The 126,756-nt window shown below is 39.0% G+C and overlaps 2 protein-coding genes across 3 annotated transcripts; one reads left to right on the top strand and one right to left on the bottom strand.

Moving 5' to 3' along the window:
- The first annotated feature begins 12,471 nt into the window (after positions 1 to 12,471).
- On the top strand, positions 12,472 to 74,281 carry DCDC2 (doublecortin domain containing 2). Of its 2 annotated transcripts, XM_063298970.1 has the most exons (12): positions 12,472 to 12,609; positions 14,314 to 14,667; positions 16,687 to 16,738; positions 26,367 to 26,381; positions 37,510 to 37,586; positions 37,978 to 38,109; positions 55,174 to 55,320; positions 57,291 to 57,345; positions 57,671 to 57,821; positions 68,692 to 68,792; positions 70,955 to 71,272; positions 72,127 to 74,281. In XM_063298970.1, exons 2-12 carry the CDS (start codon positions 14,375 to 14,377, stop codon positions 72,229 to 72,231), a joined length of 1,446 nt encoding a protein of 481 aa, XP_063155040.1. In that variant the 5' UTR covers positions 12,472 to 12,609; positions 14,314 to 14,374; the 3' UTR covers positions 72,232 to 74,281. The 2 variants fall into 2 exon arrangements, with proteins under 2 accessions (XP_063155040.1, XP_063155041.1); XM_063298971.1 differs by lacking the exon at positions 26,367 to 26,381.
- Positions 74,282 to 81,774: 7,493 nt separating this feature from the next.
- NRSN1 (neurensin 1) lies at positions 81,775 to 102,911 on the bottom strand. Its single transcript, XM_063298969.1, has 3 exons — positions 102,694 to 102,911; positions 84,952 to 85,152; positions 81,775 to 84,002 (listed from the first exon to the last, which is right to left on the bottom strand). Exons 2-3 carry the CDS (start codon positions 85,141 to 85,143, stop codon positions 83,604 to 83,606), a joined length of 591 nt encoding a protein of 196 aa, XP_063155039.1. The 5' UTR covers positions 85,144 to 85,152; positions 102,694 to 102,911; the 3' UTR covers positions 81,775 to 83,603.
- Between the last annotated feature and the right edge of the window lie 23,845 nt (positions 102,912 to 126,756).

Genomic DNA, 126,756 nt, shown 5'->3' with positions numbered 1-126,756 from the left:
CTCCTTTCCCAATCTTAAACCAGTCTGTTGTTCCGTGGTCTGTTCTTACTGTTACTACTTGGTCGTTATACAGATTCTTCAGGAGGCATACAAGATGACTTGGTATCCCCATACCACTAAGAACTTGCCACAATTTGTTACGGTCCACACAGTCAAAGGCTTTAGAATAGTCAATAAAACAGAAATAGATGTTTTTCTGAAACTCCCTGGCTTTTTCCATTATCCATCGGATATTGGCAATTTGGTCTCTAGTTCCTCTGCCTTTTCTAAACCCAGCTTGTGCATCTGGCAATTCTCGCTCCATGAACTGCTGAAGTCTACCTTGCAGGATCTTGAGCATTACCTTACTGGCATGTGAAATGAGTGCCACTGTTCGATAGTTTGAACATTCTTTAGTGTTTCCCTTTTTTGGTATGGGGATATAAGTTGATTTTTTCCAGTCTGATGGGCATTCTTGTGTTTTCCAAATTTGCTGGCATATAGCATGCATTACCTTGACAGCATCATCTTGCAAGATTTTGAACAGTTCAGCTCGGATGCCGTCATCTCCTGCTGCCTTGTTATTAGCAATGCTTCTTAAGGCCCACTCAACCTCACTCTTCAGGATGTCTGGCTCTAGCTCACTGACCACACCGTCAAAGCTATCCCCAATATTGTTATCCTTCCTATACAGGTCTTCTGTATATTCTTGCCGCCTTTTCTTGATCTCTTCTTCTTCTGTTAGGTCCTTGCCATCTTTGTTTTTGATCATACCAATTTTTGCCTGGAATTTACCTCCAATGTTTCTAATTTTCTGGAAGAGGTCTCTTGTCCTTCCTATTCTATTGTCTTCTTCCACTTCCACGCATTGCTTGTTTAAAAATAATTCCTTATCTCTTCTGGCTAACCTCTGGAATTTTGCATTTAATTGGGCATATCTCCCCCTATCACTGTTGCCTTTTGCTTTCCTTCTTTCTTGGGCTACTTCTAGTGTCTCAGCAGACAGCCATTTTGCCTTCTTGGTTTTCTCTTTCTTTGGGATGTATTTTGTTGCCGCCTCCTGAACAATGCTGCCAACTTCTGTCCAGAGTTCTTCCGGGACCCTATCTGCTAAGTCCAGTCCCTTAAATCTATTCTTCACCTCCACTGCATATTCCTTAGGAATATTAGTGAGCTCATATCTAGCTGATCTGTGGGTCTTCCCTAATCTCTTTAGTCTGATCCTAAATTGTGCAAGAAGAAGTTCATGATCTGAACTACAGTCAGCTCCAGGCCTTGTTTTTACCGACTGTACAGATGTCCGCCACCTTTGGCTGCAAAGGATGTAATCAATCTGATTTCGGTGTTGTCCATCTGGTGAAGTCCATGTATAAAGCCGTCTCTTAGGTTGTTGGAAGAGAGTGTTTGTTATGCAGAGTGAATTGTCTTGGCAAAATTCTATCAGCCTATGTCCTGCTTCATTTTGTTCTCCCAGGCCATACTTACCTGTAATTCGAGGTCTAATTTGACTGCCCACCTTAGCATTCCAGTCTCCTGTGATGAAAATAACATCTCTTTTAGGCGTGTTGTCCAGTAGGTGCTGCAGATCCTCATAGAACTGCTCTACTTCAGCTTCTTCAGCATTTGTGGTTGGGACGTATATTTGGATCACTGTGATGTTAGATGGCTTGCCCTGAATTCGAATTGAGATCATTCTGTCGTTTTTTGGGTTGTATCCAAGCACTGCTTTAGCCACTTTACTATTAATTATGAAGGCTACTCCATTTCTTCTGTGGTCTTCTTGTCCACAGTAGTAGATCTGGTGGTCATTTGATGTGAAGTGGCCCATTCCAGTCCATTTCAGTTCACTGATGCCCAAAATGTCTATCTTTAATCTTGACATCTCACCAATAACCACATCCAATTTGCCCTGGCTCATAGATCTTACATTCCAGGTTCCAATGGTGTGTTGATCCTTAGAACATCGGATTCGCCGTTCACCACCAGCACCGTTGGCCGCTAGCCATCCTTTCGGCTTTGAGCTAGCTGCGTCATCACGTCTGGGGCTAGTTGAACTCATCCTCTGTTCCTCCCTAGTAGCATTTTGACCATCTTCCGACCTGGGGGTCTCATCTTCCGATGGTATACCGACATATCTCTGGTTGTACTGATCCATTTAGTTTTCATGGCAAGAATACTGGGGTGGGTTGCCATTAGCTTCCCCAGGGATCGCATTTAGTCTGACCTCTCTGTCATGATCTTCCCGTCTTGGGTGGCCCTTCATGGTTTAGCTCATGGCATCATTGAGGTGCTCAAGCTCCAGCACCACGACAAGGTAACGATCGAGGAAACTGATAATGCACCACATGCTTAGTGTAGAACTCTTTGTGCATGTAATATTTAGTATAGAAAGCCTTTGTAGCATTCTTTGTGGTTCAGTGAACAGTTTCAGCTTTAGAAATGACTTTTCTCTTCACCAGTGTGTTACCATTAGGCTCAAAGAGTCCCAACATTGCTTCTACACTCGGGAAAGCCAGTTGATGATAACTCAGTACAGATCCTGATAGCATAAATATGTTTGATTTGATTAATTTTGTAACTAGAATGGGGTGCATGTTTCTAGGACCATGAGGGCTTTTGCTTTCCCTTTTTAGCTCCCTGACTCAACGGCAACTGATCAGAGCATGGAGAGTGTATGGTATTAAACCCTGAGCTGCACAGAAGGTTGAGAGGATAAATAAATAACAAATATAAATAAATAAATAGGATAAATAACAAAATTTCATTATCATGTTGGAAGAGAATCATAAACTTTTCTATTAACTAGTCGGCATTTAAAATGGTTGCTTCCATTATGTTTGTCATTTCCATATATATATATTTTCTGTTGCATTTGGCTTTAACTATTTATACTTTATATGTACATGCACTGTCAAGTTATTGGTATAATAAATTAATTCATGAGCAATGCAATATGCTCATTTTTTCCCATTTTTCTTCTTAATTTCTATTTTGTGTGTGTGTGTGAAAGGGGGAATAGAAGATGTAAACACTTTTTTTTTTAATCGTATGGCATAGCAGTTCGGGGTTCATGCTGCTTTTTCTTGCTGGGAAATCCTTGTGAGGTCCAGCAGTCAGATGTGTAGACTATTTAGCTGTGACAAGTCATGTTGCCCGGGGTGCACCACGAGGCTAGTCTACATGATGTAAACACTAATGTGTTATAAGTGGACAACAATCTATTTGGATCTCCTGTAAATTATTCTTGTGTAAGTCTTGTCCTTATTTCTTTGGCTTGCAGCAGGTGGCAGTATATTAAATGCTTGAGGTTAGTAGATGTCAAGGGCACCATTCCAAACAAAAGATATGAATAATAAAATAAAAGCAGCAAAGCTCCTCTATTATCCTGATCCTGCAAATCATTCTAGTGTTTATTACTCTTGAGCAATTCTCGATTACTCTTGAGAACTCAGTAGAGTTATGCACAAATTAAATATTTTCACTGCACATTTTTTCTTGCCAGAACATTCATCTAGAAAATGAATTAGAGGATGTCACACCATTAAAAGAGCATAATTTCATAGAATCATAGTGTTGGAAGAGGCCTTCGATATCTTCTAGACCAGTGTTTCTCAACCTTGGCAACTTTTAAGATGTGTGGACTTCAGCTCCCAGAATTCCCCAGCCAGCATGTTGAAGTCCACACAGCTTATAGTTGCCAAGGTTTGTCTAGACACTGTTTTTTTCCCCTCAACGTCCTTTACAGGAGAGTTTTTTGAAGTACAGCCACATTAAAGAATATTAAGTACAATATATTGAAAATCATAGTTAAATGCAATTGCAGAGTGCCTTTGGAAACTTTATTTTATCAATTATATGTGGGATCAGGATAACTAAAGAATCAAGAGTCAAAACCTGGAAATTTTAATATACTCCAAAATATTTTAATTACATCCTCTTACTGGTATCCTTGAAGGCTGCTTTCTGCGGGAGAGGTGATCAAAATAGATGGGTTTTTAGTTTTTAAAAAGTTTTTAGTTTTTAAAAAGTAGTTAGAAAGTGGTGTTTGATTTTTATCCAAACACTGATACTAAGCGAATGCAACAAGCTCCAATGGAACAAAGCCATATGTACATTTATTTGCACTGTGCCTATATTTTTCAGAAGTCCAACCAATAGCAGAGCGAGGAAAGATTGCTGCAGAGAAGGGATTAAATATTTCCCTTCTCTAGAACAGTATCAAAACTATCTTTTTAAGAAAAAAGAATACCTGGGCAATATTCTTGTGACGTATTTACCCATGGATAACTGAACCTGAAGTTGATTTTACTGAAGCCAATTTTCTGAGCTTGCATGACACACTGAATTACTGTACTGTATAAACTAATCATTCAGGCTGAGTTCATATAACACACCAAAAATAGCATGCGGTTGGCTAAACTGCCTTTCTGTTTCATTTATTTAATTTCTATCCTGCCTTTGTACTCAGAGGTCATTTAAAACAACCATGTAATATGAATACCACTTTCGTGTGGTTTGATATAGTTCTGTTGGACATGTTTTATTGGTCATTCTCTTTATAACTTTCAGTTTTTATCACTGTTTTCACTTTTTAAAACACACACACATTTTAGTTTCAACAATAGTCCTACAGTTCTTTTGTAAACAACACTGTGCATGGGTACACCATATTTTTGGTGTTCTTGTTTCATTCACTGCCCCACAGATGATAAAAAAGGAGTAAGAAACCCCATTTTGGGGCCACTCCTGCCTCTCATCTCTTTGTCCAGTGGCTGGAAGTTAAACTCAGGTTAATTCTTTCTGTATTATGAAAAGGAAGAATGGTCATTTCCTTTCTTAGTCTAAGGCTGTATTGGTTCTGTGATCTGGGCTATTGTTTTTCATAATGTTGTTCTTCTTAAATATACCCCTAGAGACTGTGTCTTTACTTAAAAATAAAACAACAGCCTGTTGCTAATTAATAGAGTTCACAGAGAGGTGTGATTAAATGCTAGTGTTTTTATATCTAATAAAAAGAAAGCTAGTGTGCCTTTACACTTTTAATTGCCTTATTATTTAATGCTTGGACAGAGATATTTTATGAATCCCTAAATCAGCTACAGCAGTGGTTTGAAAACATGCAATCAGTATTTCTGTGTGTTCTAATTTTGTTCTTCTAATCAACTCAGTAATCAGTAGTGATTTGAAGCATCAAATATACATATTTCAAACTGTTGATGAAAATAGTCCAATTATTTGGGACTGCCTCTCCTTGAGGGTACCTGTCTGTCCTACCAGGTCAGATAGGGTGAGTGCACGCAAGGTTCCCTTCCTTAAATATTGTCATCTGGTGGGACCTAGAAGGTGCCTTCCTCACTGTTGTCCCTGCCCTGTGGAACAGCCTCCCTGCTGAGATCTGGCAGGCCCCCATCCTTTTGGCTTTCCAGAAGGCTATGAAGAGCTGGTTCCATGGAGGAGTGTTATTTTGGGGTGCCATGAGGTGTGGTTGCATAGTTTTGTTGTTATTGTTATTGTTTGTGTTTATGTTTTATTGTTATGCTGTGAGCCATCCATGGTTATTGTATATAAGAGGGTGGCCATACTATTTTTTTAAACAAACAAACAAACAATAGAGAATTATTGCAGGGGATAAATGGAGTATTTTTCTTCTGTAGATACACATTGTTGATGTTGTTATATCCTAAACCATGATTGTGCATTCTATTTTACAGAAAGCTTTTGTTAACATCTCATAATTAAAATCTATCAAACACATTTGTTTAATTGCATTATTGTGTAATATCTCATTTTGCATAATTGAGGACAATATAGTGACTTCATTCATAGGCAGTAAAATGTAATTATTTTGCTAAAATTTACTTTCATTTATTTATATTTCAGCTCTTTTCTATGGGGCACTGGGGCAACTTCCTGCAAAGTCTACTACAAACTTCTTAAGAATAAGTTTGCAGCACAGCTGTTGAAACATTACTTCTCAATATACAAGTCACTGTGAAGCTACTGCTACTGGCACTGAACGTGGAAGTGGTAATACTGAAATGAAACTTATCATGGGTCGTATATAATAAGCATATATAGACATACCTGCCAATGCAATATATTTCTGGCAGTGATGCTCATATACACAAAAAGCATCTCCAAATGGTTGCGTTTATCAGGCAAAACTGATTTTACTTCAAATAGATTAAAATCTATTTGATTTTAATAGATTAACTATAGTGTTAGATATTTAAATAATATTTCTTGTCTTCCAAGATATACATTATACGCTATTAATTCCAGACTTGAGTTAAATAGCACAAACAAGAGTCATAATGTAAACATCCACGGAAAGTGGCTGTTATTTATAAACAGCTATGAGGAAATAGCAGTTCATGGTTGTCAACTGTATTAGATACCATTCTTTATGCCATTGTAAAGACCATTCCAAAACTAATACTGAGCACTATCGCCATTAGCACTATCAAAGCCAAAGAATACCTTTTTCTCTATGTGGCAGAGCTCTTCCCCTCCAGAGCTTACAGGTGGACAAGAAATGAAGCATGAATCAAAATGGGCCATGTTCCTTAGCAGCATTTCAATAGATATTAATTGTGGAATAATGTGGACAAATGGTATCTTTGCCTAACACTTCTAAGACTTAGCTGTGGCACTGAATACAGCAGCACAAACTTTTAAATGTTTAAATTTGTCCAACTGATCAAAAAGGCAATAAATCATATGAAATTAAAAAGTACACACATAAGGAATTTGTAGATGAAAATGGTAACCCTCCACTTTCATATGTATTAATTTAGGACTAAATTGAAAAACACAGCTTGTGTTAACCAGTAACTGTAGTATATCAAAAGCTGCTTTACTCCAAATTACCTTTTTGGTAATGGTTAACTATCTTCTTTGTAGCTCACAGCAGGGGAGAGATTATTTTCTTTCCTGAATGCTGAGATAAAAAGAAAAGAAAAATTCCTGAGTGCTTTTATCATTACCTGTGCTGAAATCAGGACTTTTTTTTTAAGCAATAGATAAGCAACACAATTTTTCAGATTTTATAAAACCTATTGGGCAGTAAAGCTTCCACTGAGTTGAGCTGATACTTTGTGACTTAATGACACATCCAAGTTGGGGGTTTTTTGGCAATAAAATGGAAATGGTTTGCCATTGCCTTCTTCTGAGATGTGTTTTCAAATTCCTTGTCTAACCTATAGCCCTGGTAGCCCATAGTGGTCTTCCTTTACCATACTACCCAGGCCTGAGCTTGCTTAGCTTCTGAGCCCAGATCATATCAGCTGATTTGATATTAATTTAAACTAATATTAATTTTGAAACCTAATTAATGTGTTGCTTGTTAACCACTTATCCAGTTCAGTGCACAAGAAAGGTCCACCGAAGTCAAAGTCTTAAGTTGATTTTCAACCGTGCATTTTGTTACAGAACTTTACACAGAAAGGAGGAAAAAAGTTCATTTATAATATTCAGTGTTTGTATGTAAGAGCTATAAATTTCTGTTTAAGATTAAATAATCTTGTTGATTCATAATAATATCTTTAATTTTAGTAGCATACTGTTATTATCAGTGCTATGTGTGGTTATAGTATGCGGACTTTTGAAATATACATGATAGAAACTGCAAAAAAGACTCAAAGTACAATTCACCCAATTTTTTTTTTAATGTATTCATTATTCAATTTTCTAGGTCACCCAACCACTCTGGGCAATTTGACATACAAAACCAATAAAATAAACCCCCTTATGGATTTTTTGCTGAAAAAAGAAAAAAATGAACTTGTAATTTTTGGATTTGATGATTAGAAAGGATAGATAATAGAAAGAAGGAAATTATGATGTAACCTTAGAGAGAGGGAGTAAAGTATAAATGTATTTGTAACTGCTGTTAAGAAGATTGGAAGCCATTTCTTTGTAACTTTTTCTTTTTGTTCTTTTTCTTTTTTTCTTCATCTTTTTCTTTTCTACTTCTCTCTTTTATTTCTTCACTTTTTCACTTTTCCTTATTCTTACTTTCAACTTAAAATTTGCACTGTTTTATTCTGTTGAAAACCTCTTTAATAAAAATGATATATATAAAAAACACCAATAAAATAAACAATAAAGTCCATTAAATAGTGCCACCTGGAAAGAACAGCAAGCAAATACTCTTCCCCATCAGCAGAGATAAAAAGAACCCCCCACCACCACATTAACCCAAGGCCTTGGGGAAGAACCATGTTTTAGTGGTCTTTTAAAGTCCAGAGGATGCTGCTTCAGAAGGCAGAAAAGTACTATGCTTGCCTTCCTTCCTGAAACCTCCTTGAGGCTGAATTGGAAGTGCTGACTTCTTAGTTAGGTCCTCAAATCACTGAGTCAGGTTTGACACATAGTGATTTTATACACACATGCCATCCTGACCTATTTTAACTAGGAATTCATAGATTTTCAATTTGATCCCATCTATCTGCTAGCCATTGCCTTAACCTTCCGGTACAGTACGTCTCAGTCTTGCCAAGCGCAATTATTTTTTTCCTAATCTGTGTTCTGCTTATATCACATGCCCAAAGTATGTGAGTTTCTGCTTCCTGATAACTGCAACCAAAGAGCAATGATCCAGGGCTGATAGATTGTTTTTTTCTTGTAGTCTGTGGTATACTGCCTCCAAATCCATAATGTGAAAGTGTCTATTTTCTTTCTCTCACTCTTTATCAGGGTCCAGTTCCCACAGCTGGAAAAGCAATCACTTTAACAGTCCCAATGTTATGAAAGGTTGTCTACAGTAACTATATTTGACCTTTCCTGAGCTAAAATTTAACTATGAAATCTCATTCAGTTCACTAATAACTTCTCATAGATAACATTCCACAACGCTGTCTCACACTTATCTGGATCCTCTTGTTTGTGTATCACATATTTTGTGTAGAAGCTATACTGTATGTCACAAAAAAAAATCATACCCTATGATGATCTCCTCCTCCACCTCCTTTTGTAAACCAGCCAAATCTCATAAAACAAAAGGAAACCATATTATTGACCCACAAGGAAAATACATCTAGAGCAGGATATCTTTATTTCAAAGAACCAGAACAATGGAAAATTGCAAATAAGCCTTTGATTTCTTCAAAAATACTTCAATAAAGTCTGTATCAGCATAGACTTAAGACTGAGCATAGGAAGAAGCTCTAATATTTGGGTGCTTTCAAAATGAACATTTCTACCATAGCTATTTGAAGATATTGTACAATGGTCCATATTTTTCTCCTGTTATGCACAGAATTGTTATACAGAATTTGTCTAGCTGACCCTAACAGATTTTCTGAGTGGCTGATTCCACTCAAACAAATGGAGGAATCCTAGGTAGTTATGGAGCTTGAAGCAGGAACTGAGCTCGAAATAAAGTTTTAAACTTATCAGCTCCTTGCTAGATGCAACATGTTTCTAAGGAAAAAAATGAGAAAGTTGGTCACAGCAGATAGCTGATCTTGAGGAAGCAAAGCAAGTTTGGACCTCATTTGTTCTTTGATGGGAGGCTACAAAAACACCTCAGGGCTATAGACTAAACTTGGAAGAAAACATTTCAGAAGGCAGTGGCAAATGTCTGTACTGGTACCAAGAAAACAGCATGGGCACACTGAATGTAATCATTGTGAGTAGGGTATAAGCTTGACTTGAGAGGCTCTTTAACTATGTTTTGGAGTGCAAGCATATCTGTGCCTATTAAAAAATAAACTCCTACTGTGTTCGGTGGAAGTTACTTCAATTCTACACAAAAGGCATTGCTTACATGCCCTCATTCACAACCTTATTTCTTGTGCGTGTTTGTTGGTCATATTCATACTAAATCCAAGAGTCTGGAAGAGCAGAACTGAAAAGGGCAAGCCACTTTTCTCCTCAAAAGACCTGAAGCTAGGAGACAGTGATTAACAAACAGGGAAACAGATCATCTCCAAGCTCTACATAGCCACAATATTAACCCCACACCAGTACCAGACTTACTCATTTCAAACACTCCACAGCTGAGCTTCAGATCAATTGACAAAGCTTAGGAACACAACTGACATGGTGAAATCAAATCCCAGAAGTTCAGAACTGCTTCTCAATTAGCACAAAGTTCTTGGTGAAAGTACTTCCAGATAAGAGGGCATAGGGTGGCATTCCATTTTTATCCTACTTTTCAGAAAGTTATTGTCCCCCAAAGTAGCCCAAACCTGTTAAAAATGAAAAACAGGCCCCTCCCTCAGGCTAAACAAACCAACAGCAAAAGGATAAGGATAATGGATAATTGTTATCCAATCTTGTCAAATGGTTTTTGCTTGCTAGTGTGCCTGAAAAGGTTGCCTTTGGACCTGTTGCCAATGAAAGGGGCAATTGTCCAACAGCTGGCCTATTAGTGGCTGATGTAAGAGCCTACTTGTTTTGCTCCTTTTCATAATGTTCTTCTTGAGAAGAACACTGAGACCATAGCTGAGAGATGAGACCAAAGTGTACCTCTCTTCAGTTCTCTGCTCCCAGAGCAACATAGAGCAATGAAAACACACACACACACACACACAAACTCAGCATCAAAAACAAATGCCAAACTTGTTCATCTAATCTGTACTTTTCTTTTAATGACTTACCCCTTTGGCTTTGCTGCCTTATAAAAGTGTTTTTTTTAAATGGCACAGCTAATTGACTTTGAATAGATTATTAGTAAACGTATCATATTAAAAATGGTTTTAAAGCTTTTGTTATAAAATACAGTAGGTACCTATTATAAAGATTTTAAGAATTCTGTAGTAAGAAATACTTATAATTCTTAAAGTAAATAAACTGGATTAATTTCCAAGTAAATATATTTAAGGTTGTAATGCTGGGACACCAGGGTCTCCAAAATGTAATTGGACCATATTAGAAACACAGTATTTAGATTCACTATATAAAAGAATTTTGTAATAAAGTGTAAATAAAAAAAATTGTTTTATAGAAAGGCAAGAACATTTTGACAGATTTCAACATTTTAGTAACTCTCAGGCAATGTATGAGTTATCTCCAATAGAATGCATTTCTGTGGTCAAGTACTAGAATTTAAACAGGCATAGAGAATAACTGTTTAATCTGAATCGGTAAAAATGGGTTGAATTTAATTTCATGAGAGTTAGTAAAGTGTTACACTGTCAGAATCCTGTTCATATAAGCATTCAGCAAGATATTATTTTCTATGGCAGTTTTGCACTTTAAAAGTGGGTATGCTCAAGCTGATAAATTACTTCGAAAAGAGGAGGAATGGCATATATATTGCTACCTCATCCCATTTTTCTCCAAAACTCTGTTGGATAGGTTGTATCAGCCCTTCAAGGTAGGCCAGGTTGGAAAACAGACACAAGAACCAATGGAAGTCTACTTTAATATTGTAGGATATAATAACAGAATCTTGAAAGCCTGGTTGTTTCTCTCTCCCTCCCTCTTATACCAAAAAGAGGGCAATCTTGAGTTTCTTCCTCACCCCACCTGTCTTTCAGAGCTAAGCTGATATTTTCAGGATGGCTGCTGCATATCTCCCTCACAGGCCTGCAACTAGGGTCTGTGTCACCTGGGGCAAACTTGGATTCCGTGCCCATTTTGGCGCCCCACCAGCTTGGCGCCCGGGGCACATGCCCCGGTTGCTCCCCCCTAGTTGTGGCCCTACTCCCTCAAGGCTATCTCCGTGCTCCTCTACAAATTGGGCTAACGGTAACTGGCCCAAAGTCACCCCCCAGAGCTGAGGGTGGACTTGAACCCACCATAACCACTAAATCACACCCCCTCTCTGTCAGAGAACAATGTCTCTTTAGTTTCCATGCACTGGGGCTGTTCCTTGAAAGGTTGCCAACTTACCATTTCCTTTTGGTTCCTATTCTGCAGGAAGAGTATGCCAAATACCTCCACCCAAGAGGTAATCTTGGCACTAGTGGAACTTCTGGGGGGGGGGCTTTGTTTGCAAAGACCACCACTTTTTCAAATGCATAATGGATAAGTGAATAATAATGACTGACAGTTAGAAGCAGTTAGGAACCCAAGGCCCTTTTGGAACTCGGGAGCAAACCAGGGAGCCCCAACTGCCATTTTTGCCTACAGGAGTCTCCCCCACTGAATTTCCCCAGGCGCAAATCACTCCCACAGGTACTGGGAGCTCACCCTGCTTAGACCAGGATCTCACTGGCGCGGTTTAGTCCTCCTGCCTCCACCCCAGCTGGGTGCCATCTCTCCTATCTCTCTTGCTCGGTGATGAGGCTAGGGAAACGGTAACCCCGCGTAATCCTCTCTTGGAGAGATCCCTGGCGAGGCCTCCAGGTTGCCTCGCAGGATTTGTTGCAACCCCCTCCTTGCTCCCGAGCCAGGTGCGTTGCTGTGGAAACGGCGGACAGGGAAAAAAGTCCAGCATTCTGGGAGCAGAAACCCGCGGCCAGTAGCTGCCACGCCTCCCCTGCCGTCTCTCTTCAACTTTGGGAAGCATGAGAGCGCTTTGCTGTGGCAGCCACAGCTCCAGCACCACCCGCAAACGTCGGTCGGTCCTGGGGAGAGCTCATGGTGCCCAAAGCTGAACCCGCGATAGGCGGAGAGGAAGAGAGAAGGCGGCTGAGCTAGCCGGGGTGAAAAGAGGCGTCGGGACTTTGGTTCGCTCAGGTGCTCGTCTCCCTTTCTCCTCTCCACCCTTTGCTCAACACTGGGACGGCAGCCCTTACTTGGCGCGGCCAACTTCCCTCTTTTTCCGGATTTGTGGCTTTCAGGGCATTGCCACCCGGGATAGTGGAAGTTCCCGACTCCTCAAGACGATGATGAAGTCTGCCTTCTATGCTGGACGGAAAGTCGCCGCTTTCTCCTGCATTGACAGCAACAGCTCGTGGGTGGAAACGGCAAAGTTGTTTTCAGTCCTGTAGCAAAACCTCTCTCCTTTGGGATTAAGTGACCAAAATTGGGGGTGGTGAAATGCGAAGAGCCGCCTGGGTGAAGATATGAGAGAAAAAATATGTGTGTGTTTGAATAGACTGAACGCATTTGGAGGAAAGGAAAGAGCTCAACAATTTCTTGGTGGTTGGATCCTGCTGAGGGTATAATGTAGTAGCTCCAAAGCAGCCTTAGGCCTGGTGTTCGCTTAGGTGTGTGTCTGTGTGATGTATGTAGGACACATCTTTGCAAAATGATGACCTTCTGAATAGTAGTTTAGATCAGCCCTTTGGCCTCCTCCTATGTTCTCTTCTCACCTTATTCAGGCCTTCTGTAATTCATGAAGTTTGAATCAAGAGTTTAGGATTCTGTTTCTGGATCATATTGAATAGTACGCATGCATGAGCTGATCACTGAGTAAACTTAGTTTGAGGCCTCTGCATCTGATGTAGATGCTAGGAATAAATTAATTACTGGTGTATGGCATTATCAAGAGTAATGAGAGACTGTGCTATGATGGTGGACGACAAATCTGAATGAATGAAATGCAGTGAGATTACAGCCACATACTTTGAAGCCGAATGATGTAGGGATGAAATTTAAGATTCTACCATTCTGCTTACTGCGTCATCTCTGCAATAGAAGCAGTAAAGAATTTTAATCTCAGTTGTGTCTTATTATCCTACCCTATCTTCTTTTTCCCTCTTTTTATTCCATTGAAAACATTTCCATTTCAACATGAACATTTTGCAAGTAAAATTTGCAACCTCCCCACAAACAATTGACCATATCTGCCTTTTCTGTTCTCTGCCATTTCTGTTTGTGTTTTTGCCAGCTGCCATAAAAAGTTACAGTAAGTGTGTCTTTTAATATTAGATAATAAATACTTCCTTTATCCTTCCAACTCTAAATTTCATGGTAGGTTCATTTAGAAGGTCACTTCATGGTTAATTTTTTAAGTGAAGAAGATAAGCAAAACAAAACAATGAATGAAAAGAGGGAGGAGTGAAGATATTGGTGAGGGGAAAATGTGATGTACCTAGTTGCAATTAAAAAAAAGTGGGTGTTCTGGGGCTCCCATAACAGAGTTGGGGAGGAGTGTGGTTTCTTTGCTGTACTTAATAAGCATTTCTGCTTTGCATCTTTAGTTTGTGTGAATATGTAGAAGAAGGAACTCATGACGAGTTTACTATTCTCAAGAGATTGGCAAGAATTGGTTGCCTAGCAGAGGGACTCTTTGAACTGTAATGGAACTGAAACCTTTGGGAAACCTTAAGAGCCGCCCTGGTTTTTTAGGCATAGAAATACTGTTGGTGCTTGTTCCCGTGTGCCAGTCATGCTGTAGATGTGTATGCAGTGCCTATGCTGCAAACTGAAATTCAAACATAATTGTCAGAGAAAAACAGTGGAAGAAAATAAATCCCATTCTTCTTAAACCTACAGGTGCTCAGATCATTATATTCATTACAAACAGGAACCAGGATAGGAGAGTGGAAGGACGGCTATGAGTAGTCCCAGTGCCAAGCCAACCTGTCTGTCACAGCCTGTGGTGAAGAGTGTGATGGTATATCGCAATGGAGACCCTTTCTTTCCTGGGCGCCGTGTTGTTATCCATGAGAAGAAGGTGTCTAGTTTCGATGTCTTTCTAAAAGAAGTGACAGGTGGGGTGAATGCTTCTTTTGGGGCTGTGCGGAATATTTATACACCCCGTGGTGGGCATCGCATCCGGCAGCTAGATGAGATTCAAAGCGGAGAGCACTATGTTGCTGGTGGCAGAGAAGCCTTCAAAAAACTAAAGTAAGTAGTAATGTGTAATTCCAACCAACATGACCTAGAAACTGAAATATGTGGTCTTTTAAATGGCAGTATCCAAGTCCTCCAAAGGGGGGGGGAGTCAAAGCACTCTTTTCGTTTAGAGTTAAGATGTTTTAACTAAACAGTGAAAACTTGATTGTTCATAGGGCCAGTTCCCCAGTCTTTCTCTTTGCCTTCCCATGTATGTATCTTTTTTTTTAATCTGTTCAATCGTGGCCGATTCTCGAAGACTGCCTGGACAAGTCTTTGTATTTTTCTTGACAAAGTTTTTCTGAACTGGTTTGCCATTGCCTCCTTCCTAGGGCTGAGAGAGAGCGACTGGCTCAAGGTCACCCAGCTAGCTTTGTGCCTAAGGCAGGACTAGAACTCACAGCCTCCTGGTTTCTAGCCTGGTGCCTTAACCACTATACCAAACTGGGTCTCATGGATTACTACCTATAATTTTTTTCTCTCAGAAGTGATGGAGCAGTTAAGTGAAAAGTCCTGTTCCAACACCATTGACAATATTGATGTAAGTGTATTTGACATTGCTGTATTTAAGGCTACAATCCAGAAGCAAGCAATTTGGGATTCTTCAGATGTCTTGGATTTCAGCTCTCCTCAGTCACAGCTACCATGACCAATAAAAAAGAGATTGTAGAACTAGTCCTAAATATCTGAAAGGTGCCACATTACCTACCCCTATTATACATACTAGGGTGATTAAAGCAAAAGAGGACAGGTGCTGTACTGGTAACAGTGGTGTGGAACACAGTGATACAGCAGACTTAGCCTGTCATGCAAGCTATTCCTGATGAAATTCCCTCCTGATATCCAATACCTAAAGAAGGCACCGTCTTCTCTTTTTTTAGCTGTCAACCTTAATATACATTTCCCACTAAATTTTCTGAATATACTTTTGAGTGGATGTAGCCTGCACTGTTTTATGCTATGTATTTTTTCTAGTAAAAACACTAAACATGAAATACAAATAAGTTCAGTTCAAGTTTACTTCCAACGCATAGGATTTTGCTAATTAAGTTATTCATATTTTTTAATATATCTATCTGTATCTATATCTATCTATCTATATCTATATAAAAGTTATAGTGTAGAATAAAAGAGTGTTCGGAATTACAAATCCTAGTTTGAATCTGAAGATAAGATTTAGCAGACATTTTTCTGCCTGGAGAATCCTTGATTCAAATTAGTTGTGAAACAGTTCATGGATCATTAACAGAACATTTTCAGCATTGAAGCCAAACTACAGTTCCCATAATTCTTTATGAGAAATAGTAATGGGACTGGCTATAAAATAATTTAAATCAATATGAGTTTGTAAAATAGATAGTATGCCTTAGTATAATTTTACTCTTTTTTGCCTGATTTTAAATATAGTATATTACACCAGTTTACAAATATACATTTGGCTATAATTATTGCCTTATATTATTCTATATTTTTACTTTTGATAGATTTTATTGTTTTGGTGTTTGCTGAAATTAGTGTTAAGAACTTTGTCTCGTAAGCTTCAAAAAGAACCAGATTTATATAACTATTTAGAAATATAGAATATGGGCTTTCATATTTGTAGAATTTTAGACTGTGTAATGTTTAACAAGTAACAATAAAATATCCTAAAATATATGATAGTCCTGTCAGCATATAATATTAATTGCTTATCATTGCTATTTGCTGGATTCATATATCATATTAAGCCATAATGTGGCTTGTTGGTTAAGCACCCATCTGGTGAATGCACTGTAGAGGCACCCAAAGTTGTCAACCTTTTGCATAAGTTAAAAATATAAGGAGAAATTGCCAAATAGCCGACTAAGAACTGAGTTTGTCACATAGGTATAATATGTTGGCTGGTTATTAGGAAAAACCACGAAAACAGGAAAGTATAAGGCAAAAAAAAAAGAATATTTTTGAAAATGTAGTACTGAATAGCTGAAACTTTACAATATTTTGTTACATGTTATACTTGTAAATAACCTAATTTATTTTCTTGTTTTTCAGTTACTTGGATATTGGAGAACCAAAGAAACGACCTGTGGAAATTAATAATGAGGTAGTGTATTCTATGCATGAATATAAGTCTGCATTACACTTGAAATACAAACAAAAGAAACTTTTATTGATTTAGACTGCATTCTGTTCTGACTTATTTGGAAATCAAAGGGAGTTAGTTCTGAGTAAACATATATACTCAGATAATGTGAATTTACACATTAGACTAAGGCATTTTTTTAAAAAAAATTAAAAATTAATTTATCATCCTGCCTTTATTATTTTTATAAATAACTTATGGCAGCAAACATACCTAATACTCCTTCCTCTTCCTATTTTCCCCACAACAACAACCCTGTGAGGTGAGTTGGGCTGAGAGAGAGTGACTGGCGCATGGTCACCCAGCTGGCTTTCATGCCTAAGGTGGGACTAGAACTCACAGACTCCTGGATATTTTTTTTGTTTATGCAATAATAGTTAAACAAGAAGTGTGCTCTCTGAGTCCAGCAATATGCTCTAATTTTTAAAGAGAGATTTAGAAAACCAAGATCTAGAAAACTACTTGTGCAATCAAGCACAGCTGCTCTGGAATCTGCTTTTCCCTCCTTGTCCATGAGGACTGCTTGGTTTCTTTAAAAGGAGTAAAAACATATTAAGAACGTAAGAAGCTTTCTTACACTGTCTAGATTAACATTTTGTATTATTAAAACTTAATGGTTTGTTAGCACAGTGGCCCAGGTCTTACATAAAACTAAGGAATAAACAATGGTTTCAAAACTGCAATGACTGGATTCACATCCCTCATTAAAACCAACTCAAAAGCAAACAAGCCACATTATGGCTTATCTAAAGTGACCATGTTTCCAAAAGTAAAAATTGGTATATGCTAAATTTTTGTAAATATACATATTTATTAATATTCATCCATAACTCAGTTTCCCAATCTCAGACAGAAATTGCAGATATACCACAATAATGTTTGAAAGGATTTCTGTTAATAATGAAGCAGCTTTCACTAATTCCAAACTCCTGTTCCTTACTACATTCTCATCCTATGTTTAAAATTATATCTAGATCAAACTGAGGTAATAGATAACTAACAAGCAATAGAATAAGGCTACTGTATTTGGGCTGCAGAAATCTGGACATTCACTAGGAAGCAGCAAAGATATCCAGAAATCTCTAAATATTAAGGAATTCGCTTATTCAATTGAACTGTTTATCTACACTGGTGTCCTTCTTTCAGACAAGAACAAAACTATACACAGTACATACAGATTTGTTCCCTGAAGTATACAGAACTCAAAGCCTTTATAATGATCTATGATCCAATATTTAAATTCTAGGCTTTTTCTTTCACCCTTCAAGTCAATAGATACCTGGCCATTTTCCTGATTGCTGTAGGAGGCATCGGATATATGTTGATATAACAGTTCTCTGTGGACTGGGAATCACTGGTTCCTACGTCACAGCTTTATTCCTTACACTTTCCATCATGAGGTATCCCCAGGCTTAATAACTGAAAGAAAACCCAGGCACTTCCAAAGAGTCTGATTAATTGATGCTATTTCTATGGCTATTGCATCCTGTAATCCTGCTACCTTGCTCTGCATCGAGCTAGGGTTACCATCTCTGGGTTGTGAAAATCCAGATGACCAGTAGATGGAAGCAAAGAGATGGTTTTCTGTTAATCTTTGCTACCCATAATGATCTTGTAAACTTTTACAGCCTGGATATTTGAGTACTTAGGGACTTGGCAGTTTATAAATATGACAGACAGACCAATAGGATAACCCTACTCAGTTTCTCAGGTAGGTGCAATGAGTTGTGAATGCCAAAATTGTTTCCCAAAGTTTAGCTTGTGTGAGTCTTCTGCTGCTTGGTAATGCTGAGATGGGCTCCTGGAAATTGGGACTTTATGGTTTTGAGGTGATGGGGGATTGCCTGGATATTCCTCCAAAGCCAGGACTGGATTTAAGCTAAAACTGACTGCCCCTGCAAAGTCAGGGCACCTAATCACTCTAGATTTACTGAGATATGCAAACCCAGCCTATGGGTTTGATGCCAAATTAATCTGGATCAAGAAATGAAATGGCTTTGCAAAGTGGTTTGTGTTATTGACAGACCATGATAATGGCCACTGTTCAGCTGTTGGATGCTCTTGTAATCTAAGAATGAATTCTGAAGTGACAGTAGTTGAAACAGACAACTTCTGAGGGTCCTGTGCAATTATCTATTATAAATTGACTTGACTGTTGATGTTTGGCTGCACAATCTGGGGAACCAGAGGTGTAAACCATAATTTGCCCACCATTGGTTTATGACAGTATAATAATTACTTTAATGTTAAAATCTATTCTGCTCTAGATTTATACTTGTTTTTTAGATTTTTTATTGTTACTGTGGTTGCCTTAGTCTGTTCAGGGACTTTTTTCCCTAGAGAAAAGACTTTAAAGCGTGAAATATAGAGAACGCTAAGCAAATATAATGCTTACAAATGTTTTGCTTAAGTCATGAGTGTCACAAAATGCACTACTGTATTTGGTAGAATATGTGGTGGAGAATGAAAATGTGTCTTAAAATGAAGGAAAATACTGTAATTTGAATGACTATTTTGCGTGAATCATAATGTATAATGCACATAATATGGTGGATAGATGGAAGGATAACCTGAAGTTTAAGTAACATTAAAAAGTAATGTAAAGCTCTTGGATTATTTAGATGCTGTTTTCCTACAATTCTTTTCATGATTGTTGCCTCTGTTGCAGAATTGATAGATTTTGAAGATAAGCACTTAAATACATATTACTAATGTTTGGGCCTATTACTTGTTGTCATACTTGGGGTCAAAAAGTCATTGTTTGATGAGGAACCAAGGATTAATATTCTTTGAGTATCATTTTTGAGCAATCTATGTATATACTTAATTGTCATGCCATCCAACCCATGCATATTTAGTTGCTAATCAGAATGTCATGGACACTAAATGCTTTGCTGAAATCAAGTTTTATTATAACTACAGCATTCTCCACAATCTTTCAAGGAAGTAACCCAATCAAAATATGATCATCTTGCAAGTTTTCTTGACAACATACTGACTTCTGATACTTACTGAACGGTATTCAGTGTCTTTATACTTTATTCTGATTAAATCAGTATTTTTATGATCTCTAGAGTTTTCTCAGGTACTAATGCCAGAACGCCTAGTTTGTAGTTTTGTCTTCCTTTTCCCATTGCTCTTTTGAAGATAGGGATATTTTCCTTCCATCAGTTGTCAGGTACTTTACTGTTCTTCAGGATAGTTCAGAGATAACATGTAAAGTTTGTCTAAACTATCAGCTAGATCCTTTAATACTAATAATGCAATTCATCTGGTCCTGTAGATTTAAACTCATTTGCAGTAAATAGGTATTCTTGACCAGTTTCTATCAGTCTCAACTTCTTTCTGCATCTTCCTCCTTTTCTTCTTGGTGGAACACATGCTGTCTTCTTAGAGAAGACTGAATCAATATGTTGAATAGTTCCTTCTTTTTTTATCTGTTAGCAATTTGTCATTTTCACTGAGTAGCTATATACTGATTTTTTTCTCTTCCTTTTATTCTGAACATATCTAAAGAAATCTTTTTTGGGTTTTTAAGCATTCTTTGTGAACCTCAGCTCATTTGAAGCTGTAGCATTTCTGATACCATCTCTACAATTCCTAACAACCTATACATAATCTACATACACACACACACACTTTTTTTTTCTATTCAGGGCTCCACTAAATCTTTTGTGCAATTACTTTGGCTGCTTCTGCTGCCCTACATTCTTTTCCTCATTATGATATTTCCAGCTGTGTTTTTAATATCTCCTTAGAAACTCTCACCAATCTTGAGCTCCTTTTCCAATTAGCCGCTCTTGCCATAGAATCCTATTATTCATTGCTTTGAATTTGTTGAAATAATGCTTTCTTGAAATTGAAATATGTGTTCAATTAGATTCAGCTTTGGTTTCCTTAAAATCAAGAACTCCAGCATTATATGACTGCTTTCCTCTGAGCCTTCTGGTATTCCTACTTTCTTCTTTAACAATGTTAAATCTTCCCTGTGGGTTAACATCAAGTTAAGGATAGCTCTTCTCCACCCTCTGAAGGAAAAGTTGTCAGTAAGAAAAATCAGGAATTCTTCAGGACCATACTTGGTAGCATTTGTCTTCTAGCAGCTGTCTTGAAGCTTCCCATCACTACTATTTCATGTCTCTTGGAAATATCTGCAATGATTGCTGTTGTACCAATTGTCCTGTTTTGTCTTGTTTTCTAATCTTCCCAGAGGATATTTGTTAACAGCCTGACTATAAATATAAAGTATAATGTCATTCCACATAGACAAAAAATTGCTGCCCAGAATTTTACAGGAACCTCTTGTTTTATAAGATGCCAGGGCAGCGATCTTCTTTTTGTAAAAGACAAATGCTTTTTTTTTTTAAATGACATTAAAAATCAATAGCTGTTGCTTCATGAACCTTTTGTGCTCTTTAAAAAAAAGTTACATCTTTTGGGCAATAGAGCTGTAGAATAAACAAATATTGTGATTTGTACAAAGAGAGCGTGAGAGAAAAAAAAGAAACTTAATTCTTACATGGTTTGAATAATCCAGCTCTTAACTATTACATGTTTTTAAAGATGTAAAATAGCTCTAAGTTGTTTGGTAGTTAGTATCTTGGTAACCTAATGAGCACTGCAAGTCATACACTGTTATTCTTTTGAAGTGAATACCTTGAGGATTCAATGTAGTATTGACCAGAAAGCCTGTGAAAACAAAAATATTTTTTCTCGTTTACATGTGTACTGATAATTGTAACTATGTCTGAAGAGAGGATCTTCAATTTTCAGTAAAATTGCATGTGGTGCACTGAAAAAAAATTAAAATTTTTAAAAAGTGCAGAAAAAGAAAAAAAAGGGAAAGAAAAAGAAACGTCCCCTTCATCCCTAGCAAGTATAATCAACATTAACAAATTATCACTATCTCTTAAAATACAAGTGAACACTTCTTCATTCTGTACTTCACCCCATTCACTATAAGCCCATTTCTAAACCCTCATCTCTCCATATTAATCAGCAGAAATCCAGTAAGGGTTATCAGAAATAACAATATTTCTGATAGTTCGTAACAAATAAGTGTTACGAACTATATCTATTACACCCAATTTGAATCTTTCCTTTTGTATTTATATTTCCAATTCTATTTAAACAGATCCCCCCTATTTCCTCTCCTCAAATAGTCAAAGTCCAATCCCAGTCAAAAAACAACTAAACATTACCAAAAATAACCATCATCATCTAATCCCAATAAAAAAAACCATTAAACATCACCAGAAATAGCAACCCATTATTTTAACCTTGATCAAATAAACCAATTTTGTATTTTTCTTTCTCCCAAAGATATTTAAATTCCTCGAAGAAAGTTCTAATATCTGCTTTCTCATACTCTCTTTGTCTCTTCTATCAAAGTTCTTGTCATCTTTGTCACGCCCCTTTTGTAACTCCAGTGTGACAACTCCAGCAAATCCCTTTTGTGCATCCAATATAAGAAAATAATCCACATCGCTCTTCTGATTTATTATTTGTATATCTTTTTAAATTTTTAAATCATCATCTAATTTCATTTGTAAATCCATTATTTCCATCTCTTTCTTCTAGGCTATAATTTTTAAATCCACCTGTAAGTCAACATCAGTTTTAATCAATGGGGCTTGTTCATCTTCAATAACACCTTCTGATTCTACTATAAAGTTAAATAGTTCTAAGACTTCCTGCACCAATTCATCATACATTACTTTTAAAGTAGCCATCTGGTGCCCTCTAGTGTCCAACCTTCAAAGTCATCTTATTAGTTTCAAAGTATAAACAAGGAGATTTTCCCATGAAAAAGTATCTTTTCAATTAGCCTCAGCGTCTTCAGTCAAGTCTATCTGAGCCCTTAATCCATTTAACACTTTCTAAAGCCCACAACAATCATCCTTTTGCTGTATATTCCAAAAAAATGTTTTGTTACAAATCTTTAAACCTGTAGTTAAACTTTTTAAAGGATTGAAGGAGACTCACCCAGTGATTTCAATAAAACTTGCCAGTCAGAAGGTCTCAATTAAAAAAAAAACGGCCAAAGAAAAAAAATTAAATCCAAAGTGATTAATAGATGAGCCTTGGTCAAACTTAAAGTCCATATAGGCAACTTTAGTGGCTACAGGCATGACAAAATCTCATGACTCCCAGCGAATCGCAAAAATGCAGTTCCTGCCATCTGCTCACAAAAAAACAGCTGTACAGAGTACATATGAGTAATCTTGCAATCTCTCCTTGCTCCAGAGAGATTTCTGCAGCCTGAATCCCATATCTGACTGCCATTTTCGGTCACAATGTGTTTCTCTATTCTAAAGGAACGTAGTTTGCCATGGTGGCTCAGTGGAAGCTTGAATGATAAAGTCCCTTCCAACCTTATCATTCTATTACATTTCTGTGTCTAATGCTATTGATAAATATAATTCCCTTTTATTGCAACCCAGTTATTACAGTTTTTAGAATCTATCTGATATCCTTTGAGAGACATAGTTTTCATAAATTGAAATAAGTTTCCCTTTGATCTGATTTTTAAAAGAGCTGTTTTTTACTCTTTTCATTTACTTGATAGTTTTTGAACTTCAATATAGTAAAAAAGTATTTTCAGCTTTTTTCATTCTCTGGATACCTATTTGCCCTAAGTAAATACAGATATTTATTATGGTGTGGGAACTAAGTATAATAGGCCACTGTAATGGACTAGCCAGGCCATTTTTCTTATGGCAGAGGCTGATCAATTTACATGGTTGAAATCTTCAAGATTTAAATAGGCTTAGTCTGAGCAATCAGACTTGGAATTTATTTATTTATTTATTTTTCGATTTTCTATCACCGACCATCTCTCCTGAAAAGGGGACTCTGGGCGGAACAACTGAAACTTCAATTTGAATTGAAGTTGAGTGATAGGTCATATGCTTTTACTTGGGAAACAAGATTAGGACTTTTTGAACATGGCTGTTGTTAAATTTACAATTTATTATTTATGGGATTTAACTACCACCTCAATCCAAGCAGATTCTAGATGGCATCATACAGATACTAATATTTAAATCATTTTAAATTTTAAATTCTGTAAATTTTACAGAATGGCTATAATAATAAAACAAATTTTGACTGAATAACGAGTTTGAGGTGTGAAATGTAATGCATAAGTTGATAACTTGTGTGAATAAATCATTTTGGGGAACCTGAGGCCAAAGAATAGTAGCTATCAGAATGTCTCTTTATCATTAATTATACCTGATAAAATAAGTTATTATCCTTTAAATCAACTATTAGTCTCCAAAGTGATTCACATGATACCAAGCTACCTTTAGTGTTTTGGCTGCTATTTTGTAGAACAGAAGCAAAACTAAGTTGCTACTGATCAGACTGTTGTGGACCACCCTGAAAAGTTTGTGCAATAGCTGGCCTGTACAACCTACAAAGGGGAAAGGGCCACACTGATAAAATACAAATAATTGTGGATTGCAAAGGAATGCCTGGCACTCTGATCAGCTCTTTGGTGGCTGTTGGAGCAGTGGCAGCACTGGAGCTGGCCGTGCGAGGCCTGGAAGCTTTAGAGATGCTCGGCAGCATGTCTTTGGTGGTGGCAGTGGCTCCTTCCTGGCAGCAGCAAAGTTTGGCAGTGGTGAATGTATTGAGTTTTTAAAAAGCGCTTTCAGGCCACCCAAGGCTGCTTGGCGGTCCACATGTTGTGCAGGTGTGCTCTTTAGGATTCTGTATATATAAGTGATTGGCTGATATTACTAGATAAGAGGCAAAAATATAAGCCCAGGCTACTTCTGTGGGAAGACACAAATCTTTCATGGGTATGTAAGGAACAGGAGAGGAAAAAGAAGAAACCCTTTAATACTGAGTTTTTGCAGCTATCAATAAAAGACTAGCCTGGAAAGCTACACATGGGAATAGATGCTGCTTTTAAGCATAGTGACAATTCTGAAACATAAAAAGAAATATTTCATATGAAAGTAATGTGATGTGAGTTTGAGAAGGAATCTGGGATTTTTTTTTTTCAGTACAGTGATTGTGCTGTAATTTCAGTTTAGATTGAAAGTTATATAAATTGTGTGACATTATGCACAACATAGGGACGCGGTGGCGCTGCGGGTTAAACCGCTGAGCTGTCGATCGGAAGGTCGGCGGTTCGAAACCGCGCGGCGGGGTGAGCTCCCGTTGCTAGTCCCAGCTCCTGCTCACCTAGCAGTTCGAAAACATGCAAATGTGAGTAGATCAATAGGTACCGCTTCGGCGGGAAGGTAACGGCGTTCCGAGTCGTCATGCTGGCCACATGACCCGGAAGTGTCTATGACAACGCCGGCTCCAAGGCTTAGAAACGGAGATGAGCACCGCCCCCTAGAGTCGGATTCGACTGGACTTTACGTCAAGGGAAACCTTTACCTTTTATGCACAACATGCAATAAAGGTTTTTTTGGCCTTTTACATCTTTGTTGAAATGAATATTTTATACATATGGGTCTTTAATAAAGTAATTACAGTTTAAGAACCATGCAGTTCATATTTTCTCTGATTGGGGGATCTACTTCAAATCATCTTATTTAAGTGGATTTAATTGACTTACAATGAGAGGTAATATTCAGCAACCTGGAATATTAAAAAAAAGGATTCTCTCTCCCTCTCTCCCTTTCCCTCTCCCTTTTCTACCCATAGCAACTACAAGTCCAGAAGGAGACATAGTTGTAAAACAGCTAAAAATCAATAAAAAGTTAAAATCTTTATATGCACCACTTTATCTTTTTAGTTTACTTAAAGGGTGCCAGAATTCTGAAAACTGATTAATACTGCTTTAAGCTACTATGTACTTCTCAGGCTTCAGTGGGTTTTTATCTGTAAAGACCTAAGAAGCTAATAAAGAAACAACTTCTATTTTTTTCTTTTGTTGATATTAGCCAGATTGAACATTGCTTTTTGTGGAAAGGCAAGATTAAAATAATAAATCTATATGACTGCATGTAAATATAAGAAAAATACCCAACTCTTGAGGCAGGAAGTGGAATATTGTACTACTTTCAGAATAGGACTCCTTGTTTGTTTTTTTTACCTTGAAAACAAAACAGCATGATTTATAATTTTGGTTCGTTAATATCACATTGTGGTGCAATAATCAAGAGAGTTGAAAGATGTTACTAATATTGTTAATTTAATAATGTTTCAGACCATGCTTTGTATACCAAAGTTTGCTTTATGCTTGTGTTTGATTCCCATTGACTGGATAGTTATGGAAGGTATTTGTTGCACATAGTAAGATAATTGAAGAAGGTACCCTTTTTGCATCTTACTGATTGCATCTTATTGATTGGATCAGAGCCTTAATGAAAGTCCCAAATGGTAAGGGCTGAAGCCTGAGAGTGTGAGAGTAGTAATTATTAAAAAAGTATATAACCAACTTTAGCATTCTTATCTCTGAACAATGGATATCTTGTTCATTAATATTGAAACAATGGCATCAAGAAAAGGTTGATAATAAACATAATATTTGGTGAACTGCATAACATTGTATATGCTATATGTGGTGCATTGCAAATGAAATGACCAAGATGCTAAATATGTCATTTTGTTTTTTTGCCAACAGTTAGCTCTGGAAGATGTAAGTACCTATAATGGATATTTATATGTTTATTATTGATATATTGCCCAGATATTTGACAATCTATATGACTGCATGTAAAATATCCAACTCTTGAGGCAGAAAGTAGAATGTAAATATCTATAATAAAATCAGGATGAATGTCATCAAATATACAGTAACTGTGACTAATGTCCCTTATCTGACTGTTCTTTATTTAATCCAGTCAATCGTATCTGATTCTCAGAGACTGCCTCGACAAGTCCCTGCAGTTTTCTTGGCGAGGTTTTTCAGAACTGGTTGCCATGGCCTTCCTAGGCTGAGAGAGAGTGACTGGCCAAGGTCACCCAGCTGGCTTTGTGCCTAAGGCAGGACTAGAACTCATGGTCTCTGGGTTTCTAGCCTGATACCTTTAACCACTACACCAAACTGGCTCTTATTTGATGATATTTATATGCATAAATTGAGAACTGTTAGTGTATATAATGTATTTCCTACCTCCAACCAGCAATATAGACTCTGTGTGCATAGTTCCCATAAAATTAAAGATTGCTTTTTCATTGAGAGACTGATTTCAGCCCTTTCTTTCCCCCTGCCATCCCCTGAAGAAGTTCACATTGCTGTTATAGACAGTTAATCACAGCTAGAATTGCAGAGCATGACAAGGACATGCACATTCCTCAGGGAGATGTAGATGGGTACAATATATTCTTACATTTTTTTATTTGGATTTGCTGGGTCTGCTGAGGCTCATACTGGAATCTGTATGACTCAATGATTTGTCTTTTTTGTTTTGTTGTAGCTTTTCAAATTGAAGTCTGGTGGATAATAATACTTGAGTGTGTTATCCAGATATATTTAATATCCTTGTAATAGTTTTTTTACTTAGTCACTACTGCCCATGGAAAATGAGGAAAAGTCCTGGTAATAGAACAATAAACTGGGAATTGGTTGTTTAAACTTCTGATCGAAGGAGAAGGCAAGGATATACTATGGAGAAATAAATATTCTGTTTTTTGGCTCCTTATCCTGAGATGTACAGGTGGTTCTTGTTTAGCTACCACAACTGGGACCAGCAACTTGATCATTAGGTAAAGCAGTTGTTAAGTGAAACCATGACTATGCTTATGATCTTACTTCAGCTTTCCTTTGCTTTACATTTATGAAGGTCGTAAATATGAGGATTGGTCGCAAAGTTACCTTTTCATCACTATCGTAACTGTGAACGGTTGCTGTACAAGGCAGTTGCTAAATGAGGACTACCTATAAATTCCTTTCCTGATTCTGGCAAAGAAGTTAAAATAAAAATTTAGAGTAGAATCTAACCTAGGCAGAAGACAAGCAGAGAAGGCATGATGAAAAATGCCTTAATCTCACAGCACATGGACATATTTAACCATAGTTTCAGGTGGGAAACTATTAGCATCTTAGATCAAGCCAAATCCAAAATGCTAGGGAATTTCTGGAAGCATTATATTCAGACAAATCTGCCATCAGTAGATACATGGAGATAAGCCACATTTACAAACCATTCAAAAGAGACAATAAAAAAAACTGAGGAAGGAAACAAAAAGTCCAGAACACATCATCTCCAGCAGCCAACGCCCAGATAAGCAGGGATTAACACCAGACAAACAGGCAGAAAACAATACAGGGAGTCCTCTCTTAACAACTGCAATTACGACTGGCAACTCTGTCTCTAAGCAATGTGGTTGTTAAGTGAAACATCACATAAATGTGCTGGACTTACAGTGTCAGCTCTGCTGTGGTCATTAAATGAATCCCCCGTGGTCATTAAGCACAATATCATGTGACTGCAACTTGTGACTTATTGCTGGCTTCTCCATTGACTTTGTTTGTCAGAAGTTGGCTGTGAAGTTCACAGATAGTGATCACATGACCAAAGGGATGCTGTGATGGTCATAAGTTTGAGGACCAGTTGTAAAGCTGCTTTTTCAGAGCTGTCATAAGTTTGAACAGTTGCTAAACAGGGCTGTTGTTAACCGAGGACTACCTGTACTCTAATCAAAGAACTACCAAGGAGGAAACCACACCCTCAACAAAACTGGTAGGGCAAGCTACTAGATATAAACAGGCAACAAACCCTGTTTTTGCCTGTTTATATCTAGTAGTCATTTTTAAAACATTTTAAAAAATCGTATGTGGCCTGTGGGCTTAGTGTGTTATACAGGTTATTGGATGCCAGCATGAATGGGCTGGTATAGTATATTTTTATAACTACTGACCAATCTTCAGAGTCCAATTCATTGTGATTATGTGGTTCCCCCTCCCTACCCCCATTATTTTTGGTGGAAATCACTTAGAAATGGCTGATGCCTTGAATGGAGGGCAGATGTCAGGGTTGTTTAGTCTTCTCCCTATCATTCATTTGTCTGAGTACTATCTCATAGTTCCTTCCTCATGGAAGGAATGCCTCTCAAATCCGTGGGATAGGAATGAAATTTGGATCAGGCAAATAATTAACAGGATTAAAAAGTTCCTTTCTTTTCCATGTTACCTGTCTTCCTTTTGTAGAAGCTTTTCATTAACAGAGAAAGAGAGAATTGCACAGAGAATGCAACTATAGGTATATCAAGACTGGTTCATAAATGACTTGTGCTGTTTATAAATGATCTAACCATATAAAAATTAAATTTGCTAAAGACCAGCACCAGATATCTGTCTGAATGTACTGTATGTACCTATATTGTGCAGTATAAGAATTTCTGTTACAGCTCTTTTGTACCTACTTGGTTGATACCTAAGCACATTAATCCATTAATCTATAGAAGCTATTTGTTTTTAGTACCAGCCAGTAAGTCTTTCCAGATAATAATTGAATGGAAGAAGAGAGGGATAATGCTGATTTTCTGAAACAGACCAATGCATGTATAACTTGCAAGTCCTGCCCCTTTGCAGATCGGGTTGGATAAGTTAGCATGAGTCTAATATCCTGTTTCACATGCTCTTCAGTTATGGGAAAAGAGATAATTTTTCAAGGTGTATCTATTTTAGAAGTGTTTATAGAAATGACTTCATAGGACTTCAGATCATTGGGAAATCAATGCAGAAAGTCAATGTCATAAGTGACAACTATACAGTTATGTCACAATAATGGGATTGTGGTGATACAAATACAACTTAAGTGGTTTTGGAAGTAAAGCCATTATATTTACTGTTCTGAGGCATTTTTAGGACTTAGGAACTTGTTTTGTTTTTTATTAATTTAGTAAAAATTTTAAACCACCCAATAGCCAAAGCTCTCTGGGTGGCTTACAGTAAAACACAGTAAAAATGTAGAACCGGGTCCCAAAATGATGTGATATGGGCACAAGTCAAACCTCTTCTGGGAGAACATTCCATAAATGGGGTACCATCATAGAAATGGCTCTCTCCCTTGTAGAGACCCACATCTCCTTTGGTGAGGGGACCTGGAAGAGGTTGTATTTGTAAATTCCCAAAAGAGTATAATTACTATAAAATCTATATCAATATTGCTTGTAGATGCTCTTTTTAAATTATTGTATATATTTATGGTGGTTGTATTTTCATTCAGTATTATTTATACTGAAGAATATCAGGATTTTGAAACATTTTGAGATATGTATGGAGTGATGAAGAGAGAGAGAGATTGAGAGAGGAAGTTTGCTATAATCTGACAATATATCCACAGAATGGCATGTAAGAGTGAAAGTAAGGTAGGCAAAAAAATGAATTCGTATACTGTAAATTCTGAGTAAAGATGGTGATAGAGAATGAATGGTAATGAGATACACAATACTGTATGTTTTTTACCCCTCTGCTAATGAATACTAGTGTATTTCCTTCACCTTGGTACAAGTGAATTTTCAGGTAATTGCCCAGGTGCTCAGTAAGTCCATCCAGACCTGATTTTTGCTTTGTACAATCTTCATCAGACAAAATATTCATTGTATAAAGTGCAAATGAATGTGTCTGAAAGAAGATACAATTTCTCCCCTTTTTCTTTTATACTGCACAATGTAATTGCAGTGAAAATATGTGGTAACTCTTACCTCCACATAATGCTGTTTCAGATAAGCTTCCACCCTCTAGAACAGATTTTGAGAAGGAGGAAGGCCTGCATGGGATGGGGGGAAGAATTACCCCATCTACATAGCACCATTAGAAGCTGTTTCATTGGCAGGAGATACTAATTTAACATAGAATGTGCGACAGTTTTAGCAACAGGCATCCTCCTTATTCCTATACGGTATCTTATGGTATTATGTTCCATCAGTGTAGTAAGACCTCTCAGAATTGAATAAACCCTTAGAAGGGGAAGATTTTAACACTGGCTTAGAGTAGTTTTAGTTAAGAGTTGTAGGAGGGATGGCAATAGCACACATGGGATAAGTATCCAGGAAAAAGTCTTGCTTCAAGAAAGTGATGGCATTGGGAGAATAGTCCTCCACAAAGGACTGAAGCAAAGTACTTATTTTGTTCTGTGTTAGACAGTAGCCCCAAAACATAACTTTATGTTTGTCACCTGTAGCTACTCTAAGAGATTTGATTCATCATTCAGGAGGATTGACAGAAACAGGGCACGTGGCTAAGAAGGTTTGGTAGCATCTCATTTTTTTCCTTTTTGTCTACTTCAGTGTTTCTCAACCTTGGCAGCTTTAAGGCATGTGGATGTCAACTCCCAGAACTCCCCAGCCAGCCTACTTAGTCAGGAATGTAGCGGAGCTACTGTGGCAAACCATTTAGAATCTGAAGGGGGGAGGGAAGACTGGCTCTGTGCTTCTTCTGCTTTGTGTACTGGTGTTTGGTTTGAAGGTAGGCCCTTTGGAGAGGGACTTCTTGAATTCTGATTCACTAACATAATCTGGTCACTACGGTTTGAGCCAAACTATTTATTTATTTATTTATTTATTTATTTATTTATTAGTCAGATTTATAAACTATATTTCTTGCAGCAGCTCAAGATGAAGCACATAGCATTTCCTCACAGCAACATCCTACAAAATTAGGCTGGGAGACAATGACTGCTTAGAAATCACTCAGCTAATGCTTATCAGTTGAGGGTATACTTGAATTTGGGTCTCCCCACTCTGAGCTATTGACTAACAAGAAATCATTTTTCTTGGACCGAATACATTCAGCACATTTTTATCCAGAAAACACCATAGCAAGTCACTCTACATCCAGATATTCACCTTTTTTGTGGCTTGATGCAAACAGCTGTAATTAACACTTTCAGCCTTTTTTTATCCTGGAAACCATGAGAGGAAAAGAAAACAGTAATGATCTAAGGCAAGTGCCAAGGTCAGGAGTGAAAACAAAAAATACTGCAGTAGCTAGGAGTTCCAAAATGGCTGTGGTAGTCAGATACCTGGCCTCTGGCCAATGTCCTTCCAGATCTGCTCCGTGAGGTAGATTTCCCAATCTGCTTCATAGGTGAATTATATTTACTTCAGCTCCCTTCTTACTTTGTGCCATTTAGTTTGGGAATATTTGCTGTAAAAATAAACCTGTTGGAGTATAAGAATAATAGTTAATCCTATTGCAGTGGGGAAAAAATTGGATGAAATAAAATGTTTCAAAAATACTGCCACATACCCCACCCACTGATATTTCAACAGATAATGCCCACTTTTTAAAAATGTGTATTTGCTGACATACATTTTGCTTTCAAAACAAAATTCAAGCTAGGATTCCCAGAAGATGAAATCTTTTTTGTATTCTAGAACCACAAAATACATGTAACCTGTCTCTCTCACACATGCATGCAAGTTGACGATGCTACATTTTGAATGAAATGTTTGAAGAACTATAAAACATGCTTTGAGATTTAGTACATTTTAATGTATTCTGTTTGGTATCTAAATATTGGATAAATGGTTTTTTTTCATCAATGGAATGAGATACAGTATAGGCCAGTCCAGTGTAGGCACTTTACAAATCAGCGTAACTTTGTAATTCTCAAATGCCTCAGTCATACCATGTACTCCCATATGATTGCCTTATTTTAGAACATGTTGTTTTCCAGAAAGACCAAGGCAGCCTGAAGTACTAATGATTTATAAATTAGAGACTCATCTAAAAACAGGTTGCTGCAGTGTTTATGTTTGGGATATAGAGTTTTCCAGACGTATGTAATGATACTGCCCCATCAATAATAGGTTCAGTTCATTTATTTTCAATCAAGAGCAAGAGTATTCAACTTTTTATTCTAGGGACTATACTTGGCCTTTGACTGGCAAGTCAGGGATCACACTACAATAAATTGATTGTGTGTGCGTGTGTGCGTGTGTGTGTGCATGTGCTTTTGAGTCAATATTGGCTCCTGGCAGCTACCTGGACAAGTCCCTGCAGTTTTCTTGACTAGATTTTGGAAGTGGTTTGCCATTGCCTTCTTCTTCCTAGGGCTAAGACAAGAGTGACTAGATCAGGAAAAATAAATGGTTGAGACAGGACAAACCCTAAGTTTGATTTTAGTCCAGTTAATTTAAAAATTATTTACATTGATTACAGTTAATTTGTTTGTTTAGTTAATACGAGTATAGTACTTCTCATATATTTTTCTATTATCATATGTTTATTCTGTTATATTAAAATTACAAATTGAGAGCAATTTTTGAAGGGACTCTAGGGAGAATGTCACATTCCGGGCTCTTGTGGGGATCATTTATGTGTCTGTAGCTTAGACAGTGTCCTCTATAATCTGGTGACCTGTTGAGACACTTTGTTAGGTTTCATCAGCATGCAGAAAATATAATTGCACACTCCTGGGAATATCTTGAGTGGCTTGTTGTAGTATAGCTCTTCAGTACAGAGGACAAACACTTTTTTAAAGACACATAAGAAATACAGAGTATGTAGAAAAGGCTGTGATTTTAAAGTAGCAGTACATCCCAATCTTGTTAACAGTCCAAGCTCTAAAATGGTTTTTAGGGTAAGTGGGCAGTTTGCACAAAAAAACAGCATCAGCCTTACAATCTTTCTATCACTCCAAAGAAGCTCAGTATATACCCGCTGCGATTAAAGTTTTCTCAGCAAAAATCTGAGCCCAGCTCCTTTTTGGAGTTTAGTTGGGCCCCTATGGGTCATTTCTTTCTCTTGAAAGAGTTCAGTCCAAGTTTCTGAGATCTATTTTTCAAGTACCTCATGCTTCATTGAGAAGCCGGCCTACTTAAAATAGAAACCTCTGGATCTACATCTTCTATTGGCTTAAGTTCTCTTTCTTTCCAATCGGATTGACCTCTTCAATTATGACTGATAGCTTTCAGGCTTCCTGGTGTCAGGCAATAATCGCCAAATTGCAATTTTATGGCTTTACATGAGCAGCCATTACCATGATGGGTTACGAACGTGCACTAGCTGACCTCAATCAATGGGTCATCGATCTAAAGCTGCAATCAGATTATCAGTTCTACTTAGAAACATCTTTTTGAGCCATTCTGCATATTTTCTCTGACCAGCCAGATACCTAAGCTGCAGAATAATTCCAAAATTTAGAAGGGCTTTATCCCTGGCCAGATTCAATGCTCTCCCAACAGCTGTTAATGAAGGGAAATACCAAAATATCCCTTTTGAACAGAGACTGTGCCCATGTGGTGGAGGAACAAGTGAAACAATCAAACACGTTATTTTGTATTGCTCCCTCTACGCAGGTGCTCGCCAGGAATTACTATCCCCATTCTTCTCTAAACATCCTGGTTGTTCTAACTCGTTTTATCTTAAGTTGTTATTATCCGATCAATCTGATTTTATTTTGTTGACCACAGCCAAGTGCTGTTATATAGTTTGCACAATATGTTGTAGCATCTCCTCTAATTTTTCTTAGATATTTTAGAATTTTATGGGTTTCTCTTTTTATCCTAATTAATTGTGATTTTGTTTTATTTGCTGGTCTATGACTGAATAAAGATTGACTGAAGTGGGCAATTTAAGTTTCTTACAGTTGTAGATGTTGGTTACGGAATATCTCCAAAGGCATCTCAGCATGGAGGTTTTGAAAGGATTTAGATTGGAAGCCTGTTTAAAGAAAAACAGCTCATAGAACACATATGTAGAAGTGCTGATATTGTATGGGTTTTACCTTCTGTTTCTGGTAGTCAGCACCGAACAAGATTTTAGCCACATATTGACACATATGCACTAAAACGTTTTCCTAATTTCAGAGAAGAAAAAAATAATGTTTATCATTTGATGAGTGAAACAACTACTGTCATACCACAGATAATGCTTCGTATGGTGCATTACACATAATATTTCTCACTGAGATTGTGTACATATTCATTTGTGAGCCTACAGATTATTGAGGAACTTGAAGTTCCAGTAGTGACTAAGGAATCATTCATGTGTATAAACTACATGTTTGAATACTTTACTTGAACATTTGAAAAATGTTACTTCCTTTCCAGAGTATTTGGAAAGGATGAGTTGAATTGTGGGTAGCTATCAAATGAGAGAATACCCTCAAAGAAAGAAAACATATATAATTTCCTATATACTACATAGTAGTCAAAATGTTCATTATATTCACTGATTTATGTGTTTAAAGGACTTAACTTTAAACTTATTTATTAATATATAAATAAATAATTAAGAAAAAGGTGAAGATAATTCATGTTTATATATACTCCCAAATATATGATCCTGAATAATATAGCACCATCTCTGTGATTTTCCTCTGTTTAAGTTCTGCACAAAATCTTGGTTCCAGATAAGGAGCCTATATCAAAAACCGATCAATTCTCAAGTATATGTCTCAGCTACCGCTTGGAAATTACTGTACTTCAAAGCAGAAACAGTGTGGAATAAAAATCTGATTTATTTCTTTTTTTTCCAGCAGCCTGTCTTTTATATTATACAATTATATCTTATTGTTTTCCATAGGACAGTAATGTCAGCTATTCTAACCAAAGTAGAAAGAGCTTAAAATTTTAAAATAACAACAAAAAGATAAAAAGGTATTATAGCCATATATGATCATCAGAAACAAAATTCAAAATCCATTGGATTTCAGAATTCTGGAGAACTTAGGCATTGTTTTGTGGCAGTTTGCTCCTAATAAAGTTATTACCATGCTATAGGAAGAAAAGCATATACAGGTAGTCCTCGGTTAATGACGGTAATTGGGACTGGAATTTCCATCACTCAGCAATGCAGTCATAAAACCTGGCATCACATGACTGCATTACTTGACGACAGCAATTCGGGCAGTCCCTGTTGCCTTTGTTAACCAAATCCCATTGGTTGTTAGGTGAGGACCCACCGCGATCCCAACTATTCCCAGCTTGGTCCTCACCTAACAACCAATGGGATTTGGTTAACAAAGGCAACAGGGACTGCCCGAATTGCTGTCGTCAAGTAATGCAGTCACGTGATGCCAGGTTTTATGACTGCATTGCTTAGCGATGGAAATTCCGGTCCCAGCCCTGAGCCTCGGTATGGTGAGGGACTGCTTTCTCTTGAACTCCCCCCACCTGCCTATCTCCCCCTGTCTCTGCTCTTTTGGCTGCCCACTTACCTGCTGCCACCAACTATCCCCACCACCTGGCCCTGCCCACTGCATTGCCCGCCACACTGTGCACCACTACTGTACCAGCCAGGGCCTTCTTTCATGCCAGTGTAGCTGGGGCTACTCCCACACCTCACCCAGGGTCTCCAATCGTGCGCCAGCCAGGGCCTCTGTTTGTGGTCCTCCCAGGGCCTTCTTCCATGAAAGAAGGCCGGTGTGTGAAAGAAGGCCCTGGCTGCGCTGATGTGAAAGAAGGACTTGGCGTGAACAGAGGCCCTGGCTGGTGTGCAAACAGATGCCCTGGGTGGGGTGCGAGACAAGCCCTGGCTGCACTGGTGTGAAAGAAAGCAGTGTGAAAGAAGGCTCCGGCTGGTACAGTAGTGGTGCGCTGTGCAGCGGGCAGGGTAGGGTGGTGGTGATAGCTGGCGGTAGCAGTTAGGCAGTCGGCCAAAGGGTGGTTGTAAATGCGAGTGGGCCCAAATTTTGTTCACCTGACTGTGGGGGCACTGCAACAGGCAGAACTTTGAGAACTGATCATAAGCCCCTTCATTCAGCACTGTTGTAACTTTGAATGGTTGCTGAACGAATGGACGTTAAGCAAGGAATACCTGTATACTGCTTTTTGTCAATCTGAATGTAACATGAAAATATTGTGTGAGTTTCAGACTGCTGCATATGTTATATCAAGGTTTAACATTATATTTGAGATGGGCCTATGTGTGTGTATAATATATATAAAACACATACACACACACACATAAATCTTGTGATTGTTCATTTTTTTCTTACTCCTTCTGGTTTTGTGTCCTGATCTGGTTCTAAAATATATTGTCATGCAGTCTCTTCTCCATTTCCTTATATTCTTCTCTGCTTGTCATGATTACTGTTAAATAATTAATGTTAGTTAGGTATAGCTGTGTGTGTTTAAAATGTAAAACAGGTTGTTGGATTCAGAATAAAAGAGTCTGAAATCACAGTTGGAAGGGGTGTTTTTTTTTCAGATCCTGGTGTGTTCCATATCTAGTAAACCCAGTTTCTTGTTCTGGACATAAGAGGAAATTTTATGAGTTAATCCTGGGAATGTTAAATCATGGTGGGTTGAAACAACATATTGCAGTTTAATAATTTAATATAAATTACATCCAAACCAAGCTTAAGCCACATTTACAACATATTTCAACATTTTTGAATGTAAGAAACTTTAAAAATAAACATATCTTTTTCTAGTTAGAGGCACCAGGTCATAGTGTCAAATGAGAGAGATGTCTTTCCAAGCCACTAGGCATGAACTATGAAAAACAACTAAGAAATTAGCAGAACTGTCAACAGTGGGAGGTCAGCATTTCTGTGATTCCTGATCCCACAACATCCACTAGCATATTAATAATAGCACTAATTAACTTCTGAAGCTCAAGTTAATTTCAGTGAAAATACATGACAACAAGGAAAACTAAAGGTTGGATGAAAAAGGGAAATCAGAAACCCTGCAAATGCGTATCTAAAAGACAAGTATAATTACACAGTGGTGTGCAGTATAGTGTTGATTGAAGTACAAAGTCTCTTAAAGTTAAAAAAATATTTAAAAGATTTTTTAAGCTAGTCTTAAAGCAAATTAATGCAGTATAAATACCTGACTTCGGCGGGGGGGGGGGGTTCTTTCAGGTGAAGCCAGTTACCCACAGCAGAATCAATGTGTCTGCACGCTTTCGAAAACCACTTCAGGAGCCATGCACTGTATTGTAAGTATTTATTTAAATCATTTATATCCATACTTCAACCAGAGAGTCCATCAGCGTAATATACAGATTAAGGAAAAGAGTTCCTGCCTGCAGCGTACAGGCTAAAACGACATGACAAAAAAGGAAGAGGCAGCATAGTATGAAATGGAAATAAAGATTATTCACATTATAGTTCTTAACATACAAAGATTTAAGTAGGATAAAGCTGTTGGATGTCTGTTCGATGGCTGATGGTGTCCTTGCTTTTTTCTCTCCTCTGTCACAACCTGGTGAAATGACCACTAGGTGACCACTGGGGCTGTGGCCAAGCGTGAAAAACTTGCTTTTTTCTGATAAGCAAGTTGTATTGCTGAATACTCAGCTGATTGTTAACTTTCTATAATTTTTTTAGCCTGATTGCTAATGGTGATCTCATAAACCCAGCAGTGCGTCTTTTCATCCCAAGGAAAGCACTAAATCAGTGGGATCGTGTTCTTGAAATGGTTACTGAAAAAGTTACGCTCAGAAGTGGAGCTGTGCACAGGTAAGGTAAAATTGCCTATCAGATACCACTGTACTTTCAGATTGCTTCCTCTGAACTGTAACTCAGCAGGAACAGCTTCTAATGTGAACATGCTGTGGGATTTTACATTTCCAACAGATTCTTTGTCACTTTTCTTACTTGATAGTAATAAGTGCATGAAGCTTCTATATGTGCACATTTGGTATTCGTTTGTTTGACAGTTCATGTCTGGACTAATACTGGCAAGTAGAGTCCTGTAAGTGATTCTCTGTCTGTCTAGATAAAATCCATAGGTTTTGGGGACTTAATGTTAAAGCATTTTTCTGAATACAGAGCAGTGGATGATGCTCAACATATTTGCAGAAGTGTATTTTGGTAGGGATAATATTATGAATTAAGCAGGCAGGCAAGTCCTGCATTACCAAAATTTCTGGTCTTAGGCACAAGTCCAAATAGAATACATTCCACTGATATCAATACAAGAAAAACCCAGAAGGTGAAAGAAATTTTTGCATACAGAAGCTAAGTTTCACAGTTGTAAAGTTTCACATAGGTCAATAGTTCCTTTGCTTTAATTGCTTATTTGTCATTTTGAGAAATGTGTGTTGATTCAGTGAGGGTATTATCTAAATTAAGCAATAACTGGTTCTGACCATAATTTGACATGTTAGCCCCATATAACCTGAAAGGGGCAGGGATTGAAGATCTGAGTTACAATCGAAGGAGGTTTTCTTCACTCTCTTAGCATCTGCTTCTAGAGCCAGATAGAAATTCATTGGTTTCATGCATGTTATGATCAGGTGTAAAATCAGCTGATACTGATCAGAACGTTGTTTCACGGGTGCTGGAGATAAGACACTGGAACCTGACTTTTGGATCTCCAGTGCAAAATGTCTGTTGCCTTATACTTAGGGCTCAGTGCTTTAGCAACAACTACCTTGCTAAACGCTAAGATATCAGGGATTTCAAACCCGGATGACTCTCCATTCTATGTTGTCTGTCTTGCTCCCTCCAAACATCAGATGGGTGATGCTACTTCTGTAGTTTCTGCTGTTGGATTAGTACTGTAGATAGTGTTAGACTTTCCCTGCTCATATTTGCTGTATAGGCTATTGCTTATCTGAGTGGCCAGAAAAATCTGTCTAATGTGAGTGATACCATTTGGGTATGGAGGGATTCAATATGGAAGTAAAGTGCTTAGAAATAGATAAAATATATATAATTTCTTTCAGCCTCTGAACTGCATCCCTGCCTCAAATACAAATATCTTTTTCTTCTTTTATTCGCCACACAAACACATTGCAGTTCAAATATTAAAAATGAAGGTGCAGCAATGTACTAACTACCCTTGTCATATACAGCTGGTTTCTCCCATGGCCTGTTCAAAGGGTGTGCAGTATAAGAATGCGCAGGCACTTGATTTGGGGATATAGAAGTAGTATATTACCATAGTTTTCTTTTATACTCATTGTCAAATGAAGCTCTTCGTTCTAGGAAAAAAAAAACCAATGAGCAGTTTGCAGGAGTTGGACTGCATCAGCTAGTTTATACCCATGGATTCAATACAGCCTTTAGTTTGAGAAAATGTTTATGAAATGGACACAAATTTTCCAAATTTATTTGGCATTTCTTTAGTACTGCATGTAATAGATACCTTTAAATCCTGTCTATCTCATCCTCTTTTCATATAATGTTCAGGACAGAGATACACCCATATAATTGATTTTGCTTTATTTTATTTATTACTGCTTTTCTGTTTGAAGGAGCTCAAATATTACAAAAATATATCCTTTGGGGGTTTGAGCTGGCATTTTCCCTCATGAATAGAATAAACTCAGGGAACACATTTATCCAAACATTTGTTAAGAACACTGGAGCCCTTTGTTGTGATTCTCCTCTCCATTCTAGCCAAAAGAACTTAAAGTGATGTCATTTAATTAATAATTGATGATACTGATGACTGTTTTTCCTTGTGAAAAAACAGTCCTTAAGCAACTATTCGGCACAAAGGGTGAAAAAACAAGTTCAAAATTGATACTGTCTTCTGTTGATATTGTCCTCTTTTACTGATAGTAGAAGGACATTAATTTCCATATGGCAGTTGATTTTTTTTTTTTTTTTTGGAACTGCTATCTCAGTATAAATTATTCTCTTTGTGGGAAAAAACAAATTGTTCAACATTACTTATATAGGTTTGGTCTCTGCTTTGTTTATTAAAACAATCAGAACGTTTCTGGGCCAGAGTTATTTTTCTGTTTACCACATTAAACATGATACAATCACAAGATTCTTGGTAGTTTACAATAATTGCAAGCAACACAGGTATTTAAATAAAATATCTACAATAGGGACTAAAATATATAAAATTCTAAAACCATAAAATCAGAAAAACAATCAGAATGGGTGTCCTATTATTCAACATAGCCTCTCCAAAATAACTCAATTTCAGGAGTTTCTAAAAGGCTAGGATGGGACAGGGGCAGTGGGGCAACTTACTTTTTAAGAGAAGACTGTTTTGTAAAATAAATGCTGCTACTGAGAAACAGCACCTATGAGTTTCTACTCCCCATACCTTGCAGAACTTGGGGATCATCAGTTTCTGTCAGGACATATGAGTAGAACTGATCAATACCAGTTGGAAGATATACCCTTACAAATACTTCGGTCTCAAGTCCTGTAGAGCTTTACAGGCAGTCCTTGTTTACCAACAGTAATTGGGACCAGGAACTCTGTTGCTAAGTGACACGGTCATAAGGCGCAACGTCACGTGACCGTGTTGACTTACGACGGCAGTTCTGGCAGTCTCAGTTGTCATTAGGCGAATCCCATGCAATCGCAGCATCCTGCAGTTACGTGATCGCCATTTGCGACCTCCTGCCCGCTTCCCCATTGATTTTGCTTGTCAGAAGCTGGCAGTGAAGGTTGCAAATGGCAATCACGTGACCAGTGGACACTGCAATGTTGTAATTGCAAGCAGGTTGTCACGCACCGAAATCGTGATCATGTGACTGTGGGGACACTGCAATGGCCATAACTATGAGGACCTGTCATAAGTACCCTTGTTCAAAACCATCATAAGTTCAAACGGTCACTGAATGAGTGGTCATCCAGTACCGAGAAGATAATTGAAAGCAATTAATTTTCTATACCTATCTTTGGAATGCTGGAGTTGTTAGAAATGAGGTGAATTGATGATTTGTTCACATATATCAGGAATAACATGTATTAATCCTACAATCTGTATTATTAGTGATGTGGGTAATGGAGAAAAAAACCCCCTGTATTGTTCTGATCAATCTTGCTGTGCTGTACTGCTGTCCTTTGATCGGAGGCAAAGGTGAGGTCCAAAATGTATGCACCTATATGTGTTGGGCATGATATTACATAGGACAACCACAAGATGTAACAGGCAGTAAGAATAAGGTTGAGGAACAGGGGGAAGAGACACAACCATGACGACCATCAAACAAAAGAAATTTGAGCCCAAGGCAGAAATGTAATTTGAGAAAGTATCTCAGATTTGACCCTCCCTAGTCCTTTTGAAGATAAAGGGAGGAAGTGGGGAGGTGCATTCAGACTTGCAAGATTCTGGTGGTGTTGTTTATTCGTTTAGTCACTTCCAACTCTTCGGGACTTCATGGACCAGCCCACGCCAGAACTTCCTGTCAGTCGTCAACACCCCCAGCCCCCCCAGGGACGAGTCCGTCACCTCTAGAATATCATCCATCCATCTTGCCCTTGGTCGGCCCCTCTTCCTTTTGCCTTCCACTCTCCCTAGCATCAGCATCTTCTCCAGGGTGTCCTGTCTTCTCATTATGTGGCCAAAGTATTTCAGTTTTGCCTTTAATATCATTCCCTCAAGTGAGGCTTTATTTCCTGGAGTATGGACTGGTTTGATCTTCTTGCAGTCCAAGGCACTCTCAGAATTTTCCTCCAGCACCACAGTTCAAAAGCATCTATCTTCCTTTGCTCAGCCTTCCTTATGGTCCAGCTCTCGCAGCCATATGTTAACTACGGGGAACACCATTGCTTTAACTATGAGGACCTTTGTTGTCAGTGTGATGTCTCTGCTCTTAACTATTTTATCGAGATTTGTCATTGCTCTTCTCCCAAGGATTAAGCGTCTTCTGATTTCCTGACTGTAGTCAGCATCTGCAGTAATCTTTGCACCTAGAAGTACAAAGTCTTTCACTGCTTCTACATTTTCTCCCTCTATTTGCCAGTTATCAATCAAGCTGGTTGCCATAATCTTGGTTTTTTTTTGAGGTTTAGCTGCAAGCCAGCTTTTGCACTTTCTTCTTTCACCTTCATCATAAGGCTCCTCAGTTCCTCTTCGCTTTCAGCCATCAAAGTGGTATCATCTGCATATCTGAGATTGTTAATGTTTCTTCCAGCGATTTTAACTCCAGCCTTGGATTCCTCAAGCCCAGCATGTCGCATGATGTGTTCTGCATACAAGTTGAATAGGTAGGGTGAGAGTATACAGCCCTGCCGTACTCCTTTCCCAATCTTAAACCAGTCCGTTGTTCTGTGGTCTGTTCTTACTGTTGTTACTTGGTCGTTATACAGATTCTTCAGGAGGCATACAAGATGACTTGGTATCCCCATACCACTAAGAACTTGCCACAATTTGTTATGGTCCACACAGTCAGAGGCTTTAGAATAGTCAATAAAACAGAAATAGATGTTTTTCTGAAACTCCCTGGCTTTTTCCATTATCCATCGGATATTGGCAATTTGGTCCCTAGTTCCTCTGCCTTTTCTAAACCCAGCTTGTACATCTGGCAATTCTCGCTCCATGAATTGCTGAAGTCTACCTTGCAGGATCTTGAGCATTACCTTACTGGCATGTGAAATGAGTGCCACTGTTCGATAGTTTGAACACTCTTTAGTGTTTCCCTTTTTTGGTATGGGGATTGTAATGGTTGCCTATTCTAAAACACTATCAGACTCATGAGCAGGAATTCAAAGATATCTGATTTATTAAAGAATAGTATGCAGGATCACAGAGAAAGCTGAGAATGATAAAAGCGCGCCAAATGCAAACTCGGTGCAAATGAAATCCCTCCCCCCCATAGAATCTTCCCAAGTTCACAATCCCAGGTGCTCCTAATGGTTTCTGATGGTCTGCGGGAAAAGTCCTTGAACAGAGAACATAACCCAAACACATTCCATTGTAATGAACACAGATACAGAGCTTGGTACAAGGTTTCACAGCAACTCCCTCTCAAACAGAAACGCGCGTCAGCGCCATGGCATGTGAAATGTTACGATGTATACTGTACATTGAAACAGTGAACATGACATACTGCCCCCCCAAAAGAAAGAAAAGACTAAGCAGCAGGCTTCAAAGGGTAAGCAAGGTGGAAATGGCGAACTAAATCAGGAGCATTAACATGGCGGGCAGACACCCATTCAGGATGAGGAAAGTGTTTCCATCGGACCAGATACTGGAGGGTGCCTCGAAGCTTGAGAGAATCAACGACTTCCTTGACCTCAAAGTGCTGTTGGCCATCAATCATGATCGGAGCAGGGGGAGGAGGTTGAGGATGCCAGCGGGAGGAGTGGTGGACAGGCTTGAGCAAGCTGCAATGGAAAACAGGGTGCAAGTGTTTCAAATTTTGAGGCAGGTCCAATTTAAGAGTAACTGGATTGATAAGACCAATGACAGGGAAAGGACCAATGAACTTGGGAGCAAGTTTTTTAGAGGGTTGTGGTGACTTGATAAATTTGGTAGATAGATACACCTGATCCCCAATCCTGAAGTCGTGTTGCAAGGAACGATGCTTATTGGCTTGAACTTTGTAAGCAGCCTGGGCATCAGCCAAAGCTTGTTGAATTACTGGCCAGGAATCAGACAGCTTAACAGCCCAGTCTGATGCAGAACATGTTTGGGAAGGGGGTTGTGGCAGTTCAGGGATGGGAACAAAGTCGTGACCAGAAACCACACGAAAAGGTTTGCCTGGTACTTTGATGGACAGCATTGTTGTAAGCCACTTCAGCAAAAGGTAGTAACTTCACCCAATCGTCCTGATGGTAGTTAATGTATGCTCTAAGGAACTGTTCAAGAGTGGAGTTTAAAATCTCAATAGAACCGTCAGTCTCAGGATGGGAAGACGTGGACAGCGCTTGTTTGGTGCCAATCAATTTTAAAAATGATTTCCAAAACTGGGAAGTAAACTGTGTCCTGCAGTCACTGACCAAACGGGAGGGGCTACCGTGGAGGTGGTAGATGTGGATGAGAAATAGGTGCGCCAATTGCGGGGCTGACGGGATGGATGCACATGGAATGAAATGTGCTTGTTTGGAAAAAAAATCTTTTACAACCCAAATGACAGTTTTCTTCTGACTGGGAGGAAGATCCACAATAAAATCCATAGAAATCTCATCCCAGGGACAGGACGGGCTGGCCACTGGCTGTAGAAGCCCCTGTGGTTTCCCCCCCTTACGTTTTGACATGGCACAAACAGGACAGGAAGCAACATAGTCTTTTACATCATGTCTCAAGGTAGGCCACCAGAATTGACGAGAAACCAAATGCAATGTTTTGACAAAACCAAAGTGCCCAGCAAGTTTATCATCATGGAAACGCTGTAAAATCTCAGCTCTTAAAGTTTCGGGCACATAAAGGTGGTGTTCCACCCACGCCAGACCGTTTTCAAAAGAAACAGCGTCTTTATTAGCTAGCAACCAAGTGTCAGATTTCAGCGCCTGGAGAAAGTCCTTCTGTAACTGACAAAGAACTTGCACTTTCCGCTTCCCAGACTGGGCTGGGGGTGGGGTTCCCTGTGCTCGGGTCTGGCTCCGAGTGACAGCAACTAAACCCAGTTGTGGTTCAGTGAGAATAGTCCCGACCACATCTGCCCCCTGGTCAAAATCCTGAGGTAAACACGACAAAGCATCGGCCAGAAAGTTTTTCTTTCCTGGGATAAATTTTAACTGGAAGTTGAAATGACTGAAAAACTGGGCCCAGCGAATTTGTTTAGGACTGAGACGCTGGGGGGTGCAGAGGGCTTCCAAATTCCTGTGATCGGTCCAAACCTCGAAAGGGCATTTAGCGCCTTCAAAGAGGTGACGCCAGGCTTCCAAAGCGGCTTTTACAGCAAATGCCTCCTTTTCCCAAACATGCCACCGGCGTTCGGTTTCAGAAAATTTCCTGGACAGATAAGCGCAGGGTTTTAAGTGATTTTTAGAATCTCTCTGTAACAAAATAGCCCCAACTGAGGAGTCAGAAGCATCAACTTGGACCACAAAGGGGCGTTCAGGATCGGGGTGCTGTAGAATAGGCTCAGCAGTGAAAAGGGATTTCAGTTTTTCGAATGCTGCCTGGCATTCCGGCGTCCAATTCAAGGCAATCTCAGCGAACCCCTGGATAAATTGGCGATAGTAATTACTGAACCCGAGGAAACTTTGCAATTGCCTCCAGGTGTGGGGACGTTCCCAGCTTAAAATCGCCTGAATTTTTGCAGGGTCCATTTCAATGCCCTTGTCAGACACCCTATAGCCTAGATAGTCAAGTTGGGTTTTGTGGAATTCACATTTGGAAAGTTTGGCATAGAGTTTGGCATTTCTAAGCTTGCGTAACACCTGTTTGAGGAGGCGTTCGTGTTCCTCCTTGGTTTCAGTGTAAATCAGAACATCTAAATAGATCAGGACCCCTTTAAACAAATGATCATGTAATACTTCATTAATCAATTGCATGAAGACTCCGGGTGCCCCTGCCAACCCAAAAGGGAGGACTTTGTACTGAAATGAACCCAGTGGGCAATTAAAAGCAGTTTTCCACTCATCCTCAGCTCGTATGCGGATGCAGAAATAGGCTTCGCGAAGATCGAGCTTGGAGAAAATCTTGCCCTTAGAAAAATGAGCTAACATGTCCTTCATGAGCAGAAGAGGGTACTTGTTGAGAATTGAGATGGAACTTAACCCTCGATAGTCCATACAGAATCTAAGCGTGCCATCTTTCTTTTCCCGGAATAGCACAGGGGCCCCAACTGGGGAATTTGCAGGTTCTATAAAGCCCCTTGACAGATTTTTGTCAATAAAGTCTCGTAATGCCTCAAGCTCCTTCTGAGTCATTGGATAAATTTTTGGCTTGGGCAATTGAGCATTGGGAACCAACTCTATTGCACAGTCAGTTTCCCGGTTGGGGGGGGGTAGCTGATCAGCTTCCATTTCCCCAAATACGTCTGCAAAGTCTTGGTATCGATTGGGCAAGCCTTCTAAATGTGCCAAGCTAGGGCGTGGCATGGCGATCGCAGCCCTTCCAACCCCCGCATGTGCAGCTTTCTCCGCTGTAGGAGCTTGGTAAAACCCATCTTTAAAAGTCACAGTTCTGTGTTCCCAGTTTATATATGGGCTTCGATAGGTCAACCAGGGGATCCCCAGAATTACCAAGGGATTGCCAACAGGTGCTACAACGAATTTTAAAGTCTCACGGTGGCTGCCCATTTGCATTGCAACAGTTCCAGTGAAATGGGTTGCCGCCGCCCCCCCGCCGTTGAACCATCCAACTGTGTGAAGATCAAAGGCTGCTGGAGGGGGAAGCTAGGCAGGTCCAAAGCAGCAACCAGATCAAGGTGAATTAAACACCTGGAACACCCAGAGTCAACCAAAGCCCAGACCTCTGTAGTTTTTGTGCAGGAGCCCAATTTCACTTTTACTGGTAAAGTGGGACAGTCAGCACTCACCATAGCATCCTCGTGCCCATCCTCCTCCACCTGCCCGCAGGTGCTCTTCATGGCAGGTGGCTGGCGTTTCCCGCTGGCTCCTTAGAGTCGTCTTCAGCCTCTCCCGAGGAGTAGAATACTTCCTCAGCGTCGGCTGCACCCTTGGCTGCTATCATCATCCGCGAGGGGGGGGGGCGATTTGGCCGGCGGCTTGCCTGCTCAATCTCCAGCCTTGGCTTTTGGGCAATCAGCTGCTCGATGCCCTTCCTTTCCGCATCGGAGACACTGACCCCTCGCGTAGCGCCGATCTCTCTCCTCATCCCAGGCTCTATAGCTTGGCCGGGGAGCAGTCGCAGCACTTTGGGGTGCCCTCATGGTGGCGGGTGGTCTTTCAGATCTTCTAGCTTGCGTGAAGGTATGCTGAGTGTGCTCAGCCTTGCCTGCCAGACAGATCCATTCGTACAATGACTCTGGGTCGTCTCTACACAACGCCCACTGTAGGATGTCCCGGTTGAGTCCCTCTTTAAACAGTTCTATTAAGGTTGACTGAGACCAGTCGGGAATTTTCCCAGCTAGAGCCTTAAACTCTAGGGCATAATCAGCTACAGACATTTGGCCCTGGGTAAGATCCTTCAGCGCCTTCTTAGCTCTTGCCTTGGCCAGAGGATCCTCAAAATGCAGCTTTAACGCCCACATGAATTCCTCGAAATAATCAAGTGCAGGGGAGTCAGCCTCACTTAATTGAACATACCAGTCAGCTGCTCAACCCTTCAACTTGGTGGCAATGGTGGTTATCTTAGCCTCTTCGGAAGGGAAGTATGCTCCAAACTGCCTCATGCAACTTTTAGCATTAGTTAGAAAGAAAGATAACTTTGTTGGATCCCCATCAAACTTGACAGAAAAGTCTCTCAACCCCACTCCGGTTGGAGCGGAATCGACAACTGCTTGAGTGGTTGGGCCCCAGGTTACAGTAGCTTTCCCTCTTCGGGGTGGGGACACTGGTGATCGAGCCCTGCAGGGTGGAGATTCATCCCGGCGCCGTCTCTGGCCCCGCTCCGCTGGCAGTCCGGATGGGAGGATGGGGGATGGTTGCGTGAAGCTGGGATCTTCTCCGCGCCTCCCCTGCCCCCCCAATGACAGAGACAGGTTTCTTAGCATGTACTCCATCGATTCTATTTTGGCCTCCATCACTCTTAGCCTTTCAGGGGTTTGAGATTCCTCCCTCCCTTGCGTGTTAGGCTGTCTCTCTGTTGATACCGTGGTAGATTCTACGTCTGGGGTCAGTGGGAACTGATACTTCCAGGACTCCTGGGACGTCCCTGGCTGGGGTTCTTCCACTTCATCCCAGGTGATCAACTCTGTGGGCGATTCGCTGGGTGCCAGTTGCTCTGGTTCTCCCCCATCATCAGATTCCTCCACCTCAGGACTGGAACTCGATTCTGCCCGGAAATCTGAAGGTTCTGGGGTGAGGCTCAGTTCTCCGCTCTTGACCGTCAACTCGGGCACCAAGCTAGCCATCTCCTCAAGTCCCCCGGTCGTAAACCTGGACTCGACCATCGTTAACTATTTTCCCTCACAAGAAACTAATCTTGGTAGGAGCTAACGGTACAATTTTGGTGATTCTTAGCTTTATGTAATGGTTGCCTATTCTAAAACACTATCAGACTCATGAGCAGGAATTCAAAGATATCTGATTTATTAAAGAATAGTATGCAGGATCACAGAGAAAGCTGAGAATGATAAAAGCACGCCAAATGCAAACTAAAAACTCTCGGTGCAAATGAAATCCCTCCCCCCCATAGAATCTTCCCAAGTTCATAATCCCAGGTGCTCCTAATGGTTTCTGATGGTCTGCGGGAAAAGTCCTTGAACAGAGAACATAACCCAAACACATTCCATTGTAATGAACACAGATACAGAGCTTGGTACAAGGTTTCACAGCAGCTTCCTCCCAAACAGAAATGCGCGTCAGTGCCATGGCATGTGAAATGTTACGATGTATACTGTACATTGAAACAGTAAACATGACAGGGATATGATTTTTTCCAATCTGATGGCCATTCTTGTGTTTTCCAAATGTGCTGGCATATAGCATGCATTACCTTGACAGCATCATCTCGCAAGATTTTGAACAGTTCAGCTGGGATGCCATCGTCTCCTGCTGCCTTGTTATTAGCAATGCTTCTTAAGGCCCACTCAACCTCACTCTTCAGGATGTCTGGCTCTAGCTCACTGACCACACCGTCAAAGCTATCCCCGATATTGTTATCCTTCCTCTACAGGACTTCTGTATATTCTTGCCACCTTTTCTTGATCTCTTCTTCTTCTGTTAGGTCCTTGCCATCTTTGTTTTTGATCATACCAATTTTTGCCTGGAATTTACCTCCGGTGTTTCTAATTTTCTGGAAGAGGTCTCTTGTCCTTCCTATTCTATTGTCTTCTTCCACTTCCGCGCATTGCTTGTTTAAAAATAATTCCTTATCTCTTCTGGCTAACCTCTGGAATTTTGCATGTAATTGGGCATATCTCCCCCTATCACTGTTGCCTTTTGCTTTCCTTCTTTCTTGGGCTACTTCTAGTGTCTCAGCAGACAGCCATTTTGCCTTCTTGGTTTTCTCTTTCTTTGGGATGTATTTTGTTGCCGCCTCCTGAACAATGTTGCAAACTTCTGTCCAGAGTTCTTCCGGGACCCTATCTACTAAGTCCAGTCCCTTAAATCTATTCTTCACCTCCACTGCATATTCCTTAGGGATATTAGTGAGCTCATATCTAGCTGATCTGTGGGTCTTCCCTAATCTCTTTAGTCTGATCCTAAACTGTGCAATAAGAAGTTCATGATCGGAACTACAGTCAGCTCCAGGTCTTGTTTTTACCGACTGTATAGATGTCCGCCACCTTTGGCTGCAAAGGATGTAGTCAATCTGATTTTGGTGTTGTCCATCTGGGGAAGTCCATGTATAAAGCCGTCTCTTAGGTTGTTGGAAGAGAGTGTTTTTTTATGCAGAGTGAGTTGTCTTGGCAAAATTCTATCAGCCTATGTCCTGCTTCATTTTGTTCTCCCAGTTCATGCTTACCTGTAATTCCAGGTGTCATCTGACTGCCCACCTTAGCATTCCAGTCTCCCGTGATGAAAATAACATCTCTTTTAGGCGTGTTGTCCAGTAGGTGCTGCAGATCCTCATAGAACTGCTCTACTTCAGCCTCTTCAGCATCTGTGGTTGGGGCATATATTTGGATCACTGTGATGCTGGATGGCTTGCCCTGAATTCGAATTGAGATCATTCTGTCATTTTTTGGGTTGTATCCAAGCACTGCTTTAGCCACTTTACTATTAATTATGAAGGCTACTCCATTTCTTCTGTGGTCCTCTTGTCCACAGTAGTAGATCTGGTGGTCATTTGATGTGAAGTGGCCCCTTCCAGTCCATTTCAGTTCACTGATGCCCAAAATGTCTATCTTTAATCTTGACATCTCACCAATAACCACATCCAATTTGCCCTGGCTCATAGATCTTACATTCCAGGTTCCAATGGTGTGTTGATCCTTAGAACATCGGATTCGCCGTTCACCACCAGCACCGTCGGCCGGTAGCCGTCCTTTCGGCTTTGAGCTAGCTGCGTCATCACGTCTGGGGCTAGTTGAACTCATCCTCTGTTCCTCCCCAGTAGCATTTTGACCATCTTCCGACCTGGGGGTCTCATCTTCCGAAGGTATACCGACATATCTCTGGTTGTACTGATCCATTTAGTTTTCACGGCAAGAATACTGGGGTGGGTTGCCATTACCTTCCCCAGGGATTGCATTTAGTCTGACCTCTCTGTCATGACCTTCCCGTCTTGGGTGGCCCTTCACGGTTTAGCTCATGGCATCATTGAGGTGCTCAAGCTCCAGCACCATGACAAGGTAACGATCCTTTGCTGAAGAAGATTCTGGTACTGTAACCTTATAATAAAAGTTGTATTAGCATTCATAACTTTGGTTTCCTAGTCTGGTCTATCTCAAAGGGCTGACACATAATCACCATGGAGGCGATGAAATCCTAGCCCCCCGAAATTGGAGGTTGAAGTCATCCAACACCAGCCCAGGCAACAAGTTGAACAGGGAGGGATTCTGTCTGGCAGCAGAGTGAATTCATAGCTTGTCCCTATGATGCAACGTAATAGATAGGCATTAACAGTCCACCACCACAGGGGCAGAGTTGATCCAAATGATGTTGGAGTTTTGCCTGAGATAGGTGGATGGGAGTTATTAGAAAGAAAAAGCTATTCCCTTTTTAATCAAGAGATGTGAATTCCAATGCTGGAGTGTCGTTGTGCATAATTAGAACCATTTATAAACTTTTAAAAACTTGGGTAATTGTGGGGCAGATATTTGAGGGAAAATTACAGTAATTTAGATCGAACATCATAGGTAAGTCATGATCTGGTCATTGAAGTAATCCATGTTTTCAATTTTTCTCAATGTCATTTGACTTCTCACTTTTGTTCTAGTTTGCTGATATCTGAGTTGGGCAAACTATGGTTAGTAAAAATCATAGTTTGTCTCCAAAACCTAATGTGAAACAGGGATAAAAATAAATTAACAGTTATTTACTGTAAAATAGTACCTCTGTGACTAGTGATTAATTTGCTAGATTTAATACAGAATGAGAGATATTTCAACAGTGCATTGTGTTTATTTATTTAATTTTCCTGGTTTTCTGTAAATCCAGTTTTGTATTTGATTTCTTAAGAGAGCACACGAAAGCTACTAAAATTTATTGCTGTTTAATAATTAACAAGTTAGCTACTGTGATTTATGGTAACTAGACTCCATTAGTCAAAATTCCAGTAAAGACTGCTAATTCTGATAAAGACAAAACTCCATATTAAATAAATGAATGCACAATTAATTTTTCAGTACAGCACAGCAAGATTGATCAGAACAACACAGGGTTTTTTTTTCTCTGTTACCCACATCACTAATAATACAGATTGTAGGATTAGTAAATGTTATTCGTGGTATATGAGAACAAATCACCAATTCACCTCATTTCTAACAATTCCATCATTCCAAAGATAGGAATAGAAAATTAATCGTTGCTAATCCTGATCCACAGTAGCCCGAATAACTGAGCCCATCTAATTGAAATATATTAGAATTGGAAATGAAGAATGAAATCTACTTATTTAATTTATTGGTAAATAAAATTACATGAGCTAGGATGTCAAATGAGGCTGTGTAGGAAAAAAGGAGGGTAGTGCTAAAACAGGGAAATTTGAGAGAGTTACAAATGCAAGACAATCATAGGTGGCCTTTTCCCCTCCAAATAATATTTTGTGAATAACTTAGAGGAATTGGACAATAAAAGCCGTACATGGAAGCACCTTAAGGCTCATGTCATTACTTTTTTTTTTCATGAATTTTGAGAGTGAGTCGAAAAACCGAAGATAATCCCTATTGTAAATAGTAGTCTGCTACATAGCTTTAGTTCATGGAAGAGTACTTCTGCATCATTCGCGTGATTAAAATCACAGCACTGGAAAATTAGCTAAATCTGTTTTTTAAAAAATGAGATAATGTGCATAAGCTATACAGCCTGTTCGATAAATTCTGTCCATGCTGCACATTTTTATTATAAGAGTGTCGTCATGCATTTCAGTTAACTAGCACTGTTGTACAGGAAGCATTTCTGAGACCCTCAGCAATGAATATTTGTTTTGAATGTGAAAATGTAATTCAGCTATGTACACAATAGCTGAATAAGGTTATGAGAATTATGGAAAGCTCAAATATTTTTGTGTTCCATTTAACAAATCTGCTACTAGGTAATCCATATAAATCTGGCAATCTATGTTGCTTTTAGTTTTTGTTTTATTTTGTGTTTTTAAAAAGCTGAAACATTTTTGAAACTGAGAAGCATGTGGAAAAATTTAAATGGGTCAAGGATCAGTATAGAGATATGTGGAAGAACCCCAGTCTGTGTACTTATCCTGAAACTGTGCTTGACCCTTAAATGGTACTTGTATCAGCAGAAATTTTAAGGGTTTGATTTGTAGCTTTGTAGCTGAGTGTGTATCTTTGAACTACCCTGATTAACTATCAGCATTTTGAATAATTCTGTAAATAAGCTGGCCTTACATCCCATCTAGTGGCTATTGTTAGCGGTGCAGATATGAAACAATTTCTCAAGATAAAGATGAGGCAGGAATAGTTTTTTTGGTATAAGTCATTCTATTAAATCTATATTTTTGTTACCTATACTTTAAGTGATTTTTGTATGAGTGTGTGTCTTCAAGTCAGTGTTGGCTCCTGGCGACTCCTTGGACAAGTCCCTGCAGTTTTCTTGCCAAGATTTCAGAAATGGTTTGCCATTGCTTGCTTCCTAGGGCTGAGACAGAGCGATGAGCCCACGGTCACCCAGCTGGCTTTGTGCCTAAGGTGGGACTAGAATTCATGGTCTCCCAGTTTCTAGCTGATGCCTTAACCACTATACTAAACTGGCTCTCAATTTAAATAATAGTAAAATGCTGAAATCAAGGCTGCCTGTGTAATAGTATTTTGTAAACAGTAAAAGCCAAGTTGCTTTTTAATAACTTCAAGCCAGTTTCAAATCTGCTATTCCTGGCCAAAGTGGTTGAGAGGGTGGTGAGGAACAATGTTAAGTACTTCTGCATGAAACAGATTGTTAAAGTCTAGCTTTGGTCTGCATCATAGCACAGATATGGCACCTGTCACTCTGATGGATGACCTGCTAAAGGAGCATGATAGGGGTAACTTGTCCCAACTTGTGCTCCTAGATATCACAGTGGCCATGGTATCCTTCTGTGGTGCCTTCATGTTGGAGATATGAATTCAGCAGGAATCCTTGTTAGAGGATATATTCCTGAACATAACCAAGTGCTGAATATATTTGCTGTATTTGTAATTTAGATTTGTCAAGAAATACATGAAGATAGAAAAGTCTCGCTTTTATTTCAGCTATATTCAAAAGAAAGGGAAGAGAACAATGAAGTCTGAAGCACAAGAGAGTTTGCTTGTCTCTTAAACACAGAGAGTCATTTAATTAACAATAGGGCAGGTGGGAGAAACAGGGACAGCTACGTGAAGACCCTTCCCCTCCTCTCTCCCGCCCCCTGCCCTTTGTGAACTGGATGAATTATGATAATGGACTATGATAATGGATTGAAACTGAATTTAGAGTAGTCTGAGGTGTGGTTGGGGGAACTCTCAACCAATCTGAAGGGACTTTTGCTGTCCAAGATGGGACTATTTTTCTCCTGAAGGGTTAGGTTTGCAGTTTAGGGAAGCTCCTTGGCCCTATGCTGTCCCTGAATGTTCTGGTCAGGATGGTAGTCAGGAGTGCCTATTTCTATCTGCAAATAGTTACTAGCTGCATCCCTTCTTTGTGATATCTGACCTGGCTCCTGATACCCACTTGACTACTGCAAAGGGGTCCAGATGGAAATGGCCTTGAAGGAAGTTTGCAAAGTACGGCAGCTAAACATCTGTTGGGTAAATCCCAGCAGGAGCGTGTATCACTTGTTTTGCCTAAATTGCATGGGCTTCCAGTTGCTTACCAAGTTGAATTCAGTGTTTTTGTTATTATGTTTAAATATCTATATGGCTAGAGCCCCTTCAACTTAATGGAACATCTTCTGTATGTTGCTACCTGAGTGTCACATTCGGCTGTTATAGGCATCTTGCATATGGCACCCTGGGAAGAAGTCCTTCTGGTGTCTACTTGGGCTAGATCTTTGTTGGTGGCAGCCCCTGCTCTCTGCAGTTCCCTGCCCCCAGTTAATTTGCTCAGCCTCTTCACTGACACGATTTAAGAAATTCTGAAAAATTGTTTTTATTCTTTAGATTTTCCTCCATAGTATTTATATTTTCATGACTGACAGTTTTTAACTGCTGATGCTATGTGCTTTTAATGTTCCTGATCTATTGTTTTGTTGCAGTAATTTTGTGATACTTGCTTGATATTCAATTGTTTTATGTTACTGCATTATTCTAAGTTGTTTTATTCTTGTTATTGATTGTTATTGATTGGTTCTGTTAGGCAAGCCAGCCTTTCATACTGGCAGTGTGCAGTATACAAATTTATTTTTTTGCTTTTGCTGTGAAGCAATCATTGACAATTTTGCTCAGAATCACTAATGATCATAGCTTTGTTAAATATGTCTTTGGATATGTAAGGCCAGTTTTCTACAAAGTAGAACAAATTCATGAGAACTTTTCCGGTACAAATTCCTTTGGGTGTAGTTTATATTTTTTCCTGTGATGAGACACAAGATTCATTTATTTATTTCTGAAAAAAAGCTCAAAATGTATCATGGGATTTATCAGGTGTTTGTGGGGTGATAACTACAATTCAACTGTTAAAGAACAACATTTACTAAAAGATTAATATGGTACTATTATATCTCTTTTACAGGCTTTACACTTTAGATGGAAAACCTGTTGAAAGTGGGTTGGATTTGGAAAATGGGCAGTTTTATGTAGCAGTTGGCAGAGATAAGTTTAAGAAATTGCCATATGGTGAACTATTGTTCAGCAAGTCCACGGTGAAGAGATCTTATGGGTATGTGAAGTGTTTTTGCCTTAGCTTTATTGATGAACAAAAATCCTGATAACGTGGTGTTAACAATTTCTTAACAACAAATAGATGTTGCCAGAGTGGTCACAACTGAGATTCTACTGACTGTAGGTTTCCATAGATATATGAAGGAGCAGCTAGGTGTAATTGCTGATACTATTTGTTCACCTTGATCGCCTAATTCGTGTTGTGTTTGTCCTTGGAAGCATTTTTACCTGGCAATGTTTGGAATTACATGTATGGATAAACATGTATTTTGTGAATTAGTAGATTAGGAGATATTGTAAATAAAGGTTTTGCTTGGACTGACGAAGCACTAAAGCAATCATTGTTCCACTTAAACACTCTTCATAGACCTGGTTCACATATTGCTCTAAGCCTTAAACTATGCTTTACAAAGCACAATGGCTGTGCTCATACAACATGTGAAGCTATATCTAGTAAGCTACATTAAGGTTGAGCATAATGTGTGAGTTTGAGTCCAGCAATAGAATGGTTGATCAAAAGTTGCCCTCGGAATAATAAACTTGTACAGTAAAACCAAGCATACTCAGTTCTTTTTTATACCTAGTCTTTTGTTGCTTCTTGAACAAATATTTTCTGGTTGAACCTAAAATACTACTGCCCTTTAAAGCCACCTTTATTAGATAACACAAAAAAGCTTGTAGTATTCCTTTGCAGATTATATCAGAACACACTGGATGAATAATGTGTGAATGCTCTTTCCAGCCATTTTGTAGAGGTTGACTCTAGGCTAACAGCACGTTTTTGAGCAGTCCTGGTACACACAAACAGTCCTGGTACGCATGCACACACTCTCACCCCGTCCCCCCAATATATATATACTCTCTCTCTCTCTCTCAAACACACACACACACACACACACAGACAGTAATAATACTAGTCTGGTTCTCATCTTACCAATGCAAAGTTAACTAGTGAAATGGTTAAACTTTGAAATATTTAATAACATTTATTTATGAAATCTGTAGGCTGCCCCAATGTGTTACAGCTCTAGACAATTTATAAAATCCACAGTAACACACAATAAAAACACACAAAATAATCTTCAAAAGTCCAGAAAACAACAGCAATAATTTAGAAAAACCAGAACATCATACAAGGGGTCCATCACCCAGTCTAAGCTAGAGTCTAAGTATAGAGCCAGGTTTTAAGGGCTCATTTAAATAGGACTGGGTGGGGCGAGCTGAAGAAATCTTGGGGGGGGGGGCGGGAATGGTGTTCCAGAGGACAGGCGCAATGAAGGAAAATTCCTGCTTCCAAATTATGTTGTTCAATCAATTAGACCTGAAGAATGCTGAATCTGTCAGATTGTATGAGACAGATAGAAACTATAGGGGATAGGCAGTCCCTCCAATAAACAGGCCCTATGCCATGAGGGGCTTTTTAAGGGATAACCAGAACCTTGAATTGCATCTGGAAGCTTACTTGTAATCAGTACAGCTCAGGGAGCAGAGGTGTCATATGGGTAGGCTGTGGCAATAGTTCAGTCATGAAATGATCAAGCCTCAGGGTCTAGGTAATGGCCCATTTGGCACAGAGATGAATTTTTGAAGGCCCTCTCAGCCACAGCAGTTGTGTACCAGTCTTTCTCTGGGAATTATCAGCATACTGATGATATCAGACCCTAAGTCAACAGATGACCTCACCCTGTGGTCTCATGTAGATGTTAAATAGGAAGGGCGAGAGCACCAACTCTGAGACACCCACCCACAGGAGGAGTCTCTGGCTTGATTGTCCTGCCAACACCAACGGAACCCAACCTCAGAAATGAGGAGAACGATAACAACTCTGTGCAGTCTGTTTAGGATATGCTATAATAATTGTTACAGAGAATGCAGCAAATTCATGACAGACATCTTTGAAATATACTTTTTGGCAATAGTTGGGCTGTTTTGTTTTGTTTTTTAAAGAACAAACGTTTGTTTTTGCAGCTCGAAGTCATCCTCATTACCACCTATTGGTGGATCTGGAAAATCAAAAGGGAGTGTAAGTATCAAATATAATACAGGTTTCATGGTTTACTCCCATCAGAAAAAGTTATGTTTCTTTATAGATCCACTCACAGATACCTTGTCAGACATGCTTTTGCTTGACTTTCTTGTTTGCCTTGAATTTCTCTAACTGTGAATAAGTTGCTTTTTCATATTAAGCTAAAGTACAATGATATTAACAATACAATTTAGGAATATCTATAATAAGGAAGCCTTTATATGCATACATTTTAAGTTAATATTTAATAGCTCTTTTTTCAGGTTTCCACAAATTAATTATTATATCCTGTTTTCCCCCTTTCATTGAATTATCACATTAGTCAAAATCTACTGACACAGGGGACACAGTGTCTTCTCCTCAACCTCCAAAGAGAAAGGAGAAGATTGGATACAATCAAGAGTCTAAAAAACCTACAAAATCAAAAGAAAATGCAAAAACTGTGACCAAATCTTACGTTTTTCCTGATAATGGTAAGTATATAAAAAGCTATACCATAAGGATATCATTTACTTTTTATTTGATTGATTGATTAATTGATTTGATTTATATCTTGCCTTTATTTTGTACAACACAAGGCTCCTGCCTTCTATTTTTGCTACAATAACAACCCTGTAAAGTGGATTGGGTTGAGAGAGAGTAACAGGGCCCAAATCACCCAGCTGGCTTCTGTGCCTAAGGGAGGACTAGAACTCACAATCACCTTGTTTCTAGTCCAGCACCTTGTTACCAGGCACATTACAAATATAATAAAATAAGCAAGTATGCAGTGATAAATATTAGAAGTAGCTGTCAAAAAATATTCCAATTTGCTATTTCTGAATTTTATGCTTTATTTGTTCTGTTCCCTTCAGTCAATGAGATAAGAAATGCAAATAAAGAAGACTTATTGATATTAGATATTCTCATGCTACTCAGTAACATTACTACAGAGGAAAGGATTTTGACCATCTTAGTAAACAATCACACAGGGGGCTTCTGGTGGGAATGGCAGACTGAATGGCTGTACCCACTGGTTCAGTGGGCGGAGCTGACAATGCGGTAACTTTTTTCGGGCTCAGGCAGGTTTTCCTGAAGCCCAGAAACGTTCTCTGGGTTAAGGAGAATACCTGGAATCATCCCATCTGTCCTCCAGATGGCTGCTTGCAGCCGGAGGATTGTAAACAGCATTTCACATTCTACTGGTAAGAGCCAGCTGGGAGGCAGGGACTTTATCACTTTCTAAGCTGCACTGTAGCCTTAAAGGGACACTAAGACCGGCCACCCCATTTCTAATTCACCAATTTGTATTTTTTTTAAAGTATATGTACCCCAAGAGAGGCTTTCTACAGCGAGGAGAAGCTGGTTCTCTTGGTGCTTAACATTATTTTTGGGATTACTTTTTTTTAAAAAAAATCTTTTAAGTTTTGGATTTAGTTTTCCTTCCAAAGGAAATTCCAGAGATTGAGAGTACACAATTGTCTTCCTGTTACTATTTTTGTATTAAATTTGAAGATACTAGCATTTTCCTACATGTTGAATTGGCTGAATTGAACATTCAGCTTTCTGTTTCCACTTTCCCTTGAGAACTGTCTACTATCTCACTCTCACTTTATGTAAACACACTTTGGAACTCTTCCATACCTTCAACTTTCACTGGTTAAGTGCCTAGGGGGCACCATAATCTACTGCATGAGACATGGAGGATTTCAAACAGATTCTTTCTGACTTTCACCAGGATTTTAAATAGATTTCTTCTGATTTCTATCAAGCTTTTATGCAAGATATCCAGGACATTGTGGAAAATATGAGATCTAAAATGTGCCATCAGGTTGGGGATGTGGTGGATGAAATTGAGGAATTTAAGAGCGATAGAAAGGTTTTTTTTAAGACTGAGATTGGGATTTTTATTGAGATGCTGGATGGAGATTGGATAATGGAGTTGGCGAAATCTAAGGGAGAGAGTGATCTGCAAGCCATAAGTAAAATCGATCTCCTGATGGAATGCCATGAAAAGAACCTGGAATCTTAGAGGGGGGCAGTTGGGCTGTTTGATTCTTTCAAGAGGAAAACTCTGTGCACATTGTTGGGATGTGTAACTGCTTTGGTTTATTCTGAAGTGGGATAAGGGTTGAAGAATGTTTATCTGGTTTGCTTTAAGGATTTGATGGATGCTATTTGCCTTTAAAGATTTGGATTTACTGTTTTGAATTGGCTTTGTTTTTTGGGTTTATTAAGATGAAAATTATTAAAACTGTTGTATTAGGGTTAAAGAATGTTTATCTGGTTTGCTTTAAAGATTTGATTGGTGTTATTTCCTTTTAAAGATACAGAATTACTGTTTTGAATTGTTTTTCTTTTTTGGGTTTATTAAGATTGTGATTATTAAAATTGTTGTACTATTAAGTATAATAGCAGACAACATGTGCTTTTTAATTTGATTCTTATTATAGTAGACAGAAATGTATAGAATAGTGGTAGGAAGGGAATAATTAAATATGTTTTATCTTTTGGAGGGGAGAAAGAGGTTTAGGAGGTTTATATGAACTTACTTTTATTTTAATATAAGGGGGAGGAGTAACTATACTTAGTGATTTTTATTATGTGTTAAAGTGGAATGACTTATAGAAATAATGTGATTTTGGTTTAATATAGAGCAAGAGATTGATTGTGGAAATTTTTGTATATCTTTGCTGTTAGAAGTCGGAAGCCACATCTTTTTGTAAATTTGAAAAATGTTTCTCTTGTGTTTCTGCACTTTTTTGGTTTTTTTACTTTCTTTGTAGTTTTTTGTTTTTTTGTAGTTTTTCTTCTTCTCTTGAAACCTAATAAAATTTACTATAAAAAAGTAACCAATCATAGCATAACATTAGGATTATATAAATAAAGCAAGAAAACCGAGTTCATATATCAACATTTGCGACAAACGATTATATCATTTAGGCTCCATTTCTCCGTAAGCATGAATGTACAAGTGCACAGCTTGACGTTGAGAACTTTGTACTATATGGCTTTAAGCGAACAGTTAAAGTCAATAACAATATAGGAAGGATGGATGGTTAATATATCTTCTCAGAACCATTATAGGTATCCTACCTCTAGACTCAACACAAGGAACTTCCATTTTTTCCTACAATCAGGGATACAAGGACAAAATAAAAGGTAAGCAAGGGAGTGTTGTAGTCAGGGGAACTCAGGCTTTAAATCAGGTCTTCTAAATCATAGCCCAAAAACCATCTCTGAAATTTTTGGAGCCAAGGAACACACAAGATTACAGTGTGTTTTTATCTGCTCCTCTAGAATATGTGGAAACTATGTGGTGGCTAAACAATTCTACCTCATTTATTAGAGAAGTGCAATCTGAGAGACCTTGTTGCTAACAAAAGGTCAGAGCTCTGTATGGGGTAGGCAGTGGGGAACACAGTTTCCTTTCTTGTTGAAAAATGGGTATCTAGCCAAACCCTGCTAACTCATTCTTTCTTACAGAGGCAAAGCCAAGGCACATGGCTGCAGAACAAATAATAACCACAAATCAAGTTTTGTTCAGTATGGGTAAATGGGTAAATGTTACATTTACTCAAAAATGAATTCTTAACGTTAGGACTATGACCTGGGTTCATATCCCTGGGAAGGGTGGGGGAATTTGATTGTGAGATATGAAATAGGAAAATGATCAGGTAAACATACCTATTCAGTCACTTGTTCAATAATCACACTGTTATAACTGCTATGCATTATGCAGCACTATCTACATATTTCTCTCATCTTTCCACAGACAACAAGGCAGCCATCCAACACTCCCAGAGGCATAACTATTCCCCACCAGGACTTCTGCGGGTTACAGAAAAGGATAATAGCAGCTGTTCCTGTCTGAAGTTGCTATCTTTGTCCTGGGACTCTTGGGCTTTTCACAGATGGAAATGTAACAGGTGCAGTTATAGCCAGCAAAAACATACAATGATGGAAATAGCTGCATCTGTTACTCAGCTATCTTTCAGGGGCTTTCCAAGAGATGATGCACTGTATGCCATTAATATTTTTCAATAAAAGTTGTGACTGTTTCAGCTATGGCTCTGTTCTTACAATATGGATCCCTCTCACTTGTTGCCCCTTTTAGATAAGATCAGATAGGGTTCTTTAGCTTATGAGTTGACCAAAAAGGCTTTCTATTTTGATTGTCGTCTTATTACGAAGAGTGTCAGCAACAGAAATAAAAAAGCCCCAACAGCTCAAAAACTCCAACTCTGGAAGCTGAAGCATAAAAAAGCAGCTGCCCTAGAGGCAGCTCACTACCTAAGGGAATGACATTAAAGAGGTTCCCTTCTTTGGGAGAAAATGAGGGTGACAGCTGTTTCTTTTGGTAGATTGAGGCAGAAAGGGGGAAGTGATTGCCTGGTCTACCTGAATACATGCCTACTGCCTCAATATATTTTTGTTAATAAATTGTTGTATTGTTTTGGTATTTTATATTGTTTTTTAATTGTTTGTGAGTGTTATATTTGAGAGGGGCGGCTATATAAATTGGAATAACAAATAAAGATGTCTCATCAGCTGGTTGATTACTGTCTGCTGGCAGAAGAGACGTGCCCGAAACATTATTAGAAGGATTGGGAGAATCAGGAACTTACGGTGTGTAAAGCACTACATGCATTGGGTACAGGGACTCTGAAAGATTATTGTTATAACACTACCCAGGACTTAAAGTATTCAGGAGAAATCTCCATTAGATGTATATCTGGTGGTAATGTAGTGCATGTGGTCTGGCTTTAAAACTTCCTTGCATGAAGTTTCAAGCAAGTTTCCTTTCTGTTGTATTTCTAGCTATAAATAATTTTTTTAAAAATTTAGCTAGGCCTTTAGCATCATGTAACAAGTCATGGCTCATGAAGATGGGAGCATGTCGTTAATAAGTTTTTACATTTTGTGTGTGTGTTTCAATGATACTATTATAAAATTACTGGTAGTGTATTGAGTTCTGCTTCTTGGCAGAAAGATAGAATCTAAATCTCATAAATTAATAGATTAATACAAGTATTAGATTGGCAACATTTCCTTTCCTAACTGGTCCTGGCTGCTTGTGGTGTAGTGTGATATAGTGCTACCCACCCTCATAGAGCTTTTCATGAAGAGGGTGTTACGATACTGAAGTTTGCTTTGTGCTATATATAGGAAACAGTGCAGACTAGATACTGTGATGTCATAATTTTGTTCTTTCAGCCAGTACTTTTGGCACTTTTCAAGCATGGGTAAAGTGGCATCATTTCAAGCAAGATCATGATTAAGGAGTGGCATAGAATCCTTTGTCAGTACAGGTAGTTCTCATTGAAGGACCACTCGTTCAGCAACTGTGTGAAATTATGATGTGCTGAATGAGGGGTACTTATGATGGGTCCTTGTAGTTGCTGCGTCCCCGTGGTCACGTGATCGCAATTTGGGTGCTTGGCATCTGGCTTGCAATTATGACATTGCAGCATCCCGCAGTCCCGTGCTCATTTTGTGACCTTCACTGCTGGCTTCTGATAAGCAAAGTCAATGGGGAAGCCAGCAGGATGTTTCAAATGGCAATCACACAACCACGTGACACTGCAACCGTGCAGGATTTGCCTAACGATGGCAACTGAGACTGCCACAACTGCTGTCATCAGTCGGTGCAGTTGTGTGACGTCCCACTTTATGACCATGTGGCTTAGCGATGGACTTGCTGGTCCCAATTACCATAGTTAAGCGAGGACTACCTGTATAGTTACATTGTTTCTAATAGTATTCCCATATTTTTCTATTATCATTGGGATGTGTGATGTTGGAGTAACAAGTACTAGGGTATATTCTAGAATACAGAAAAGTAACCACTAGAAGAATATCATCTAGCTTTTGTTGTATGTTCTTTCATCTTGTGCTATCCATGGAAGCTTCCTACTTCTGATCTTTTTCTTTTCCATTGCATATATCAGATGCTTCTAAATCCTCAGTTATAAAGAGGGAAAATATAAATATAAACCTTTATAAAACATTTAATGTAAATTTATCATTTCAGTCATTGAAAAAGCAAACTGTGAAATTCAACTTATTTCCTTAGCCATGAAATGATGATGATATGATAGAAATAATATATAGGTCAAGATGTTAGATACTAAATATTACCATGGGTGATAGTAATGCATCATTTTATCTGAAAGAGAGAAAAATAAAGGTAAATTTTACCTAAACTAAAATTAATTTATATTAAATACAGACAATTACGTGAAAGATTAATTGTTTCCATACGTTTTCTCTTCTTTAAGGTCATAATGCCACTGTTCTGGTCACTTGGTTATACTGAAAAGAGGTTGAGAAGAAATTCAGAATTATAATTAGCTAATTGCTACAGAGACCACAATACATGCAGATTTCAGTGACTAATTTTATTCAAGAAAATATTCTGCAAAATAACGTATCTAAAACTATAGCTAACCATAGCTATGGGCAGAGGGAGGCGGGTGCTGTGGGTGGGCACGACAGAGCGCAGGTGAGCGGGTGGGTGCCATGGGTGGGTGCTATGCAGCATGGGTAGGTGGGTGGGTCCGCAAGCGGACAAGTGGGTGCATGGGTGGATGCTACAGAGGGCAGCATTTTCCTGTCTGTTGTGTAGACCTCACCTTTCTCTTTGTATAAAAAATCAGGGTGACATAACGATTAAAGGTGGGTTCCATGTTTCTGTTGTTAACAGCAAATAGGTTTTAAGAAATGTTCTGCTTTCCTATCTTTACATTTTAACCTTCATTTTGATCGCACACATTTTTTGTTAAATTAATGTCATCTTTTGCAAAAAGTTTGTCCCCCAAGGTAACTTGGCTGGGGCTGCTTTCTGTATACAAAACTGTTCCATTTGTGATAAATTTTTAATTCTCATACATATTTTAAAAAAATACCTAGAGCAATGCCAATTTCTCCACCCCCCTTTGCGTGTTTGTGTGCTTTTGGAAAGAATAGGATAGAATCCCTTATTCTCTATTCCTTGTACATATCTGTTAGAGCTACTGAAAAATAGGTTCTGTATCCCTTTTTAAAAAAAAAGTATTTATAAGATAGCATGTGGCAAATTACACTGATTTTTTCTCTTCTGAAGTTACATTAATTTTCCTGCTTACGTACAGAGCTTCGAATTGTGTAAATGCCCCTGATTTACATAAAATATTCAGGGCAGCAAACTATTATTACCATGATTATTTTCTCCCTGATGCTGAACTTCAGATTTGAAATGCATTAAATGGTTGTGTGTACTATTATCATTTCTGTGGCAATACATTTTTTATTGTTAGCACTGCTTAAGAAATAAGCTTATGCAAGGAACATTAATTTTCTGGATGTAATTAAAGTATATTGATTTCTTATTAGTTCTTTGAATGTATAATTAATGTGTTATTTAATATTCCTGTTTATCAAAGTATATCGGTTTCTGTCAAGCTGAATACATGTACTGAGTGTCATAAAGGAAGAAATATTTTTCAGTAGATAGAAGAATTCACAATGTTTTCAGAAGTTATTGGACTTATGGAAAAGAAATGGGCTGAAGACAGCTCTGAAAAGTGGAGCCAACAACTATGGCAGAATGAAGAGCCAGCAAGTAGACTTGAGATTGCCCACAAGTGTACCATACAGTTGTTCCTTGCAAGGAGACTGCAAGACAGCAGAATCCAGCGGGTTTAGGACTTGGTATACAAGGGAATAGCCATCTTGCTCAAACTGTGGTCAGTGCCTTTGAAAGGACACTAGGTTCACATATTTCCTTATTGCTTTTAGAAATTGCTTGTTAACTGCTTTTCAGCTATTAGGAACCTTTGGATCAACGAGTTTGACAGCACCGGTTGAGTTTCCTTCAACCCTTGATGAAAGAAGTTTTAAATACAAGTTTAAGGACTTAAAAAAAATTTTTGGTGGGGGGAATAAACAGCAAATGGGTGATTAAAACTTTGATTTTAGAAAGTTACAAAATGTACTAAGGGTCCAGATAAATTTGAAATAAAATTTTGGAATTAATTATAAAGAATCGTTCCTGTAAGAAAATGCTTTTCTTTGAATACTCTTTAAAAAATGATAGGATGAGACTTTGAAGGTCGGACACTAGAGGGAACCAGAAGGAACTAAAGATTACAATTAAAGGAGAAGAACATTTAAATTTGACTTACTAATACAGAATGAATAAAATATTTTGACATTGAACATATTGAAGGATATTTTTGAACGACGTACCCATGAATTAATTTTAAGAGTGTCTGCCTCTATAGATAGACTGTGTTTAAAAGATATTATGGAAGAGGAACAAGTTTTACCTGACAAGACAGACTGATCTGAAAGTGGATTTAAAAATGACAGGCTTCAAGAATGATATGGAAAAAGATGCTACACTGGACATACAAATGAAACTGGCTGATGTCTTAATTATTAAAAGAGATACACAAATAACAAATGAGTGACCTGGATAACTTTCCTATATTGGATTTACCAAAGAGACTTATTAAAGCTTTGAAGAATTTTGTGAGAAAGGACAAAGAAAAATGAAAAGAAATCAACTTCTAGGACATTATTTCAAGAGACTAAAGATCAAGACTGTTAAAAATAAAAGGAAGGAATAGAAAGTTGGTTTATTTGATCAAAGTTAAAATAGATATGTTGTTATCTCTGGTAACCCTTAATGGACTTTTGCTGACACTAGGACTGCAATGACTAGGCTTTAAGGATTTGATTATAGATAAGAGATGGGATATGGGAGGAAGAGATCATTTGTTGTATTTTAAAAGAAAGTGATAAGTTACTAAAATTGTTTATACTTGTGATGAAAGGGGGAGTCATTTCTTTATATATTTCTTTTTCTTTACTATATTCTTATTTTTTTTCTATTTTTCTATTTTTTTTTCTTTTCTGCACCTTCTATTTTTTCTTTTTCTTTTCTTTTTTTAAGTTTGTATTGGTTTTTATTGTATTTGTACTTTTTAATAAAATTACTATTAAAAAAAAGAAGTTATCCTTGGAAAATGTACATTGCTTTAACCTCCAAATGGTACTACTACATTTTCACGACTCAATTACTTTGATAGCCATGTTTACCTCTTTTATGTCTCCAGGCAACAAGAAGAATCCTTTCTCCCTTCTCATGCTTCTCATACTGATTATCATCCAGAGAGGGAGCCAAAGGGAGGAAAGTTACAAAATGTAATTTTCTTTCTCTGCCTGTTTTATACTTGCAGTGGGATGTTGCATGCAAGTATGTAAGAAGCAGATCTTGAGTTGTGACATGACAATAGAAGTGTCATCATTCTGTCAAATCACAGCTTGCTGCAGACCCTCCTGTTCATGCTCTGCCTTTCTAACTGGCTCAGAATGTCTTGGATTTCAGGGTTTTAAACCAAATTATTTCAGTTAAATCTAACAGTATGGTCCCCTGGGTTCTTCATTGTTCTTTTTGAGTCTGCAGTATGGAATGTCTTCATCTGCTTTTTCAGTCATTGGCCACTTGTAACTTCATGAACACATCCATGCAACTTTCTTGGCAATATTATGGAAGTGGTTTGCCAGAGTCTTCTTTCAGGATGTTCTTTTTAACTTCTCAGCCTAGTCTACAGCCCTACTTTTCCCTGGTAGCCTTCCATCCAAGTAATAATCAGGCCAAACACTAACCTTGCTTCAGGCAAGGTCAACCTGGTGCTGTCACCTGAGTTTCTTAAAAAATACATTACATTTCCCTTGTCAGACTGCATTTTTTCCCATATCCCCTCACAACAGTGAGCCAGTGTGTCTAGTGACTAAGATCACTCAAGCTGTTTTGGCTGGAGGTGGAAGATAATGTTTTGTAGAGGTGGTTTTTTTTTTTTTTTGTACTTCTGTAAACTTCATGGTGGTTGCAAGACTGGTTGATATCTTTGTCTTCTGTGTAGACAGTACTATTTTGGCTACATAAGCTGAAACAGTTACCTCTAAACTGAAATTATTGGGAATGATAGATTGCTGTAGACAAACACTTCATTTTAAAATGCCTTTCTCAGCAGACTTAATGGCTGCTAACATCAATAAGTATATTATAAAAAGTAGCAGCAATTAACAGCACCATAGCATGCTAACTTAGAGTGTGTGATGTGTAATGATTTTGTTTATTGGTCTTCACATTTAAAATCTAATACTCAAGAATCTCATTCATAAAACAAGTGAACATAGCATACAGATTTAAAACTTTAGTTTCAATCTTCCATAGCCAGGCTGGGAATTTTGGGAATGGTAGTATGCAACAAGGAGGAGCTTGCATTGGAAACATCTTACATGAGCTGCACGAATTGCTGTTAGATGGCATGTATTGCTTAATTGCATTACATTCAGTTTGTGTTTAGCTATAGTTATTACTTTAATCAAGGGTTTTCAAACTTTGAATCTGAAAAGCCTGACTATATAGTTATTTTCCACCCAGTAGCCAAATATTTCCCAAAAGGGAGCTACGCAGTCACTTTGTGCTAGAACCTATACAAGCTCTCTCCTGTGTCCTTGTTAAGTTTCAAAAGCAAGAGGCAGATTTTATCAGCTTTTAAGAAGCTTAAAAATATACTTGTCCTTGCCTTCTCCTTTCTAAATGTATATCAGATAAGTTATTCTTTTTTTCTCAGCCAGGCATACCATTTTTAAAATATTTTTTTAGCTAGAGAACATTTTGTATTGATAATTCAATTAATTAAATATGTAATAAATACCATTTTTATTTCTATGGAATCTGAAAATAGTTTTCAAGTAATTCAACAGTAGATTTGCTTGCAATTATTTTATTAGAATGATTATAGTAAAGTACCAGTTTTTCATTCATTTGGTCATTCTGAATGGACATCTTTCCACCAGGATTGTCTTATAGTAAGTGCTTCTTTGAGTTCCTCTAAGTTTATGCTTGTGTCATCAGTGATGTTACTCTATCCACCTTGCTTTCTTGAGGCTTTATTGCATGAATGAATGAATGAATGAAGCAAACCCCAAGGAAAACCTTAAGGGCCATGTTAATATGTATACATGACACAGATATGGAGTTTCTCCCTAGGTAAGTCTTTATATTGTTAAAAACTGTTAATACGTATCTGTGTGTTATTTTCATGAATAGCTATCTTATTATATATGTTCGGAAAATCAGAAGTGCAGTTTTGATGAGGAAACAGCCTCAAGTTACCTTTGCATTAATAATGCTGACATAGTTGTCATGCAAAAGAACCAATGAGGTAGCATTTTAAATGTATAAGATCAGTAAACTGTGACAAACGAAAATCAAGTTCACAAAGCTTTTCCAGGCTGCCCTCAGATGCAGTTCAATCATTTTACCACACAGTATCAAAAATGGACTCTGCTTCTTTCCACTTTTAGATGATGGTGTTTACAAAGCTGGAAAAAAGCGATCTGAAATGCGAGGGGCAGCAGAAGTCCAGGAAGATGAAGACACTCAAACTGAGGTCCCAGTTGACCAGGTAAACTTAAAAGTTTGGACAAGCACCCATGTTTTAAATAAGTTTGCACTTTCACATTCATATTGCATGCTTTGGATGTGTACCAATGTGAAGGCTGCTGAGGTCTAGGAAGAAGATAGTGAAACTAGACAATAACTCATTCTTTAATGCGGGGGATGGGAAGAGAAAATTTAGCTTTTAAAAGAACCACTTCTCAATGCAGCATTAGAGGAGGAAATCTGGCTGATTTCTTTTCTTTGGGCAGATTATCAGCCTTCATAGATAACTCAGCCCTTTTTCTGGGTAGCTTTTAACAACTTACATTTGATCACTTGGGGACTGAGTAATTTTTTTTTTAACAGAAAAGTGGCAGCAAGTTTGCAGAACTGAAAACTGAGCTTTCAGTCATTTCCTTTCAGCCTAAGAAGGCATTACCCTCTACTGAGAAAATCAGGATAAACTCTGAAAGATAGGAAACAGATATCAATTTACTGTAGTATTGGTGGGCAACTGGGCATAAGATAGCAATAATGTCCAGTGTTGTTTTGAAAGATGGTCACATTTGCTAAGGAATGGGGGACAGCACTGGGGTGGGTGTGATATTTTACCCAAATCAACCCCTTACTATGCATATACCTTTTATCTCCTTCTGTTCGTTCATAATGAGCTTTCCTGCGTCTTTACACTTGGCTGAAAACATAATGTCGTCTGCATTTCTGAAAATTAATATTTTGTCCCTGCCTCCTGTTTTGATCCAACTGTCATCTCTTCCAATCCTGCCATATTTATAATATATTTGTTATATATAAACAGATATGTCTGTTTCACTGTCTGTGTCCCTGCCCTATTCTGAACTACTCAGGGTCTCCAAATTCATTTCATACTGTATTGTTCTTTGTAAAAGTTCTTCAAAAGAATAGTTGCAGTATGTGTTCTAGCAGACCTATAAGCCTATCCCATATTCTGACATGATCTACACAATCAGAAAACTTGTGCAGCCAATAAAGCAAAGATAACCTATCTTTTTATATTATCTTGTTCTCTTAATTACCTATCTTTTGTCTGAAACTTTACTGTTCGTTTGGTATTTCATTCTCTATTCTCTATTCTTTTTGTAAGATTTTAAGCAAAAGTTTCTAACATGAGGAATTCGTTAAGTGATTCAATAATTTGCTCTTTTTCTTATGTTTTTATGTTTTCCAGTCTCTAGGCTACAGAGTCTTGCTGCATACTTTTTGACATAGAACTGCTTGCACTTTAACTGGCCCTTTGCCACTTTAAACAGTTCAGTGGGTGTTTTCCTACTTGATAACTGGTCTGACCTATTGTCTGACATATCACAGTTTCTAATGGAATTGATTTCTGAATATATTCTCTTTCTGCAAATATTTAAGTTATTTAACATCCTGTTGGTGAAGAATCTGTATAGTCTTTCTGACATTTCTTGTTTGCCTCTATTAGATTTTTCTGTGATTACTGTTAGGTATTTCTGTCCTGGCTGTAAATTTTCCTCTGATTTCTTTAATCTTCTTAAAAAGATCTCTCATTTTCCTTTTCTTGTTATATTGCTCTATTTGTTGACATTCTTGACTGAAATAATCTTGTCTTGCTTGATATTGGAAGTCTGCATTTAGTCATTGTAAATCCTTCTTTTTCCTGGTGTTTCAACCTCTGTTTTGACGTAACAGCTTGTTCTGAAAGCCGCTTGGATCTTTTCCTCTTTGAAATCTTGAGAATATTTTTTTCTACTTTTTTTCTACTTTAGTTTTCACAATGTCTCTTATCCCTTCCTATATTCATAGGCATTCTTTCATATGTTAAGCATGTCAGATCTGTTCCCTACATTGATTTTATATTCTTAACCTCTAGGCAAAATCTTTTTAATTTTCTAAATTTGATCCATATATTTGACACTAACAATTCATGGTCTATTCTGCAGTCTGCATCTGATTGTCTCCTGGCTGACTGGCTACTTCTACTACCATCTTCTGTTTCCTATATGTAGTTGATTTCATTCTAATATTGCACATCTGGTGATGGCCAGATTCAATTTTGGCAGTTTAGTAATATATCCTGCAATGTGCATATATTTTCTACCTTTAATTTAATTTATCATAATTCTCCCTGGATTATTTCAATTAAAATTGCTGAGTATGAAAACCATTTTTTCCTATATTCATCAGCGGCCAGCAGAAACTGTTGATGAGGAAGAAAATGTAGCACCAGAACATAAAGCTTTGAACCAAGGAGAATATTCAGCAATGAATGGAGATGCTGATCAGAGGGGAGAAACTGGGGAGGCTATCAATGGAATGGAGGAAGACAAAGAGAAACAGAATGACCATTATGAAGATGAATTACAAGGGCAGAACCTTGACCAAGCAGGACAAGAAGAGTCTAACAGCCACATGAATGGTAACACAAATGAAGAAAATGGTGAGGAAATGGATCCCAGTAGTCATCCAGAAGAAACAAAAGAAGGTATTGATGATCAAATCCAGGTAACATGTCTTTGCTTTTTGTGTACGTGTGTGAAAATGCTTCCATTTGTCTGCTATAGCAGTAGGTTTGTCTGCAATCTATATACATCATCCCTGATGTTGCAATTTTAGAGAAACTGTTTGCCTTCTCATTGTGGATGATTCTACTGGTGGTATTTTCATAGGGGATGCTGAATCCAGTAATATAAAATGTTTGATATGACCTTCAAAACACATCTATGCATTATGATCACAGCTTTACACTAGAATTAACAACACTATTTTTCAAAGAATGCATTTGCTAAACTGAGTGTTTGCTTTGTATGAAACCAACAGAAACATGCATCCACAAAAGTATTGATAACTGTGAAGCACCATGTGCTTTATCCATCAGAACATTTGATACCAGTACAAAGCAGGTGCTGTTCAGTTGCCATGATGGATCTTCCCAGAATAATTTGTAGGAAGTTACATTAAATAAATGGTTAAGCAAGGATAAGTTTGTTTTTTTCTAATCATATAACTAATTTAATCCTCAGTTCTATTCCTTTTATTTCTACAAGAGAACTATGAATGCTAACCTATTCATTTTTACTATTTCTTTTACTAGCAAGAAAAATTTTGTTTCTGATCACCCATGTGTATTGTGGATTAGTTGCTTTATCACTAGAGATTGTGTTTGTTATGATCCGATTAAGCTAATCCATACATATAGAGAAGTGTTAGAACTTTGATAAGCAAAAGCAATTGGCATGTTCAGTGATGACCTCCAAATTGCAGAATTCAGAGTTTCTTTATCATTATGAACACATATACAACTATGAAACAAAATATTACTTTATGACAAGTTCAAATGTGTTTTTTCTCCCTTCTAGGTTGATTCCAATTATGAAAAAATCCCAGCTCCAAGAGTCACCATCACCAGTCCACAAGAAAGTGAGAAAACTGAGCAAACCAATGACTATGCAGCAGTAGCATAGGCATATTTTAAAAGATATAAGTTATCAGAAAATGAAGAATTTTATGTTTGGAACAAAGGGCATCATTTTCTGTGTTTGATTTAAAAAATGGACATTCATTAGAAAGAAGTTTAAATTGTAAATACAGAAACGGGTTTTCCCCTGAGAAAAAATTTAAGGGAAAATATATATTAATAAATAGGGTCATTATGGAACATTAAATATTGAAACATTAGCCCTAGCTCACAAGAAAGATAGGTAAAAAACAGGACTAAAAGAGCTAAATAATATTTTTGTGTCTTTTAAAAAGATGTTAAACATTTTTAAGGTGATTTAATCTCTATTTATATAAGCTGCAGTGTAGTTAGGAGCCTGATTCTTTGTGATATGGTGAATATTTCAGCAGTAAAGACTACATTAGACCTGACCCATAACCTTAATTGACCTCTGCTGTATTTAAGGGCCTTTTCTATTACACTCATTTTATATTTACCTGTGGATCTGCTTTCCCCACTGAAACTGATGGGAAAACCATTGCATAGATAAGGTGTACCATATACTGATTGGAACCTTCATGTCTGGAATGAATTGCTGAATCAGTTGGCAGAATGTGGTCACAAGTTGAAGTATGTTTATTTGATCAGTTAATTGTTCTAAAAATAGAAATTCTACTTCATGCACCTTAATTGTCGTATCCTGTGTGCAGTTACATTATAGTGAATTCCGATGGTTGAATGCAGATTATTTACGAGTAAATATACTTATGAGTTCATCCAACATTTCTTTGTTCTGTGCAGGCTATGCTTGTTTAAGTCAAAGATTCTGCCAATGGGCTGGCCACGAGGAACAATTTGAATAATCACAGCAAGTTGCTATATAAACTTACCCTTGATGTCCATTTTTTTAAACCCAGGGCACTTAACCAATCACAATATTATGGTTTGGTAATATTTATTTTTTTTTTTTTTAAAAACACGTTATTTTAAAAATAACTTCAGCTTGCAAATCATGTTCCCTTTGGCTTAAACTTCAGCTCATGAAAAACTGGTATTTTCAAATATGGGGAAAAAATTGATAGTTTGTATATAGCTCCACTTATGCTGGATTCACAGACTCCAGAAAGAAGCTTAGTTTTTAACTCTTATGGGAATTAATGCTCACTAAGGCCATATATTTGTTTTATGTGAGATCTGTAACTCTTACTAGTTTTAATTTTTGCTTATAGCCCTTGTTTAAGCCATTTTTTATTATATAGGTTGAATCTTTATTTTAAGTTGGTATGTTGAGCTTGTTCTATATAAATAATTTGACCACCTTAAAATATCTTTGGGTTGATATTATTTTTTCTTGTTGTTGTTGTTGTTATATATGAATATCTGAACATGCTTTAACATGCAATCCTGTGGCTGATCTATAGACAGCTAGTTTTAATTTTCCTCATTTTGCTATCTTGCCTATTCTGATAACAGCAGAATATAAATAATGTGTTTACGCTAAATAGTTATGCTGTTGTAGTTATGGCAAATAGCACAGTTAGCTAATGTCACTTTAGTCCGAAGGAATGTAACTCAATTCAAAATGTGTTTATTCCAGTTCAGTATGGGTTCTTAGAAATTAGTTTTATCTCCAAACGGATGTGACCCTGAATAAGGGCTATCTGAAGATCCTTAAACCTCTGTTTTCAGTGATTAGAAGTAATCATTTATTCATTACATACTGATGTTTCAAATATGATTAATAGATCTTTGAAAATAATTCTTGTCCTATCAGATTCTGGATATATTTTGTACTAATTTGCACACTGCTTTGGTTGTTTGTACATAAGATGGATAAATGGATGCAGCATATTAAAACATCACTATTTTAAATATATATTTTAAAGAAAATATACTTTTGGAAGCAAATATATATAAATACTATATTGTAAGTTTTGTCAAACATATTTAATGAAGCATTATAAGTAAAATTATATGCCCTGATTCTATTTGATGCCTTTTTCCTGTATTGATGATAGTTTCTTTTTCCAGAGGAATCTGAAATGTGATGATTAACTGAAAATAAAGATTTAGTAAAGATAATCATTTTTGCTGCTGTCAAATAGGATGATCAATTAAATAATAAAGTAAGTTTAGTGAATCTGGGAAGTATTTGCTACAAGCAACAAGATGAACCTTTCACTAGATTAGCTTATTAAATATTACTTCTTCATGGAATAACAGCCATGTACATACTTACTGCTGTATTCGTTTTTGGTTGCTTACTTTATTTATCTATAAAAGCTTTAAACCATCTCAATATTAAAACTTGTGGTTCACAAAGAACAACAGCAACAAGCCAATGCAACAAGAAATAAGAATTACATTAAATACTATCCTTATGATTATATTATAATTAATAATTAGAAATCAACACTTCTGCCACCAATTATTCCTATCAATCCCAAAGGCCTTCTGGAACTACCATGTTTTTGCTAGTTTCTGGAAGGCAAGCTGTTCCACAGGAGGGGAGCTCCGTCTGGAGTGCTTGCTTTTGGGTCCCCGCCTGCCATGTTTTTCTGTAGGTGGGGACCTTTCCTCAAGGGGAACATTTGTTCACTCTAGTTGGGCAGACAGAAGGTAGCTTCATAGATACTCAGGCCCTGAACCATCTGGGGCTTTATATAACCAGTACATTGAACTGTACTCAGAAAGAAACTGTTAGCTAATGCAGTTCCCACAGAAAGGTGTTACAAGACAGTTAGGAGACTGTCCCGTAAACATACAGGTCACTGTATTTTTGTACCACTTGAAGTTTCTGAGTGCCTACTGAAATTGTAATCCTAGCCCCTCATTGCGGATATCCCAATAAGCAAAGGGTGAAACAGTATCTTGGCTCCCCTTTTGGTTAATATCTATCTGAATTCTATCATAGCAGCCCTAACTAACAGAGAATTTCACACACACACACACAAACTCCAGGACAGATATTTTGCTGTGCTGTTTTATGCAGACGATGCAGCCATCCTTTCACTTCCTTGTGTTGGCTTTAGGAGTCTCCGAGCCTTGGCAGACTTTTGTAGGGAGGAAAAGCTCACAATTAACTACTCTGAAACTAAAGTTAAGCTATTCTCAAAGGGACTTAGATGCCAAAAACACTGTTGGCACACTGATAACAATCAGAATGAGCAAGTTTCTGCCTTTCAGTATCTCGGCATTGTTTTCCAGGCCTCTGGTATCCTGGCAGAAACAAAGTTGTCTCTGACAAAGCTAGTAACAGCACCGGGGCAATATTGGGCTTGGCTTTTTCCACTCTAGGGGCAGTAGGTGCATCTGTCTTGCAGATGCTTTTCAGTTCACAAACCTGCATCTATAACAACTTTAAATCCCTAGAGATTGTCTAGTACAAATTTTTGCACACTGACTTTCAGATCCCATGTTGCTCCTTAAATGCTCTGATTCGTATGAAATCAGGAATGGTTCCCCTTGAGGAAAGAGCCCCCATTTGTCACCTGTCTTACTGGTTAAAATTTCCTCTACCAATAGTTCATTGACCGCCTTAATTCTGATAATTCTCTTCATAATGGAAGACAAACATTTGGACAACTTGTGTTTCTGTGGTCTCTATCCCCCCAGTGTCTGTTGTCTTTAGGTTTAGAGAAATCCAGAGCAGAAATTCACCAGCAGGTTTATGATGTAGCATGACAAATGGACTTAGGGGTTATTGGTGACTCCCACGGGCAAGGTCTAGATTGGAACCCACTTGCTCCTATTAAACATTTATTCAGTCTCACATCTGTTATGCACCACAGAACTTTTTGCCTGGCCCATTTCAACATCTTCCCTGCACTGATATTGGAGGATAGGTGCCAGAAAATCATTCTTGTACAGAAAGTCTGACCTTGTGATTTTGCATAAACCTGAAACCCTTGCCCACATTTTTTGTCACTGTCTCTTCTATGACACCATACGCTCTACCCTCTTAACACCCCTCATTCATAAAACTCTATTCCGTTGTGAGGTAAAGGTTTTACCCTGCCTCCAGCAGGATCAGAACCCACTTACAAAAAGAGTGGCTAAGTTCTTTTTGGCTGCTATCTCCACCAGAAGGGGGATACTGGTTTTCTCTGATGCTGTTGATGTCTTGTTACCAGCTCTCTGTCATTCTCTAGTTTTCTCTCTTTTTAGGTTTTTATTCCCTTTTATTCTTTACTTGTATTATATTTTCATTGTATTTTATTCTCTTTTAATTGCTTTTTTAACCTGCTGGTCATTGACTGTATTATATTGCATTGCTAAATAAATTCTAGCCAGTCCAAGACATTTCGCTGTCTTCAGTCCAGACTGACAACTGAATGATATGTCAGCTCTGATAATAGTATATTTTCAGTGCACCGGAAGGCAAAAAAGTTCATATATGAGTGAAACTTCACAGCTCTGTTCATCATCACCCAGCATAAGCTGTCTGAGTAGTCTAACTTACTGTGGCTAATGGTAATACTGGCCCTGTTACTTTGATTTACCTGTTAATTAATGTGGCTTATTACTTTGGAGCAATATACAAAGTTGAGCAAGCTATCTGCCATGGAGGCTATAGATTTTAGCATTTGGGTAGACCAGATGGAAAATATACTTCACAGATCTGCCCATGCTAAGACCTCCTGCCGGGAGTCAGCCAATATTGAGTGAGGCTGGGTGACTGTTTTCAGATTGTTAACCCAAGTGACAGGAAGGCCTGATCTTGTCCCTTCCATTTCCCCTCAACTAGAGTGCTGATGTAGGGACGCGGTGGCGCTGCGGGTTAAACCGCTGAGCTGTCGATCGGAAGGTCGGCGGTTCGAAACCGCGCGGCGGGGTGAGCTCCCGTTGCTCGTCCCAGCTCCTGCTCACCTAGCAGTTCGAAAACATGCAAATGTGAGTAGATCAATAGGTACCGCTTCGGCGGGAAGGTAACGGCGTTCCGAGTCGTCATGCTGGCCACATGACCCGGAAGTGTCTATGACAACGCCGGCTCCAAGGCTTAGAAACGGAGATGAGCACCGCCCCCTAGAGTCGGATTCGACTGGACTTTACGTCAAGGGAAACCTTTACCTTTACCTAGAGTGCTGATGCAAAGATACCCTCTGGCTAGTGGGGATGCTGTTCACATTCACATCTTCTCCCCCGCTCCCATATATAAGTTGTGTATATGTAGACAAGAAGAGCTAAGGTAGCTTTTCTCTCTCTCTCTTTTATCTCACTATGAGACATCACTGCAGGCTCTTTCTTCTCAGCAGGGTGTTGATAATGCATGTAAGTCAAGCTGGGAAGAAAACCACTGGAAAAGATGGAGCAAGGAAGATTAAGAAGTGATGGGGGCTGAACCATCCTAGCAATTCTATCATCTGTATCCATGCTTCTTGGACTGGTCCTGTCATGGTTAGGGTGCCATGAGGGGGAACAAATTATTAATAACTTCTTTAATTATAATTGTTTTATTACTACTATACCAGGATTGGTAGATAACATGTATTTGGGGACGGGGGGTGGGGGTTCAGTTGCTGCAATGAATTGCTGGCCTTGATTACTATGTTCTTTGACTTGGGGGAAATGCAACCTAAGGCAGCAAGATCTCTTGAGAAGCCCTGTCCTGTTCCTTTTCCTTAGGAATGAATCTTCCTAATAGCAGCTTCAGTATCTGCCATCTGCTGAGGTCAGAGAAGCATTTTTTTCTATGGGTCACTTACGAGTTTTTGAAATCAGTTTCTTTTTTGGTTTATTTTGGCCATATATGTGAATCTAGCATTTTACTGCATCTGGTTAGAACTGGGTTTTAATCTATTCACCTATACTTATTTTTATGTACATTATTTCTCTGATAACTTACACCAAATGACTTTTGAAAGACAGGATAGCAAATCTGTTAAATAACGAATGTCTTATTTAACAAATAAGACAAAAGGAACAATAAGACAATGCAACTTTATCCATTTAGTTTAGTTCAGTCCTTAGATTATAAGCAGGGATATATTTTTTGCCTTTTACTTACGATGCTCTTTAATGTGCTACAGGTAGTCCTCATTTAGCAACCATAATTGGGACCAGCAACTTTGTCATTAGCAGAGCAGTCACTAAATGAAACCATGACTGTGCTTATGATCTTACTTCAGCTTTCCATTGCTTTTCAGACCTGCGAAGGCCATAAATGCAAGGATTGGTTGTAAAATTACTTTCTCATCACCGTTGTAACTGAATGGTTGCTAAACAAGGCTGTCACTAAATGAGGATTACCTGCATGTGTATTGATGCTACTGCATAAAATAACAGTCATGATAATTAACAAAATGGCAACAGCTCTAGTGATGTATTTATATTCCCTCTCCTCTTCTTTTTTAAAAAATATGTTAAAGATGAAAATGCATAAGGTATAATTGTAATGTTATCAAAACCATATTGGAGCTACTGCATAAATCATAATGGAGCCTTTTCTGTCACATATCTGAAGAAGAGAGAAGAGATGTTCCCATCATGATTCACTATGCTATGGGAATAATGATAGTTTTTAAAAACAAAACAAGGAGAAGAGGCTGGTCATCAAGGAAAGAAAGAAATGTGCTAAACAGAGTGCATTCATCAACATGAACAAGGTAAAAAGTAATGATTGCAAATCAAGCAATGCTAAATTAGAGCTCAGCATAAATTGCATAAATTGCATGAGCAATTACTGTTCTGTTCTTTGTCTTTGCGGGATTTCTAAACCCAGAAACAAAGGCTGGAGATGTTTGGTAGAGAACTGAGAGAACTGGTTGAATGCAACAGTGAAGCAAAGGGAAGTTATATTATGTGGAAACATGGATTGTGGTTCAGCCAGTTTGTCCTTAAAAGGTCTTGGTAGCAGCATTATCTTTCTTCCCATCTCACGCTCAAGGTTATTTGCCTCTTATTATGTGGGTCAACAATATTCATGCTTTTCCTTCAAGTTGCTTTTTTTAATTGTTTTTCCATCTGCATCTTCAGGCATAGTTTTGGGATCACATGTAAGTTGACTTACAAAGCCCTTTATGACAGGAATTTAGTGCAAAATATGTTATTGGTCCCTTGATACAATCAAGATAAATGTTATGTGGGTAAAATTACTATTAATTACATTAATAATGATTACATTACTATTCTTATTTCTGTTCTGTTTAATCTAATAAAGGATGAAACATTTTCCCTCTGTGGAGGAAGGAAATAACAATATGAGAAATGCTTTGCAAACTATCCCTCTGAAACAAGTCAAATTAGGCTTAAAAAAAACACCTTAATAATTTAGCCCTAGTGACGAAAACCCAACTTTGCTCCTTAAGTATCTATGAAGGTAGTTTATGCTTGCTTACAGAACTACTGTATGTACATTGAAGAAGGGCAAAAGCTGATTGTCCAAGTTTTAGGATTTGTATTGACCAAATACAGCAAAACTTCGAAACCCTAAGGGGCTTTTCATTCTTGAGAACATTGCTGTTTAATAATAGATGCATCTGCCCTTTTCTGAACAATACTGTTCTTGACAGCTTTGATTTTTTATATATATATAGAAACTCATGTAAATTAAATTTTTCAATCTGATTTCAAGACATTATGCTATCAAACTCAACTGAGAAAGATGGTGATTATCTCAGCCATCGCTTTAAATGTCCTTCATGGAACTGCACTGAGAGACACAAATGTCGCTTTAAATGTCCTTCATGGAACTGTACTGAGAGACACAAAATGTCGCGTTTCTGTTCTTCCCAGTCTTTAATTAAAGTTCCCATTGGAAAGGTCATAGAGCCCTGCCTTGCAGCTGCCCTTATGTTGCCTTCTTGACAGAAGTGAGGAAACACTACTGTGAATAAGATCTATGAAAAGAGCAAGATCGGTCCTATGGTTAAGCTTTGCTATAATGGCTCTAAAGTACATACTAAGAAAAGAATGATAGAATTATTTATAGAATTACTTCTTGAGGAGTTCCTGAATTATTTCTTGAAGCATTTCAAGAATTATTGAAATTCTTACTGAATTATTTGACACATTTCTGGTACCTTGTTTTAATAATGTCTCTCATAAGACTGACTGCTATGACTAGCATTTTAATGCAGAAAGGGATGCTGTGAGGCAGTGGCTGCTTCACATTTTCCACGACATTTGTAGCTGAGGGCATTTCCCCATGGAACCTTTCTATTCTCCAGTCCCTCTAAAATATTTTGAACTGGGCTGTGTCCTCACTGCTGCTGATTTTAATGTACTGAAGAGAGAGGCAAAGAACATCAAAAGCCTGTAATGGTCTTGGGAGACAGGAGGAAGAGCCACAGGCTGGACAACTGTCATGTAAAAGATATCTCAGTCCACAAAAGGAGGGGCACCTTGGGAACCATTAGAGAAGGGACCCTCCCTAGTGTTCTGGAGAGTTGTGGAGTAGATCCTCCTTACGTAAGTGTGTGTCTGTGAGTGAGAGAGACTCAGTCTGACTGGCTAGGAGTTGGAATGAGGCAAAGTGTATGCGAAAGCCAGTTTGGTATACATGGTGGTTAAGGCACTAGCTTAGAAACTGGGAAATCATGAGTTCTAGTCCTGCCTGGGCACAAAGCCAGCTGAGTGACCTTTGGCCAGTCACTCTCTCAGCCCTAGGAAGCAGGCAATGGCAAACCACTTCTGAAAAAAACTTGCCAAGAAGTTGCAGTCACAACTCCTTGCAGTCGCCAGGAGTCAACACTGATTTGAATGCACGCACACACATACACACACACAACGTAGAACATCCTCTGCATTTAGAAACAGAGGACATTTAGCTATTCAGTTGTTTATAGGGATTGGGAAATAGATTAAAATCAGATTAAAAGGATAGGATTCACTGATGAGGTCCCCAGTGAAATCTAGTCTGAAGTCATCAGTACATACCCAAGTCCCGTAGAAGTGGTACACAGGGCCACAACTAGGGGGAGCAAGCGGGGCATGTGCCCTGGGCACCGCACTGGGGGTGGCCAAAATGAGCACGGGGGGCGTCAAAATGGGCATGGAATCCACGTTTGCCCCGGGTGACACAGACACTAGTTGCGGCCCTGGTGGTACAAAGCAAAAGTTTTGTAAGCTGTGTTTGCCACACAGCTGAATCAGCAAATAGTGGCCCAAAATATCACTCAAAACAATATTCTGATAACAGCCATAATGCCACTTACGAAGACTTTAATGATGTCAAAGAATTGTGGTTTTAACATTTGTGAGGACTTCAAGTATTTTGTAATAACGTTTTTTAATATGCATATAAAGAAAATGCACAGAAGTGTTTTATTAGTTTACAATATTTGCACAAATTGTAATCAGATACACTGTGAAACTGTGTTTCTCTTCTTCAATCTCCAGAAAAATTCCTGTAGACAATAATGAAGTTCACACATTACTCTAGGTCTATAATTTATTTAATTTATAATTTAATGTGTTGTGTGAACCCAACCACATGTAACTTATTTAACAAACTAAGACTAAACTAACTATGGTATAATACAATATGTGAACCCAATCAGTAACTCCTAGTGGATACTATGGACACTTAATAATTATAAATCAATCAATCAATCAATCCCTCATCAAGAAAGCTGGTTCTCAATAATTTTATTAGTCCATTGGAAAGAATAGAAGAATTGTAGGGGAACACATATTGTCAAAGAATACAAAGTTCACATTTTTTTAAATAGTTTTCTTTAGTTCCATTGATTAAAGGGTTGACAGTAATTGTCTGTCAAGACAGGTATGATTTATATTTCTAGCAAAAAGGTAAAACTGTAAGTAAGCATTTTCACAGCTCTTCTCTGCTTGAGGATAACCTTGCTTTCTTAACCAAAAAACCAGAAAGTTAATACTTGGTACTTCAACTCAAGGTCAAACAGATTCAAGGAAAGATGGAAGAATATCTAGGTATCAAAATAGACTGATACTTCCTGATACTCCTCCTACAACAGCCCTGCTGAAATTAATAGCAAATCAAGGATAGGGGGTTGTTGATGGAATTTTCCACAAATGGAGTAGACCAATCCCGCTCTGGCTTTCTCTCTATATATATATATGCGCATTTGTTCCCACCATGAAATTAAAAGGAGGGATTTCCATATGCCTACGTACACTACAAGAGCTCTATGTACACATCCAAATGCCTACGATGGGCTTTCTATTGCCCTTATCTTGTCCTAATCAAACTGTACACCCTGCCTAGCAAAACCACCCAGGTCATTTGTTTTTCTGCATAAGGGCCCAAGGCCAGACCTGCAACTGAGTTAATAAATCCTGTATCCTTTTCCATTCTAAACACTGGGCACCTTTCAAAATGGCCTTGGTGAATCTGAATAGAAACTGAGAGTTAAAAAATAAAGATATATGTGGGTAGAGGGATTAAGAATGACCCCAGAAGAAACCAGTTTGATGCAGTCTTTCTTTTGATGATTAAAAATTTCTTTAAAAAGATGAGCTGCATATGATAAATTGGCTGGCCTTGAATACTATATATTTTGACTTAAAAGTGGCACCATCATTTGCTGCTGTTGATATATATATAATGGTTGGGAATGAGCTTGCATGGTGAAGCAAAGTGGGGGCTGCATCGTGCAAGAGGGCAGGACTCTTGATTTTCTGCTTTGGGGGGTGGGTTTTTCTATGTTTTTAAAACAATATTAAGCCTATTTGAGATACAAAACACAAACAAATTGTGTTCTCATCTCAAAATAGTGGGAAGCTGAATTTCACAATTGCAATAGGAGGGAACTTTGAAGGCCAAAGAAAAACTTATTGAGGCTAATGTGATCCTGGGGCCCTGCCCCTGAATAATGCATTCTTGCTGGCCAGTTTAAATTTAGAATGGATAGAAAGCTTTGTATATGAAAGAAAAGCATCATGTGCAGCTGATGGTTTCTTTTATGTTTGCTTAAGAGACAAGCTGCTGTTCTGCTTGTACTCCAGGGGAATAAAGAAGTCTGATAGAAATAGAACTGTCTGCTTTCTACATGGTTCTCCAATACATGCACATACAGAGCTTTTGTGGGACTCTGACTGTTGTTTTTGAACAGGACACAATTTAAACTGTTCACACTAAACAGACAAACATGTTCATTATTTAAAAGGAACAAAATATGTAACGATGATGGGATGGGTGGAGAACAACGAACCATGTTTTGGAAGGGAAGAATCTAAATGATTCTGTGGACTTTTTAAAAAAATAGTTCACAACATGTTAATGCTTTATTGAAACCAGTAATGGCTGAACCTTCACTTTCTTGTCACTTCTGTAGTCCTATCCAAATAGTGTTTCCTGCCTGCTTCTTTTCCTACTGAATGCAGAATTTGCTACACTGCAAACACAGATTCAAGTGCCAGCCAAGACAACCTTTTCAATTTCACAAGAAGGGCATGTTAGGAAAGAAAGAGCAAGAATCAGGTTTCAGATAATGGCTGGATATTTTGAACTTTGGACAAAGTAACAGGTATCTTGGATTCTCCAGGTGCTGGGGTTTTTGTGACTGGGTGCGTCTGGACTTTTATATCTGCTATTCTCTCTTTAAATTTCTGTTGCAGGTACTTTTCTTCTTTGGAGTAGCTTTTTGCAAATGCAGACATCAGCAAGCAGGCTGCCATTGTGGTCCCTCCAATGCAAAATAATATTGCTCCCGCCAACTTACATACATCAAGGGCTCTGTTAAATTGAACAGCATGGGTATCCACCACCACAAAATCTTCTTCTCCAAGGGCTTCAATTCTGGGGGGTACCAGAAACCCTACTAGAAGAACTATGATCCCTGTCAGCATAAACATTGTCCCCGAGATGAGTCCAACCTAGAAGACAGAGAGATTTCAGAAATCAGCAATGCTATTTTGATAGCTTTTGCTTTGTGGCTTTAGTCTTAGGCATTAAATATATCTGAAGTGTCACTTATATTTATAGTCACTATAAACTTCTGTGAAACTTGTAATGCAACTGGTTGCTTAAAGCTTTCATTCTGTTGACAGATGAATCTGTTCTCCAGTGGAAAAATGTGGGATAGAAATTCTAGCAATTGCTGTTTTATCACATCTGGAGAGTTTTGAGATTGGGGAAGGCTGACCTACTGTATGTCTACAGCAGCATAGTTATCAATACCTAAGTCCTATGAAAATCAGTAAGGTTTTATCACCCTTCCAACTAGAGACATATCCAATGAGCACAAAGAACAGTAAATAAGTCAAGTTGGTTTGTGTGTATATGAGAGCTTTCGATTTAATAAAAAAATATCCTTTCCATAAACATTTGCATTTCTAACTTGAGTGCTATGTTTTCCTTCTATTACTATCCCAAAGATAAAATTTGGGACAATTTATTCTGAAAAAAAGGACTGCTTTTGTTCTAATATTTATTTTGAATATCTGGTCTTTTTTATATTCCAAAATTCTAGATTCCTGTACTGCCTTAGAAAATAGTGAATTTAATGAAGATTTACACAGCTTGTATCTAGCATTTGGCCTAATGTGGCACATCAAAGCCTTCCCATTTTCTGCTTTCAAAATGCAAGGAGGGTGTCAGCTGAGAATAAATACATTGTGTATATATTGATTTATTAAATATATATCCCACCCTTCCATCATACATAGCACTTAGAGCAAAGCAGGCATAAACTATAAAGGAAACAACAAAGTTATAATGGAATGCTAAAAACTAATTAATTATCAGTGCTGATGGGTTGTGATACCTTTGGAAGTCATCACTCCACAGATCTGCTGCAAGACAATTATTAGGTAGTAGCTGTACCTTCCAGAATGCAGAGCTCCACTTGTTGGGTGATCTCTGGATCTGAAAATCATCATCATACTCCCAAATGGATGCTGTGCAGTCTTCATAAAATTGATGCAGGTAAGAGCGAACTCCATAGCGCTGGTAACCACCCTCTGTAGTACCTTGTTGTCCCTGCTTCAATGCATATATGTCAGCATACGCACTCATCCTTCCTACCTGCAAGGAGACAGAATGGACACTGGAATCCCACTGAGCTATAATGGTGTTGTGCCAATTATCAGGATGATCTCTAAAAAGAGGAAAAATCTCACCAGAGAAATTTTCCAATAAAATATATTCTCAGATTTAACATTAGGTATATCTAGGTTTTAATAGCTGGCTTTGAAAATGACACAAGCATGCTCAGGTGCTCTTTCATATCTCTTATTTTCTAGATGATTGGATCAGTCATTTAGAGAGGACCTATTAAAAGTCCCCCCCACCCCGCCACCACTTTGTGAGGTTTGTGGGATACGGGTTGGATGACAGGCCTTCTCTGTGGCAGCCCCCAACTTATAGATGTCCCTCTCCTCTGAAATATGTACAGCCTTGATCTTGCTAATGTTCTGTAGGCAAGTCATGATGGTGTTATTTTAGTAAACCTATGGCTCCTAATGATTCTGAGTAGAGGCATTCGACTTCTGCATTTAATATTTGGGTTTTATCATTATGCATTTTTATTTTATTACATTTATTTACCCCACCCAGAGTCCTCTGGGATTAGGGTAGGTTATCAGCATTGTACATTAATTAATTTAAATAAATAAAAATGGAAACATTCAGTATATGTTGTAGATGTGTCTAACTAAAAGAAAACATTTTGTTAACCGAGATCTACTAGTATGAGAGCCAGGATGGTACTTTATACCAAAATATCCACTCAAGTTTCAGTGAGAAATCTCATCCAAGCTTCCCAATGAATTGCTTTGCCAACAAACTAATTCAGCATGCTGTGACACCTGCCTTGACCTGGTTACCATAGTATGTACAAAGAAGGTAAAATACTTAAGAACCAAAAAAGTAAATTAACCCTGGCCAAAAAACTTGCCTTAGTATTCATGCCATTGTTCACTGGATTTAGCAAATCCATGAGTAATTTTCATACAAAAAGTAGCACTCTAATTAATTTGCAAGTAAGTCCAAAAATTACATTATTGTTAAATTTTGGAAATGTGAAATTAGAGTGGCAAAAGAAAGAGATGATAATTTTTGTTACTGCCTTAAGGTTAATAATAGTTAAAAAATGGAAAGTGGATCATGAGTATGTGCTTGAAGATTGGTTCAAAGAAGTATGGAATATTGCTATTGATGATAAATTGACATGTGAACTAAAATATAAAAAGGGTATGGTGAAAAGGAATGATTTTGATGTTATATGGGGTGAATTTCTGGAATATGTTTTTCTTAAAGGGAAGGGAGTAAAACCAGATCAATATATATTATCTTTTTGGAGAAGAGAGCTTACTAAGAATTATTAATAATAAAAATGTGTGATAATAAAAAGATAAGGAGGGTTATAGGTCCCACAGGTGATGGGTGCATGTAGAAGTTAAGTTATAAAGTTATATGTGTTATGTTTTGGTTGTTTGATTGAATTATTTTATGTTTTTTGTTATTATTGGTTGTGTGTTTTGTAATTTGTATTTTAAATCATAGAAGAAAAAGAAAAAAAAGTTAGCACTCTAAAGTTGAATGATCTGGACATATCAAGGGCATGAATTAAGGGCATTCAGATTTGGCACAGTTCATATGGAACATTTATAAGACCAAACACTTTCTCTATGGTCCAGATCATGTCTAGTTGCCCCTTGAACTGCAAACTTTCCCACAGCTGAATTCTTTCATTTAAAAAAAATAAAAAATAAAACACATCTGTTGCACCAATATATTTAGTCCAGTGTTTCTTGTCAGATAGGTGGGGGCTCAAAGTAGAAACAGAGTGCATGATTTGCATGCAAAAAACCTGTGGCCATCCCAACAGTTGAATTGGGAATATTAGCTGTACCATTTAGACAAAGCAGTGGCAGACATTGTTTGGTTTGCATATTGTGCTAACCATAATTTGTTTAAATATAGTTTGTTAAATAAGGCACAACTGGCAGGTTTAACATAGGTAAAGGTAAAGGTTTCCCTTGACGTTAAGTCCAGTCGTGTCCAACTCTAGGGGGCGGTGCTCATCTCCGTTTCAAAGCCAAAGAGCCGGCGTTTGTCCGTAGACACTTCCGTGGTCATGTGGCTGGCATGATTGAATGGAACGCCGTTACCTGCCCGCCGAAGCGGTACTGTCATGTTCACCGTTTCAATGTGCCTGGTACATCGGAACGCCTCGCATGCCATTTCCTTGGAGGGGGCTTACTCTCAGGAGCGGGTGGATAATTCCACTCTACTGAGGTGTTATCTCTTGGCTGCTGTATTGGAATGTGTTTGGGTTAGGTCATGAATTCAAGGTTGCTTTCCCAGGCTGAGGCTAACGGTTTCCAGCACCTGGGAAGGGGCAGTTGATATGGCCAGGTGAGGGAGGGGTTCTCCTCAAGCAAGGGGATTTAGTTTGTATTTTCGTGCACTTTTGCTCATTCTCAGCTTTCTCTGTATTTGCCATAATTTCCCTAATAAATCAGATTTCATTTAAGTAACCTCTTGTGGGTCTGAGTGTTTGGGATAGGCAACCATTACATAAAGCTGAGAATCCAAAACTTCAAATCCCGCTGGCCCCTATCCAGGAAAAGAAAGGTTCTTTCGATCCTGCGAGGGAGGGTGCTGGCGATGACCGATCCAAATGTGCTACTTGTGGAGAGTGATGAGTCGAGCGAGGGAGAGCCCGACTCTACCATGATGGATGCGACCCGACAGAGCCCCTCTGGGAGAGCTCTCAGTGATTCGGGAGGAGGTGAGTTCGGGGTCTGAAGGCGAAGCTGCGGGCATGAAAACCGTGCCAGAGACCACGGTCACGACCCCGGGCGAACTGGTCACCTGGGACGACAGTTGTGGGGACTTCTCGGAGGCGAGGGGCTCGTCCTGGAGGCAGAGATACCCGCTGTCCCCAACGGTGGTACAGGTGCCGCCGAGGGGGGACTCCCCCACTCCAGACCGGATTCGGGTATTAGAGTCGAAGATGGACTCCCTGGAGCTCATTCTGCAGAAAATGAGCATGGACTTGAGTTTGCTGAAAGAAGTGCGGGAGGGGTCAAGCCAGCGGCATTCGACCCCTTCCTCCCAGACACAGTCTCCAGAATGGAGAAGGGGAGCTCGCCTGAGAGAGGGGGACCGGGCTCCCAGGGTGGAACTAGCGCAGCCGCTCGTCCCTGAGCGGAGGCAGCAGGGAGCTGTCAAAGCAGCTGAACCGCTGGTGGGGGGGCGCGGCCCGCCGGGCGGAGGACTGAGGGACTTCTCTGTCAAGTTCGATGGAGACCCGACAAAACTCGTTCTGACGAATGCCAAGGCTTACATGGAAGAGTGGGGGTCGCTTTTTCGCTCGGAAAAAGCAAAAATCATCACCATTGCCACCAAGCTTAAGGGGAGGGCAGCGGACTGGTATGTACAGATGTGCCAGTCAGAAGCCCCTGAACTGGAGAAATTTGACAAATTCCTCTGGGCCCTACAGCACCATTTCAAAGATCCACTAGCTAAGGAGCGGGCAAAGCGTGCCTTGAAAGAACTCAAGCAGGGATCGAGAACCATGGCTGATTACGCGCTGGAGTTTAAAGCGCTAGTGGGGAAGGTGGAAGACTGGTCGCAGGCAACTGTAATAGAGTTGTTCAAAAATGGTTTAAACACCGAAGTGCTGTGCTGGTCGCTGGGACGAGATGATCCTGACAGCTTGTACGGGTGGATCCAGCTCACTGGAAAGGCTGAGCATGCCCACGAGGTGTTCGCGCAGAGACGGGCGACGAAGTCGGGGCGGGATGGAAAACCCACCCGCCCTTCGGGCACTGTAGGAAGATCCGGACAAAGTTCGTGGGAAGAGGAGAAGGAGCGCCGCTATGCGAAGGGGCAGTGCCTGCGCTGTGGCAAAGAGGGGCACTGCGCGGCGGCGTGCCCGAAGGTGAAGGGCGAGGACCGGCAGGGAAAGTCGACTGCAAAGTCCCCCTCTCTGCCGAGAAAGATGAAAGCAGCAGTGGCTGACAGCGAGATGGAAAGCATGCTGTTTTACGGGGACGAGAGTGAACCTGAATTGCTGCAGTCGGCGGGAAATGCCAGCCACCTGCTCTAAAGGGCGCCGCAGGGCAGGTGGTAGAGGAGGGGCGCGAGCCTGTGTCGGTGAGTGGCAACTACTGCTTCTCACTGTGAAAGTAAAGTTGGGATCACGCACGAAGACGATAGAAGTGTGGGCGATGATTGATTCTGGGTGCTCATGGTGCTTAATGCATCCCAATGTGGTAGCTGCCTTGGAGTTGCCCACCTTTCCGTTGCAACGACCCATGGTTTTCACCCAATTGGACGGATCCATGGCAGGGGGCAAACCGGTCACGCATTTCACCGGTTTGGTAGCCTTGCAAATGGGTAGCCACCGGGAAGGGTTGTCATTTGTAGTAGCTCCGGTGGGGGGTCCTTTGGTGGTTTTGGGTGTCCCATGGTTGGTCCAGCAAAATCCTCAGATAAATTGGGTCTATCGGACTGTAACCTTTAGGGACGGATTTTATCAAGCACTGGAGGGGAATGAAGCCCCAGAGGAGGTGGTGGGGATAGCGGCAGCTGCGACTCTGCAGTACCCAACCCCTCCTCTTGAGGGTCTACCTGAGGAATACCAGGCATTTGCGGATATGTTTGGGGAGAAAGAAGCGGATCAACTTCCCCCCCATCGGAAAACTGACTGTGCCATTGAGCTGGTGCCTAACACCCAATTGCCTAAGCCAAAGATTTATTCAATGACTCAGAAGGAACTCACTTTGTTACGGGAGTTTGTGGACAAAAACTTGGCAAGAGGGTTCATTGAACCAGCTAGTTCGCCAGTGGGGGCACCGGTTCTCTTCCGCCCGAAGAAAGATGGGACATTAAGACTCTGTACCGATTTCCGTGGGCTCAATGCGGTCTTGATATCAAATAAATATCCTCTGCCCTTGATAAAAGGTATGTTATCACATCTGGCTAAGGGGAAAATCTTCTCGAAACTGGATTTAAGGGAAGCTTATTACTGTGTGAGGATCCGGGAGGGGGATGAATGGAAAACGGCATTCAATTGCCCGTTGGGAGCTTTTCAATATAAGGTTTTGCCGTTTGGTTTGGCTGGGGCGCCTGGGGTGTTTATGCAATTGATCAATGAAGTATTACATGAACATCTGTTTAAGGGGGTATTGGTCTATTTGGATGATGTATTGATTTATACTGAAACTCTGGAGGAACATGTGCAGTTGGTTAAGCAGGTGCTTCGCAAGCTAAGGAAAGCTGAGTTGTATGCCAAACTGTCCAAATGTGCATTCCATCAAACCCAAATTGATTATCTGGGGTACAGGATCTCAGATAAGGGCATAGAGATGGATCCTGCTAAGATCCAGGTCATCCTGGAATGGGAGAGACCCCGCACCTGCAGGCAACTTCAAAGTTTCCTGGGGTTCAGCAATTACTACCGCCTGTTCATCAAGGGGTTCGCTGAGATAACTTTGCCTCTGACAGATTTGCTTCGGACGAAGGGGGTGGGAGAAACCCGCTGGGTAAAAAACCCAGGCGCGCTGCTTAGATGGACTCCTGCTTGTCAGGCGGCTTTCGATAAGCTGAAGGAGTCTTTTACACAGGAGCCTATTTTACAACACCCTGATCCCTCCAAGCCTTTTGTTGTTCAAGTGGATGCCTCTGATTATTCTATTGGAGCCCTGTTGTTGCAAGCAGATGGGGCGGGTTGTTTAAAGCCATGTGCCTACCTGTCGCACAAATTCTCTGAGACAGAGAGACGTTGGCATGTGTGGGAAAAGGAGGCTTTTGCAGTCAAAGCGGCTTTAGACACTTGGCGCCACTTGCTGGAAGGGGCTAATCATCCATTTGAGGTGTGGACTGACCATAAGAACTTGGAAGCCCTTAGTACCCCCCGCAAGCTGAGTCCTAAACAAGTTCGCTGGGCTCAGTTCTTTAGCCATTTCAACTTCAAACTGAAGTTTATTCCGGGGAAAAAGAACTTTTTAGCAGACGCGCTGTCCAGGCAGCCCCAGGACTCCAGCTCAGCGCCAGAGGTGGTCAGTATGCTGTGGACACAGCCACAACTGGGAATGCCGGCTGTGACCCGTAGTCAAGCCTGGGCGCAGCAGCCTGCCGGCAATGATTCCGCCCCACAGGGCACCTTGTCCATTTCATCTCAATTGCAACAAAAGTTTCTAAAGGAGCTAAAAACTGACACTTGGTTGCTAGCAAATAGAGACAGTGTTACTTTTGACCAGGGATTCGCTTGGAACTCCAATCGCCTCTTATGTTCCTGACGGCTTGCGAAAGGAGGTGTTACTCCGTTCGCATGATGATAAGGTTGCTGGGCATTTTGGCTTTGTAAAGACTTTGCACCTGGTTTGCAGACAGTTTTGGTGGCCTGCGTTGCGCAAGGATGTAAAGGACTATGTTGCATCCTGTTCTGTTTGCGCTATGTCTAAACGCAAGGTGGGGAAGCCTCAAGGCTTGTTGCAACCAGTGGCCAGTCCCGCTTGCCCGTGGGAGGAGGTTTCCATGGATTTCATAGTGGAGTTACCTCCCAGCCAACGAAAAACTGTTATTTGGGTAGTAAAGGACTATTTCTCCAAGCAAGCTCATTTCATCCCATGCGCCTCCATTCCTTCGGCACGACAGCTAGCCCGCCTATTCCTTGTACACGTGTACAGGTTACACGGATGTCCCTCCCATTTAATTTCTGACAGGGGCACACAGTTCACCTCTCAGTTTTGGCGGGCATTTTTGAAACTTTTGGGCACCAAACAGGCATTGTCCACGGCGTGGCATCCTGAGACTGACGGGGCCACAGAGGCGCTAAATTCAACACTGGAGCAATATTTGCGGGCTTTCGTGAATTATCAACAAGATAACTGGGTTGACCTCCTTCCCTTTGCTGAGGTTGCCTACAACAACGCTGTTCATCAAAGCACCGGTCAAACCCCTTTTCGCACCATTTATGGCAGGGATTTTGTCCCGATCCCTGACTTGCCGCAGCCGCCTGTCTCGCCTGCTTCACCATCCGACTGAGCAATGCAGCTGGCGGACTCTTGGCCGGTCATCCAGCAGGCACTAGCGGACGCACAGTCTGCTTACAAACAGCATGCTGATAGGAAGCATGCCCCTCACCCTTCGTTTCAAGTGGGTGACATGGTGTACCTGTCTACCAAGTTCATCAAGTCCTCTCAACCCTCTAAAAAATTAGTTCCTAAATTTGTGGGCCCATTTCCTATTGTGGCACAAATTAACCCAGTGACTTTTAAACTTGACTTGCCGCATAATCTAAAATGCTTACACCCTGTCTTTCATTGCAGTTTGCTCAAACCCCTTACTCGCTCAGACCGCTGGCATGATCAACCTCCGCCTCCTCCTCCCATCATGATTGATGGGCAACAGCATTTTGAAGTAAAAGAGATTCTTGACTTTCGCCGGCTTCGCAACACACTGCAGTACCTAGTTCGCTGGAAACATTTTCCCCACCCGGAATGGGTGGCCGCTCACGATGTTGCTTCCCCTATTCTTGTTCGTAGATTCCATGATGCTTATCCCTCCAAACCAGGTCCTTAGCTATTTTTGGGGGGGCAGTATGTCATGTTCACCGTTTCAATGTGCCTGGTACATCGGAACGCCTCGCATGCCATTTCCTTGGAGGGGGCTTACTCTCAGGAGCGGGTGGATAATTCCACTCTACTGAGGTGTTATCTCTTGGCTGCTGTATTGGAATGTGTTTGGGTTAGGTCATGAATTCAAGGTTGCTTTCCCAGGCTGAGGCTAACAGTTTCCAGCACCTGGGAAGGCGTGGTTGATATGGCCAGGTGAGGGAGGGGTTCTCCTCAAGCAAGGGGATTTAGTTTGTATTTTCGCGCGCTTTTGCTCATTCTCAGCTTTCTCTGTATTTGCCATAATTTCCCTAATAAATCAGATTTCATTTAAGTAACCTCTTGTGGGTCTGAGTGTTTGGGATAGGCAACCATTACAGGTACCTATTAATCTACTCACATTTGCATGTTTTCGAACTGCTAGGTTGGCAGGAGCTGGGACTAGCAACGGGAGCTCACTCCGTCATGCGGATTCAACCCGCCGACCTTCCAATTGGCAAGCTCAGCAGCTCAGCAGTTTAACCCGCAGCGCCACCACGTCCCTCTAACATAACATGCTATAAATTGTGACGTAGAGACCAGTATAGTTTAGTTCACACATTAAGCTAAATGTTATTATATCTTAGCATGCTAAGTAAACACATTCATTGAATCAGACTTGACTCAATGTCAAGTTCAGTATAAGGAAGCTTCATCTGTTCCTATATTCCCTGAAACAATGCCTGTCTCATTCATAGTCTTTCCTTACAAAGGTACTAAACTGATTTGCAGGAAAAATGCTTGCTGACTATTCTCCTGGAAATATATATGTCACCAGTGCTGCATATACTTGATCCATAAGATCATTTATTGTCTATAAATATAGCACCTAAGACCCTTACATTTTAAACCCATTCATATTTACCAGTAACTAAAATATATTTTCAGGCAGAACTCAGAAGCAACAGAGTTGCTACTGCCCAGAGTCCCTCTTTTGGGGGAGATGGGCGGTAATAAAATTTGAATAAAAAATAAACATGGCTGAGACTATTACAGTTCCAGTGCAGCTGTGAATATAGTATAGCACTGAACCATGGAAAATGAGTCTTATTGCTGCATTATATGGGGGAGAATATAAAAGAAGTGTGAATAAGATCAACAGAAACAAGTGAATCACTAAACTTGCTGTCTAAAATTGGATGTGATTTCCTTTTATAGAACTCCCAGAAACATTTTGATTTAAACCGGCTTAACTACTCCTGTTTCTAAATGTATTTTTATAGTGGGTTTAGATGTCACATCCCTTTTCAATTAGACAATTACAACTTGCTGCAAAACACCCAGTTCTGCTCAGATTAGCTGTGATGGAGAAGAGCACAAGTCTTCATATTTAAATTATATGGAAATCAGAAGGCAATCACATTCAAATAACAGAACCTAGCACAGATCGTGATATTTGCATCACTATGACAACCATCCTCAAATTCTTCAGATTACATCAAGGTTTGGGGTGAATGTGCACTGTATTTTTCCAACCTCCTGTGAGTTACATTTTTTCAACTAGCTTAGGACAGCAATTCACTATAAAATTCTGTTTTTCTAGTGTAACAGACTGATTTCTTTTTTAATGTGCAACCAGGTTTTTCCAATAACCTGAATTTAGAACCTCCAGAGAGTGTAAAAGTCCACAACATTGGTTGTTAATGTTATTCATGTGCAAGGAAGGCCCATGTATAACATGTTTGAAGGACATGCCAACATGTATCACCCTTGCGTTGGGATCTTCAACCCTAAGTCCTAATATCTTGGAGACAGCCCTTGTAGTTTTGGAGGGAATAGTGCATTTGGGGCTTCTTTTCTTGACTGGCAATAGTCATGAGCAAACCCAGAGAATTCTGTAATAAGTTGGACTATAAGCACTGTTAATAGTTACAATGTTAAGTTAATAAGGCTAATAATTACAAAGACTCTTGCAGCACCTTAAAGTCTAACTTATGGCGTAAGCTTTATTATCTGCACAATTACCTACTGCAATGGATAGTATCTCAGTGCTGTTTAATTTAAGGTACTGCCATATGACACTGTTTTTATTGCAACAGATAACATGGCTACCCTTTAGGGAATGATATTTACAGTTCACTGAAAGTTGATTTAGCTATCATAGAATCACACTTGTCCATGTAAATAGGGTGGGTTATTATTTTTGCACTAGTTTGAACTAGTGATATACCAAAGCCTTTTCACTGGCAATTTGGGTCACTGCAATCTGCTCTAGGAAGTGTGATAAGCCAATTAATAACCCAAACAAATATTATCAACTTCATCTACAAGCTGATGAAACCCTTGCTGTGTATGCAACCCATTTGTGCATACTTTAGGAACAGGGCTATTCTATCTGACGAAGTTCACACACTACCGCAGTTGTGTCAGTTGCACCATCTTCTGCTTGACAGAATGGCTATGATTAACTTTGCTGTCAACAGGCCAGTTGGAACTTCCTTAGATTCTAGACTTTCTAATTGGAGAAAAACAGTTAATTCAAAAGATCACACAGTCTTTCTAATGTAGCATCCTCCTCTTGCCATTCTTTTACTTCCTATTCTCCCTCTACCAAAGAGACAGTGAGATCATCTGTCACCATGGGATGAGGTATCATCAGTATGCTGATGATACTCAATTGTATATCTCCATCCCGGGTGAAGTAAGTGATGCCGTGACCACCCTCTCCGAGTGTCTGGGGGCTGTGGGGGCCTGGATGGGGAACAACAGGCTTCGACTGAACCCTAGTAAGATGGAGTGGCTGTAGATTAACGGCACCTCAGGTACTAGGAACTTGTCATCTTTAGTGCTGGATGGGGTTGCACTGCCCCAGACAGACCTGGTGCGTAACTTGGGGGTCTTCTTGGACTCACAACTCCTGCTCAAAGAGCAGGTGGCAGCCGTGGCCAGGAGGGCCTTTGCGCAACTTCGTGTTGTGTGCCAGTTACACCCTTTCCTGGACCGAGAGGCCCTTCGAACAGTCACTCGTGCCCTGGTCATCTCCCATATAGACTACTGTAACGTGCTTTACATAGGGCTACCCTTGAAGAATATCCGGAAGCTACAGCTGGTCCAGAATGCAGCCGTGTGGGCAATCTTGGGTGTCCCAAGGTTTGCACATGTAACACCTTTGTTGTGTGAGTTGCACTGGGTTCCAGTTTGCTTCCGGGTCCAATTCAAGGTGTTGGTCATCACCTTTAAAGCCCTACATGGCATGGGACCAGGATATCTGAGGGACTGTCTCATCCCTATTACATTGATCCACCCCATCGGGTCATGCAGGGAGGGCATGTTATGGACCCTATCTATAAAATAATTTCATCTAGCGGGGTCTTGGATGCGTGCCTTCTCTGCAGTAGCTCCCGCCCTTTGGAACATCCTTCCCCCAGAGGTGAGACAGGCCCCCTTGCTCCTGGACTTTCAAAAAAGATTAAAGACCTGGTTTTGTCAGCAGGCTTGGAATGGGAGGGGGAACAGTCATACCTGGGGATGGCTAGTGCCCTAAAGTGATGTTTGATGGACCTATTACACTCACAGACTGATTAACATCTCTTAGCCATTTAGATTCTATTATATTCCTATTTTATTGTATTATTGTATTATTGTATTTGTAATTGTTTTGAATTTTAATTCTGTTTTATTGTAAACCACCCAGAGTCCCCCTGTGTGGGGGAGATGGGCAGTGATAAAGTTTGATAAATAAATACCAATGAGAAGAGCAATACAACTCTCTATGATATTGCACGCATTCTCAATCTAATGCTTCATTCTGGGAATGTTTCAAGGCTGCAAAACAGTCAATGATCATGGCCATTGAACAATGTCCCACACTTCCCTAGTGGACATTTCTTGGAGGCAGTCAAACTCATACAGCATTATATAGATGCACTACTGGTGACATCATCAATCCTTAACAATGGGGTGTAATCCAGTCCTTTCATCAGTGTAACTTTTGGTTAGGAAGCAAATCATGGTTCATGTAGCAATGACAGATTCAGTGAAGTATTCTCTGACAATACATGCTTATTAAAAATGATGTGAGACTCATTTCCCACTTGGTTTTTGCTCAGCAACAGTGTCCATCTACTGCTGAATGTCACATAATATGTATGGATCCCCAGCTGCTGAACGTATACAATTCATGATGTGATCTGTTGATCCAATTGTTATTTCATGCACAAAAGCAAAGTTCACCTCAGCATGTCCCATAATCCATGTATTGCCTAATTGCATTGGGGGGTTGTAAATGCATTTTAATTTTAATTCATCTAATAACAGAAATTATATAAGACTAAAAATTAATTAAAATTGTATACAATGAATACGACCACTAGCAATAATCACTGGAGGGAAAATGAATAAAAGCAGTCATTCTAACATTATCAAATTATAAAATATAGGCTATAAAATGCATGGGAGAAGATAAATCTTTGGTGTGAAAAAATAACATGGTAGATGATGAACCATCCTGGGAGAACATTCGATGAGTGGGGTGCTGTAACTGAGAAAATCCCTCTTTAAAAGCTTCAGTGAGAGCACCCAGAAAGTCTGGAAGTAAACTAAGGTTCAGGCAGTTATCTAGCTTTCAGACTGCACATCCATGATGTTGAATTCATGCTAGAACCTTCGTAACAACTTGTTAGAAAGAATGTTCTGAGTTAAAGATTGCCAAACTAAGATTTGCAGAGGCAGGTTCTTCTGAGGATCTATTTCCCTCTTTACATCAAGGACTGAATGCTCTCTGCTATCAGCTTGGCAGTGCAAGCAATCTTCTCAAGAGACTACTGGGAAGGGAATATTGGGACTGTCCGAAGTTCAGCTGCAGGTTGATATGGCCACAGTGTCCTGTTCCACATATGGACAGGCCAAACACAGAAAATGGAAAATCAACACAGCAAGGGAGGGACTGCATTTGTAACAGTATATGAATTTTCTCTGAAAATGCTATGCTGTGGATTGAAAAAAAGGAGATGCAAATGGAATCATCGGGGAATCCATTTAAGATAAACATCTTATAAAGGTAGTTATTTGTCTTATGCTCTGGGGCAAATCTAATAAGAACGACCAGCAACAAATTGCATTAGTAAGTTTAGCTGGAGGAAGAAAGTAAATTGATCAACAAAGCAGAGGAAAAATAACCTGTCATAACTATGGAGGAAGAAAGCATCAGCAGTTGCCTGTTTTCGCTGATAAACGATACATAGATGGTAACATATGACAAATTATTTGCCTGCACTATATTCTCACAGGGGAAACAATTTTTTAAAAAAAATTAATTTGCACAAACATTTATAATTATTGTTAAATATAGCATCAGTAAGATCATAAAGAAATGGCAAAAATATGTAATCAGATTTTTGGAACATGTAATTTCATACTAGGAAATTCTGTGGCATCTTTGGTTGCCATGATAAAAGTTGTCTTGAATGATTTTTCAGTGTTATTATACTACAGTGGTACATTGTAGGTGTAATCAGATTTGTGAATAGATCAGCTAAGTATGCAGGACAGAGTTGGAGAAAGAAGAAAGAATTAGATGAGTCCTTAAAACCCAATCTGATATTTTCATGAGTAACCAAAAGTACTTCTCAATTTAAAGAATAAACTAACAGGAAAACTAATGGAACTTGTCATAATCAATGCAAGGACAAATAAAGAAACTAGAGATCTTTCTAATGTTAGGCACACTGCTCTTTCTGATCTATAACGTTTTTGATACTAAGAAAAATAATCCAGAAACTGTGTTTTTTAGTGCAAATACCACTAACAAGAATCTCATGTGCAAATTGGGGCTTCTGGTGGGAATGGTGCACTGAACGGCTGTGCCAGCTTATTCAGCAGGCAGAACTGACAATGTGGTAACTTTTTTGGGGCTCAGGCAGGTTTTTCTGAAGCCCAGAAATGTTCTCTGGGTCAAGGAGAATACCTGGAATCATCCCATCTGCTTGCAGCCAGAAGATCTCAAACAGCGTTTCGCGTTGGACTGGTAAGAGCCAGCTGGGAGGTGGGGACTTCATCACTTTCCAAGCCACACTGTAGCCTTAAAGGGACACTAAGACCGGCCACCCTGTTTCTAAATCACCAATTTGTATTTTTTTTTAAAGTATGTGTACCCCAAGAGAGGCTTTCTACAGTGAGGAGAAGCTGGTTCTCTTGGTGCATAACATTATTTTTGGGATTACTTGAAAAAATTCTTTTAAGTTTTGGATTTTGTTTTCTTTTCAAAAGAAATTCCAAAGATTGAGACTAAACACTTCTCTTCCTGTTACTATTTTTGTATTAAATTTGAGCATTTTATATTAAATCTGTAGCATTTTCCTACATGTTGAATTGGCTGATTTGAACCTTCAGCTTTCTGTTTATTTCTCTTGAGAACTGTCTGTTAAATCACTCTCACTTTATACAAACATACTCCAGAACTCTTCCATATCTTTGACTTCCGCTGCTCAAGCGCCTAGGGGGCACCATAATCTACTGCGTGAGACATGGAGGATTTCAAACAGATTCTTTCTGATTTTCACCAGGATTTCAAACAGATTCTTTCTGACTTTCACCAGGATTTTAAACAGATTTCTTCTGACTTCTATCAAGCTTTTATGCAAGATATCCAAGACATGGTGGAAAATATGAAATCTAAAATGTGCCATCAGGTTGGGGATGTGGTGGATGAAATTGAGGAATTTAAGAGCGATAGAAAGGTTTTTTTTAAGACTGAGATTGGGATTTTTATTGAGATGCTGGATGGAGATTGGATAATGGAGTTGGCGAAATCTAAAGGAGAGAGTGATCTGCAAGCCATAAGTAAAGTCGATCTGGTGGAATGCCATGAAAAGAACCTGGAATCTTTGAGGGGGGCAGTTGGGCTGTTTGATTCTTTCAAGAGGAAAACTCTGTGCACATTGTTGGGATGTGTAACTGCTTTGGTTTATTTTGAAGTGAAATAAGGGTTGAAGAATGTTTATCTGGTTTGCTTTAAGGATTTGATGGATGCTATTTGCCTTTAAAGATTTGGATTTACTGTTTTGAATTGTCTTTGTTTTTTGGGTTTATTAAGATTGGGATTATTAAAATTGTATTATTAAGTATAATAGCAGACAACTTACGTGCTTTTTAATTTGATTCTTATTATAGTAGACAGAAATGCATAGAATAGTGGTAGGAAGGGAATAATTAAATAGGTGTTATCTTCTGGAGGAGAGAAAGAGGTTTAGGAGGTTTATATGAACTTTTAAAAAAATTTAATATAAGGGGGAGGAGTAACTGTACTTAGTGATTTTTATTATGTGTTAAAGTGGAATTGTCATGAGTACTGATGGCAAGCTGGAAGGGGCCTCTATCAAGCAGGGAAAACGCATGCGTAGTACTGAGGAATTAAGCAGCCATTCAAAGAGACACAGATCAGACCCGCCTTAACTTTTGGGGTTTATCTGTCTGGGTTTTTCCCACGCTTCTTCAGTTTGTTAGGATTCTGTTTTATGTAGCAGTAATAAACACTAGAGACCTACTCCTCGTCTCAGCGTGATTCTTGACTGTTAGGACAGGAATGACTTATAGAAATAATGTGGTGTTTTGGTTTAATATAGACTGAGAGATTGTGGAAATTTTTGTATGCATGTTGTTAAAAGTCGGAAGCCACATCTTTTTGTAAATTTGAAAAATGTTTCTTTTGTGTTTTCACACTTTTTTAGTTTTTTTTCTTTCTTTGGGTTTTTTTTGTTTTTTTGTGTAGTTTTTATTCTTTTCTTCAAACCTAATAAAATAAAAAAAGAATCTCACGTGCAAATCATATCATTCTCTACTCAAACAAGCAACATAAAATTTTTATTAATTTTAGTGAGTTTGGGATGAGAAGTTATATGCATGCATCTATTTTCTAAAGTACCATTTTTATTTCCACAGACTAGAGCAAGAAGAAATTGATAATTGGTAATCAAGTTGATGTTTAAAAGTATCTAGTTTTTATTTTTCAAGTAAAACCAATCTATATACATACATGTATGTGTGTTCAGATTATGATTAATATATCTGAGAAAAAGTTAAAGATAATTAATATTTTATATATGCTGACCTACTTTTCCTTAATTACCATCATTACATTTAACATTTCAATATTAAATATGCTGATCTTTTATGTTATGTTTTCATTTTTCCAAGCTAAGAAAAGCTGAAACCAATTCCTTAAGTTGGATGGCTTCTGTGAGTAGAGCCATGACCATAATACCACAACTTCAGACATTTTCTACGTCTTTATCAAATGCTAGACTTGTGTCCATAATGCTCACGGATCCTGCATTTCTGCCCCTTCCATATACAGGAGCAACTTATATTGTCAGAGGAACTGAAAGGAATATTTTCTTACTTTAAAAAAAATAATCATATGTTTTTCCTTTTAGCAATGGGGAGGAGGTACACAGCATGAAAAGAACAGGCAAGGAGTTCAAAAGGACACTATTATTGTTGCTAAAGAGGACAAAGAAGTCTTAGTGATGACCACAAGTTTAAGCACCTCTACACCTCAGTAACATTTTACTAAATGGCAAGGCGGAGACTTACCAATAATGCAAAACGTACTTAAAATGAGCCCTGAGGTTCAATTAGGAGGGGCTACAGGCAGCTTTTTACTTATGATGTCACTGGCTAGTTACGTTTTCATGTTCTACAGAGCAAGCATCTTCACAGTGGAAATGCTTCTAAAAGCTATTGTTTTATAGCTGAAAAAGAAAGATTTTTTCTGTAACATTTCCCCAAAAGATTGATCAGGAAAATGCTTTCTTATTCATAGGCAATGATGCATAAATTATGCATTCACTGAATGAGTATTTTTGAGCTTAGAATCACATGCTGAATTGCCTGTGAACAAATCGCAAAGCCTGCTAGAGAAATTGTGTTATCCAACCGTATGACATGAGTTATTCTGCCATGTATCACATTACCCTAACAAAATAAAAATGTTTAAAATAGACCTGCAATACATGAATATCACTTGGACAAAGCATAAAATGATAGCCAATACATTTTAACCAGAAGCCATTTTAAAAATGTGATGTGAGGTTCATCTCTGTAAATAGTAAAAAAGAAAGTAGTCGTTATTTTTGTCTGGATGATCGGATCTTTGATGGGCAGTCTTAAAAAATGGCAGAATATGTCCTCCTTCTAAGTCTCCTCCACTGAACTCAAGGTGGGGAAGTAATCCTTCAGTTTTAGAGGGCATGGGAGGTGATAATAAATGAAATATTGTTCTCCTGTAAGGAAGAAAAGAAGGAATCAAGGGGAAAGAAATCAACATCTGATGGCTTTTGCTGTCTTCAATCTGGGACAGCGAAATTTTTCTCCCGCCACGTCCTTCATTCTGTCCTGTTGCTCCCGAGCGGGAGCTCTCCAAGGCGCTAAACGCCAGCGATGAGCCATGCAAAGTTCCAGGGTCCTAGGCCCTCATTTATTCTGCAACGGCAAACTTCGTTTTCCCTCTCTGGTATTTTTTTCCAATAAAACCTTTGAAGAGTCTCTAAAGGAACGGTTCGCCCTCTGAACCCTGTTTCCATTTCGAACCATTCTGAGAGGACTCTTACCCGCCCCGCTCGACCTGACTACGTTCTTGAAAACCTGGACCCCGGTCTGGAGGATAAAATACCGCTCAAACAAAGCACGCACAGCGCTCTCGAACCCAAAAATCCCACCCCGGCTGCAAACAACTACCTCTCTCTAAAAAATAGCTAGGAATTCATTAGTACTGGTTTGTCCTTTTGCATTTTCTCTCTTTCCCTTGGTACTTTTTGTAAAACTGCGAGGATGGAGTTGTTCGCACAGACTGGAACCTACACTTTGCACAGCTGACATTATTCCTCCCTCTCCCCGCTCTGCCCTCCGTGTACCGTAGCCGGGTTTGTTTCAGAGGCTCAGAATACAAAATGACACGACGCCAAACAAATCATAAATCGGCGGGTGTGAGCGGATTGCAATGGACAAAGCGACTGGTTACCTGATCCGCCTCTTCTTCCTCCGCCTTTCCTACCGGGCGAGCAAATGCAGCCGGGTTAGCTGCAGATCTCTCGCTCGGTTGCCATCTCTGCTCTGAGCTGCTCCAGCCTCAGAGGCCGCGTATTATTTACACCCCTGGAGCCTGGCGCGACCAGTGCCTGCGCATTGAAAGCCGCGCCACCGCTAGCTCTGCAGGAGGAGGGGGAGGAGGAGCTGCCGCCGCCGCCGCCCGTTTCCGAAGACCGCTCCGGCCGGCTCAGTGGCAGTCGCTCGCTGGGCAGGCCTTGCTTGGTGGGCGAGGCGACGGCGCTGAGCCCCGCGGTTCCATCGCCTTCTACTCGGTAGCGCCCAGTCTTTGCTGTTTTTTGGGTACGTGGCTGAAAGATGACGAGCTGTTCCCTCCAGCGTAAGGCCAGCGCTTAGCTATATGTGGCTTGGGCCTTCTGCCTCCATTGTTCTCATCATCCCCCACCCCCAGGCCCCCACAGCCAGCCAAATTCTTTCCACCGCACCAGTGAGAGACAGCAAGGATGAAAAAACAGGCTGGTGTAGTGGATCACACATGCCATTTACTTGAGGAACATGGAGGACTTCCCAAAAACAGTGGTAGGTTTCCTTCTGACTCAAGGAAAAGATGATGGAAAGTGCATTGGGGCCAAAGCTTAAGGGAGCCGACCTTCCCACAATCCCTTTCCCCTCTGCCATTCATACACACTTCAGAATTGCAGCTATGGCAGAGGACAAAAAAGTGTAAATGCCGCTGACTTTAGTGTCCCTTTGGCTGGGATTACACAATAAGCTAAAACAAATGTGTGGTTGGCTAATTTCTGATTCAGTGTGTTGTGCAAACCCACACAACTGGGTTATTCAATAAGCCAAGGTTATGTGACCAGTGAATTAGTCTGTTGTACAACAGAGGTCTTGTTGGGACCATGTGGCACCCTGGGCCTCATCCACATTACTTTGACTCACATAGAAAGGGTGTAAACATGCAAATGGGTAGAATTGAGAGGTGGTTGATTTGCTTCCTCCCTCCAGGTATCCCATAGTGTGAGGTGGTGCAAAGAGCCAGATGCACAAAGAGGCCTGAGAAAACAGCTGTTGCTTTCTCACTGACTCAGAGCAAGCCCACTAGGCCCAATGTTTCCAACTGTACTATCTAGTACAAAGGAAAATGGGGAGGTACAACTTCCTGAGGGTGAGGGCAAGATGCTATCAAGAGCAGCATAGTTACTTCTTGTAATCTCTCCCTGTTGCCACTCAAAGAGAAGTGGGGGGGCATGAAGAGTCAATGGGCAGTTCTTTTGCCTACTTCCTATCAGTGACCCATTCATCCTGGAGGACAAATAAATATTTGGAGACTGGAGCAAATATTGGCACATCTCCTGGCTTGCCTGCTTTCAGAGGCCTGCAAGACATCTGTCCTTTGTGTAGAGAAGGAAGATGTTGCCTCTGATGAGCACTCAAGGAGCTGAAACCTTTTGGGGCTACTCAGGAGTAATTCAGAAGTTGGCTTCTGAAGCTCCATGATCTTTGCACCTGCTCTTTTCTGTTCATCTCAACTGCTGTTCTGTTGTTCTCCTGAATAATTATTCCAACGGTTTAGAGATAATTATCTGCTCTTCTTGTTATCTTAGGGAATCTGAAGGATAGTTGACAAATATGGGTAGACAAACATGAATTCCACACATTCACTAAATTATAACTGCAGGATTTTAGGGGAAAGTCATAACAATGCATAGAGAATGGTGTCATATAGGTACAACCTACTAAATCCTATCTGGGATTCAATAGTGAAAATTCAAAACACATGCATTCAGTAGTATGTTTCAAACAGCAACAGTGTTCCAGGCATAAAAAACAACATTAAAAGGGCTGTTCAAACATCAAAAATACCTGTTCGAAGTGTTCCAAGCTTAAAACGATTAAAACATTTATTTTGTAAGTTTAATCTGAAGTTGGAACAAGATTTTGGCTGTTTGAGTTTTATTCCTATGGCTTTTTCATCTTGAAACATCTTCCCATTTTGTGCACATACATAGAACTATCACTAAGCAATTTCCTAATCAATTTTGTGCATGAGAACTATCCTATTTTTAGATCTTATGATGTTATCTTTGGGCTGAAAGGAATGGTCCGGCATTTCTGCCTACAAGTCTAAAGGAGATTATTAGTTCAGAGCTCCTTATTCACACAAAATAGTTTAAAACAAAGCCAAATTGGTATATTGATATTCTCACATGACCAGTTCTGTGGCCTTCATGCTCTGCAATGCTTGCACCCAAGCAACAAATAAGATGGGATGTGATTACATGCCATCTTTTGGAGGGCAAAATGTGAAAATTGTACTGAAAGAGACCAGAAGGTCTCTCTAATCCAGAATCCATGGATCCAAATCAGTAATTAAGTACTTACAGGAAAGAAAGATAAAAGTTTTGGAATGGCCTTCACAATCACCAGAATATTATTCATAACAACATATATTGAAAATCTGTAGGGTGATCTCAGTCATGCAGTACATACAAGAAGACTAAGAATATTTCTGAACTAGAAGAGTTCTGTAAGGAAGAGTGGGAAAAAATTCAAAAGCAAGATTAGAAGACTCTTAACTGGCTGCAGAAATAATTTGGAAATTGTTATTTCTGCCAAAGGAAGTGTTACAAAGTAGTGACTGAAAAGGTAACCAAACTTTTGCATCCATCTCACTCACTATTTTGTTATTTTGCAACTGTAAACAACTGCACATGGATAGTAAATACGAATCCAAATTTGCAGAAAGACATCGTATTTAACTTTGTACCACGCAGGGGCTGTGTTAGCTTCTGATTGCTTAGGGATTCATTAAAACATACAATTTGACCAGAGGTGCCTAAACTTTAATATGCAGCTGAATAGCTATCTTATCTAGTAGACGTTAATAGAGTATCAATAATTATTTAATCCCTATTAGTGCAAGGTTTTGCTTAATAATGATTTATAAAATAAGCCACAGTTGGCTGGGTTTATGTATCATGTTAAGCCAAAGCCTCAAAACTGCACAGTGACAGTATGATGTGTGAGCCCTGCCAATATCTATTGACTCCCTTTACACACGTGCTTATTATGACTCTCAAAGAACCCTAATGCATTGGTGAGATAGGATTTAACTTTGCAGGGACCAGATTTGTTTAGAAGGAGAAAAATATTTGATTTGTTTAGCACTAAATTCTCCAGAACAGACAATAATCTGATTAGACTGTAATTTCCTGGATCTGCCCCAGTCCATTTTTTAAAAAATGGCTATTACATTGGCTACTTTCCAGTCCTTTGGTACAAGGGTCACTGTTAGGAATATAGTATATATTTGAAGATCATTCATTTTGTATTTGAATGAATTAATTCACTTTGTATTTGTCAATACATTCTAGAATGTCTTCTCTTCATTCAGTTTCTCCACAATCTTGTTATCCATCCTTAGTTTGCTCTCATTTTCCTTTTCATCCAACAGTCCAGCTGCATCTCTGGCTGGTTTCCCACTTCTAACATATTTAAGAATGTATTATTATTGAGTTGTATGTTGTTATACCCCTCAAAATATTGTGGTCTCATTTATTTATTTATTTGATTTCTATAGCCGCCCATCTCAGCAAGTGACTCTGGGCGGCTTGCAACAATAAAACTATAAAACAGTGAAAACAATTACAATTAAAAGAATTAAAATATAAAATAAATACAAAATAAATATACATGGCTGCCAAGTAAGCAGTTTGCCTTTTAGATGTTCATCCATGAAATCCAGTAATCCAAATTCTTTTCATTTTTTAAAGAGCTTTAAAGTCCTGATCCTACCATGTTAAAGTTTCTGAACTGATTGGAACCTTGTGATCCTGCTTCAGTTATTTTTTTAATGTCATATAAGTGTGGGTGGATGGGGATTTGAACCTTGATCTGATCCTAATCTGGTTTTCTCACCACTACCTTATTATTACAAAATTAATTTTTCCTGGTAAAAATCTACTTGGTAATATTCTATTCAAGTGACAGGATGATCATTTAAGCCATGTCCACCAATTTAGGCAGTTTTGAATTACATCAGGTGTTAATCAAAGAACCCAGCCACTTTTGATCAACACCTTTAATACACAGAGACTTCTTGCAGCTATTCTAGTTAAACCAGTCTTTCCCCAACCCCCTGGATGTGAGGGATTACAACTCACATCACCCCAGCTGAGATGTGACATGATAGGAATTGTAGTCCAATAGATCTGGAGAGAACTGATTGGGAAAGCTGAGTTAGAAGCTTGTAGATTTTGAAATTAGAGGTCAAAAGTCTATGTAAATGTAAATGTAAACATCTAATAAAATGAGCATGCTGTTCCCTGAGCAAGGGGATGGGCTTCTGAATGCTCTTTATTCAGTAATTATGTCATTCTGTATGTATATACTTTGTATAATTATTAAACTAGGATATTTATTTATTTATTTATTTATAAATAAATAAATAACGATCTCTTACCCATCATATTCATTCCATAGAGGGATACAAGGTAATATTAGAAACCATAAATTATATCATGCTAAAACCATAAAATCAGAGTCTTGTCACATAAGTATAATTTCTAATACACAAAGGAACTTCAGGAAATCTCCAAATTTGAAGTAATTAATAACCTTCAGGAATATAATCTTTACTAACAAATAAAATCCCATACATTCGTGTCTACTTAAAAATCAATTCCTTTGAGTTCACTGGTGCCATATTTCTGCATATGCGAATAAATATCCAATTTATGTAAACAAATATCCAATATATTCAATTTATTATAAATAAATTGAACTCAGTGGGACTTCTAGGGAGACTTAGTGTTAGTGACTTTAATTTTCAACTAGTTGGGAATCTGTTTCAGTGGATTAGTCACATTCACAAATCTAAAGTAGTCTTCTTTGTTGCCTCTTTAATGGCAATGGCTTTCACACATTATCATCATAGATTGTAGCACTGCTACATCAATAATTGTACTGTGATGTTAAATGAAGTATGTACAGAGTTTCATTTTGTCTCTAGTCAAAATACTCATAAGGTTAATTAAAATGTGATAAAGTATTCTGATTATTGTGGCTGATGCCCTGTTGGAAAGCAGTATGGAAATTTAAGAAAATGAAATAAGGTACACAGTAGACAGAGAAGGTATATTCCAGACACCCTGGAGAAGATGCTGATGCTAGGGAGAGTGGAAGGCAAAAGGAAGAGGGGCCGACCAAGGGCAAGATGGATGGATGATATTCTAGAGGTGATGGATTTGTCCCTGGGGGAGCTGGGGGTGTTGACGACCGACAGGAAGCTCTGGCGTGGGCTGGTCCATGAAGTCACGAAGAGTCGGAAGTGACTAAACGAATAAACAACAGACAGAGAATGTCCAGTTAAGTATGAATACATAAGATTATTTTCTTCCAGATCTGCACACCAAAAGAATACAGATGGAGCCAGCTGATCACATGCAGGGTACTTTCAGCAGTGACACAGGATTTTTAATATTTCCAAGATGATGCCTGAAATTATTGAGGTTGCCTTACTGTGACATTGTGAATGGCTGGCCCCGCCTTTCACTTATTTGAGCATTTATATTCCACTGTCCTATGAGTCAAAGAAACTTCACTTTTTTTTGTACCTTCAAGTCAGTAAAGTTCCATTTCCTGGCAACTGCCTGGACAAGTCCTTGCAGTTTTCTTGGCAAGGTTTTTCAGCAGTGGTTTGCCATGGCCTCTTTCCTAGGCCTGAGAGAGAGTGACTGGCCCAGGGTCACCCAGCTGGCTTTGGTGAAAGTAAAACTCAGTGTCTCCCGGTTTTCAGCCTGGTGCCTTAACCACTATACCAAACTGGCTCTCTAACTTCAAATATTGTAAGAATTGTAAGAATAGGCAGACCTAAAGTTAAAATATTAGAAAATTGAGGGCAGTAAAAAAGCATAATGAAGCAGGAGATTACAAAGGAGGAGTCAGCTTGAAATTCCAGTCCTGTCCTATGAAGGGCCGTTATCTGAACCTGGATGCAGATAATCCTCAGAAAGAAAATTCAGTCACTTTTTTTTCTGTGTATGGGTGGCAATAAAGTTTATTGGTGAGACCATTTTTCTGGAATTAAGACCTGCCCTTTCATTTCTAGAGGATGTTTTCTGCTCTTATAACTCTCTTTTGTAATCCACAACATACTGTTTTTTAATGTTTCCTCCCTGGCATGACCTTTACTTTTTAGTTATAGAGCAAAGAAACTAGCAAAATTTTAACAGGTAAAGCTTTTATTGGCAAAACCTCTTTGTTGGGAAAAGCTTCAGCTGCTGAATTCCTGGTGGTCATGCAGCTTTTAAAGTTGAAGGAGTCCTCACTATCTTAGGGTACAGTATTTTCTAGATAGAAGTTTTGGCATTTAATACTTTAGCACCACAATAGATATGTGAAGAAAAGACTATAAAAAAGATTTGCTGGGACAAGAATGTCTTCTATATCAGGTTATTGTTCTCTTGGGGTAATTTATTTTGTACAGGTAGTCCTAATTTAGCAACTGCCTCATAGAGTGGTTTGCATTTGCAGTTACAAGAATAATGAAAAAGTAACTTTGCAACCAATCCTCGCATTTACGACCTTCACAGGTCTGTAAAGCAAAGGAAAGCTGAAGTAAGATTGTAAGCACAGTTGCATTTCACTTAGCAACCACTTCACTTAACAACCGAGTTGCCGGTCCCAATTGTGGTTGCTAAAGAGGATACTTGCACTCACTTTGTTCCTTCTGTTAGGCTGGGAGTATAAATGGATTCAGGACTTGCATGGTTACTTAGAAACAGGGCTGTGCTGGAACTGCCAAGTTACAACCTAAAAATGTAGTGAGCCTCAAGTTGTTCACAGTTTTCAGGAAGGAACTTAATGGTTTCACAGGTTACTTTCCAACGTCCTATCTTTTAAAGCTTACTCATACTTGCAACATTACTTTGTACTTTTAGAGTATGAAACTATGACAAAGGAGCTGCTCTGTGAATTTTTCTTTGGCATTATTGTGCCATCTGAGGCAGATTAAAGATCATGGGGTTCTGATGACCTGTATTTAGGGACACCCTGTGCCTCTGCTCCAATGAGTAATGTTTTCTTTGGTGCCCTAGCACGTGCACATGAAGGAACCCCTACCCAGAGATCCTCTTTTGTTCTTGCTCCTCCATCAATCCTTCTATTGATAGCATGCAGAACAATTCTTATAATGTTAGGAGAGGAACTCTTGAATACCACCCTCTGACTGTTATATATCCATCTGGGATGAACTGGCTGAAAACACCCAGGAAGTTTGATACTCTTTTAAGATAGCCAAATATAATTTGATAATGTTGATAGGTGCTATGGAATTAAAGGGCTACTTCCCAAGCATAATAATACTCATTTAATTGCTGGTCCCATTCACTTAGATGGCACCTCTTTTCTGAGATACAGCAATCTCAGTATGCCATGCATACCATGTATGCATGTACCATGTACATCTTTAAAAATGTGATTTGTTCCTTAATACTTTGATTTTGTATCACCAAAGCACTATTGAAGCATCATCCTACTTTATATAAGGTATATGGTATCAACTATGAAGTGCCCACCGTAACTGGTTTCCCATCATACTAAGCTCTGCTTTATCTGTGGCTTGTGAAACAAATTACAGTAGCTCAGTTTAGAGATAATACTAACCCCAAACTAAACAAACCATATTATGGATCAGTACAGCACAGTGTCTAATCAGTACAGTTTGGCCTCTGTGGTTTTTAAACAATGATTCATGGGTTAGCATTGTGTGTGAATCAAATCACTGGGAATGTTCTTGTGTAATTGTGCATGTACCAATCAACTGTCTATGAAAAGATTAGGAAAGTAGTGTGCTAGTTGAGTGTCAGATGACTTGGAAAATCCAACTTCAAAATTATGGTGTTCACTGGGGGATTTTAGTCTTATCACAATCACTTATTTTTACAAAGCTCACAAGGCTATTATGGAGATAAACTGCAGGGAAGAACCACCACCTAAAGTGCCATCATAGGGTCCTTGGAAGATTTAAATCACATTCCTTAAATCTGTCCTAGGCTTATTGTCACTGGGCGTACCTTTAAAACATTGTCAGTAGGGCACCAAAGGAACCAAGATTCTTTTTTTTTGACCCACAACAAGTCATGTGTTTTGTCTTAAAAATGCCTGGCAGGATTTCAGGGAGGCCCAGAGAAGATGGCAAGTGAAAAGTAAAGAGTGTCTCTCCCAGTGATATCTCAAGGAGTACTTCTAGGGAAGGGTATACAGAATGATCCAACAGAAAATACAAAAGACAATATAAAGCAAAATGTAATTGGTGACGATTGGCAAGGGAGTGTAGCTAGCCGGTTCCAGAACTGTTCGTTCTTGTAGATAGGAAATCCTGAAACAACCTCCAATTTTTGATTGTTTAAGCAAGCCCTTGGTAGGAAGCCAGGGTTTAATGGGGTTTTATGGATCTGGTAATGCCAGTTCTACAAAGGACAAATACTCAAAATAATGTATGCTTCAAAGCACTGAACTCTCTAAAACTCTAGCAGAATCTAATGATGTGTAAAACTCAGAGAATCATTTGGTAACCACTCTGAATCTTGAAAACTTCAATATGGTACCTTTAAAAAAAAGTTTTGTCTTAACCATGTAATTTATATGCCAAATCCAGTTTACACAGTGCTTCACATTTCAGTTACATTAAAGGAAGTAAGCAAGAACTCCAGTATTGAACTGCAAATGCTAGAGGTAAAAGAGAAACTGAAATAAAAATATTTTATTTGGAAATGAATTGATAGCCATTATTTAATTTCAGATTGTTTTTCTTCCATTCTTGTCAATTCTGCCACATTAACTATTTTTATAAGATTTCAGGTGTAGTGGGAAATGTAGCATCTCAACCAGAAAATGCAAATACGATATATAATTTCATCACAGATAATAAGTATGTCTCCTCTTTGTTAATTCTATCAGGTTACCACAAAATATTGACTGTCATTTCTTTTTATAGGATTTCCTATGCTGGTTGTGATCCTGAGGAGTGATTCATAAAGTTTTTGGGAGGAAGCTGAATGCACATTTGAATGAATCCTGGATCTTCTCCTTAGTATATTGCAAAAATGCCAATTTTCCATTTATTGAAAATTGGTGACCATTGATCAAGTATGCTATCAAGTATAGTTTTGGATACAGCTGCCCTTGTGAGAACTTTAACTCCTTCTTTGGCTCTCTTGTGTATGGATTTTTCTCCATGGGGGCAAGTATAATAGACAACCAACTTCCCACAATGTATTACCAGCTTGTACTTTGTCAGGGGCAGCTTATTTTTACTCATTAACCCATTTCACACATTACACTAAGACAGATCTTGTTGAACAACTCTTGACAGGCTGAATTCATATCACACGCTCGGCTAAAATATAGTTGGCTAGTTGAGTGTCAGTGTGTTGTGTTGATCCAGGCAATTGGATTAACTCAGTAAACTAAGGTCCAGTGAACTGTAGGTAATGGTGGTATTCAAATCCACTTTAGGAACATGGACAGTGTGATACTGTTGGTTGACTCCCATCCATAACACTAATACTGACATCACTTTTCCCAGAATCCAAAGACTTGACCCAGCTGTCTAGAAACAAATATGTAATTGTTCCATATGATTAGGGTTCTTCTGTTGTTAGAGTGCTGGTCATGTTTAGCCTCTAATTTCAAGGCATTGTTCTTGCAAAGTTCCCTTTTCAGATGTATGCTGGAAGGAAGGATGATCATGGTCCATAACCAGGTGTATCTGCAGGGGTGTGTGTGTTTAAAAAATGAAACATACATAAAAAAGGGTGTGGGCTTTGATCACACTGACATGGATTAGACTGTTTCATCCTCTTTGCAGATGCCGCTGCTCATAACACTGGAACAGTGTATCAAATGCTGTACATGGAAGCATACAAAAGGGATTGTATACTGTCAGTGCTTATGGTTCCAATCTTATCACAATTAACCCCAAATCCCACTGACATTAAACTAACAACCTACTTAAGACTTTCTGATTAGATTACTGTTTCTAAGTCTTGTCAGAGAGAAACTTGATCCTATACATTTCTTGCTTTTAATGTTGATAGAAACTACAACTCATCACAAACATCACAAATCTGTGATTGTGGAAATAGCACTCTTAAGTTATTGATCAACAAGTCAGATACTGACAGACAGCAGTATGTCAAATAATGGGGTGTAGTGATAAATGGTGAGTAACAGTTGGAATGACTATGAAATCGCAAAGATTGCCAATTCCTTTCTTCTTAAAATCTTAAATTCCTTAGAATAACGGTATATTTGCACTATCACAACAAATATGAACCCTGGATCTTGCTTTTTTGTTGTACATAGCACTGCAAAATTGATAAAAAATTTCAAGAGACTGTAAGAAATTATCAATGAAGCTGCAAAAAGGTGGTATCTCATCTTTACATTGGCTTATAATACTTTGGAAGGAATCTATTAACTCAACCAGGGTGCCTGTTACACTGTGGGCTGTGCATTTCCATGGCTGTACATTTATGAGCGCTTTATTCCTGCTTGATTCACTGAGGCATAGATAAAGCTCTTTTCTTTGTATTGTTAAAGCAGCCGTGTCTTTTTCCAAGGCTTGGATGGTTGCTTCAAAAGTCATCGCCAGTTGTCTCCATAAGCAGATGCACACACAGTAACTTTGCTTTGATTGTTCTGCACAGTCCTAAAGTTAATAAAGCAGTTCCGTAAAGTCATTTCACCTTACAAATCAACAGTTTTAATGAACCACTGCAACTTCTGGCATGATCTTGAAGATACTACACACACCCACTCCTCCTCTGGTTATAATATTTTTAAAAAGTGCAAAAAAGGGAACTGCAGAGCTGCTCTCAGCTTGTCGGTCATTTCTTCATAGGAATTGCTTATTTCCTTCTCCATCCTGCTAGTCCTTCAATTTTGCTTTGTGATGCACATTTTTGCTGGCATCCCAGCAGTTATAATCGGGACCTGTTTCCTAGTTGCTGGCTCATCCGGACCCAGAATAAAATGAACATTGCTTTTTTCTAGGCCAAGAAGTTGAAGACATTTATTTTCATCCTTCAGTTTCTTTCAATTTCTTCAATCAGAATGTATGCAGTACTTTTCACCAGGGCTTCAACAGCATCATCTCATAAACTGCGAATCTCCAAATGAACTTATTCCAGTAAATTATACAATTGCTCTAGGCAGCAAAAATTCAAAACCATTTTTTTGTGGAGGTTGGCAATTACAATTCAATATTTTATAGCCCAGGTTTATATATTAACTCAGAAATCAGTGGTGCCATACTGAATAGTGTTTACACCAAAGTAAAAATTCTTCCTTGTCTGCTTTAACATTTGTGCATTTGTGCCTTTGGGAAACTGAATGGGTTCAGATATCATGTTAACCCAAAGTCAGCCAGTTCTAGCTTTTTCAACAGAGCATGGCTTGTTGAGTCATTGAAATAGTTGTATCTAGAGATTTAACTTAAGCCAGGATTTATTCTTAGTGATTAAAAGAATGCTGAAATTTTTAAAGGAAAAATCTTACTAAAATATATCTGAGCATGTATAAAAAATTATTTTTCTTATTCTACATCTAGACATCTTACATTGGGAAGGGGGAGAGGGGGCGGAAGGCTGAGTGCAAGAAATCATTTACTTCAGAAAATGTTCCCCAGCCACTGTTGAAATCTGAGCCCTATAAACCACAGACACAAAAATGGCTTGGATGCAGACTTAAAAATAAGGCAAAATCCTAGGCCTATTTTTGTTGGAGTAAATGCCCCTATATTCAATTCACATCATTATCCCTTTGTTGCATTTTAAAAAAATCCAGAACCAAAAAAGCTTAGCTAGAATGAATGAGACTTATTTCTGATATGCATAGAGTTATTCTGTAAGTAAACTGCACTTCAATCTTATTTAAAGAATCCGCTACTAGGCATCAATGAGAGTTCATGTGGTTCTTGACCCAGCAGTTTCCCTTTTTCAGGCTCATGCTGAAGCCTGAAACGAATCCATCTGCTGTATAAAAGAGAAGGGCTGTACTTACACAAGGTCTGAAACCCTTCTTCTGAATCATTTTTGAAGGTGCTCAGCCTAATATATATGGTTGTATGGATGCTATGTGTACCATTTTGCACAACATGCCCATTTTGCACTTAGGATTGCTACCCTATCAAAATGGTAGCAATAATAATATGGAACAAGTATTTAGAAAAAACAGCTAACTATACCCAACTATACACAGAGAGCCAGTTTGGTGTAGTGGTTAAGGCACCAGGCTAGAAACAGGAGACCGTGAGTTCTAGTCCTGCTTTAGGCACAAAGCCAGCTGGGTGACCTAGGGCCAGTCACATTGTCTCAGCCCTAGGAAAGAGGCAACAGCAAACCACTTTTGAAAGATGTTGCCAAGAAAACTGCAGGGACTTGTCTAGACAGTTGCCAGGAGTCAACATTGGCTTGGAGGCATGTACACACACAACTATACACAATCATGTCGCATCTCAGCTAAGTAACACATCAGATCAGAAGTTTGCAACAAATGTACAGTGTTGACTGACTTGCGCTAATGGTCAATCCTTTCCTGTTACCAGGACTTCCTGTTATCCACAGACAGACATTAGCTCCATTTGAAGAAGACAGTTCTATAGCTGCAAAAAAAAAAAGTCCAAGAAGCCTTGAATTCCTTTAATGATCTAATTTGTACACTGCTGGGAACTGATAATTAAATTTTTCACGGTAATTGGATTAGAAGAGCTAATTATCTATCAGGCTTTTTTAATACCTGGTGTCAAAAGGGGGCTCTGGGATCATTGCTCATGAACTGATGGAGTTTTCCTGAAGGAGTCATGAAAATAGAATGGCTTTAAAATCTCACCTAAAACTAACAGTACATGTTAAGGAGGAATGACAAGAATAAACTTGCAGATATTTCTAAGCAGACATGCCTAGAAATAAGATCCTCCAACAACAGTTGATTCAAATGCCTTAGATGATGATGATAATGATGATCGTTGTTATTTGTATATTCAAAATCAGCTCTGGGGAATCGGCATTAAAGATGTGAGTGGCTGTAGGTCTGCAGTGTCTAGACTGTTCCTGTTGCAAATCTCTTGCTCAAAAATAAGCAACCTGTTGGTTTCTGTTCTCCAGTATCACATTTTCTGTGCTTGTAAGTCAATAAGCCAGGTTCCTTTCATTAGCTTGGATGGAAAAAGTTGAGGCCACCTGAGAAGCCACCCCAAATATCTGTGATCAGCTGATAATTTATAAAATGATAGAAGGGAGAAATCACTAAATACATGTAGAATATCTGTATTCTATATAGCTATATTTTTATATATTTGGATCATGTAGCTGTATTTACAAGGGGGAAGTGATGGTTAAAGCATAGCTATTTGTCAGCATCTTCCACAAGCTACTCACAAAGTCATTGACTACACATAGATTAGCACATAGTGAAACCATAGGTCCCTCTACTAATAACAGCTTGCATAGCCTTCCTTTTTTGTTCTGTGATTACCTAGTTTATAGTCCTTCTTAAGATTTTGCATGGCTGCAGCAACAAAATACTATTCATGTGTTACTTCTTATGCCAATGTTTGGCTTTTGCTTTTTTCAACATCCCTGATAAAATTGGGCATAATAATTCAGGCTTGTTCTCCATCCCAGGATTATACATTTTCTGCTCTCAAGGCCTGCTGTACTCAGCTTTTGTAATATGAATATGATTACTAATGATAAAGCCATCTAATGTACTACTTGAGCTGAGGCTCCACTTAAAATTCTCTAGCTTTCCATTATTTTCCCACAGAGAGCAGATGCTTCCAGCCAGCAACTAGCAGGCACTCTTTCTCCTTTCGCTTTTTTAAAAATGAGAATGAATAAAAAATAATCATGCAGCTGTTCAACCACAGCTGTACCCTGAACCACTCTGAAGATCTGCTACAGGTATATATAGATTAAATGCATGTGTCTTCTAAAATGTTGCTGACTGGTTTGGGTAGTTACTGGATCTGCATTCTTGATTTGATTGTACTCGTATATGTTTAAATTCACCATAGTTTGAGGAGAAATTATGGAAAATAGGTTCCAATGGATGTATTGCCATTTTATGCACACTTAACTTAGAAAATCTAGGAAATAGATGTACAAGTACACATATTAAGAACCAAACTGTCTGCTTTGGTTCTTTATGTGACAATGGCAGTATCAATGAAATTCTTCACAGGGTGGTTCTAAGGATGTATTAGATAGCTACTTCAGAATATTCTGAAGGCTAGAACTTACTATGCTACAGAAGAATGCATTTTGTTAAATATATCTGGATCTTTATCCAGCTAATTATTATCAAAAGATACAGAAATGCACTAAGTCTGCCTCTTGTCTTGATAGAAAATAGAAATAACTGTGTGTTGTTTATTTGAGGCCTGGCATTCTATGTAATCTTCCACATGACTGTTCATAGTGGCCAGTGTTTGCATCCAATCCAGAGAAATTTACAGAGCTATTCTTTAGTTGTGTTGCTTTTTTCCAGGTGGCAGTGTGTGCACTGAGGGAGAGAAATAAACTCCAGCCATCAGAGCATTGAAAAAATGAAGTAGAACAAACAGTTTCTGTGGCCCAATTCCTGAAGGATAGCTGAGGCAAAATACTTCCTGCAAGCCTGTATTATTGTCTATAAAATCCAAGATTCAAATTATTACCAGGGACAGGTACATCAGCAGAGTGGTCAACAATGTCAAAATGACAGGCCCAATTGGGCAATTGATACACCATTCCTTTTTACATGTGTGTGATGTGTGTGATGCAGGTTTAAAAAGCGGCAGGGCTTTAATTACCTGGTTGCACCTGCCATTTCAACACTGTTGACCATCCCTCAGGTGCTTCAGACACATGCTCTTCAAACTTGTAATCAACCAGGATATATCTCACAGCTGGATGTCCTTTGCCCCCGAAGGCCTTGCTTATGGTCTGGTTCCTACAAGATCCATGGTGCATCAAATAAAAGTTCCACATAGCTGGTTTTCAACAGAAACCAATCTTACGGATCATGGTACTTCTGTTCTGTAGATGCCTGCCTTGACTACTATTTATTGTTTCTGAAAAGGAAGGACTTAGTTAGCCATTGTTGCTAACAATTATTGGTAGATACATTATCCCTGAATGCTTCTAGTCCCGTAAAAGCTAGTTACGAGATGCATCTCATGGCAGCAAACCCTATATTTGTATGATCTGAGGCCTATAGACCATATCTGGTCTGCTGGGGTGTCTGATGCCGCCATCAAGGGTCCCCAGACGGGTCTGAATTTCTCCATACTGCTTCCTTGTTTTATCCATAGCTCGGTCCTCTCAGACTGTGGAATTGCCATACATGTTTCCCTCTTCCTTTCATTCTCATTCCTCAGCCCCATCTGTCCCCATGCTGATACAACCAGTGCCCCCTCTCTACCTTCAATTTTTTTCTTTCCAAGAACTATTTTTCTAGTATGACTGAGGAGGTGTCTGCATATGAAGGCAGGAGGGGAGGCAAAATATTGCAAAAATGATTTTGAAAAATCAATGGCTCCATCCACTTTGGGATGGACCTACGCATTTCCAGAGTGTGGGTAACCCTAACCCGAATTTACTGCTCAGGCTTATCGTGGGGATTGAACCTGGGACATGTGGTATCAAGCAAGTATAGCATCATTGACTTGTGTCCTTTCTGTGGAAAAAGTGGCCTTTTTCTAGGATTATCAAATCTATCCTTTGTAAACTTTAATTTTACTTCTCATAGATTTCCTAGAAATTTTGTGATTTCACTAAGCCCAGGCCCCTGCCCCAATAAGGCCCACAGGAAGCGTATGGATTCCCCGAGACCCCAATATTGCAATCTAACCTAGCATGAACAGATTCTTTACTTTTCATCCCAAGAGACCACACCAATTGCTTTAAAAAGTCATCTAACAAAGATATATTAAAAGCCTCTTTAGTTGATTCCTTCCTTGAACTATTAAGAGTTTTATCTTACTCTTCTCTTTTCCCAGCCCTAAAAAAGGCAGGCATCTTTAATCACTGAAGCATGGAACAGGAAGTTATTATCCAGATTTTTTATAATAGCATAGTTGTGACTCTAAACTCCAGGGTGGCCTATCGGGAAAGAACATGTATCGTTTAATCACCAAAAATGGTGCCTTTTGCTATAAATATTTGGGGGAAAAGACTCCAAAGGTTTCATCATCTCTCTCCCCATCCTCCCTAAGTAAGGATTGCCAAAGTAAATATAAACTGTTAATCTAGTAAAAAAAACAGTTAATTGGAAAGATTTATAGTCTTGTTAGTGGAAATGTTTTCAATTTAAAATGTCAATGTATTCTCTGAAGGAAAATTATTTCATTGGAAGTCATAATTGGACAAGGGCATTTTGCTTAATAGCAAGACTACAATGAGCTTTATGAGCTATAAAATGTCACATCAATGTGCATAGGTTTCCATTCCATAGTGATTTTTAGACGGCTTGGGCCACAACTTTCACCATTCCCGTTAGCTGTGGTGATTAGTGAGGTTGGGAGCTGAAGTCCAGCTCATCTGGATATAGATGTGGAAGGCTGTTCTTCTCTAGGTGCAAAGCACTCAACTAAGTTTCCCTATTAAAGAAGATGGCAAAATGCAGAGTGGACTAAGCTGCTATTAGAAGGGTACAGAGCTGGCTGAAAAATTGTAAACAAAAAGAATATGTCAGTCTGGAAATGTCAAGCGGTGTGCTGTAGGGCTCTGTTCTGGGTCCTATGCTGTTCAACGTATTAAAAATGACTTGGAGAAGGAGTTAAAATATTATCACATTTATGGATGATACAAATGTGGTGATGGTGGTGAGATAGCATGCATCTTAAAATGGAACAATGGGCAGAAAGCAAAAAGTTGAATTTCAACAGGAACAAAGGCAAAGCCCGTCTTTTGGATAGGAAAAATCAAAGGCATAAAGGGTCAGACCATATTGGGCATCAGACTTATGGAAAGTGTACTGGGTGTTGGTGGATGACAAGCTGAATATGAGTATGAATATGAATATGAGGCAACAGCGTGCTGCAAGCAAAGCAAATGCGGTCTTAGGCTACATCAACAGAAGTATAGTGTTAAGGACAAATAAGTCATTGTTCGTCTCTGGTCTGCATTGGTCAGATCACACCTAAAATATTGAGTCCAGCCCAGGCATCACATTTTATGAAGGAAATTGATAAACTGAAGCATGTCCAGAGGAGAGCTACCAATATGAGATAGTGCCTAGAACTTACAAGGAATGGTTGGAGGGGTTCAGTATATATAACCAGGAGAAGTGGAGGAGACATGATAGCTGTCTTCAAGTATCCAAACAGCTGTCATGTAAGAGATGAGGCAAAATGGTTCAGAATTATTACAGAAGACAGAAGAAAAGCACTGGACTTACATCACAGATCAAATTAGTATTACTTTAAAACATAAATGAGAGCCAGTCTAGTGTAGTGGTTAAGGCACTGGGCTAGAAACCAGGAGACCATGAATTCTAGTCCTGCCTTAGGTAGAAAGCCAGCTGGGTGACCTTGGGCCAGTCACTCTCTGTCAGCCCTAGGAAGGAAGTAATGGCAGACCACTTCCACAATCTTCCAGGCAACACTGACTTGAAGACACACACACATTGTACATAAAGTTGTGCATGACAAGAAATTCAATTGTTCGGAGGTGTTCAACAATGATACAGATGGCCTTGGGAACTGGAGGACTCCCTTTTGCTGGAAGCATTTAAACAGAGACTGGATATCAGGGATGCTGTGGTGATGGATTCATGCACTGAAGAAGGGGTTGGATTATATGATCTCCAAGATCCCTTTCAACCCTTACATCATCTGATTCTACAGAAAGTGCTGGGGAACTTGTAAGACAAATGGTATACAATGAAACTTGTTTTAACAGACAAATAGGAGAAGGGGGTGTCCACTGAACTGAAGAAAACTATATATAGTTACATATAATGCAGATGATGCAGTTTGGATCATTTGCACCATGTTGTTGTAAAGCAAGTGATGCCAATCACAATGAAACTATCTGGTGCACGACAAGTCAAGGTTTCACTGTAATTGTGTCTTTCGTCAGAGGGATTAAAGTGAGAAATGAATTGGTGTTATTTATTTATTTTAAAGCCTAGATTTAATCTTTTAATGCTCAAATTCACATGAATCCAAAAGTATTTTAAAAAGCAATGCTAATGAACCTTTCAAAGTGAACATATTGTTAATTATCTGAAGGCACAATATGAATACACTGGGATTATTTCTAACTGTTCCTGCTTGGTTTCCATATCTTACTGAAAGGCCCCAGTCCAGTGAATAAGGCCTGTATAGGTAAGTATTCTCTGGATTGGGAACAACTGACACAAATCAGATAGGCATCTCCTTCCAGTGCTTTTGGAAATCCATTTGCAACCACTATTTTAGGCAATTAGGCTTATATAACCATTCATGATTAGAGCTTGCTGCAGTAGAACATGTTTTTCTAAATTATATTAGGAAACAGTGGTATAAATACAGTGAAGGCAGGGAAGTAACCACCTTGCCCTCCTCTTTTCTGCCCATGTCTGGTGGTTGCCGGATTTTTGCAGAGCTGATATAGCATCCCGAGCAAGGTGTCAGTAGAAGCCATAATGGAAAAGAAATCGAGAAGGAGGGATACGGAGGGAGAGAAGAGCTGTCCCTATGTCTTCCTTGGCTGCCACTTGGGAGTTAGTCATTACCACCTTAGCAGATGTATGCGCTGCCAGTGGAGCCCTTGGGAGCCCTGACGTACCTCCTCCTCCTCCTTATAGTTCAGTGAACCAGGGAGGCACCTGCCTGAGCTGCTTCTGAATGCTGCCTTGCTGTTCTGTACTTAAATGTTTCAGTCCCTTTTGTTTAGGTAACGGTTCCTGCATATTTCTGTCAAGATTATCTTCTTTACTCTCTACAGCAGGTAAAGGGAAACCCTCCTTTTCTCTGTCTCCCATACCCCCTCAGTTGCCACAGCCTGAGCTCTCTCACCATTAGAGGCTCCATCTGAAAGGGCTCCATCTGTTTATATACTCCTGCCAGGAAATCAGATTGATTCATCTATGAATAAAAATGGTTGCATAAACTGTTTGGCTGTTATAGCCTAGTTCACACAATATGCTAAGCTAAAGATGTTTAACTACAGTTTGTTGAATAAACTATCACTGTTGAATTAACACAAATTAAACCATAAATTATGGTTAACAAATCACAAGATTGGGTTTACCTAACATGCTAAACTAAAATATGGTCTGGTTTGTTTCAGCTTAACATGGTATATGAAGCCAATCTAGCACTTAAATCCTAATATTATTTGGCTTAGCATGTTGTGTGAACCAAGCTTTGTGGATCGCAAATCATGGTTTAAGGTTTACCCAATGTGTAAATCAGCTCTGCTTCACACATCATGCTAAGTCAGGAATAAACATTAAATAATGTTTTCTTGGATGAGTTACGATTCCTGTTCACACATAATGTTAAATTACAAAGTCTGAGTCCAAACCAAACAAGCCATATCATGCTTCACTGTGATAGTCTTTGGCTTCAACCCTTATATACTTGAAGTTACAGCAAACTAAGTAGATCTGCAGAGGATTGATCTATTGGTCATTTAATCCAGAGGTTCTACTCTATTATTATAACTCTGGGAAGGTTTATAGTAGTTATTAAACAGAGGTAATTGTACTCAGTATATGTAATACTGTCATTCAGACTTGCACAGTATTGGTGCTCTATAAATCAAAGGCTTGATAAACATGTTTTTTTCTACCTGCCTGGAACTCCACACATAAAATCAAGCCATGGATACGCACTCTAGTCATTTGTTCACATGTTCCAGTACAATTGACAAGCCTGAGCTACAGCTTTAATCAAGCTTGCCTGGGAATAATTGCTAGGAAAAGGTGGTATTTATACACTTCCAAAACATTTCATCAACTTTACATATTCATGACTTCATGTCTCATCCCCTGCATGATGCTGAGTAATCAAGTGAGACATGAAGTCATGCATATGCAAAAGCTGTAGATGTACTGTTCTTTCTCTTCTCGTCTTCCAGGCCCAGCTCATTCCTACTACCTGCATAGAACAGCAGAGGCTTGACCTGAAGCAATGGTTACTGCAAGCAAATTGTCACATACTGTTACTTTCCAGTTGTTTGACTGATACATAAGAGGATTAGAGTATTGAACCTCTGTTATCTATCTATCCATGTATGTTCACATTTCAGTTTGTAGATCTAGCATGAAGTAAATAAATCTACATGAGTGAATAAACCTAAATATGTTGTAACTTCTGATTTCTCATCTGTAAAATGGGAACAATATTAATAGATGGTTAGAGTTGAAGTCTACACACTGGATTCCTCAACTCCATTTCTTAGATCATTTCAATGACAAACCAAGACAAAAAGTTTTGTTAATTTTTGCATAGTGCTTGACAGTAGAGAATAGTGGCAAGCTAGTGCTGTCCAGGTGTTTTAGACTACAATTCCCATTAGCCCAAGTCAGCATGATTAATAAATACTGCCCTTTTTGGGGGGAGATGGGCAGTAATAGAAATTTGAATAATAAATAAATAAAAATAAATAATCAGTAATCTGGGCAACTGAAGTCCAGAACATCATGAGGGCACTCATCCTTGACCTAAAGACTCAAGAAGTTACCAGTTCCACTGGATTATGCATTTCCAGGTCAGAATGGAACACATCAACTGGGTTTTAAAAAAGAACTGATTCGTTTCCTATGGGAACAGAAAACACAAAGAATGATTTGCTAAGGTAACAATATTTGTCTCTTATCTGAGGTTCAACATATCCTTAGTTGCTTTTCCTAACTTATTGCAAGCATATATCACTGTCCATAAAAATCAAGGCTCAGATTACAGCAACAATCCTATATTTTTATCTGAGAAGTAAGCTGTACTGCACTGTTTGCAAAGTTTATTGCTTTGTCTGGTTTATTACATTGTGTCTGTATGTTACCAGTGATGAAGCAAAAAAAATGAACAGCTTTGTGTCTTATTTTATTTATTTATAAATAAATGGCTCCAGGCAGCACACAAAAATGCATACATAAGATATAGATAAAATTCTAAACCCATATACAGTATATTCTAAAACCTCTACAATGCCTGAAAAAAAGATATGTTTAAACCCCCTCCTAAATTGTAATAAGGAAGGGGTCTGACTCGACTTCAACAGCAATTGTTCCCACAATATCCCCCCAGCATAATTAACAGCATAAGTTGCTTTTGATGTTAGATATTTTGTGGCAGGATGCTGAGGACCCAAGAAGGCCAGGTGGGTTGTCCAGGACTAGGCAGTTCTAAAGATAATTTGGGGCAAAATAAAACTTTAGTCTAGAAACTGGGAGACCATGAGTTCTAGTCCCAAGTTAGGCACAAAGCCTAACTTTGTGACCTTGGCCCAGTCATTCTCTCTCAGCCCTAGGAAGCGGGCAATGGCAAACTACTTCCGAAAATCTTGCCATAAAGCTGCAGGGACTAATCCAGGCAATCACCAGGAGTCAACACTGACTCAAAGGGTTAAAAAAAAAAAAAGCTTTAGGCATGAAAGTAGCAACTTGGTTTGGAAAAACAACTGTCAACCTGTGTAGCTATTTCAACAACTCTGCTGCTGTATTCTGGGCCAGCTGCAGTGGGCTACCCCATGAAGAACACTTTGCAGTCATCCAGCCTATCAACATGTGTATCACTGTAACCAGTACTCTCTCCTCTAAGTTAGTCAGTCAGTTAACCAGCCGACGGTGATCAAAGACTCCCTTTACCGATGTGATTGTCCTGTATCAGTGCTTGGATCTGGGACCTCCAGACAGCAAACTTGCTTCTTCAGAGACCTGCAATCCCAGCCGGAACAGGCATTTGAATTCTAATAACTTCCATTTCATATTGTGGCCCAGAACAGTAGAAGCTGCTGAAATCAAGACTGACCTAAAATCACCTCAAATTCTGTGGAACATTCAGAACCCTCCATAGTACGTGACTTCTTGCTTACTAATTCTGTTTAGCTTAGTACAGACCTAACATTATTCTTGGAGAGCAGAAGAGGACAATGAAGTAATTTTAAAAACAGTGGACAGAGGCTGGAATCATGAAAGTGGCATACAAGGTATAACAAAATGCCATACAGAAGAATTGTCAGGGGCAAGAAGGAAAGGAAAAAAAATTGTTCCAGATGTCCACCTCAAGACCAAAATTCAGAGTACCTATTCAGCAACTTTCCATGATGGATTTCATACCTACCGATTTTCTACAGCTTTTCACAATGTATCCCAAGGAGCACCCATTAGAGTCGTTTCCATAGCAACCACAGCTCTGCTGGTTCAGTTGCCAGTTTCCGAGAGTGAAAATGCGCTAGTAGCCTGAGTCTAGTTGGGTTGGTGTGAAGCTGTATCTGCTCCTTTTATTTACGTGGTGAATTGGTTTTACAGCCTACCTTTTCCATTTTATTCAAATGATAAAAGAGAGTGTTTTAGCTAAGTCCTTCCCCTAGGATGATCATCTCAGCCTTTCTCTAGCCAGGTTTATTTAAAAAGGTTATTTGCTTATCTTACCCTCTGCTCCAGTTTTGCTACTCTAATGTGGTAGCAAGGCTAGAATTAAAAACTGGGCTGGCCTTACTTTTAGGCAGAGGGAGATGGGAAGGAGGGAGATGGGAATGGTGAGCTGTTGGAGGACTAAGCTATGTCTGGCAATGCTGGCCTGCTCTCCAGCCCCATTAAGCATTCCCTCCAGGAATTTTCAGCTATTGATCAGTTCAGCTTCTATGCATAGCATGGGAAGGGCACCATCTTTTTGCCTCAAACAGCAAGATGTCTTGGAAAAAAATAAGACCAGACACAGAATCCATATAGTTGAGTGTTATTTAAGGAACTCCATCAGAACATATGCAAAGACATATGCATTTCTATCAGGGCACAATGTATAATCAAAACACAGCCCTCACCTCCATCAGAAGGCTTGTGTTGGCTTTCATGTCACTTTATCTACCCCAAGGGATTGTGTAAAGGATAACAGTGTTGTTTAGATGTACTGATATGGCACACGCTTTATGTGCAGACTCATGGAAACCATCACAGGAAAAGTCGCTGAAGACCTTACTGTGAAGTAATTCACACGAGATTTAGACTGGAGCTGGAAATTTCACTTACATGCCTTCACTTGGTGCTGTTCTCTGTAAAACAGCTAATTGACAGCTAACTTGTCACAAAGCTGTTTATCACCACATATTAGTAAAACCAGTAACAGAGACTGAAATAGAGACAGATAGATGTTTATACTGGACTATTAACCATTTATAAATGCTTGATGGAACAGATAGCTTATCAGCAGCATTGATACCTGCCACACTTCCTGGGGAAAAACATTCCACATTTATGATTTAGGAAATACAGCAGCAGATGTCTTTTTACTGGCCAAGTGTGTTCCTACAACATGCCCAGCTGTGACTGGCACAAATCACAGGTTATTTACCAGATGATTTGGGGCCAGACACCCTGAAAACTGAGACAGCCTTGGCTTGCTACAGAGTAGCCACTTTGGAGAACTTCCTAGCCATTGTTATGATGGTTGGTAAACTGTTATTTCTTTGTGTCCTCCCACTTTCTTTAAACAGTTTTTTAAAGCACTGGAGCCCAATGGAGGTTGGAGCCAATATTCATAGGAAGAAAGGCTTGGTTTTCCCTACCCTTTCTCTCCCAGTTTTACTCTCCCCCCTACACTCTCCCGTCTACACTCATAGGGTTTCCACGAGAAGCAAACAGACGCAGAAATGGAGCAACCCCATAGCTGTATTTACTCTCATTTCTTGTCTCTATGGAAGGCTGGGAAAAGAAAGCTGACCTTCTTTTAAACTTCTTGTAAAGTTTGGATGGCATTTAAAGCCCAGGACATAATAAATTAACTAACTGGGCAGTCCTACTCCCCAGACAACAAGTGCTGCCACTGACACAGTTA

The sequence above is a fragment of the Candoia aspera genome, chromosome 3 (assembly GCF_035149785.1).
Source record: "Candoia aspera isolate rCanAsp1 chromosome 3, rCanAsp1.hap2, whole genome shotgun sequence".
Lineage (NCBI taxonomy): Eukaryota > Metazoa > Chordata > Lepidosauria > Squamata > Boidae > Candoia > Candoia aspera.
The sequence above is the reverse complement of the archived record's forward strand: the minus strand, read 5'-3'. Positions and strand labels throughout refer to the sequence as shown.

Excerpts from the sequence above, each read along its gene's own strand:
- DCDC2 (XM_063298970.1), top strand. The coding sequence starts at position 14,375 with ATGAGTAGTCCCAGTGCCAAGCCAACCTGTCTGTCACAGCCTGTGGTG. Across the intron at positions 14,668-16,686 it reads GAAGCCTTCAAAAAACTAAA|TTACTTGGATATTGGAGAAC; the intron begins GTAAGTAGTAAT and ends CTTGTTTTTCAG. Across the intron at positions 71,273-72,126 it reads GTATTGATGATCAAATCCAG|GTTGATTCCAATTATGAAAA; the intron begins GTAACATGTCTT and ends TCTCCCTTCTAG.
- NRSN1 (XM_063298969.1), bottom strand. The coding sequence starts at position 85,143 with ATGAGTGCGTATGCTGACATATATGCATTGAAGCAGGGACAACAAGGT. Across the intron at positions 84,003-84,951 it reads GGAGCTCTGCATTCTGGAAG|GTTGGACTCATCTCGGGGAC; the intron begins GTACAGCTACTA and ends TCTGTCTTCTAG.